At 36.1% G+C, this 144,179-nt stretch overlaps 5 protein-coding genes and 1 long non-coding RNA gene across 7 annotated transcripts; 3 read left to right on the top strand and 3 right to left on the bottom strand.

The window, feature by feature from the left end:
- The first annotated feature begins 463 nt into the window (after positions 1-463).
- LOC145087045 (Autophagy-related protein 13) lies at positions 464-3,274 on the top strand. The gene is made up of 3 exons (XM_079024944.1): positions 464-2,313; positions 2,407-2,588; positions 2,682-3,274. The coding sequence occupies exons 1-3, from the start codon at positions 928-930 to the stop codon at positions 2,977-2,979; spliced, it is 1,866 nt and encodes a 621-aa protein (XP_078881070.1). The 5' UTR covers positions 464-927; the 3' UTR covers positions 2,980-3,274.
- A 28,501-nt stretch (positions 3,275-31,775) lies between these two features.
- LOC145090508 (uncharacterized) lies at positions 31,776-32,362 on the top strand. The gene is made up of 3 exons (XR_013701618.1): positions 31,776-31,908; positions 32,062-32,117; positions 32,253-32,362. It is a non-coding gene; the product is annotated as an uncharacterized LOC145090508 (long non-coding RNA).
- An 11,496-nt stretch (positions 32,363-43,858) lies between these two features.
- On the bottom strand, positions 43,859-60,178 carry LOC145087044 (cysteine-rich receptor-like protein kinase 2). Its single transcript, XM_079024943.1, has 8 exons — positions 59,687-60,178; positions 46,565-46,968; positions 46,314-46,424; positions 45,927-46,054; positions 45,448-45,658; positions 45,122-45,353; positions 44,871-45,024; positions 43,859-44,401 (listed from the first exon to the last, which is right to left on the bottom strand). Exons 1-8 carry the CDS (start codon positions 60,070-60,072, stop codon positions 44,009-44,011), a joined length of 2,019 nt encoding a protein of 672 aa, XP_078881069.1. The 5' UTR covers positions 60,073-60,178; the 3' UTR covers positions 43,859-44,008.
- A 6,880-nt stretch (positions 60,179-67,058) lies between these two features.
- LOC145087042 (BolA-like family protein) lies at positions 67,059-68,217 on the top strand. Its single transcript, XM_079024942.1, has 3 exons — positions 67,059-67,213; positions 67,744-67,766; positions 67,854-68,217. The coding sequence occupies exons 1-3, from the start codon at positions 67,151-67,153 to the stop codon at positions 68,062-68,064; spliced, it is 297 nt and encodes a 98-aa protein (XP_078881068.1). The 5' UTR covers positions 67,059-67,150; the 3' UTR covers positions 68,065-68,217.
- A 6,420-nt stretch (positions 68,218-74,637) lies between these two features.
- On the bottom strand, positions 74,638-79,656 carry LOC145087041 (serine/threonine-protein kinase Nek2-like). Of its 2 annotated transcripts, XM_079024941.1 has the most exons (17): positions 79,477-79,656; positions 79,271-79,312; positions 78,829-78,893; positions 78,510-78,617; positions 78,266-78,332; positions 77,945-78,010; positions 77,722-77,768; positions 77,584-77,629; positions 77,413-77,493; positions 77,278-77,320; positions 77,152-77,201; positions 76,993-77,074; positions 76,865-76,914; positions 76,671-76,744; positions 76,515-76,566; positions 76,008-76,436; positions 74,638-75,470 (listed from the first exon to the last, which is right to left on the bottom strand). In XM_079024941.1, the coding sequence occupies exons 4-17, from the start codon at positions 78,593-78,595 to the stop codon at positions 74,877-74,879; spliced, it is 1,767 nt and encodes a 588-aa protein (XP_078881067.1). In that variant the 5' UTR covers positions 78,596-78,617; positions 78,829-78,893; positions 79,271-79,312; positions 79,477-79,656; the 3' UTR covers positions 74,638-74,876. The 2 variants fall into 2 exon arrangements, with proteins under 2 accessions (XP_078881067.1, XP_078881066.1); XM_079024940.1 differs by lacking the exon at positions 78,829-78,893.
- A 38,735-nt stretch (positions 79,657-118,391) lies between these two features.
- LOC145087040 (peroxisomal adenine nucleotide carrier 1-like) lies at positions 118,392-121,859 on the bottom strand. Its single transcript, XM_079024939.1, has 5 exons — positions 121,573-121,859; positions 120,401-120,632; positions 120,138-120,284; positions 119,639-119,796; positions 118,392-118,925 (listed from the first exon to the last, which is right to left on the bottom strand). The coding sequence occupies exons 1-5, from the start codon at positions 121,716-121,718 to the stop codon at positions 118,646-118,648; spliced, it is 963 nt and encodes a 320-aa protein (XP_078881065.1). The 5' UTR covers positions 121,719-121,859; the 3' UTR covers positions 118,392-118,645.
- Positions 121,860-144,179: the final 22,320 nt, after the last annotated feature.

Genomic DNA, 144,179 nt, shown 5'->3' with positions numbered 1-144,179 from the left:
AGAAAACGAAAAATTTTCATTTTCCGTGAAAAATTTAGAAAAATAGACGAACTAAACGCGTTTTCAAAAATCTCATTTTTCTTGAAAATTTTTTCCGGAAAACGGCTCATTTTTCCGCAACTAAACGCACCCTGAGCCACTTAAACAAGAGTGCATCACCATTATTTTACGAATAACCTCTCGGAGTTCCAGTATCCCATATGGATTTTTATTTTTATTTTTTCTAAAATCTAAAATTTGTAGTCCACAATATGAAATATATTTTTTGTCGTAAAAATATATCTTTTATTAAACATTGACTTAGTCCGAAATAAATTTAAAATTATCCAAAATATCTTATGATCATAAAAAATTAGATATAAAATATGACATATTTTGATTGTTATTTTTGTGAATATGCCTTTTTTTCTCTTGTATTTTTTTGATTATTTAGCAATCAATTGAGGAGGATAGGAGATAGACATGCTTCGCATTTGATATTTGCACAAACGTGGGCCCATTTAACTTCCAAGACCCCGCAACCCCAACCCCCTCAAATTCAATCTTCTGCTATCATGGAGACTTCTTCCTCCGATGATTCCTTGGATCCTGCAGATGCCCTAACTGATCATTTCAACTGTATATACTCAATCTTCTAACTCTCTTTACTCCACAACCTCTTCCACTTGCAATTGTCGCAGTTGCAGTCCTCTAAACCCTCAATCGCACCTGTACTGTATCATCTAGGGTTCTTATCTTGCAAAACTATGATGTACATGTCGAAGCGTTTGATGATATAATACTACCCTCGTGTAGTCGGATTCATTTCTTATCACTTTGTTTGAATGTTTTTGTGAGTGGTGTTCATGTTAAATCTGTTTGATTGAAATCACTGGGATTCATTTACTGATTTTTGAAATTATCGGACGAACCCTTTCCGCTTCGATCATGGCAGTAAATCCTCACTCGGAACCGGCAAAGATGGAACAGATAATCACAGAATTCTTCGCAAAGAGTTTGCATATTATACTTGAATCCAGATGTCCCTACGTCTCTTCACGTAATTATAGTGGGGAGCAAATTTTGTATTCTCCTTCTTCCTCTGCATCGTCTTCTTCCAGTACGAGACCTAGAGATAAGTGGTTCAATCTGGCTCTCAGGGATTGCCCTGCAGCGCTTGAGAATATCGATTTTTGGCGACAGAGCAACCTTGAGCCGATGGTGGTGGATGTGGTTCTGGTTCAAAGACCTCTCAATTGGGATTACACAAGTAGTTCCCCAAACCCAAGAGTAGCATTTGAGCGAAACTCATCATCAAAAGATCGATTTCCTTTCGTATGGAAATCAGATTCTGATGAATTTGGTAGTGATGGGAGTACTGAAAAGATAATCGAGAGGTGGGTTGTTCAGTATGAGAGCAAGAAGGGTTGTAAAGAAGCTTGTTCTGGTAGCAAGAGATCTAGCTCCACCAGTTCACATGCATTGTACAAGAAATCAATTTTGCTTCTAAGATCCTTATATGTAACTGTTAGGCTTTTACCTGCTTACAAGATTTTCCGTGAAATCAACTCTTCTGGCCAGATTCGATCATTTAACCTTATTCATAGGGTTTCTTCTTCTGTCGAGCCACTCATCCGTAGAGATGAAGCTGAAATGCAGCAGTTCATGTTCACTCCTGTGGAAACTTCTTGTGGTAAACTTCACATTTCTCTCTTATATCTCCCTTCAATTTCTGACACCACTTCCGAATCATCTACCCCAATGTCCCCACAATTCATCCCAGATTATGTTGGTAGTCCATTAGCAGACCCACTAAAGAGGCTACCTTCAGTCCCAATGCCTCAATACTCTCCATCTTCTTCTCCATTTGGAAGGCGCCATAGCTGGAGTTATGATGCAAACAGGGCATCACCACCTTCAGCATTGCCATCACCATCTCCTTCCCCTACATATTCCGAATCACGAACTTTACACTCTAAATTTGGTAATCATCCTCATCCTCATCCCCATCGCCCACCCACTAGCTCATCACGTTACCCTTCACTAGAAATAGCTCAAGTTCATAACAAAGACATGGGTTATGATGAGTATGTCCCTTCTCCTAACTTCTCACCCTCTACATCTCCATCACCACCCATGTATCTTCAAGGAAGCAACATGTTGAAGGTTCTCCTTCGTTCTGATAGTGCTCCTGTTTACATACCCACTTCTAGGCTTGGTGATGCACCTTTATCTTCCAATAAGACAGTTTTACCCTTTTCTCCTCCCCATAAAGGTACCAGACCATGTCTTTCTTTACTGGAGAGAAGCTCAAGTGCACTCCAGGGTGCCAAGGTACTTCCTTTATGCAGTTGTAATATAATAGTTCATTAGTTTTCTTGATTTGTGTGTAGAAGCTTATTAAGGTATATCCTTTTCTTGATTTAGTTGTTGAAAGAAGATCATTCAAAGCCATCTGGTGTGAAGATTTCATCAAACAGCTCCCCACATAAATCTTTTTCTAGAAGCTGTAGCAGGTTATCTTTTGAAGATAGTTATGATGACTCTGAGTTTTCTGGTCCCTTTGTGGTTGATGATGATGAGCTGATTGATCATGGTATTAGTAGCAGGTATATGAAATTATGAATAATATCTACATTTCTCTTGGATTTATTCAGCAATATTATTATTAATAGAAATATGTAAATTTGAAATTGTTGTAGACCTGGTTCATCAGATAGATCAGGAAATCTTGGAACACCACATGAACGTGCAGTTGGTGCTCTTGTTCAAATGCTGAAAAAAGCACCACCACTTCAACAAGATTTGAATCGATCACACTCACTGAAGCAGATTCAGATTCAAGATCCTCCGCCTGTTGCCGCCTCAAACATGGCTTCTTCTTCTTCTTCTTCTTCTTCTAGGGTATCTCCGGTGAAGACCACATCGGATGCATTAGAGGAGCTTAAAGTTTACATGGACATGAAACAGCTGCTGTTAAGGCAATCGGGTAAGTCCTAAAAACTAAAAAGATTGATGAGATTTGGAGGGGACTTTGTTTGGTTATCGTATAATTTGGTGAAGGGTATATTCGTCTTTTTTTAAATGTTGGGGTTGACTTTGTACATATTTGAAAATGTTGGTATATATATATATATCCTAGTGTTATGAAACTGCCAATGAGGTGGTTGATTTTCTGTTTCTGGATTTTGGTTATGAAGGGAGGGAATATAAGTTGGACATATATATGACTTTTATTTTGGTTATTTTGGAGATATTATGAAATGGGAAAAGAAAAAGAATATAGTTTGTGTTATGATTTGTTCAAGTATTTCCCTTTTTATTGCTAGTGTCAATATATTATGTTGTGTATTGTATATGGATCCATAGTTAGCTCAAGGGGTAATTGTAAAAGTGTATGATGCTTTAATCATTTTGTTAGTGGTTAATGTAAAAAAAAGACAAGATATATTGTGTTTTCTTTTCAGATAAAACATCAAGTTCGTTTTTTTCCTCAAAAAAACCTTGCATTTTTTCTATTTTTTATGATTTGGCCATTTTAGTTGTTTTTATGAAAAACTTGTCAAATGTAAACTTATTTTGTTCGGGAAAAAAATAAAAGTGGAGGTTATTTTTGGAAAAATTAAAAGGTTGAGGTTTTCTTTGAAAAAAAGTAAAGAGTTGAGGGTTTTTTTGGAAAAAATGAAAAAAATCAATTTTTTCAGGATACAAAATAAAAAACAAAATAAAATTGAAGTTTAATCTGGAAAAAGCTAATTTACAAAGGGTGGGTTTTATAATATTGACCTATACAATATCAACATTTTTTTTTTCATTTTATGTAATATTTTACATAAAATAGTTAAAATAATGATAAGTTCGTTATAGTAAATGATTAACCAAATATGTTCTTTGGATTAATAAAATGATAAAAGCATATACGTATTTTTTAGAACATGTTTGTTGGCTTATTTTTTTAAAGTATTTTTGACATAGTTTATTGATACCAGGTATTTTTTATAAGCATTTTAAATAAACCTTTTATATGCTCATGCTCATTTCCTTCTAAATGACCCGATTCTTTTTGTATTTATACCTTTGATTAATAAGAATTAAATCATTGATAAACAAACTAATCAAAAATAAACATAGCAAAATTTTATGAAAACTTACGTTTCTATTTTCACAAGTAAATCGTATTAGAATAAATTAATTATTATTGATGGTTATTTCCATATCATACAATAAATTATAGTTAATATTACAAACTTAAAAACATCAAGTTCAACCAACTACTTAGGGCATCCATAATCCATTGAACTCTATAGAGTTCAATGCATTAAGTATCTATACAACATCTCCCACAATCTATTAAACACTTATTCAATCTTAATCACTATTTTATTTTTTATATTGAACCATTCAATGATCATTCAACTTCTTCATTCAACTCTACTCCATGTTATTACCTAGGGGTGAACATTTGGACCGAACCGGACCAGACCGACTCTTGGACCGGAACGGTTATGAAGAATATTGTGGATCGTGGACCGGACCGGATGAGTCGTGTCCGGGTCCAGGTCCGGGTTTTCCGGTTCTTGGACCCGTTTGGACCGGTACAACTTTAATTGCATAGAGTACAAGTCGTTAAAATAAGTTTTTGGGTTTGATAGAACTCGTTAAAACGAATATGTTGTTGGGTTTAATACGATACAACTTGTAAAATTGATTACTTTTTTGTTTCATGCAGAACTAATCTATCTTGATGTTATAATATTAAAACTTGCAAAATTAAATTTCCAAATAAAAGCAACTAACATATAAATCAAGTTCACCAAGATCCCTTTCATATGACTTATCTGTCAAAGATATATAAAATTCAGAATTATAGTCTAAATTAGTGGTTAAAAAACTGAAATATTTCAGCTTTGATAGCTCAAATCTAAAATATTGTAACTCACTGAATATAATACCAAAATCAAGAAAATTATAGTCTAAATTCATCTACAAACTATAAACTAAATTTTGAAAAAAAACCGCATGTCAATCCGACTTAAAACGAATGATTTATGGTTGTTTAAAAAACTTCACAGATTACAAAATTTTAAAAATCTTGTTGAAAAGCTGAAATTTTTCAGCTTTGATAGCTCAACTTTAAAACATTGTAACTCATTGAATATAATTCCAAAATCAAAAAAAAAAAAAAAAAAATTATAGTCTAATTTCATCTACAAACTGTAAATTAAACGCTGGAAAAAACCGCATGTCAATCCGACTTAAAACGAATGAGTTATAGTTGTTTAAAAAATTTCACAGATTACAAAATTTTAAAAATGTTGCTGAAAAACTGAAATTTTTCAGCTTTGATAGCTCAACTTTGAAATACTGTAACTCATTGAATATAATACCAAAATCAACAAAATTATAGTCTAATTCATCTACAAACTATAAATTAAACATTGAAAAAAACCGCATGTCAATCCGACTTAAAACAAATGAGTTATGATAGTTTAAAAATTTTGACAGATTACAAAAAATAAAAAATTAATCGGGTCCAAGTTCCAACCGGTTCTAAACCCGGTAAAAACCGGACCGGACCGGGAAAAAAACCAGACCGGTTTTGATGGATTCTGAGAATCAAGAACCGGTCCGGGGGTCCAAAAAAACGGTCCGGTCCACCGGTCCAAATGCTCACCCCTAACATCACCCACATTCCATTCAAATTTTATTCTACTTGCATTGTGGATGTTCTTAGTGGCATACCGTGTAAGACACTGACCTTTAGTGTTCAAGTCATATTGGTTTCAACTAGGAGTGGGCCAAAAGCTAATATGCGACTTATTTTGATGTCTTAGTATATCATCCAAAGAGCGAGTCATCTCCCCTATCTTTGCAAAAACAGGGAGTAGCAGTCCGACCAAGAGCCATTTTATAAAAGCATCAAGTTAATTTAATAATTTTATATTAGTTAAAAACAATATATTATATAGAATCTATTACATGTCAGATACGCTGACAACTTGAGAATGACACGGTAGATCTCAATGATCATGACATATTAGTTTAGTAAATTTGTGACAATATCACTAAATATGATATGAAATGCAAGGAATATGTTTTAAACAGTTAAACTTAAAAATGATTGGAAAAATCTTTGTTATCAAATACAATGAAATTCGTGATTTATTTTAATAATATTTCATACAATATAATTATAAACTAATGAACAACAGAGATGAAAAATTGTTAGGGTTTTATTATTGAGTAAAAATGTATATACAAAGAAGAGAAAATACAACTATAAATAGGAAAACTATCTAGAGTTAACCTACGCTCATAACAAAATAAGCCCAATAAGATTATTTAAGCTAATATCCCCCCTTAAACTCAATATACGACAACAATAAGCATTGAGAGTTTGTCAGATAAAATATGAAAACGAGAGTAGCTAAAGCCTTTGTAAACATATCAACAATCTATAAGGCTAACGGGACATGTGGTAGGGAGATGGTTCCGTGCTGAAAATAATAACAAGTGAAATAACAATCAATCTCAATATGTTTTGTTTGTTCATGAAAAACTGAATTCTTGGCAATTAGTATCGTGGTGTTGTTGTCACAATGCAAGGGATAGACTGAGAAATGTGAGCACCTATGTCTGCAAGAAGTCGGTATAACCAAATAATTACACAAGTGGTAACAACCATGGCTCGATATTCAACATCTATTGAAGATCGAGAGACAACATCATGTTTCTTACTTTTCCATGAAATCAACGAATCTCTAATAAAGATACAAAAGTGGGTGGTGGATTAAGATCATGAGTATCATTGTCCTAATCAACCTCGCTATAAGCACGCAACTTTAGAGAGGACATGGAAGGAAACACAAGATTATGGAATTGAGTGCCCCGAAGATATCTCAAGATACAAGGAACAACTCCCCAGTAAACAATAAAAGGAGTAGTAACAAACTACAGGAGCGTAGATATGTAGAGGCAATAGTGGTACTTGGCCCACCCTATACATACTTGAGATTATATATATATGGGACAGTTCACTTGAGATTAAAAAAAAAAAACTAGAGATCTTGAGATTCAACCTGAGTCATACATTTCTTATTTGTCGCTCTAACACTCTATTGTACCGACAGCAGCAGTGTATGTGTAATCATAAATGATTATACATATATGTCTATTCACAGACTGAGTTGGTGGCAGAAAAGGTGGTGGTAACAGAGGTGACGGTAGTATAAGTGATGGAGATGATAGTGGTGGGATCGGCTGGTGTCAGAGGTGGTGGTAGTGGTGGTGGCGATGGCGGTTATGGTGGTGGGGATGGTGGCGGAAGAGAAATGAACGGGCAACGCTATATAATCATTTATGATTATAACATGCCTACCGCGCCGGTACGTTGGAGGGTTAGAGCGGCAGACTTGAAATATATGGTTGATGTTGAATCTCAAGATCTCTATTTTATTTTTAATCTAAAATGAACCTATCTCTCTCTCTCTCTCTCTCTCTCTCTCTCTCTCTCCCTCTTTATATATATATATATATATATATATATATATATATATATATATATATAGGGAATGGTTCAAATGAGAACCAAAAAAGGTTAAGAACCCTAAGAACCTTCATTTTCTTAGTAAACATGTATTGTGAGTAATATTAAATATGTTAAAATCCTGATTTTTTTTCTTATTGGTAAAAAAAGGGCAAAATCGTAATTTTTATAGTCTAATATATTTATTCATACATTCATTTATATTTTAACACAAAAGTTATACGAAATACCACTTTATATAGTCCGTTTACAGTTTAATACAGACAATTCACAGCTTAATACAATCCATTTTACACTAATTTACAATTTTAGAGAAGCCAAACCCAAACTCTACCACTACCACCACCATCACAGACTGCCACCAACCATCCGTGTCGGCGTCTCAACCATATTTCTATCCAAAAACAGATCTGTACATAAAGTCAAACATTTACAACTTAAATACTGCATTCACAATTTAATAAACTTATTAATTCACTCGTTTTGAATTTAATACAAAACAATTATAAAAACTAATACATATTTACATATGTATAAAGATAATATATATATATATATATATATATATATATATATATATATATATATATATATATATATATCTTTACTATCTTATAAAAGAAATCTCACTATTTCTAAAAATAGATTGAATATAATAATATTATTTTTTTAAGACGTTCAAATCATTAAGCTAATAGTACAAGTAGTCATCAATAAAATAATATTAAATTTTAACTTGTGTTTTGAATCCTTATATTTCTCAACAAATTCTGTTAGGGCTGGCAAATATGTACCATGGAGAACCAACCAATATGTTACCAACCGAACCAATAAAATCGGTAACCAACATATTTGGTAGCCAATATGTTTGGCCGATAATACCATGCCAATTAAGTAGTCTTGGTACGGTAACGGTACAAAATTTTGAATACCACGGTTGTACCATACCAACCAATATATATATATATATATATATATATATATATATATATATATATATATATATATATATATATGTTCTTACATTTTCAAGTTTTAAATAGGAGTAACAACTAACAAGTAATAGTGTGAGATAGTAATATAATTCTATTGATATTGATTCTTTTTTGAACGAAACATTATAGTAAAAGAAATTACTAACACAAGGTTAAGGAAGCTACATGACACTAAAAGGATTTACTAAAACAAGCGACGGCCACAACTTCAACTCACGTTCATATTTGGAAAACTTTCTAACCATTAAGTGATGATTATAATGTGAAGTCTTATATAGATTATAGTCTCAAACGCTTCAAGTATAGATATTATCTAAATATTTTGGTTATACCAATACCAATATGTACCAACCAAATTTGTTGGTAACCAACTAAATTGGTACCAAGTATCATTGGTACGGTATTGGTAGGTAACTTTTTGTCAATTATAATTGGTACGGTACACGGTTTGAAGGAAAAAAACTTGGTACCGTACCAATTCCACCCCTAAATTCTATCTCCTTCCCTAAATTTCGGATAATTCAAAATTTGAAACCATCAGAAAATACATGTTTATTCAAATATCCCTCCTACAGATGGCTCTTTCTTAGCAAGTTTTTATTTTAATCCTTACTTGTAATTGATTTCATCATTTTTAACTTTTTGTATTTTTATCTTATAAATATATTGGGTGAAGGCTTTAGGTTTGTTCCTAAAAAGGTTTTTACTATGTTTCTCTAATGTGTTGGCTTTGCAGGTTCAAAGAACTCAACCAAGAGGGCCAGTTAGAGCATTGTATTATCATTAGTTTGTATATTTTGGCATCTTACTTTTGCAATAAAGAACGGTTAAACACAAGATTTGACATGATTAAGGTAGTTTGTATATTTTTCATCTTGTTTAGTCTAAAAATGAAACCTTTTTCAGCATTGGTCCTTATAATATCAAGTTTCATCACATGCACTTCCTAATTACGGTGATTAATGTCCTTATTATAAGGTTCTATATAGATTTTGTTCAATATTTTAAGGTTTCGAGAACCTAAATCAATATGAATCCTTGAATTACATACCATCGTTGAAAATGTTTTAATTTGTGACCAAACTTGGTTTAAAATTACAATGAACAAGTTGACACCTGAGTATTTTGGCCTTCTCAAAGGCCTATTTATCGATTTTTGAATCACAACACCTGATATTCTAAAGGTTTATTTTTATAAACTATTATTTATATATTTTAGCATTTTACTTAGTAGGACATTAAATTAATAAAGGAATTAAGGAAAACGAAAAAAAAGAGGACGATAAACAGTACAAGTGGTTTGGGTATGTATAAATGAATGTAATAACCATTTATGGGGTGTTTGGAAAAAAAGCTTATTGCTTATTAGTTTATTAGCTTATAAGTTAATGAGTAAGTGTAGGGTAACTTATGAAAAAATGGCGTATTAGAGGTTCCCTACCGGAATAAGTTATTTTAATCCAAACACGTTTTTAACTTATAGTGATGTGGAACCTAATAAGTTGTTTTAAAAAGGCTTAGTCAAACACCCCCTTAATATGGTATGGTAATGTTCTTGAAAAATAGGTGTCATTTAATATTCATTTCTCGAAGTGAACGCAAAATGGTTTTAACTCTAGAGAGATCAAATTATTCGCCGTCCGCCGCTTTGCGCGGGTAGACGGCTAGTATATATATATATATATATATATATATATATATATATATATATATATATATATATATATATATATATATGGTTAGGTTATTTTGTTTTTACTAACTATTGTGTGCCAGAATGCACTGATCTGGACCACCGGATGGAATAGAATCAAAGGTAATGATCTGAAAGTCTATGATATTACAATAGGCTAACATGCATGATAAATCACATAATTTTCAGCATAAGGGTATTTTGGACAATTTACCTATATTAAAAAAAGGAAATTTCCGGATTTTAAGGGATAATTTATTCCTTTATTTTAAAAAATCTGAATATTTTGAATTAATTCAAATTTAAAAATCCGATTTTATTCTGTCAGAATGACAGAATGCAAACCATAAACTAGTAAAATATATTTTCGATTTTATTCTTGCAGAATACAGTTTCAATGCATTAATATTTGATAATTGACCTGATTTAAGAATAAGATATTATTTATATACATCCAACTTGGGTCTATGATTTTATTCTTAATATACATCCGAAATTAAATACAAAATCATACATATTTTTACAGACTAATATCCTTATTCATTTTAATATAGTTATACATATTCTAACATAATATCATAAAAAATGAGTACAATTCTTAGAAAATAACATTCCTGAATATACAATTATTGAACAAATACACTTTATCCTCTTCAATGTCCATATAATCAACTTGATCTTCACATATATACTTGTTGAACTCGATTCCAAATATTTCTCATGTATAATCAATATTGAGTTCATTCTCCATGCAATTCTGAAAGAATAAGATACATTACTCGTTAGTAGCTCTTACCAGTTAAACAAATATATTTGTTGTTAACAAACATTCTCAAAGACATTCTAACATAATGCATTTATATAAATACACTCTAATAGAATACATTACAGAATGCACTAAAATCACAGTCTTTTCTTCTATATGCATAAACATTCTAAAGCATGTATAAATGTATCCTGTCAGAATTGCTACCAACGCATGTTTTATGTAATATTTATATTCTAATAGAATGAAACTCATATGTAAAAATTGAAGAAAATGAACAAACTACTGAGTAAGTGCAGAAAAAATAACAAGTTTTAGACATGATAGCTCATACAAAATTCAATGCTTATGTTGAATTAGAACATAAGCATTGGAATCCAAGGTTTCATTCTAACAGAATTGGAATTCGAGATTCCATTCTGGCAGAATTACCCTCATCATATGTGACATCCCTAATTTCATGACCAGAAAAGACCGATTTGTTTATGTTTTGTTTTTATAAAATCAGAGTAATCTTTTGATTAAAAGAGTTACGGAATTTGTTCCCAAAATAAAATATGATAAAATTTATCATAACGTTTCTCAAAGAGAATGTATTTTCATTAAATAATAAAATCTCGGGATGTCATGTTCGATACAGACCAAAAGCATAAACAATATAAAATAAACCTTACAACAGTTATTTATAACTACTGATTTATAATCCAAAATCTCTCGTCAAGTCCACCAACTTATACTCTTGTGCCATCACCTGTAATGTAAAGAAAACTGAGTGGGTCAGGCTTGGGAGCCTGGTGAGCATATAGGGTTTTCAACCCACAATAATACATTTATTATATTCAATTATCAAAAAATCAACCCAAATACTTATCCCCATATCTCCTTTATTTTCTGAAGGGTTTACCCTAAGATTCCACTATCCTTCATTCATTCATTCCTAAAGATTTACCTAAGGAATTGGCACAAGGTCTATTTGCTACCACGGTGTATACAACAGGCACTATGTCACATAGTCACCAGGACTCATACAATAGGCACTACGTCTCATAGTCACCAAGGTTTACACAACAGGCACGAAGTCACATCGTCACCAAGGTTTATCAAATAGGAACGAAGTCGCATCGTCACCAAAGCTTACTCAATAGGCACGAAGTCGCGTCGTCACCAAAGCTTTAATTAATATGCACGAAGTCGCATCGTCACCAAAGCTTTACTTAATAGGCACGAAGTCGCATCATCACCATCTATTCCATCTACCCATGTTCTACCCAACATTTGTGTAGATATAAATACAAGCACAATTTAAATCATTTAACACCTGTATAAAAACATCAATTCCAAGCCCATCTCAAATAGACAAATAATATATAACACATAGCACGTATTTCATAGCTAATACTTTATATTTATGTGTTAGAAGAAAGTAACTATACACTCACTTGATCAGAAGATGATCGGACAGCACTGCGGCTTGTAGAAGTAGTATTCTTCGATAGATCTGGAAGATCTTCACAAAAACCGGACTCCTCGCGGGCAGAGCTTCGGCTCGGGAATTTCACTTCTCGGGATCTTCGGGGCCTCGGGACTTGCTTCGGGGCTCGGGAATGATACCGGGGCTTCGGGATAATTCTTGCACGAAAAACGATGCAAAAACGCGAGATAAAGGGAAGAAATGAGCAAAGAAGTCGGTTGCCCTCGACACCCTTTTATAGGGGGCTGAAAACCCATTTACGCTGGGCATAACTTTACATTACGCTGGGCGTAATGTGGATCAGATCGCTGACTCCCCCCATGGATAATATCGGTTAATTTATAATTAAATTAAATATCGAAAATATTTAATAAACTTCAAAAATTCATATCTTCCTCATACGAACTCCGTTTTCGACGTTCTTTATATCCCCGCGTAGGTGAGACTACGCTCTACAACTTTCGTTTAGACTCCGTCGGCTAATTTTGAATTTATTTTTATTATTTATTTTCAGTAGGCCGGGACAAGAAAATTCCGTTATAAATTCATAACTTCTTCATCCGACGTCCTTTTTCGCCTATCTTTTAATCGTTTCACTACAATTAACGATATCTTCGATTCTCATTTAGATTGTTTCGGCTAAAAACCGTTCAGTCTCAAATCGAGTATTCGGGCTGCATACTGCTAGGTCGAAACTTAGAAAAATCATAACTTCCTCATACGAAGTCAGATTTGGACGTTCTTTTTATGCACGCTCACGGTTTAACTTATTCTACGAATTTCATTTAGATTTCTAAGGCTAAATATCGATCTAACGTAAATTCACTTTTTACATCGCGCTGTGTCGTGCCGGTTTTGTCGCGAAACTTCGACAAGTCATAACTTCTTCGTTATAACTCGGATTTCGGCGTTCTTTATATGTACGGAATCCTTGTAACATATACTACAACTTAGTTAAGATTATTCATTCCAAATAATATTTTATCAAAAAGTCATTTTTGACGCTAATCATCTCTAAATTGACTAGCCCTGATCTACGGGCGTTAGAATTATCTCCCCCTTAAGATGATTGCGTCCTGGAATCATCAACGAAACAGTCCTTACGTTAAATTTCCATCCTTATTAATAATCGTGATGCTCCATCTTTCATCTGCTTTTCATACTATGTTGGACTTTCAATCGTAACCTTCAAGTTACAAAATAAATCCTTATTGTGGACTCCTTCTTCTTCTTAGGATAAATACATTCATTTATCTATTTTAACTAACCGGTGGGTCGTGTCCCGATGACCTCTCATCATAGTCGGACTCAATTGATATGACCACTAGGGTCGAAATAACAACCATCTTACTAGTCATTACCGAAACAATGGTAATGACATACTTGAATTAAACGGAATCAATTACTAGCTTCTTGGTAACCTTGCGACTTCCCATGATCCAAGCGTGAGTCCTGTCCTTCCGGTAGTATAGATCTCTACTACCATTCACACCTACTCATACTCGTCCCAAGTATTGTCTCGCAGTTAACCAAGTCACCATACATAAATCATATAATCATTCAACACATCAGATAACAAAACCAGGGTTTATATTAATTCTTGAAATTATTACACAAAAGTTCAAGTTCACCCTATACTATGCCTCTAACAGGCTATGCTTCCTGATACAGACTTTATATATTAATATGAAGTCTTCATCTTTTAATCCTCCCATCCTTTTCTGCTTCGTCGAGGAACATATGGAATGCCCTTGGCTGTGGCGGTGCGTTTTTCTTTGGGCGGTCTCTAGAAACATGCCCTTCTTCGTTACATCCATAGCACACCTTTTTGTTAGCTGCGCATTTGTTGGCGAAATGCCCTGTCTTCCCATATTTGTAGCAGGTCGTCTCCTCGTTACAATTCCCAAAGTGTTTCTTTTTACACTTCTCACACCACTTAGCTTCATCTCTTCCTCCAGATTTTGAGAATTTTGTTTCTTTGTTGATCATTGAAGATCCTTCATGTTTCCTTTTCTCTCCAACTTCAGCTCTCTCCAGACCCTTTTCTTTTATTTGGGTCTCAACATTTTTGGCTGCCCAGATGGCGGCTTTCAGAGTGGTTGCTTATTTGACTATCGGACCAAAGTCCGCTGGTAATCCATTGGCAAACTTGTTGACCTTGGAAAGTTCCATTGGAATTAGGTATGGAATAAGCTTCATCTTCTCCGTAAAGCTTGTAGCGTATTCAGTGACGCTCAATTTTCCCTTTTTCAGATTCTAGAACTCATTGTTGATTTCCAGAAGATCCTGCTCAGAGCAGTATTGCATTTCCAGTTGCACCACGAACTCTTCCCAAGACATCTTGCTAGCTTCCCCCTTGGGCATCGAACCAGCTAGTAACTTCCACCAGCTCAGTACTCTAGATTTTAACAGAGGAATTGCAAGAGCGGTCTTCTGTCTGTTGCTACACTCGCAACTTTCGAACATTGTCTCCATCTCGGAGATCCAGTCCATGACTTGCACCGGTGTCGGGCTCCCAGAAAGACACGGTGGTTTGGATGCCGTGAAATCCTTGTACTTGCATCCACGTCCATCATTTCCTTTATCCTGGTTGTTTTGGCGAACTATTGGTGGGTTGGCTTGACCAACGGTCCCACTATAGTTTCCTCCTTCAGACTGCCCTCCATTTACTTCGGGCTCTTCAACTTGAATTGACAATTCTTCGCGATTCTGCCTAATCAGACGTCTGGTTTCTTCCATCTGATGATCCAACATTGCTTGGATCATCACTTGAACTCCGGCCATTGTCATTGGTTCAGGCGCTGCTGCTACAACAGGTATTTGTTCAATCACTGGTATTTGATTCCTGTTTTCATCAGCATTTCCAACTCCACTCCTCGTTATCACCATTTTTGATCTATACACCGAATAAGGTGAAATTAGATCCTTATTCACGATAGATATTCAAATCATCCTTATCACTCCGAAACATTTACATGCTAGTTCTAATATTGTAGACGCACGCTTAGAATCCTAAACACATAAGGTTTCCAGATCCGGTCGGCAACAGACCATAGATCCGAACAAATAATATCATATATGGCAAACATATAACATTTATCACATAAAAGAATTTTAGGCAATTTTCCTAAAATATACTAGTTCTCGTGTCTAAAATATGGTAGACACTCATCTCACAATCATCGCTTAGCATTCTAAGTTTAAGTCTAGAAATCCTACAAATTCCTAGTTCGCTTAAACTAATGCTCTGATACCAACTGTGACATCCCCAATTTCACGGCCAGAAATGATCGATTTGTTTATGCTTTGTTTTTATAAAATAGAGTAATCTTTTGATTAAAAGAGTTGCGGAATTTGTTCCCAAAATAAAATATGATAAAATTTATCAAAACGTTTCTCAAAGAGAATATATTTTCATTAAATAATAAAATCTCGGGATGTCATGTTCGATACAGACCAAAAGCATAAACAATATAAAATAAACCTTACAACAGTTATTTATAACTATTGATCTATAATCCAAAATCTCTCGTCAAGTCCACCAACTTATACTCTTGTGTCATCTCCTGTAATGTAAAGAAAACTGAGTGGGTCAGGCTTGGGAGCCTGGTGAGCATATAGGGTTTTCAACCCACAATAATACATTTATTATATTCAATTATCAAACAATCAACCCAAATACCCATCCCTATATCTCCTTTATTTTCTGAAGGGTTTACCCTAAGAATCCACTATCCTTCATTCATTCATTCCTAAGGATTTACCTAAGGAATTGGCACAAGGTCTATTTGCTACCACGGTGTATACAACAGGCACTATGTCACATAGTCACCAGGACTCATACAATAGGCACTACGTCTCATAGTCACCAAGGTTTACACAACAGGCACGAAGTCACATCGTCACCAAGGTTTATCAAATAGGAACGAAGTCGCATCGTCACCAAAGCTTACTCAATAGGCACGAAGTCGCGTCGTCACCAAAGCTTTAATTAATAGGCACGAAGTCGCATCGTCACCAAAGCTTTACTTAATAGGCACGAAGTCGCATCATCACCATCTATTCCATCTACCCATGTTCTACCCAACATTTGTGTAGATATAAATACAAGCACAATTTAAATCATTTAACACCTGTATAAAAACATCAATTCCAAGCCCATCTCAAATAGACAAATAATATATAACACATAGCACGTATTTCATAGCTAATACTTTATATTTATGTGTTAGAAGAAAGTAACTATACACTCACTTGATCAGAAGATGATCGGACAGCACTGCGGCTTGTAGAAGTAGTATTCTTCGATAGATCTGGAAGATCTTCACAAAAACCGGACTCCTCGCGGGCAGAGCTTCGGCTCGGGAATTTCACTTCTCGGGATCTTCGGGGCCTCGGGACTTGCTTCGGGGCTCGGGAATGATACCGGGGCTTCGGGATAATTCTTGCACGAAAAACGATGCAAAAACGCGAGATAAAGGGAAGAAATGAGCAAAGAAGTCGGTTGCCCTCGACACCCTTTTATAGGGGGCTGAAAACCCATTTACGCTGGGCATAACTTTACATTACGCTGGGCGTAATGTGGATCAGATCGCTGACTCCCCCCATGGATAATATCGGTTAATTTATAATTAAATTAAATATCGAAAATATTTAATAAACTTCAAAAATTCATATCTTCCTCATACGAACTCCGTTTTCGACGTTCTTTATATCCCCGCGTAGGTGAGACTACGCTCTACAACTTTCGTTTAGACTCCGTCGGCTAATTTTGAATTTATTTTTATTATTTATTTTCAGTAGGCCGGGACAAGAAAATTCCGTTATAAATTCATAACTTCTTCATCCGACGTCCTTTTTCGCCTATCTTTTAATCGTTTCACTACAATTAACGATATCTTCGATTCTCATTTAGATTGTTTCGGCTAAAAACCGTTCAGTCTCAAATCGAGTATTCGGGCTGCATACTGCTAGGTCGAAACTTAGAAAAATCATAACTTCCTCATACGAAGTCAGATTTGGACGTTCTTTTTATGCACGCTCACGGTTTAACTTATTCTACGAATTTCATTTAGATTTCTAAGGCTAAATATCGATCTAACGTAAATTCACTTTTTACATCGCGCTGTGTCGTGCCGGTTTTGTCGCGAAACTTCGACAAGTCATAACTTCTTCGTTATAACTCGGATTTCGGCGTTCTTTATATGTACGGAATCCTTGTAACATATACTACAACTTAGTTAAGATTATTCATTCCAAATAATATTTTATCAAAAAGTCATTTTTGACGCTAATCATCTCTAAATTGACTAGCCCTGATCTACGGGCGTTAGAATTATCTCCCCCTTAAGATGATTGCGTCCTGGAATCATCAACGAAACAGTCCTTACGTTAAATTTCCATCCTTATTAATAATCGTGATGCTCCATCTTTCATCTGCTTTTCATACTATGTTGGACTTTCAATCGTAACCTTCAAGTTACAAAATAAATCCTTATTGTGGACTCCTTCTTCTTCTTAGGATAAATACATTCATTTATCTATTTTAACTAACCGGTGGGTCGTGTCCCGATGACCTCTCATCATAGTCGGACTCAATTGATATGACCACTAGGGTCGAAATAACAACCATCTTACTAGTCATTACCGAAACAATGGTAATGACATACTTGAATTAAACGGAATCAATTACTAGCTTCTTGGTAACCTTGCGACTTCCCATGATCCAAGCGTGAGTCCTGTCCTTCCGGTAGTATAGATCTCTACTACCATTCACACCTACTCATACTCGTCCCAAGTATTGTCTCGCAGTTAACCAAGTCACCATACATAAATCATATAATCATTCAACACATCAGATAACAAAACCAGGGTTTATATTAATTCTTGAAATTATTACACAAAAGTTCAAGTTCACCCTATACTATGCCTCTAACAGGCTATGCTTCCTGATACAGACTTTATATATTAATATGAAGTCTTCATCTTTTAATCCTCCCATCCTTTTCTGCTTCGTCGAGGAACATATGGAATGCCCTTGGCTGTGGCGGTGCGTTTTTCTTTGGGCGGTCTCTAGAAACATGCCCTTCTTCGTTACATCCATAGCACACCTTTTTGTTAGCTGCGCATTTGTTGGCGAAATGCCCTGTCTTCCCATATTTGTAGCAGGTCGTCTCCTCGTTACAATTCCCAAAGTGTTTCTTTTTACACTTCTCACACCACTTAGCTTCATCTCTTCCTCCAGATTTTGAGAATTTTGTTTCTTTGTTGATCATTGAAGATCCTTCATGTTTCCTTTTCTCTCCAACTTCAGCTCTCTCCAGACCCTTTTCTTTTATTTGGGTCTCAACATTTTTGGCTGCCCAGATGGCGGCTTTCAGAGTGGTTGCTTATTTGACTATCGGACCAAAGTCCGCTGGTAATCCATTGGCAAACTTGTTGACCTTGGAAAGTTCCATTGGAATTAGGTATGGAATAAGCTTCATCTTCTCCGTAAAGCTTGTAGCGTATTCAGTGACGCTCAATTTTCCCTTTTTCAGATTCTAGAACTCATTGTTGATTTCCAGAAGATCCTGCTCAGAGCAGTATTGCATTTCCAGTTGCACCACGAACTCTTCCCAAGACATCTTGCTAGCTTCCCCCTTGGGCATCGAACCAGCTAGTAACTTCCACCAGCTCAGTACTCTAGATTTTAACAGAGGAATTGCAAGAGCGGTCTTCTGTCTGTTGCTACACTCGCAACTTTCGAACATTGTCTCCATCTCGGAGATCCAGTCCATGACTTGCACCGGTGTCGGGCTCCCAGAAAGACACGGTGGTTTGGATGCCGTGAAATCCTTGTACTTGCATCCACGTCCATCATTTCCTTTATCCTGGTTGTTTTGGCGAACTATTGGTGGGTTGGCTTGACCAACGGTCCCACTATAGTTTCCTCCTTCAGACTGCCCTCCATTTACTTCGGGCTCTTCAACTTGAATTGACAATTCTTCGCGATTCTGCCTAATCAGACGTCTGGTTTCTTCCATCTGATGATCCAACATTGCTTGGATCATCACTTGAACTCCGGCCATTGTCATTGGTTCAGGCGCTGCTGCTACAACAGGTATTTGTTCAATCACTGGTATTTGATTCCTGTTTTCATCAGCATTTCCAACTCCACTCCTCGTTATCACCATTTTTGATCTATACACCGAATAAGGTGAAATTAGATCCTTATTCACGATAGATATTCAAATCATCCTTATCACTCCGAAACATTTACATGCTAGTTCTAATATTGTAGACGCACGCTTAGAATCCTAAACACATAAGGTTTCCAGATCCGGTCGGCAACAGACCATAGATCCGAACAAATAATATCATATATGGCAAACATATAACATTTATCACATAAAAGAATTTTAGGCAATTTTCCTAAAATATACTAGTTCTCGTGTCTAAAATATGGTAGACACTCATCTCACAATCATCGCTTAGCATTCTAAGTTTAAGTCTAGAAATCCTACAAATTCCTAGTTCGCTTAAACTAATGCTCTGATACCAACTGTGACATCCCCAATTTCACGGCCAGAAATGATCGATTTGTTTATGCTTTGTTTTTATAAAATAGAGTAATCTTTTGATTAAAAGAGTTGCGGAATTTGTTCCCAAAATAAAATATGATAAAATTTATCAAAACGTTTCTCAAAGAGAATATATTTTCATTAAATAATAAAATCTCGGGATGTCATGTTCGATACAGACCAAAAGCATAAACAATATAAAATAAACCTTACAACAGTTATTTATAACTATTGATCTATAATCCAAAATCTCTCGTCAAGTCCACCAACTTATACTCTTGTGTCATCTCCTGTAATGTAAAGAAAACTGAGTGGGTCAGGCTTGGGAGCCTGGTGAGCATATAGGGTTTTCAACCCACAATAATACATTTATTATATTCAATTATCAAACAATCAACCCAAATACCCATCCCTATATCTCCTTTATTTTCTGAAGGGTTTACCCTAAGAATCCACTATCCTTCATTCATTCATTCCTAAGGATTTACCTAAGGAATTGGCACAAGGTCTATTTGCTACCACGGTTTACACAACAGGCACTACGTCACATAGTCATCAGGGTTCATACAATAGGCACTACGTCTCATAGTCACCAAGGTTTACACAACAGGCACGAAGTCACATGGTCACCAAGGTTTATCAAACAGGAACGAAGTCGCATCGTCACCAAAGCTTACTCAATAGGCACGAAGTCGCATTGTCACCAAATCTTTTTTTAATAGGCACGAAGTCGCATCATCACCAAAGCTTTACTTAATAGGCACGAAGTCGCATCGTCACCATCTATTCCATCTACCCATGTTCTACCCAACATTTGTGTAGATATAAATACAAGCACAATTTAAATCATTTAACACCCGTATAAAAACATCAATTCCAAGCCCATCTCAAATAGACAAATAATATATAACACATAGCACGTATTTCATAGCTAATACTTTATATTTATGTGTTAGAAGAAAGTAACTATACACTCACTTGATCAGAAGATGATCGGACAGCACTACGGCTTGTAGAAGTAGTATTCTTCGATAGATCTGGAAGATCTTCACAAAAACCGGACTCCTCGCGGGCAGAGCTTCGGCTTGGGAATTTCACTTCTCGGGATCTTCGGGGCCTCGGGACTTGCTTTGGGGCTCGGGAATGATACCGGGGCTTCGGGATAATTCTTGCACGAAAAACGATGCAAAAACGCGAGATAAAGGGAAGAAATGAGCAAAGAAGTCGGTTGCCCTCGACACCCTTTTATAGGGGGCTGGAAACCCATTTACGTTGGGCATAACTTTACATTACGCTGGGCGTAATGTGGATCAGATCGCTGACTCCCCCCATGGATAATATCGGTTAATTTATAATTAAATTAAATATCGAAAATATTTAATAAACTTCAAAAATTCATATCTTCCTCATACGAACTCTGTTTTCAACGTTCTTTATATCCCCGCGTAGGTGAGACTACGCTCTACAACTTTCGTTTAGACTCCGTCGGCTAATTTTGAATTTATTTTTATTATTTATTTTCAGTAGGCCGGGACAGGAAAATTCCGTTATAAATTCATAACTTCTTCATCCGACGTCCGTTTTCGAGTATCTTTTAATCGTTTCACTACAATTAACGATATCTTCGATTCTCGTTTAGATTTTTTCGGCTAAAAACCGCTCGGTCTCAAATCGAGTATTCGGGCTGCATACTGCTAGGTCGAAACTTAGAAAAATCATAACTTCCTCATACGAAGTCAGATTTGGACGTTCTTTTTATGCACGCTCACGGTTTAACGTATTCTACGAATTTCATTTAGATTTCTAAGGCTAAATATCGATCTAACGTAAATTCACTTTTTACATCGCGCTGTGTCGTGCCGGTTTTGTCGCGAAACTTCGACAAGTCATAACTTCTTCGTTATAACTCGGATTTCGGCGTTCTTTATATGTACGGAATCCTTGTAACATATACTAAAACTTAGTTAAGATTATTCATTCCAAATAATATTCTATCAAAAAGTCATATTTGACGCTAATCGTCTCTAAATTGACTAGCCTTGATCTACGGGCGTTACATCATATTAGATACCAAGGCGATTTTGCTACTGCTACTAATTAAAGATTATTCCTTTGGTGCTTGATATTCATGAGGATACACCCATAATAAAAAATTTGGGGTAATTATCCGATCAAAAGAATCAAAATTGCAAAAGGAGAGAGAGGTATAAAGGACTTACAGAATGCATACCACAAGGTTAAATTCTTTAGATTCTCTTTCAGGCATTTCAACAAACACATGTTAGGCATTATCATCAAACAAGCCAAAATCCTGTGAAAGGCTTAGTGTGATCGGAAGCAAAATAAAAAATAAATACGACAAAACATAGATGGAATGAATATGATAAATGAGGTGATGGAAAAGTTTAAGTAACAAAATACTTAATTAATTACCTGTAACTACAAGCAATTAAGTTTGTATGTTCCTTGAGAATTTCATAAGAGTTCATGCCAAAAACCCATAAAAGTCTTGCAAACTCAGCTTCTAGTGAATACACTGATGTCACTGTGTTATCAGATTCAACCTGTTACATTGTAATCAATATTTATCACCATTTGAAACAATCAGGAAATCATTATTTATCATTATCACCATGTCTGAATTGAGAGAGAAATTAAATGAGTAACAGTACCTTTAACATAAATTTTCACCAAGTTCTATTGATACAATGTTTGTGATTGCATCTAAGCTACTTCCACGTCGATCTAACAAGAACCCATATGAAAAAATCAGTGATAAGATAAACTATTAAAGAAAAGTATGTAAAGAGCCAACAATGTACCGAGACTTGGAAAAAAATACTTACATGAAGGAAATATCTCCAAAAAGTCGATACTTTGAAATCGAGAATGGTAGGCAAGAACGGAAAGCAAATCATCATCTTCAACCCACTAATAACAATATTTTGATAATCAAGGACAAGAGAAAATGTAGAGGCGGTAATGGTATTGATTGATGGTGATGCAACCTATGATGGGAATAGAATCGACTGCCGACAAATAATTCGAACTCCGACGTCCTCTCTTTTTCAATCGCGGGAGGGTTATGAATGAGGTCTGACCCTCCTCTCTTTTTCGATCGTCGGAGGGTTAATAAGGGGGAAGAACATTTCTGAAGGATGAACGAATGGAAGAAATCTGAAGGTTTGATTATTAGGTCAACATATTTATTTTGGTGATTTTAACTCACATCCCCCATTTATCTCAATTACCATAATTTTAGAGTTAATATTTACTAATTTACCCTTATTACTTTATTTAATTAATAAATAATTTGTTAAATTGTGATTGGTGCATTCATGCATACAATACTTGCTGGAAACATTTGAACCTAGCTATATATATATATATATATATATATATATATATATATATATATATATACAAATAATACAAAAATTCATACATCAATAATTCATATTTTAACACAAAATTTATAGAAAATTCACACCAAATGCAATCAGTTCACAATTTAATACAGTTAATTACCATTTAATACATAAAATACAGCTTAATATAATAAATTAATAATTTAATACACATAATTCTATATTCTTAACCTAAAACTTACATTTAAACTTTTAGATTTAGAGACTAGTGCTTATTTCAAAGTTTAATTTACATAATATTCATACTTTAAATTATATATAATTTATTTAAATTAAAGAAAATCATATATGTTTATAATGTCTCTAAGTTTGATATTACTTTCTAACAGGTCGGAGGACAAGGACTTTCATTGCATCATTTTGTATGCAACAAAATTTATTTGTGTGAATCTTCTAATTAATTATGAAAAAAAAGATTATCACTATAGAAAGATGCATTTGATTACATACACTGCATGTCATTAAAGAACATACATGACACATAAATGTTTTTCATTGGAATCCCATTCATAAAGATGACATACATTTTTTGTCACAAATTTACGACATAGATACAAAAAAAGATTTTGTGTCGTAATTTTTGATGATTTTTTAAAACAAATTTATGACATCTAATGCAAACAACTTATACATCATGATTTTAAGTTTTTATAAAAATATAACTTTTTTCTTGATTTATTAGTATCAAATGAAATCACATTTAATGTCTCATAATATAAAATAGAATTTCATTATAAATCAAATACAATGCATTACACATCAAATACAAAGTGCATTACACATCAAATACAAAGTAATAAACATTTCATCTTTGTCAAAATGTTGTTGAATGCAAAATAGATCATCGGAAAATAAAGTTTATGACAAAAAAGACCCAATCTTCGCGAACGTTGTCTATATCAGCGTTCATATGTGTGGGCTTGCTACCCCAAAAATCATCAACTAGGTATCAAATTCAAAGCTTACCACATTCATGTCGACGCATATGAAAATCCAACACCAACCCATTTGCATAACTATGTTGTGCATGTATCTATCTTTTATTATATGTTATGTTTACTTTATTTATATTCCCAGTAATTTCATTTGACTTTGTCGTTTAGGTAATGGGTAGTCCTCCTTAACATTAGGCACATCATGTTAGTGGAGCAGTTTCCTTATTTATGTTATTTCTTTTTCATCATGTAAGCCTAATAAGGCATCTAGTTCTTATTTTTCATTAATCAAGTAATACATAAGCTTTTTGTAAGGTTCCTTGCGTTAATTTCTCCCTGAAACTACTTCACTTTTGTTAACAAAAATTGGTATTAGATACCAGTTCATGGCGGACCTTCAAGTTGTTGGTGGTGTCAAGAAATTCAACAACCAGAATTACAACACATGGTCCATCTGTATACCTTCGTACATGCATGGGCATGATTTGTAGGAGGTTGTAAACAGTACTGAGACAGGGCAACCCGCTAAAGATAATAACGGGGTTCTGCAAAAATGGAAGATCAAGGTAGGAAAGGCAATGTTCATTTTGAAGACAACAATTGAAGAAGATTGTAACACCTCAAATTTTAGACCAAAATTTTCATTTTTAATTTACCAAAATTAAAGTTTCACAAACCAAGTTATAAAACACATAATTATCCAAAACAACCATTAACTCAAAATATCAGAGTTCTCAAACTGTCCCAGTAACAAATCTCTTAGCAAGTGTGTACAATCAGAACTTCACCTTCCCATGGTCCTCCGAAGTACATGAAACACATAAATCAACAACTGTAAGCACAAAGCTTAGTGAGTTCCCCAATATACCACATACAACACAACATAAATAAGTAGTTATGGGTTATCAACAACCTTGGTGACTATTAGCAGTCCCAGTGGGCAACAACCTGTCCTATGGGTTATCAGCAACCCTGAAGACTATCCGCACTCTTAGTCACACATAAGAAACATAATACAAATAATAGTTAGCCCCAACTGTTCAATACAAATACATCTATTCTACCACACATGTAAGAATAAGTGAGGAGACTCTCCTAACACTGACAACAAGTAAATCTCACACCCGAACTGCCAGTACTAGACTCTGCCTAGTCAAATAAATAACTAACCCTAATTAATAATTAACGTCTAAAACGCAACTAGCGATTCCAAATCCCACAACTAAGTCCTCTAAGGGAAAAAAGACCATCTTGCCTTACTCATGGTCCAAAACCCTAAATGTTGACCAAAAGTCAAAAGTCAATGAAATTCAACTGCCCAACGCGTACGTTGGGCATACACTTACTTACACGAGGCATACAACACCATTAGTGACCCATCAGGGATAGAACCGGCTACATGGGGCATAGCCAGGAGTACGTCTGGCATACTCTGTCTGCTTCCATTTTCACCAACCTTGTGACTTAATCTTTTAAAACAACTAAGCCAACCTTAGATCTGACCATTCTAAGATGTATTAATCCATAAATTCGTCGAATTTAAGCCTTTGCATGGATAGGAAGGCTCCAATGCAACAAACTTTAACTTCGAACACACCATAAGCTACTTTGCTCATGCATGAGCCATAGGGGATGATTAAGCAATCATTTTTATGAATCTATAAGTCCTAAAATGCATGAAAGGACAGCTAAAGTTCCCTAGAGTGCTCCAAACTCACAAAGGTCCAATCTTGGGGACAAAAACTCATAAAAATTCAACCATGTATATCAAATAGAAAACTCATCAAGGTAAAAACTTTATACCTGAAAAAGATGCTCAGAGAGGAAATGTTTCTGGATCTACAAGCTTGCAAGCAACCACTTCTTCTTCTCTAGACTCCTTCTTCAACAAAATGCACCAAAAACACTCAATAAGCTCCTAAAACTCACACAAGAAACTTTGATTCGAAATTAGGGTTTAGGGAAGGAATGGTGCCTGAGAAGGATGATCAAAAGGGGATATAATGTTGTTTAAATATGGAGCAACCCTTAAGATTAGGGTTTGGAGTCTGGGCTAGTACGCCCGACGTACCACATGTATACCCAACGTACTAGCGGATCATCCACGATTCTGTGTTGCACGAGTACGCTACGCGTACCCTCAAGTATGCCCTACGTATGACCAAAATGCAAGCCTTTTTCCTCAAGGGACCAATTGTGCAACTTTTGATAAAGATCAAAGTTATAATAAAAATACCTGAAATTAGGATGTTACAATTCTCCCCCACTAGAACCAGACTTTTCCCCCGAAGTCAACCTCAGGAGACAGCTCAAGATATTGCTCACGCATCTCGGACTCGGCTTCCCACGTCCACTTCAAGCCTCTCCCGTGTTGCCACTAAATTTTGACCAAGTTTGCTACCTTGTTCCTCAAGGTATTCACTTTTCGATCCATAATTGCCACATGCTTCTCAATGTATTTCATGCAAACATCGATCTGAATGTCCTCCATAGCGACCACAGTTGTCTCATCATCTATGCACTTCCTCAACTAGGAAACATGGAAGGTATCATGAATCTGTCTCAATTCCTTCGTTCACTACTAGAAAAAAGGCCTTTAATGACGCGCAAACAATGACACACACTGATAGATGACACACATTCGCACGTGCCCTAAAAATTAATGTTAGTTTTCCAAAATTTTAAGGATAGAGGACACGCATTTATGCGTGCCCTAAAAATAGTGTCAGAAAAGAAAAAAAAAGAAATGCGGAGGGTGCTTTCATAAAATGTGTGTCGAGTAACAGTGTCGCTTTATAATTATTTAATGAAACACGCCTTTTAGGCGGGACTTATCAAACACGGAGGAAAAGAAAATCCCCAAAATTTTGGAAGACCCGCGCATTCTTTCCTCTCCACTGCCGATGACCTTCATTTTCTCCCCTCCTTCTCTCTGTAAAACCTAGCAGCCGCCACCATCAGAAACATTGGCTTCGTTCTGTGTTGTAAGAACGCGAGTATGATCCTTCATTAATATCTAAAGGGGGAAAATCCCCAAAATTTTGAAGAACCCCGCTCACTCTCTCCTTAGATCTCCACCCGACGGATCGACCTTCATTCTTCCCCCTCTCTGTAACACCCTCGCTTCCTTCTAGAAATCGAGGACCATTCTCTCTCGATCGTATCTTTATGGCGACGATTAGACACAATAATCTCAACATAAAATTGGTAATTGAACCCCTCTTCACCTCTACCCTACTCCATCTACAACGAATCCTCACATTTACAAACCCTAGTCCAGTTGCGCTTCTAGCCTTGGTGTTATTTCTTCATCTGTTCAGCAAATAAGGGGAACACAAATTCTCATTAATCCCTCAACTTCATCTTCTCAATCAAGCAAAAAGGATTCTAATTTTTTCGTGCATCTGCATCATCTCTGCTGCAATTTCACATGGTATTATCGATTTCTCCTTTATGCCTCCCATTTTTCCTGCATCTACTTCTCAAACTTTTGATATTTTCCTGCATTCGCAAGTCAAACTTCTTATTTTTTGCTTGCATCTTCTTCTCAATTAAGCACAAAAGTATCACATTGTTTTGCAGTTGATGTGAGTTTATAGTTGCTTCATTTTTTCTTTTTGTGCAGCGAGCTTTACTTGCTGAGCCAGCTGCTCGATTAGAAATGACACCAATGGTCTGCTCATAATTTATATCTCTCTCAACTCTCAACTCTCAAGCGTCTTTGATTTATTTTGCGATAATATTTACCATTTTGTCCTTGGCTCAGGCTGCTAATGCTGCTTGGAACATGGGGGAGTGGGATCAGATGTCTGAGTATGTATCTAAACTGGATTATGGTGATGAAAGTAAACTCAGGGTGTTTGGGAACAGTTCTGAATGCAATAAAAATTGCATCCAGATCATCTGCAACCCCAAAAAAGGCCTGAAGACAGTTCTCAACATCAACAATTAGCTCTAATACTTGAAAACCCTGATTCAAGATAACAACAAAATCAACATAATTTGAAGAATACTTTTTTTTTCAGTTTTCATATGTTATAATTATAAATTGTGCCAAGTATCGTGGTAAGGCCATCACATCTTGAACAAGTCCAAGTAAAAAGTTTTGTTAAATCTAACATGTAAACCTGCATTTTGGTTTATTATTAATTCTTCTACTGAACTTAATTACTCCATAATGTCTCACAGTGTCATGTTCATCTTACTGCAGAAGCATATTCCACCATAATTGTGGCGAGTGTGTGATTGTAAAGTGGTGAGGGAACCTTATTCTTGATTTCAATTCATGTGTCCATAAAACAATTAACCTTAACAAATAAGTAAATGTGTGGTACTTTCTCAGCAAAAAGAAACCCCAACACAGATATGTAGACATCTACAGAAAAAAAAAGATTCTAAATACATAATCAATGGCGTTGCTCTTATGTTATCGGCTCTCAGTCCCCAATATCCATTTGAATAAAGTTTTAACCCTACTGTACTAAAAAAGGATAGAAGCATGGAAAATAATAATCAATGGTGGTTACAGAAAGTCTTCGTACAATACACAGGTGTCAAAGGGCAATAATGTTATTCTTGTTATTCTTGTTTTTGACAGGTCATCGATTACTATACTCTTCTAGTTGGAAACTCTATTTCCTTAAACGCCAGGTCATCATTAACTATTCTTAGTTGCTATTCCAGCACATTCGCAAGTATCTACGCGAGCTACTTTCTTTAATATCAGAATTATGGTCATCATTCAGTCTCCCAGCAGCTAATCGTCCTGTTCATGGACCCCCGGTAAGTGTGCTTCTACTATCTGTCTTTTGTACAATACACAGGTGTCAAAGGGCAATAATGTAATTTGACTTTCTGATCAGATTCTGCACCTAGTTGAACAACTTTGTCTGGCCCTGAATGATGAGTTCAAGAGATATCTTCCTATAATTCTTCTATCTGGAGATGGAAAGACTCCACATTATATGAAAGTTGATTGGGACAAATGGGCTGATGAAGATGATGATGCAGGTATGGTGATTGTTACTAATTTTGTCACCCACCATTTCTATATTTAATCATGTTATATGTATATTGTATTCAGAAGTTTAGTTAAATATGTTTTTTAGGTCCTTCCTTGACATGGGAGGAATGGATTTCTCAGTAAGAAAATAGTTTCTTAAAATATTATTACTGAAGTTTCTTTCTTTTTATATCACTAATGACTTATCCTCATACAGAAATTCGGTGACGTGGGAGGCATGGGCATGCCTGACATGGGTGATTTCTCTATGGGTGATGACCTTGAAGACATATCTCATGTTTATTGTGTAGAGTGGCCCTGACATTGACATGACAACAGAGGATACATGGGGCGTCAACTACTGATCCCTATAAGATCTGTTTGAATTAACAGAGGCAAGGATGGATGTAATAAAGTATGAGGTTGGAGTTCAAATGCTTGAAATATACAATGAACAAGTCAAAGATTTGTTGGTAATTGATGGCTCCAATAGAAGATATCCTTTCAATTCTCTACCCTTCCTTCTCATGTTTATTATTTTTTTTAATTTTTTTTAAATCTTGACAACCTACACATTGGATATATGAAACAAGTCCCAACTTAATGATCTTAATGTTCCAGATGCGTCTTTGGTTTCTGTTAAATGTACACAAGATGTTCTTTATCTCATGAGAATTGGTCTTAATGTTTCGGATGCGTCTTTGGTTTCTGTTTATTGATTCTAATTTAAACAATTTTGTACTTCAATTTTGCTCCAACAACATCAGCCATTTCGTTTCTCTTTTCTCCCATTCCCATACCACCTCTAAAAAAATTATGTGCTTCATTTTGCTCCAACAACATCAGCCATTTCGTTTCATTTTTTTGGTAATCAGGTGAAGTAGAACCTGGGATTGTTGAAATTCTCTGTGATGAAAAGTTAATTTGTTTCTAAACTCCTGAATTGAATCATAATTTTGCCCCTCTTCCTTTATCATGTCGTATATCCTTCTCTTTGCATTCTTAGATAGTTACACATATCTGTTATAAGGGCACATAATTCTAATTTTCTATCCATAGGAAGGTTATTACATTTACATGTCATCTGTTAAAACGTGTTTGGGTGAGTGGTCCTGTGTTGTTCTATTTCTATTTGTACATTTCTTATCTTGTATAACAGGCTCTTGAGTTATTATTTACAGCTTGTCTCTAAGACTAAGATATTGTTCATCCTTTTGTGTTTTTTTTCATTTATTAATAAATTTCTCAGTTTATTCATTCCAGATAAAAGTCAGATTCGATTTCCAATTTGGTGTATCTCCTAAGATTTTGGACCCTGTATACCCAGTACACGAGTTTCCTCTTCCTCTACATTTAGCAGAATCAGGTCTCGGATAAGATGGCATTCATTAGGGAGCACTTACCTATGGAGTTAAGCTTATAGCATTTCCATTATTCTTTCTAATTAAAGCAAGACTGAACATTTGAGGTCATTTGTCTGCTATCCTTCTCTTCTAAGTAGTCATCCTTTTCGTTGCTATGTGTTTGTGCATGATGTGTGTTGGCCTTCTGCTGGGGCTGGGAAGGTAAACAAGGGATCAAATTTATATATTCATGATGCTAATATTGCTGACAAGATAGAGAACCAGGATCAGTCAAATAAGAGGTGTATTCACCTGATTACATTAAGTAATCCTTTAATAGTGAAAAACTATTTACCAGTTGAAGTATCTGTCATGATTGAGAGTGGTGGAGTTTCACGTAGCATGTATTGTATACGATTGTGATGTTTTTATTTATTTATTTATTTATTTTTAACTTTTTTCAGCTAAGTGTTACACCTAGAAAAGAAGGTCGGTTAAGTGTTACACCTAATTAGCAACTGCACATGAAGAAGCTGGGAATTCTAGAGTGGGAATTGGGACAAGTACTGATTTATCCCATTCTACAAATGAGTTTACTTTCTTACGCTTTTACCTTTTTACCAATGAATTTACATTATTATTCTTTTTTTTACAACTGATTTTACCTTCTTACCCTTTACGGTTATCCAGGAGCTGGATGCATTTTAGATCCCATCATCTTAATCTTAACTTGGTTGAATTTGTTTATCAGTTTGTAACTTGTGGTTTGATTTGGTTTCATAATATTTATAGTTAGTTAGACTTTGTTATGGAGCTACTTTCCTATCTAGAAAGTAAACAGGTGAGTTACTTGTGTTTGTAATTGTATGATATATATATATATATATATATATATATATATATATATATATATATATATATATATATACACATTTATAGGAAATAAGATGGAATAAGTGATTGTGGTTGTGTACAAATACTGGGCATATAAAATTTTATAAAATTGTAAATGTGGTGCAAGGGTAGTTCTAAATATTTGCATCTCGTTTCAGGGGTTACTCAAGGAAAATGCAAATGCTAGCAAATACTGGGCATATGGAGGTGACTTTGGAGATACACCAAATGACTTAAATTTCTACTTAAATGGTCTCATATGGCCTGATCGGACTCCTCATCCTGCTGTAAATGGTGATTACTATAAATTTTTTGCTTATTATTTAGGTTTTTGTTTAGTTATTTCCAACAAAAATGTTTCCATGATGAATCTTTTGGTAGAGACAATGTATAAGAATTACTTCATTGAGCTAATTATGATGCGATCCTTTGTTTATTTGTTTTCAGAGGTCAAGTATTGCTATCAACCAATTAAAATTTCGTTCACCAATGGTGTAATTAAGGTATCAATATCATCACTCTTACTGTCTATATCATTTTCATGAAAATGTTTATGTTGCGTATTATATATTCATATGTGCAGTTGTACTTTCTGTATAGCAAATGTTATCCTTGGTCTTTGCGTTTTTTGTTCATAGATTACAAACACCAATTTCTTTCAAACAACAGAAGATCTAGAGTTTAATTGGGTGATTGAAGGTGATAGATGTAAACTTGATTCTGGAACTCTCAGTCTACCAACATTAGAGTTTAATTGGGTGATTGAAGGTGATGTTGGTTCTTGAAACGAGACTCAAGATATCATATTTTGTCATGGCTAGAAGCTTTGGAGGAAACGAGACTGAAGCAAAAATAAACACACAGAGAGTTGTTGGCACATAGTAAGCTAGATGATGCAATTGTATATAAATGAGTTCATTTTTTATAACATTTACTCACAATTGGAATAATTCTTTTTATTTGACATATTAGTGAAATGAATTATCTTTGTTATTTATGGTATTTTATTTTGTATTATGAGATTTTTAATGTATTATTTAATTTGAAACTTAGTAAATCTATAAATAATATTTTTTTTAAACATTTAAAATTATGATATGCAAAAATGTGTGTCATCTTCATTTATGACATGTCCTTTCTTGACAGGGGCTTTCTTGATACGCATTGCGTGTCATTAACACGCACGTCGTAGCGTTACGACACGCGAATGTGTGTCGTCTTCCTTTATGACAGGGCCTTCCTTGATACGCATTGTGTGTCGTAAACGCGCGTCGTAATTGCGCGTCGTAAATGAGCGTCGTAAATGCGCGTCGTCTATAGACGACGCGCAAAAGCGCGTCATCTCTCTTTATGACAGGGCCTTCCTTGACGCGCATTTGCGCGTCATCTGAGCCTTTTACGACGCGCAATGAGCGTCGTAAAAGGCTGTTTTTCTAGTAGTGGTTAGCTCTAACCGGTAAGCCACCTTGACCACACGAGCCAAAACTCGAAAAGGGCCAATAAACTTGCGGCCCAGCTTGCCTACTTCCTGAAGCAGATAACACCCTTCCAGGGTGAGACCTTCAAAAGCACCAAGTCCCCCAACCGAAACTCTAGTTTAAAGCGTCGCCGATCCGCATAACTCTTCTGGTAGCTCTAAGGTGTCAATAATCTCTTTCTAACAAGTTGTATAAGCTTAGTCGTCTTGAGCACTACCTTCGTGCTCCCTATGATCCTCTGTCCAACCTTGCTCCAACAAATAGGAGTGTGACATCTCCTTCCATATAGTAGCTCGAATGGTGGGGGGCATGCCGATACTGTCCTGATGGCTATTGTTATAATAATAATAAAAAAAAAAAAAAAAAAAAAAAAAAAAAAAAAACTCGGCCAACGGAAGATAGGAGTCCCAACCCCCACCAAAATCGATGATACATGCACACAACATATCCTCGAGCCTCTGAATAGTCAGCTCGCTATGCCCATCATTATGCGGATGATATGCAGTACCGAAGTGTAGTTGGGTACCCAACTCCTCGTGAAACCACTTCCAGAACCTGGAAGTAAAACGCACATCCTAGTCCGACACAATAGAAGTCGGCACCCCATGCTGAGCCACTACCTCTATAACACAAATCTTATCCAACTTCTCTACATAACAGCTCTTACTAATGGCTAAGAGGATGCAACTTTCCATGAGGGAACTGGTGCTCAACCTTGACCTTCCGACAGGTCAAACATCGCTCTACAAACAAGGCCACATCTCTCGTCATACATGGCCACCACTTACTATGCTTCAGGTCCATATACATCTTGGTAGCCTTTAGATGAATGGAAAATATCGACTTGTGGGCCTCCTCCAATAAAATCTGTTGGGCCCCACCTGCATATGATACCCATACCCACCCATGAAGAGTTAAAATCCCTCGGTTGTCAATATTAAAGGCTGAAAATTGGCTGATCACCCGCTCATTTTTCCGATTTTCTTCGTTTATGGCCTCCAATTGTGCTTCTTTGATAATCTACAAGACTAGGTTCATCATATTCATCCTCATGCACACATCCCGAATCGAGGCACTCACCGCCCTCTGGCTCAAGGCATCGGCCACCACATTGGCCTTTCCCGGGTGATACAAAATCTCACAGTCGTACTTCCTTTGCCTCATATTTAGGTTAGGCTGATCCATAAGATATCCCAGGCTCTTATGGCCCATATATATGGTACATTGAACACCATAGAGATAGTGACACAAAATCTTGAGGGCGAAATCCACTGCCCCCAACTCCAAATCATTTGTTGGATACTTCACTTCGTGAGGATTCAGCTGCCTCGAAGCGTATGCAATCACATGCCCCCTCTTCATCAACACAACACCCAACCCTGCAATGGATGCATTATAGTACACTACGAAGTCCTCCACACCCTTAGGGAGGGGAAGCATAGGCGCCTCACATAATTTCTGGTGAAGAGTCTCAAATGATGCCTGCTGCTCAGGCCCCCAACTAAAAACAACACCCTTCCTTGTCAATCTGGTGAAAGGAACAACAATCTTGGAGAAGTCTCTAATGAAGCTCTGAATCTCAGATGGAGATCTTCACACTTCCCACTGCATCACTGCCTCTATCTTGGCTGGGTCAACCAAGATACCTTCTGAGTGACGAGGTATCCCAAAAACTGAACCTCGCGCAACTAGAAGTTACACTTGGAGAACTTGGTGTAGAGCCTCTCCATCCTCAAAACCCTAAGAACCTTACGTAAATGTTCCTTTTTCTACTCTCTGGTCTTCAAATAGACCAGAATGTCATCGATGAAAACGATCACTGATTGATCCAACATAGGTCTGCACACCCGTTCCATGAGATCCATGAACACCACCGGTGTGTTGGTGAGTCCAAAAGGTATCACCACGAACTCGTAATGCCCATGGCGAGTTCAAAAGGTTGTCTTATGAATATGCTTCTCTCTCACCCTCATATGATGATAGTCGGACCTCAAATCGATCTTAGAAAACCAAGATGTCCCATGAAGCTGGTCGTAAAGATCATCAATCCCCGACAATGGGTAACGGTTTTTCACCATCAGCTTGTTTAACTCCCGGTAATCAATGAACATCCGATGTGAACCATCCTTCTTTCTAAAAAAAGGATCAGTGCTCCCCAAGGAGAACTGCTCGGCCGAATAAACCCTTTTTTCTAACAGCTCCTACAGCTGAGAGGATAACTCCTGCATCTTTGGAGGTGCAAGACGGTACGGTGCCTTGGCGGTCGGCTCCTCACCCGGAATCAAATCGATCCGAAAATCCACTTGCCTCGCATGAGACACACCCAGTAACTCCCTGGGTAAAACATCAAGAAATTCATGTACCACTGGATCATCAAAAATGGAACTTGATCCCTTCTCCTCAACCCGTGTATCCACTACATATGCCAGAGAACCCATATACCCATGCTGCAAACTCCGTCTTGCCTTGGTAGCATAATAGAAGGCTGACCCCGACCTAGTACCCTCATCATAGAAAGTCATCACTCCCCCAATAGGGTCTCGAACTGTCACCATCTGACGCTCACAGTCAATCAGATCCCCAAAATGGCTCAACTAATCCATACCTATAATCACACAGACATCTACCATCACAATAAGGATAAGATCTATCGAATAGACAACACCGAAGATCTCCAACACACAACCCCGGTAGATTTCAGTAGTAGAGAATGGACGATCATCAGGTATAGAGACTCTCAAGGTCCTGCTCAAGGTATCTCGTGTAATACTAAAACCACTACAAAAAGATGATGAAACAAAATATCGACTCGCACCCGAGTCAAACAGCACAAGCACAGGCATATAATTCACAAGAAAATTACTAGCCATGATGTCTGGAGCGGCACGGGCCTCCTATGATGTCAACTGAAATTCTCTCCCTCAATCCTTCGATGTCTCGTCCTTCCCCTGTCGGCCATCAGTGATACATAGGGTCGCGGGGGCCGGAATCTGAACTGCCCTAGATGCAAGCTGAGGACACTCCGCTCTCATGTGAATGTCTGTTTTCAATTGAAGAAAACCTGAAATCCCTTGGGGAAGTCCCTATCCAAATGCCCCTCCTTACCATACAGGTAGCAAGCCAATCCTGACCGACAGGGTCCCTTATGTCCCTTGTCGCACTTTATGCAAGTGCGGACCTTCTGGCCTCCAGCTCTATGATTAGCAGGATTGGGCCGCTTAGTCACCTGATGTGACAGTACTGGCCTCTTATCTCTCACATGGGTCTCCTTCTCCTCCCTAGTCTGGGTCTCCAGATCAATCTCTCTTCTCCTGGCATTGGTCTGTTACTCAGTCAATGTCCAATATGTGGTGTTCACTACAAACTCATGGATATCTCTCCTCATAATGATAAAATATCGACTCACATGTGCCTGCTCCATGGACACTTGCTTAGGGAAAAACAAGGCTATCTCATGAAACATCTTGGTGATCTTAGTCATCGTCTCTGTCTTATGCTTGAGAGACAGGAACTCTTGGGCCAATCTTTCCCGCTCAACCACGGGTACAAACTCATCCCTAAACATCTCATTAAACCTCTCCCAAGTCACCAAAGTATGCTCTGTAAAAGTATAATCAATTGTCACAAGCTTCCACCAGTCCTTCGCTCCCAAGCGAAGCAGGTTCAGCGTGTAATGAACCCTCAGATTCTTCGGACATGAGAAAGTATAAAAACATTCATCAACATCATAGATCCATCTCATAGCAGCTATCGGATCTTGGGTCCCATCAAACTCATGTGGCTTTGTGTTGTTGAACTCTCGGTACCACAACGAATCACCCCCTACGGTCTCACAACAATAACAGTTGCAGTGGTTGCAGCAATAGCAGCCTTTGTGACAGCATCATAGCGCTCATCAAAAGTCTCAATCATCGTGATCTTGATAGACCTAAACATCTCTGGAATAGCCCCTATGATTGTTGCGGACACCTCAGCGGTAACAATCCAGTGGATCTCATCATCACTGGCACTCGGCCTCTCGGGGTCGCTGGATCCAAAACCTCAGGTAACCACCGTACTGAAACACACTAGAAAATCATCAAAAATCAGGCTAAAGCACATACACCGACACCCACACACTCCTACAAGCTCCTTAATTCCTTAAGTTTCCTCCTTGAGCCGCGTACGGATCTAGTGCTTCCAGTAGTACGGGCCCAATACTACCTTCCACACTAACCCATATTTGTCTCAAGTCGTCCTCTCAAGACCCAAAGTCACAAGGACTATACTTCCTCAAATCAACTATAGACTTGCCCTATTGGTTCCTTAGAACTATGACTAAGCATCTAGACACTAACTCTAGACTGCTCCCCAGCACTGTTCTGCTTCACAAGATCTCTGCTATCCTCGCCATTTTCTTCGTGCATGCCAATTATTCATAATACGAGACTCAATAAACATTTGAATATCCTACCTCAAATCCACAACCAGACAAGGAATAGGAAGAAAGGCTAAATCAAGCATTCTAAGGCTATAAAATCCTAACTATGTACAATTATATAGCATACACTAAGCAAATAGTAACGACAAATTCAATCTCATAAGAATGAACTCCTAGGCTAAGGCATCATGTACAATCAAGCAACATTATCACACCGTTCCTACAAGATTCCTTAGCCTACCACTAACTAGCATGCAACTCTATCAGCTTATAAAATATCAGCTATGCACTACTCATTTTATAAATTGGGGTATTTTGGGAAACTAGAGCTCGAGCGCTAGTTGATTGTAGACACTTCTTCACTCAGTTTTTCTCCTGATCTTCACTTCTCTATTAAGTTATTAAAAAATTTCAAATCCTTAGTTTGAGTTTGGAATCACCCTGAGGTTCATCCAAATCCCTCAAACTAGGGCTCTAATACCAAATTATAACACCTCAAATTTTAGACCAAATTTTTCATTTTTAATTTACCAAAATTAAAGTTTCACAAACCAAGTTATCAAACACATAATTATACAAAACAACCATTATCACAAAATATAAGAGTTCTCAAACTGTCCCAATAACAAATCTCCCAGTAAGTGTGTATAATCAGACATTCACCTTCCTGCGGTCCTCAGAAGTACCTGAAACGCATAAATCAACAATTGTAAGCAAAGAAGCTTAGTGAGTTCCCCAAGATACCACATACATCAAAACATAAATAAAGTAGCTATGGGTTATTAGTAACCCTGGGGACTATCAACAGTCCTAGTAGGCAATAGCACCCCCTATGGGTTATCAGCAACCCTGGAGACTATCCGCACTCTTAGTCACACATAAACAACATAATACAAATAATAGTGAGACCCAGCTGGTCAACACAAATACAACTATTCTACCATACAAGTAAGAATAAGTGAGAAGACTCACCTAACACTAACGACAAGTAAATCTCACACCCAAACTGTTGGTACTAGACTCCGCCTAGTCAAATAAATAATTAACCCTAATTAATAGTTAAGGTCTAAAACTCAACTCGCGAGTCCAAATCTTACAACTAATTCCTCTAAGGGAAAAAAGACCATTTTGCCTTTCTCATGGTCCAAAACCCTAAATCATGACCAAAAGACAAAAGTCAATGAAAGTCAACTACCTAACGTGTATGTTGGGCGTACACTTCCTTACATCGGGCGTACAACACAATCAATGACCCATTGAGGGTGGAACCGGCTACGTTGGGTGTAGCCAGGAGTACACCCAACGTACTCCGTCTGCTTCCATTTCACCAACCTTGTGTCTTAATCCTTTGAGACAACTAACCCAACCTCAGTTCTGACCATTCTAAGATGTCTTAATCCATAAATTTTTCGACTTTAAGCCTTTGCATGGTTGGGAAGGTCAAAATGCAACAAACTTTAACTTCTAACAAACCCTAAGCTACTTTGCTCATGCATGAGCCATAGGGGATGATCAAGAAATCATTTTTATGAATCTATAAGTCCTAAAATGCATGAAAGGCTAGCTAAAGTTCCCTGGAGTGCTCCAAACTCATAAAGGTCCAATCTTGGGGACAAAAACTCATAAAAATTCAACCATGTATATCAAATAGAAAACTCATCAAGGTATAAACTTTATACCTGAAAAAGATGCTCAGAGAGGAAAGGTTTCTGGATCTACAAGCTTGCAAGCAACCACTTTTTCTTCTCTAGACTCCTTTAACAAAATGCACCAAAAACACTCCATAAGCTCTCAAAACTCACACAAGAAACTTAGATTCGGATTTAGAGTTTTGGGAGGGAATGATGCCTTATAAGGATGATCAAAAGGGGATATAATGTTGTTTAAATAGGCAGAAACCCTTAATATTAGGGTTTGGAGTCTGGGCTAGTACGCCCGACGTACCACATGTACGCCAAGGGTACTAGCGGATGATCCGCGATTCCATGTTGCACGAGTACGCTACGCGTACCCTCAAGTACGCCATGCATACGACCAAAATGCAAGCCTTTTTCCTCAAGGGACCAATTGTGCAACTTTTGATAAAGATAAAAGAAATAATAAAAATACCTTAAATTGGGATGTTACAAAGATGTTATCGAACACATACGGGATGTTGTGACTTCATCCGAAGCCTAGAAAGCTCTATTATCTCTATTCTTGAAAAAGAATGACACAAAGTTGCAATTTCCCGAAAATGAGTTGCTTTTCGCATCTTAACGTGATATGTCTATCCCATAATATTTCCATAAAGTGAAGTGAACTTGCAGGGAGAGTTCAGAGAATGATCTATAATCTCAAATTGGTAAGAATCTTATGAAACATTCCATTATTCATGGCCTAAAGCCCGAGTTCGAAAGCTTTGTGGCTCCAATACAAGGTCGGTGTATCCAGCCTTCTTTAGTAGATTTTGAGAACCTCTTGGCAGGACAGGAGGCTCTTATAAAATAGATGGGAAGCATCTCTGTCAAGGCTGGAGATGAATCCCTTTATGTGGAGAGATGTAAAGGGAAGTAGAAGCCTAACTCAAACTAGGGACAGATGAAAAACTTTGATAAGCACAAACAGAACGAGAGGAAAAATCATGACAATGAGAATGGGTAACAATTAGCGGAAAAGCAAAAAAGTTATCGCTTTAACAAAAATTTCCCTTCAAATGTTCAAAGAGGATACATGTCAAGAAATTGTTCACAACAACACATTGAATAAGGAAATGTAACGACCACTCAAGAAAAAGAAGCATGGGATGCTGAAGCACACTTTGTCTAAGATGAACATGTCATGGTGCTTGCAGCTACAACTAAACAAGCAAAGAATAAGTTAGATGAATGGGTATTTGATTCTTCCTGCTCTAATCATATAATAGGCGATAAAAATATCATACAAAATCCGTTTGAATATGGTGGAAGTAGAGTTGTTGTGATATCGGATAACTCAAAACTTGAAATTGCCAATGTTGGTGATTTACAGTTTTACTCAAAAGAAAACAAGAAAGAGACGATGTTACAAGTTGTGTATCATGTCCCCGAATGAAAAAGAACTTGCTCTTTTTGTCCTAATTAACCTCAGCATGCCAGTATGTGCTTTTTGGTCTCAATGATGTAAAAATGTATAAGGAGTTTGAAACACCATCTCACCCAATTGCCAAAGGAAGAAGATCGGAGTCTATATATGTGATCTCTGATGAAACAATGTATGTAGATAAAACAAATAGGAATAAAAACATGGATCTTTAGCATATGTGTTTGAGTCATGTAGCTTATTAAAAACTCAATATTATGATGAAAATAATGCTTGTCAACGGTCTTATAGAACTAGAAGTGAGTAAAATTATTTTTTTTGCATGTTGTCAATATATGAAATCTCACCAATTTCCCTTCGAAAAGTCCACTTAGCAAGCGAAGGCACCTCCGGAGTTAATACATTCAGATGTGTGCGGACCTGTGAAACAATCATCATTGAGAGGAATGAAGTATATGGTGACCTTTATTGATGACATCTCAAGGTTTATATGGGCATACTTCATGAAGGAAAAATCAGGGATCTTTAGTAAGTTTAAAGAGTTTAAAGTTGAAGTAGAAAGAGATGGAAATCATCCTGTATTGCTACTTAGACCAAGCAATGGTGGAGAGTACTTGGGAAAGGAATTTGTTGATTACTTAAGGGAGCACAAAACTAGAAGACAATTAACTTGTCCAAACATGCCACAATAGAATAGAGTTTTACAGCGTAAGAACAAGCACCTAACTAAAATATGTGGTAGCATGATCCATGACAAAAAATGTCCCATGACGTTTCTGGGAATAATGTATGAACACTACAACATATGTTATCAATAGAATCCTACAACAATGTTTGGGGTTTGTGTCGCCATTTGTAAAGCTTTTATATACCAAACCTAATGTTATCCATCTCTGAGTGTTCGACTATGTGTGTTATGTGTTCATACCAAGTCACTTACAAAAAAAGATGGAGAAGAAAGTTATCCAGTGTATATTCTTCGGATATGATGCATAGAGGAAGGGTAGGCAGTGTTGTGATCCCAACATTGGCAAGTGTTATGTTTCAAGGAACATAGTTTTTAACGAGAAATCATCATGGTGGTCAACAAATCAGGAAACACTTCCTGATTCCAATGTGCTCAAGGAAGGATTAGAGTCATCTACCGTCAATTTAAATATTAATGATGTAGGCACTGTCGTAGAAGAAGATGTTTCTTAAAGATGAGAACAACATCCATTGAAGACATGAGTGTTCAATTATTCTAATGTTGAAGATGAGATAGATGAATCGTCAAGTTTTAGGTGGTTATCGAGATTGAGGATGAATCCTTTAAACAGACATGTATAAAAAGAGAATGGATGGCTGCTATGGAGGAGAAGGAAGCCCTAGTCCGAAACCAAATGTGGAAGCTAGTCCCTAAGCCAAAAGAAGTGAAGCCCATAGCATGCAAAAGGGTATAAAAGATAAAACGAAAAGAATATGGCTCTATGGAGAGGTATCCTGGTTGGTTACTTGCGGATTCTCATAGAAATATGGACTTGATTATGAGGATACTTTCAGCCCAGCAGCAAAGCTTACCACTATACGTGTCATTCTAGCCCGAGTTGCCAGTAAAGGATTGAAACTTAGATAGATGGATGTAGGCAATGCTTTTCTATACAAAGATCCAGATCAAGTCATTCACATGGAGCAGCCAATTGGATTCGATAGCAAAGACCATCCAAACTACGTATGTAAACTCAAGAAATAATTCTATGGATTAAAACAATCCCCAAGAGCGTGGTTCAGTAAAATTGTTGAGTTTTCAGAGAACAATGGTTTTATGATGCCAGTTTCTGATGCGAGTTTGTTCGTAAGAGCCGAAGAAGGTAAGGTTGCAGTCCTGTTGGTTTATGTAGATAATTTGATAATCACAGGTGATTTTTATGAAGTGGTTGATCAAGTGAGAAAGAATCTATGTACTTGGTTCCACATGAAAGACCTTGGTGATCTGAAGCATTTTCTGGGACTAGAAGTGAAGTATGAAGAGAATGGAGACATTGTTATACACCAACATAAATATTTTGTGGATCTCTTGATTAGATTTGTAATTATTAACAGTATGCCAACAATGACACCAATTGACACAAATTCAAAACTTTGTGTTGATGCTAGCAGAGAGTTAGAAGACATGACTATATACATGAAGATTGTGGGAAGCCTTATTTATCTCACCTTGACATGACCTAACATAGCCTTTATTGTAGGGATTTTGATTTAGTTCATGCAATACCCTAGGAGATCGCATCTTTCTGCCATACATCAAGTCCTAAGTTATGTGAAAGCAACACCTGACCAAGGAATTATGTTTAGAGTAAATTACTGAAATCGTCCCTGTGGTTTGGTCACGTTGCAGATTCATTCACTAAGGGCCTACCAAGCATGAAAATGATCAACTTCTACGAGACAGTGGGAATGGTGAATGTTGGTGTTGAGAAGGAGTATTAAAATACAACACCAGCCCATGTGCATGACTATGTTGTTCATGTACCTATCTTGTTTTATATGTTATGTTTACTTTATTTATGTTCATTTGACTTTGTCTTTTAGGTAGTGGGTAGTCCTCCTGAACATTAGGCACATCATGTTAATGGAGAGTTTCCTTATTATGTTATTTCCTTTTCATCGTGTAAGCCTATTAAGACATCTTGTTCTTATTTTTCATTAATCACGTAATACGCAGGCTTTATGTAAGGTGCCTTGTGTTAATTTCTCCCTGAAACTACTTCACTTTTGTTAACCACGTGTAGATTGTCCAACCAAGTCGTGTTATATTTCTCATTGAGCACATTGGCTGCATGAACATAGGCCAATCTAATCAAAGGTGGCGGTCACCATAAAGTAGTAAGAAAAGGTGTTTTGAACCAGGAAAATGGGAGGAGATCGATAGAAGCTGGGGAAATTAAAGACGTCTGAGTTTTTTTTTTTTCTAGATGATCACACACAAATAGGTGAAAGGTAGTTCGTGTATTTCTTTTAATTTTGATTTATGACTTATATGTTTGTGCATCATAATTTTTCGAAAGATGACATATTATGATAGAATTCTGTCGTAAATCCTTAAGATTTCATGAAACATGACATAATGTTTACGTCGGATTTTTTTTTGTCCGCCAAAATTAGTGTATATCACAATTCGTTGTCATTAAAACCCCTTTTTCTACTAGTGATATATATTCACTTAATTTAATGTCAAAAACATTGAATTCAATTAAATTAAAAAATAATTATAGCTTAAAGATGCTCATTGACGACAGTTTGTAGAGAAAGCAAGGAAAATGGGCGATCTGAAAATGGAGGTTTCAGTTTCATTGTTTCATTCAGACAAAACGTAATAATAGGCTGACCGGTCTATGTTCAGTTTTTTTTTAAAACCACATAATAACTTCAACGCCATCGACCTTGAATCCCTAAGTTATAAGATCTTTGCAACATTCATCTCTTCCTCCAGTACATCTACTTTGGCGTCTGCTCTTTCACTACGTAGCTTCTCATTTGCCTCTAATATTTGCTTTGGGTTTTTGCAAATAGTATTAGCAGCAACGAAATTCTTTGAAGATCCAATATGGATCCTCCTTTCATGATTGTGCACATAAGTAGGTCTGGTTAGCTCTTTTTTCCCCAATGATTGGCCATCTTGAAGCATCAAAACAACCTCAGACATGGTTGGTCTCTTCGTAACTGGTGATTGGGTGCACAACAAAGCAATCTCAATGATCTTCATCACATGTTCTTGTTGGTGTTGGTTCAAGTCCAGTGTCATATCAATGAATTCCATATGTACTTTCTTCTCATATGACTTCCATGCCTGTTCACCCAATCATATAAAAAAAATTAAGAATTCAGTAACTATTTTACAAAGAATGTAAAATCTACTTAAATACGAGTAACCTTTATATGTGAAATATATAAGATCTGTTGTTTTTAAAGATATAATTATTTTAGAAGATATATATATATATATATATATATATATATATATATATATATATATATATATATATATATATATATATATATATATATATATATATATATATATATATATATATATACTATGTTAGAATATCTGTTTTGCTTTCTTATTCTTTCTTCATGCTATGTTTCACGGTTGGACACATGTTTGTTTGTATCTTATTTTATCTTTCTTTCTTCTCATATGTACTGCACCTCCTATGCAATAACTTTTTTGTTTCTTATTAATCTAAATAAACGATCTTGTCGTTCTCTAAAAAGAACAACTAAATATGAGAAAAGGTATTAATATGGTATCTCACATGTTCCAGTAGGTAGTCGGAGGTTGATTTGTCAGATGTCACTTCGGTACTCCTTCGGCCACTAATGATTTCAAGAATCACAACTCCAAAGCTGTACGTGTCAACTTTATCTGATAAAACACCTTGAAGTGCATATTCTGGCGCTGTGTAACCCCTGACATTGTATTTCATAGTAAAATTAAAATAACTTAATTATACACAAACAGAGGATCGATTTAATACAACACGGTTGTATCAAAAATCAATCTTACAATGTCCCAGCAAACTTGGTGATAACATGAGTTTCATCCTCAGGTAGAAACCTTGCTAGCCCAAAATCTGCTATCTTTGGTTTAAAATCATCAGTAAGAAGAATGTTGTTTGATTTTATATCTCTATGAATGATTTTGACATGAAATTCGTTGTGTAGATGAGCAAGACCCTTGGCTATCCCAAATATTATTTCATATCGTTGGTTCCAGTCTAGAGTACCCCTTTTTGAACCTTCGTTATGAAGAGATATTAATAACATACCAAGTGTTTCTAAATATTGAATTTCATATGAATAATTATTAATACTTTTGCAACATCAACTTACCCCATAAGAATTGATCAAGGCTTCCATTTGGCATATATTCCAGGACTAGAAAGAGATCAGATCCTTCACTTGACCATCCAAGGAGACGTAGAAGATTTCGATGATGAATGTCACTTATAAGCTTAACTTCATTCTCAAATTCTTCTTTTACTCTACCATGTTGTACGTGAAGTTTCTTTACTGCCACAATATTCTTATCATCAAGGGTTGCCTATAATTCAACCATTCAAGAGTTTGTTTGAATTAGTGAATAATAATGAAATTATATCTCCAATTTGTTTGTAGAAGATGAAAAATGTTGACTTGCGATATCTAAAGTTAAGTTGATAGGTTAACCCATAGGTATTGACTTATAGTACAAATTTTAGTAATATCACAATAACAAGCTATGTAGGAATATCCGAGGATAATAGAAAGAAAATGTAGAAGGAAATTGAAATCAATAATATCATTCCGATACAAAAATTCTATTTTATTACCTTGAATACTTCACCAAAACCTCCTTTCCCTAGAATATTCTCTTCTCCAAAATTATCAGTAGCCAACTGCAGATCGTTATAATTGTAGTGTACTGCACCTTTCAAATCTGCTGCTTCCATGGCATAACCTGGTCGACATGTGTATATATAGATAGAGTTTATCGTTATAATTATTATAAAATAAAATATTATCATTAGAACTATATATAACGTGGGAAAACAACAGATGAATAATTCCACAACACACCAACTACCCTAACAACCAAGTGTCATAACCTCATGGTTGGAAGAAGACAAAGACCTTGCTGAGTCTTTTGATCATCAGTTTAAAATCTATTAGTGACCAACTTCAATATAATTATTTATAATTAAATCGACAATTCTTACTTCCTGGTGATGTTCTTTTCCTGGATCGACGATACCACAAAAGTATAAGTATTAGCAAGATGATCACACCAACTACACCTCCTATAATGGCTCCCTTGTTGCTTGAACCTCCTGTACATGGAAATATTATAAGAGAGCATGTTGATACACTTGTATTGAATTCCTTATTTCAAAATGGGTCGAATAATATTTTAAGTGTAGCAATTAATAAATATAACAAGAAATTCGCATAGGGATTTCAGAAGTTTTACCATCTCGTAAAAACGGCGTGATATCAATAATTGCATTGTTGGGGAAAAACGGAGAGGCTGAGTACCTCATAAAACACCCAGAATCAACACCCCTCCCATCAGTAACATCAGCTGCGCAAACTCTTATGTTAGCATATGCCACTTGTAAGCAATTTCTGCAATCATCGAGTGTTATTGAAATGGCACACTGTGCGATAGCGTATGCAGTACTTGTATTGGTGCCAATAACGGGTGTTGTGGCCGCAGCAAAGAAACCATTTATTTTTGGTGTGGCGATAGAAAGATCGGACATCAATCCATCCACAGTGGTTTCAAAAACACTTTGTCTTGATGATGTGTGATTGCCACATAAGCCATCATTTCCTGGTGCTGTCGATTGATTGTAGAAAGAATTACCCTCGTACCTTAAAAATAGAATAACTGTTACTCTAGAGTTAAAGTGGATATTACAAAAAAAGAGTGATTGAGATGTGAAATATTGAAAATACAAAAACTGTAAAATGGTATAATTATATATAGTTTCTTATGTTAGGATTCAACAAAACAAAACAAGTTAAGGACTTCTGACAAAATGATAAACGATTTCGATAACACACGTGGAATAAAACTACTGAAAAGATTGCAAACAAAATATAAAATCGGAACATAATTTGACCAACATCCACTGGAGAGAGAGAGAGAGAGAGAGAGAGAGAGAGAGAGAGAGAGAGAGAGAGAGAGAGAGAGAGAGAGAGAGAGAGAGAGAGAGAGAGAGAGAGAGAGAGAGAGAGAGAGAGAGAGATTAACTATTACCAAAAAAATTACAATCATACAAGGTCAAACTACACTTATAATCTGATCACTCATTATAAGTTATCACTCCTATTTTTGGTTGCCAAAAATAAGACTCTACACAAAAGAAAACAACCTCACTCTTGATTTTCTATATGTGTATCTTGTTCTTTGTGTTGTTATATTAGGAAGCAAGGGGGAATGCTTATTTTTAGGGTTCATGTTTAAGCCACAAACACTACATGCATAAGAAAAATTGAAGTTTGCATCGTTCACACACGTAAAAGTCTTCAAGGCTACATATACGTAGCACTCCCTATTTTCATGTCTTCACACACACATATAGATTAAATGTCTTCAAACACTTATTTTCATGTGTTCACATACATATAGAATAAATGTCTTCAACCATTTACCTAACAATTAATTTTACTGCCACTTTTGACATCCATACCTTCACACATGCACCCCTAACAATTTCCCACTTGAAGGCTTTAATAACTTAGCCTTTCTCTGTCATACAAAACCTTGCAACATTCCTTAATCTCTCTCTCTCTCTCTCTATATATATATATATATATATATATATATATATATATATATATATATATCTTTCTCGCTTTCTGCCATGCCTTTTTCTCAAACTTTTGAAAGGCCAGTTGAAGCCATACAAAGCTTCAACGTCTCAGTGGTAACCACATTGGTGAACATATTTGTTGGATTCTTCGTTCCAAGGATTTTCTTCAGATTTAGAGTTCCATCATTAATTAACTCTCGAATGAAATAGTACCCCATATGAATGTGTTTCATTCTACTATGAAACATCGAGTTCTTTGCCAAATAAACTACACTCTAGTTGTCAAAATGCAGTACACAATTCTCCTGCTACATTCTAAGTTCTGATAAGAAGTTCTTCAACCGTATAAGCTCCTTGGCTTCTTCTGCAATAGGCATATACTCTGCTTATGTGGTTGGGATAGCAATACTCTTCTATAACCTAGACATCCAACTAATTGACGTACCTCTGATTATGAACACATAACATGATGTGCATTTACATGAATCCATATATCCACCCAAAAATGCATTGACGAACCCTTCTAAGACCATCCTTTTTCTTCTGAAACATAGGGAAACCTCAGTCATTCCTTTCAAGTAGCATACATCCACTTTACTCCCTCATAATGCTCTCTTCTTCGATTTTACATGAACCTCGTCACAACTCCTATGACATGAGAAATATTTGGTCGGGTTCATACCATAGCATACATTAAGCTACTAACTGTAGCTGCATAGAGAATTTTAGCCATTTGTTCCATGTCTTCTTTGGTCTTTAGGGTTGTTTATTTGTGAGTCTCAAATAACTATCCAAAGGTGTACTTCTGACCTTAACATCTGCTATGTTGAACTTTTCTAAAACCTTCTCGACATACTTAGCTTGTCAAATTTTTAGTGTACTGGTAACTTTGTTCCTGGCTATGCATATGCATAATACCTGCTTAGCAGCCCTTATGTCCTTTATCTTGAACTCGTTGGGCAACTGCTTCTTAAGCTTGTGGATCTCGTGCATGTCAGATCCATGGATCAACATGTCATCAACATACAATAACATGATGATGTATGAGGAGTAGAATTTATTCAAGTAAAAACAATGATTCATCTCACATCTGTGATACCCACTCCTTTGCATTAAGCTATCAAACTTTAAGTACCATTTCTTTGGAGCTTGCTTCAATTCATATAGACTTCTCTTCAGGTTGCACACCACATTTTCCTTACCATTTGTGGGAAAACTCTTTGGGTGTGCCATGTATATGTCTTCTTTTAGGTCACCATGGAGAAAATCTATCTTCAAATCTAGTTACTCTAGATGGAGATCTTCAAAGGCTACGATACCCAAGATCATTTTGATTATATTCATCTTCACAACTAGAGAGAAGATCTCATTGTCATAAACCCATCTCTTCTATTAAAACCCATTGACCACTAACCTTACATTGTACTGTTTGGTGTCATCAATCTAATATTTGAATCGAAACACCCATTTCTTTAACAGTTATTTCCTTCCTGTGGAAGCTTGACCAAGGACCAAGAACCAAGTATGGTTATTGTCAAGCGAGCTCCACTCGTCTTCCATAGCCTTATCCCACTATATGGAATCTTTCATCCTCAAGGCCTTTGAATAAGATTCAGGTTCACCATTCTCAGTCAACAACAAGTAATTAGTTGATGAAGAATACCTGAATGTAGGTCTTTTTACTCTAGTAGATCTACGGATAATAGGAGTAACTGTCTCTGCATCATCTGCAACCTCCTCCTTTGAACTAATATCATACGATTGTTTTTCACTATTGGAGCTTTTTTCAAGTTCATCCTTTTATAGAGCACTCTCGTTGAACACCACATCCTAAATCCTGATAACCTTCTTATTCTTGTTATCCTAGAAGCGATACCTCATGTCATCTAACATGTAATCTACAAAGGTGTACTTTCCTGTTTTTTCCTTTAGCTTACTTCTCTTTGAGTCTTTAACTTTGACATACGAACCATAATTGAATACCCTCAGGTGTTTGAGCAAAATATCTTGACCTTTCCATTTCGCTTATGTAATCTTGAACCCTATGGGGACTAAAGGTCTTCTGTTGATTGAATATACAGTTGTGTTGACTGAGTATGCCTATAACTTCATGGGTAAACCTACATGTAGTTTCATGTTTTTATCCCTCTCATTTAATGTTCATTTAATCCTTTCATCTACCCCCTTTTACTGAGGTGTCCTTGGAACCATCCTCTGCATTCTGATTCATTGGTTAGCACAGTAATCAAAAACTTCTTTGCTATTGTATTCGACCCCATTATCTAATCTGAAACACTTAATTTTTCAAGTTTGTTTCATTTTGCACAATAGCTTTCCATTTCTTAAATGTCTGAACACTTCAGACTTATATGTTTCAAGAAATAAACCAAAAATTTCCTCATGCAATCTTCAATAAACATGACATACTACTAGGATCCTCCCACTAAAGGAACTGAATTGGGACCATAAACATCTGAATGAACTAACTCCAATTTCCTAGACTTGGGCAGATGACCTATCTTCATGAAAATAACTTTCTTTGTTTACCAAGTACATATGACTCACGGAAATTGACTGTCTTAGTCTTTAGATATAGTATACGTCTATTGGAGACTAGCATCTTCATTCCCTATCACTCATATGTTGGATTAGTGTCTAAGCCTGTAACTATGTTTGGTATGTACTTGACCCAGTTGTGCATGGTCCTTTTGGGTTGCTTTCACCATAGCAACTTGACAGGGTGATTTATGGAGAGAAAGAGGTTATTATGATTTATTAATATATTATATGAATAATATATTAAAATAGAAATCATATAGTTTAATTAATATTACACAAGAATTAATTATGTGGCTAAAAGACATTAATTAAATAAATGGGACTTAAACTGTCAATTGTGTGATAGTTGAATATTGGGCTAAGAATCCTTATAGATTGGGCATGGACGAAATTAAGGATGTGTCCATCTTAATTTCATCCAAGGAGGCCTTATTCTAGAAGGTTCCTTGGACTGCATAAGGACTAAGCTGTCCAATAGGGTTTTGACTGAAACCCTATCAGTATAAGTATAAATAGTCAAATAGACCCCTAGGGCATCAGTTTTCGGCCACTGGAAACCCTAGAAGAGTTCATAGCCGAAATTGTGCTTCCTCCCCTCTCTCCAATATCATCCTCTTTCTTGTGGTGTTTGTAAGCCATTAGAGGAGTGACATTTGTGACTCTAAGCTCCAAGACAAGAAGATTCAAGCCATTGTTAAAGAGGTAATCATCTAGATCTGATTTTATATGATAATTTTGAAATATGTATGCTAGATCTAGGGTTCCTAAGTCAATAGAGAAACCTAGATCCAAGCTTTAGGGTTTGCATGAGCACATAGGATGTTCTTTTGTATAAAACCCATCATCATATGCCTAAGTCTTTGGTTCCACAATGTAGATGCCCCAACTTCTTCAATGTCATACGCTTTAGCATCAGAAGCTGCCACCATATAAAGTGTACCCCGCTTCTGACCTCCAGCAGCAACTAAGTTTCCCTTTGTCACCTTCCACTAATGATCATCAAATGTAACATGGTGACCATCATCAAGTTGCCTTACTGATATTAACATCCTCTTCAGGTCTGTAATGAACTTGACATTCTTCAAAGTCTAATTCGTAATCAAATTCATCTTGATGACCACCTCCCCGACACTAGTAATATTCAGGCTCTTGTTATCTACTAATGTGACTCTCCCATTGTACTACCAAAAATTCTGCATTAATTCTATGGATTGACTATAATGGAATGGCATTCACTTCTTTCTTTCCTTTATATGTCGAAGGCTTTGGGCACTAATTTCTAAAATGACATTTCTCTTTGTAGTTCCAATGTGTAATATCTTTCATATTTTTCGAACGACCTCTCTTTCTCGACTTTGATCTTCCTCTACTACCACCTCCTCTGTTGGAACCTCTTCATCTATCTTTGGTACATAGAAGAATATTATAAGCTTCTTCAACACTCCGTCTATGCACATCCTCACCGAGGTTAAATCATAAATACCTTCGAACGTCAACTTAGCACATGCGGTGAACTACTAATTGTCGTCATTTTACTAGACCAACTATCTCCCAAGGATAATAATAGTAGCAACTGCATGACTTTATCCTCAAATCCAATATCAATTGAAATCAACCTTGAGATGATTGAATTGAATTTGTTAACATGATCAGTCACCAAGCTACCCTCCTTCATCTTCAGATTCACCAATTGTGTGATCAACAAAGTCGTATTCTTTGTATAGTGTTTTTCATGGATGTTAGACAATGCCTTGAGTAGCCCAAACGTCGTTCTTTCATTGACAATATTGTAAGCAATGTTCTTTGACAATAACATCCTGACTACACCAAGAGCCTGCCGATCTAACATATCCCATTTCTCCTGTTCTAACACCAGGGTCGGCCCTGAGGGTGTGCAAAGTATGCCACCGCACAGGGCCCCGAAAAAAATAGGGTCCGCTTTTAGCAAATTATATACTAAATAAGTTAATATATAGTCATTTATGCATAAATTTTTCAAAACAACATTTGGTTCAACTGGTGAGGAGCGTTGTGTATCCTCCTTTCCTTTTGAACGATCTACGTTCGATTCCTCCTATAAGCACCATTCTTCCTTTTTGTATTAATTGAAGTTCCCCATTTGCACACTTTTCTTCATTTTTTATTAATTCACATTTTAGTAATTAATAGCCACAGTTTAATTCTATTATCCTAATCCTACCGCAAACTTGTTTATATTGACCAGTTCTTTTTATTTTACCCCATCTTCAAAATTTTTACTATTAATCGGCATTTTATTCTTCATTCCCACTTTTCTTTATTAATGATTTTTTATTCCTCATTTCTATATAGTTATTTTAATTAACCAGTTTTTTCTTTCTTTTTAAATCGTCCGCACCCACCTTAATTGATGAATTTTTTTTATCTATCAATTATATTATTTTTTTCCTAGTTCAATCTCATCTAGTTTAATTGATTGGTATTATTAAAATTTGTATATATACATAAAAAATATATTGAAGACCATTTTATTTTTTATTTTTTTCTAGTTCACTCATACATATTAATCGATTAGAACATCTTAGTAGTATTAACAACTTTTTATATATACATAAACAAATTATGTTAAAGGTTTATTTTTATTTTTCGTACAGGGCCTTTAAAATCAAAGGACTGGCCCTGTCTAACACCTCTGACATTATCTTCGATTTTCATTTTCCATAAACCAAAATCTTGACCATGGAATTTGTCGATTTTAAGTTTCCCACCTTCAACCATGGCTCTAATATCAGTTTGTTGGGATTCAACAAAACAAGTTAAGCACTCATGACAAAATGATAAATGATTTTAACATAAAGTGGAGTAAAAATATTGAAAGTACCACAAATGAAAACTAATATTAGAAAAAAAAAATATTTAATTTGGTTAGGTCAAATCTAACCTACATCCATGGATGCATGAGAAAGAATGAGAGGATTTTATTATCACCAAGAAATATTACAATCATACAAGGATAAATTGTACTTGTAATATGATCCCTCATTGTAAGGTATCACTTGTATTTTTATCTACTAAAAATAAGGCTTTGTACAAAAGAAAATGTAACGTCCCAAAATATACAACCTCTTTTTTAAATCAGAGTATAAATCTTTGTGAAATGTAAAACCTTATTTGTTATATTAAATGTAATTCTTGAAATCAAAGATATCTCATCACATCATCATATTAAACATTATATCATCATGTTATGGAAGCATAAAACATTGTTTTGAAAGTTATCTCATAAAGTTTGTTAATGTTAGATATATGTCATGCCCTCGAGAATGCCCAGACGTCACAATCATATCGGCTCCTTACCCTTCGCCACACTAGAAAGAGATGCTATAAAACATTAAGGTAGTGTTTTTTTGTCTACAGATCTGCGTGACCTCTTCTGTCTGCGCCGCGCAGACATTAGCCTTCGCAGACTGTTTGTTTTTTTGAAGACTGCAGACCTAAAAATGTCTACGCGCCCTCTTCTTGGCACAGATGTTGACCAGAGTCTTCTAACATCTTCTAGCCTAAACACATACACACACACACACACACACATATATATATATATATATATATATATATCTTTATTTTTTTAAGTTTTTTTTAATTTATATTTTTTCAACTTTATTAACGATAAACAATTTGAAAAAAAAAATTACAAAACTTTAATTAAAAAAAAATGTTCGACGATACAAACATGATATTTTTGACAAATTTATAAATAAATATTTATTACAATAATATTCGTTGAGTTGTTTATATAAATATGAAAAAAAATCATAATATATTCTTATATTTTTTTGCCAAATTTTGTAAAACATTATTTAATATAGTATCGTCAATTTCTCGAGAAAATATTTATGGTACGTTTTTAATGGAATTAATTGAAAAAATCGAAGTTTATTTCCATCCATTTATGTATCAAATTCTTTGATCACTAATTATAATGTTTAGTTATAACTCTGCAAGCAGAGTTGTTGGTTTTTATCAAATATGTATACATTAATTCATATCATTTTTATTTTTATTTTTTATACAATAATATATAAAAGTTGATCTAGATTCGTTAACTATTTATAACAAAGTCATAAAAATATTAAAAAATCACTTTGAAGTTTAAAAAAATCAGTTTATTTATATTTCAGTTTATTTTAGTAGCCCGCGGATGTTAAAAAAAACAGTCTTTTATTTTCAGACTACAGACGTTTGGTCCACCTCTTTTACTACAGAGGTCTACATATGTGGTCCACAGACTGCAGACATTTTGCCTCAGAAAAAACAAACAACACCTAAGTAGCAACTATAAGCCTAATGCTTATTGAGAAATCACAATACTCACCTATTATATAGATCATATGCAATACACATAATAACGCATGAACTTCATGCATTAAATCACATATTACTTATAATCTACCACATAATATATGCTAGCATAACTCTAATCATTGTATAAGTAGAACTTCCCTCCATGAGGCTATTCTCTAGTTGTACAGATCATCATGATCACACTTCCTTCAAAGAGGTTATCCGTGGTCATAGATCTTGCTAAGGTACACTAGAACTTTAATCCAAGAGGCTATTTTATAGTAGTACCAAACATCACGACCACACTTCCACCCAAGAGGCTATTATTGGTCGTACATAACATCATAATATAATACACATAATAAGAAAATGTGTGGGAACTCACCTAAATAGAAGACAAGATTAAGTCCACAACTCAAGCTAGTAGTATCAAGTCTTCCCCAAAACTACACAATATATAATCCTAATTCAGTAATTAAGGTAAAATACTCAGTTATGCTTCCTTATCAAGTTTGGATCCAAAAAAACACAATCTATGGGAAAAAGACTATTTTTCCCATCTAAGACCCAAACCCAAAATAGTTGACCAAAAGTCAAATTTGCTAAAAAAGTCAATTGTCCACGTCATCTTGATGCGACCAACACAAGGTCGCGACGCTATTGCTAAGCGGAAAAATAAACGTGGTCTATTCAAATATCATGACATGACCAAATCCTCATATCGTGACTCGATCTTAGAAACACACCCTACTTCCAACTAAGGTCTTAATACTTTAACAACTAAGATCTAAACCTCCATAACACATCAAAATATGGTCTTAATGGATAAAGTTTCAAACTTTAGCATTTGCATGTCCTTAACACCATCATACCAAGTCTATGTCAAAATTAGGACCAACAAGCTCTTATACTCATGCATGGACCAAATGACAATATGAACTCATCATCTTCTTACCACAATGGGTTCATAAGCCATAAAAATACAACCTTGAAGACCGGAGTTCCCTAACTCCAATGAAACATCAACCATGTGACCAAAACATGCATAAAATCATAGATCTAGACATACTAACTCATAAAGCTTCAAGACTGAAGACTTACAATAGTCCAAAAGTGCTTAAAAGGTGGGATCCAACTTTCTATCTTCTTCATTGCTTCAAAAATGCACTACATTCTCCTTTAAGGTGCATAAACAAACTTTAGAGGCTCAAAATCAAATGAGAGAGGCTATGGTTTGCTATGATTGCTCTGAGGGTGATAGGTGATGAGGAAATAATGAAACCTAAGGGGTTTATGCCTTTAAATAGCCCTAAATCTCGAGGCTTCTCGGGTTTGGCCCAACAGTCCTGTAGTGTCGCGAGTTTCATCAAAGTTCATACCGCGAACTCTTCGCGCCATGACGACTAAGTAAGTAGCATCGCTATCCAGAGAAATTCCCTAATACATATTAATGCCAACTTAATGCAAAAAAGCTTATCTGAAAACCTAATGTTACAAAAATCTACGTCACTCTATATTTTCTATCTGGTGTATCTGGTGTTGTAATATTGTGAAGCAAGAGGTTGTGCCTATTTATAGACTTCAAGCTTAAGCCACAAACATTACATGCATAAGAAAAATGAAGTTTGCATCGTTCACAGATGTAAAATTCTTAAAGCTACACGTATGTAGCACCCCCTATTTTCATGTGCTCACATATATAGAGTAAATATCTTCAACCAGTTATTTTCATGTGTTCACATACATATAGAGTAAATGTCTTCAACCACTTACCTAACGATTATTCTTATTGCCACTTTTAACTTTCGCGCCCTCACACATGAACACCTAACATCTCCATACCAACCCCACCAATCGTGTATAAGTGGTTGCTATTTATAGCCCTTCACTGAAATCTTATTTAAGCTAGATCAACGGAAACACACTCCTAAAAATTCATGTATATAAGTATACTAGGTGGGAGACCCATGCATTAGATGAGTTTCTTTAAAAGAAAAAATAAATATAAAACTAAACATTTGAGAAATTTTAATTTACAAGAAAAGTGAGAAAGTATTGAATTATTAAAATTGAAGTGTTTTTTATCTTTTAGATTTAAACAAATAATATAGATAAATAAAGAAATAAAACTGATGAGGCTTTAATTTAGGAATTTTGAAATTAGAATGAAAGTTCATCTATGAAAGTTATATGCATTTATTAGTACATTTAAATATTATGTGAAATTTAATAAAATGGAAAAAACCATAAAATGACATGTGGAAAATAATAATTTAAAATAATCACAAAATGACATGTATCAAAATGAATGAGAGTGTGACATGTGGCAAAAAGATCTTTATTTATTAGAGTAGATAACTTGAAAGCTTCTTATTAGTTTATGTTCTACTTTCTTTTTAGTTGATTAATAGAAGCTTGTGATATTTATCATATAATATTGCAAAAACATTTTTATAAAATAACCAAGGATGTAAACGTTGTTAGGCAGACTTGCAATGGAACGAATTTGGAGTGAATTGACTTTGATCCAAACTCTTTTGCCAAATTTCAAAATCTTATCCAAATTCGCTCCATAATCCATAAGGTTTTGAATAATCAAACTCATACTCTTATCCACCAAATCAACAGATATCTAAACATGCCCCGTAACCCATAAATTTTGTGAATAACCAAACACATTTTACTTAATTATTAAAATAACATTTCTTAAATAAAAAATGTCTACTATAACTTAATACCTAAAATAATATTTAGTTGATAAAATAAATATCGATTTAGAAAATGTATTACGTACTCGAGAACTTTCGATTGAAAATAAAATTCATTATTGCATAAACTTCTGATTGAATTTTGATTGTCGAGTACAGTGATAGAGAATAGTGGTTACAAAGTTTATTACAATTGATAGATGATTTTATTGATTTATAAATGGTATTAGATATTCTTTAATGAAATATAAATGAAATGAAATCATAATTCTTGGCAGAAAACTAGAAGCTTGGATGTCAACTCCTCGAGCCCCGGGTAAACACAGTTTGACATTTTCCCTTTGGAATTTCGATTGGAATTAAAAATAAACGATCACAACATAAAATAAAAATATATAATTCGAAATTTATATGAGACGAGTTATAAACAGAATGGATCAGTGATGATCCATACCTGAACTTTTTAATAAAAAGGTTAGTGGGTACGGGACCGTAACCTATATATCCGTTAAAGTTTTTGAATTAATCTCAATCTCCAGATTTCTCAACAAACTATCACCACAAACATCTTCTTAAAACGAAGTGTTGCCCTCGGTGGAAAGAAGCGATGGTCAGGGAGAACATGAAGCCATCACATTTCACCTTATCAAATAGAAGAATGGATGTAAAACATAAAGAATCAAATGTTCTTTGAATCCGAGTTCTAAGATTACAATCAAAATCGAACTCATCTATTTGCAACAGCTAATGGCACACCAACATATGAGAGAAAGAGAGAGAGAGCTTGATTGTATACAAGTCTTGCCCTCCATCCAAATGTGATCATTAACTTATCCATCTTATACAAGTTGTTTGAAGCTCTTGAAGTCTTGTGTTGAAGCTCCTTGAATAAACGTTTGTTTTGTTGGGCGCCAGGTGTAGGTACTCAATTAAAGAAGAATACGAAATGGCAGATTGTTTCATGGTTTTCTTCCAATCTGGATACGATTCGTGATAGCTCAACAACACCAGGTTAGATTTGATTTCAATGTTCTGATACTAAAATACCAAATCGGGAATTGAAGACTCCTAAATAATTTAAGTTCCATCAAAGATTTAATTTGAATCGGTATCCATTGAAGATTGCACTTTACATGCATCTAGGGGTGTTCGTTTGGATGGATCGGTTTGATCCGATCCAATCAAGTAAATCCATATTGATTTCGGTTTTCAAAACATAGATCTGAATTGTCCAAACTAAATTCAAATCCGATCTGATCCGATCCAATTACAATTCTTTTGGATCGGTTTTATAATTCGGTTTTCAAAAACCGAAATATTTTAAAACGACATATAATTATAATATTATCCAACTTTACATAAGAAGCAAAAACAAATAATTTATTTTGTGGTTTGAAATTTATAAACAACTAATAAGAAGATATATTATAGTTAAATATTTTATAGATACAAAACTTTTGAGAGAAATGCATATTAATGTTATTTTTATCGAGTGAAACGTTTTGAACATATTTAAAAAAATAAATTACAAAATTAATAAATAATTATAGATATATATTTTAAATAGATAAATAATAAATGTTTATTCGGTTTTTTTGGACTATTCGGTTCTTATTTTATAAACCAAAATCAATCCGAAATCCAAAATAATAATTCGGTTTTGTTGAAAATCAATCCAAAAATACGAATATGCAAACCAAATATATGCATCAGTGGAAGAAGCGGAGACGGAGGCTTTGGTGGGATGATGTGACTGAAGATATGGGTTCTACTTCACTTACCCTTTGAATCGGAAGCATCAGCAACTCAAGAAACTGCAGCGCCCAAGGAGAAAGAAGGAGGAAGGTTAATAGGCGTCGTTTGGAAGCAAATCAATTTGGATCTCTCTCTTCAATATCATAAATTAAAAATAAATAGGTTGAAGCGGATATAATTGTCCCTATATTGATTTTTCAAACAGTACGAAAAATCAACTCCCATAAAAATTGGTGGTTTATTCCAGACGAGAAATAAAATGTGGACTTTACTTCTATATGATAGAAACAAACCAAGGGAATCGAAGTCTTTCAACGCAATACAAACCGGACGTTGCATGCCATGATCATAGATATTTCGAGATTGGCTGCTCTTGCTTCGTAATCTGTGTATTCACAATATGAAAAAAGTAAATATATAAATGTTCACCTGAGAAAGCAGCCGTCAAGTACAACTCGGCCACCGTTAGCACCAGCGCAGAAACGTATTACCCTATCGGCAAAATCAAAACAAGCCACGCAGTCCATCGTCGACATGTAGTTCCTGCACTGACCCATTACGTAAACTGCCTCTGAGTTCCTTGTCTGCTCTGCGGTGGCAAAGTATGTATTATTGTTCGATAATTGTGTTCGGACATCTTGGAAAGTAGAGTTAAGATTGGCGTAGAAATTCTGGAGGTTGGTGTGGTTAGCTTGGCTGCAAGCTGTGATTAGTATGTTTGTTTGTGGCTGTGATGTCACCGGAGTTGTGAGGAAGACCATGAACATAAAGGCAACCACCACCATCTGCCATCTATAGTAGCACCACCTAGTCATGGCTTCTCCTTTGTTCTTGCTACAAAAGTGGATTTTAGACTTAAAAATGCCTGTTGGTGACTTTTGGGGTACAAGATATATAAAGGAGCAGAACTCGACCAAACCGTTAACGGTATACTTTTCTTTAATAATAATAATAATAATAATAATAATATTATTATTATTATTATTGTGTGCCTATTGTGTATCGGATAATAAATGGTTAGAAAGGTGATAGGTGTACAATAATAAATGACTCGCAATGTATGGAATATTCATCTATTTGTGTGTATGATATTTGTTCTACGGATTTGTCGTCTCGTTCCTCGGTCAAGGGGTGTGGTTTGACGTTCTCTCGAAGATGGAATTATGATAAATATTTTGGAGCTTATAAGATCAATATGCATGTTGTATCTTAATGATCAAAACAATAGAGAATGATTGGCTATAATCAGAATCGGGGGACATGTGTGGTGTGCGACCGTACATAACTTATAACTTATAAACCAGATTTATATATTTTTACATATAAGTAACATTGGAATCAACAATGGAAGTTCCGTTGGAAATTCGCCGCTAAAGGCCTACATCAACAAGATCATCGATGAAATTAGCAACGAACTTGGCGGCGAAATGAATGACATATTATCTTGTCGCAAAACACTTTGAAATCTAATGAATACTGTTGTAGTTTCGTCGTTGACAAAAATAAAAATTGTTTTTAATCATAGTTATTAATATAATTTGGGACGGTGTATTAGGTGTTGAATTTTATCCTAGTATTAATGTCTTGTTTATATATCAAAATAATATATTAGGGACTCGGTTTTACTCTTAGCACATGACCTAAAAAATCAAGGGAAAATAGCATAAAATCACAAAGTTTACATCAAAATTTTAAATTGACATTGTGTTTTTTTTTATCTCAAATTTGACAGTGTTTTCCAATTTGTTACAATCATAATCACTTGATCGGTCAACCTGGTTGTTTGATGACGTCGCATATAGACAATACCTGTTGACGTGTAAAAATTAATTTTTTTTACAAAAAAAAAAAACACTAAATTTTCATTATTTTCAATTTTGACATTAGATTTTTAATTTTTTTGTCAATTTTGACATTATATCTTTTGGTCCAAATCAAACATCATTTTTTTTTCAATTGTGTTCACTGTTGAACATTTTTCATTTGATATAAACTTTTTTTTTATTACACTGAAACCATATAAATATATTTTTTCATTTAAAAACCACATTTTTGTATAAATATGAGATTTTTTACAATTAAATAATTCTATTAGATATATATTGATGTCGCATCTAACATTCGTTTAAAGCATCGAAGATGTAAAAAATATAAACAAAATATCAAAGTTTAATGAGAATACTAAAATAAATGTAATAATGGCGATATTTGTCCTTCATAAATATTTTTGAAAAATTATGTTAAAAAATATGATTTTCAATATTGTTAATGGACATACTAATTACATACCTCCAAAATAATTAAAATGTCATTCAACAATTAAATGGACATTCAAGATTAAGTCATGATAGCATTCAGGAGTCACACAATGAGATTCAATATGTTCCTAATAATATTATAAATAGGATATGAGATGTAAAATTTTCACGGGTTACACTGGCATTTGGGTCTTAAATGATTGCACGCCTTCAAACATCCGAACTCATTTTACAGTAGCGTATTTAATGTAAAATACGATTTTTTATATAACTAATACATATTTATACATAATATTTTATCGTTTGATTGTAAAAAAAGTAATTATATTTATACAGACATGTGGTTTTCAAATAAAAAAATATATATGTTTTAAAATGTAATAAATTTATATTTATACAGTTTCAAATGGAAAATATTCAATATGAAACAAAATTGGAAAAAATAATGTTCGCTTTTGAACAAAAAAAATAATGCCAAATCTGAAAAAAAAAAATAATAGTAATAATAATAATAATAATTAAAACTTAGGCCCTATTTGATATGCATCTCACCGTCAAGTTAGACACTCAGCTATGAATAAAGACTTTCCAATTCTACCCTTAAAAATTTAGTGCATAGCAAATAAAAAGAAGGCAATAAGAATCGAAAACCTTACATTCACAAAGCCACACCATTTCCACTACACTAGAAGGTTTTTTTTGTTATATTTGCTCAAATATTTTATATAATGTGTAACGCTGGTTATTATTATTATTATTATTATTATTATTATTATTATTATTATCTTTATTATCTTTGTTATTATTATTATTATTATCTTTATTATTATTATTATCTTTATTATCTTTGTTGTTGTTGTTATTATTATTATTATTATTATTATTATTATTATTATTATTATTATTATTATTATATTGCATAAAAATGAATAGCGCATCAGGGTAAAATAGTCATTTTGCATTAGTCAGTACGTTCAGTCAAATGTACAATTAAACATCATGATTTCTTACTCAGTCATAATTTCTTACTCAGACAGACATTTCTCAGTCAGCAACTATCAAACGGGGCCTTAGTGTCAACATTGAAAAAAAATGATAAATTAGTGTCTTTTGTGGAACGAAATTCAATTTAGACTAGAGGTGTGCAAAAATTAACTGATCCAATTACAAACCGGTCGATTGGATTGGATATCGGACGCGAAATTTCAAAATCTAATTGGATTGGATCGGTTATTGGATTATCCTGAAAATCCAATTGATAACCGAACCAATATAATCCAATTTAATCCAATTAATATTCAACATTATTATCCAAATCCAATTACTATTATTAAATATTCAATAAAAAATTATGTTGAAAGCTTAAAGTTAATGCAACTTTGATAGTCTTATTTAGCGTAATTATTTGCGATTTTATTTTTACTTATCATAGTTATATTTGGTTATTCAATAGAAAGGGATTAAAATTGATTAGATAATGTATAGTCAATGGATTAAAACAACAAAAAAAATATCAAATGGATAAAACCGATCCAATCCAAACATTAATTGGATAAGATCGGATCAGTTTTTATATTAAATTGGAGTGGGTCGGTTGATAAAATGCAAAATCCAATGGATGACTGCATTGGATCGATTGGATTTGAACCGATGAATACCCTTAATTTAGACACCTCAGCATGTCATGTAATCATGTCACATCACCAAGCAATTATGTTGACCAGTCAAATTGTCGGAATTGTAAAATTTTGAAAAACACAGTGTTAAATTAGAATTTTGATATAAACTTAATGACTTTTGTGCTATTTTCCCTAGTCGTAATTAAAGAGTATTTATTTGTATATGGTTAAAGATAGGGGTGAACAAAACTCAAACTATAAATTGAAAAAAAAAACAAAACAAAAACTAAAAAAAAAATTAAAAAAAAAAAAGACAAAACAAAAAAACAGACACTCAAAAACCAATACCGATATGGTGATTTTGTATTTTATAAAAATCGAATATTTACGGTGCGGTGTAGTTTTTTTATATAAAACATCGAAAAACTGTACCGTACCATTCCTAAAAACCACATACCAAAAAATGTATCGTATGAGTTTTTAAATAGTTAAATAATATATACTACATATTTAATATTTATAAAATATATTATTCTTTTTATGTTTTTTTTTTTCAAATATAATTGACTAAAAAAATGAAGAAGTGGAATTTCACTATCAGTTTAAGTCCCTACATAAACATAAATTTATTTTTTAAGACTTATAGTCACGAAAATATTATTTTAAGTCTTCTCAAATATATTTTTAATTAAAATTATACTACTTTCATCATATATTTATTGTCTATTTTTGATTTTTGAAGTCTTTATTCATCATCTTTGACAATATATTTTTTTGTTTTTGATATATAATATTTGATGCAAAATATATAAATGTATTGTGTTTTAAATATATTTTAATTGTTATAATTTTCATAAGTAATTTATATCACAAATAAAAAAAATTAAGATCAAAACTGAAAAATAAAAACTTTAAAAATAAAAATAAAAGAACTAGTAACATTATTTTATTCTTTTAGCATTCTAGCCACTAGCTACGTTAAAGTTGTTTTACATTTGACTTATTATAAGCCCAAAGATATATTACTATTGATCCATTGGTTTTGGGTTTTTTAAACTGCCAATGTAAAACCCTCATTATAGCTATTGCATTTTAAGAATCAAAACGATAAAATAAAACCGAATTGCAGTTAGAATGACAAAGTGTACCAAACATAAAACCGAACGATACAGTTTTAACTATCTAAAATATATTTGGTTTTTGGTAAGGTTTCAGCCAAAATTTTCACCATACTCGGTTACTCACTTTTGGTTAAAATACTTTTAAAAAATTGACAATGAAAACTAATCCATCCCCGACCCGATTCCCAACGGGTACCCGTTTACAAAACACTATTGGGTCTGCGTGTATTCCAACGGGGAAACGAAGATCCCCGTTTAACATTCAAAATAAGAATAATTTTAATGCAAAGAGAATACAAAACCATTATAGACTTAGTGATGTAAGCATAAATTCAGATCCATAATAATTTTGATAACGTATAAGACCATTAAGAGAGACATACTTGTAAGTGGTTACTAGCGGCGAAAAAAAACAATAATAATATCATTAATACTTTTTTTTAGAACAACAGCATAACATATAACTCAAAAACGAAGCTAGCTAGAGGCTAGCAAAGAATACAAAATTAAGGCAACAATTGATTATGCAACCATGTATTCCAATTATTTGAAGCCTTCTTGTCCCTATAGGTGAACCAACGAAAAGATAAATCTAAAATACTATCAAACAAAAACTGTTTTTTGCACTTAGAAGGGCAAAAAATAACCGTGTTCCTATAGGATCATATAACCCAAAGCACCGTCAAGCACACCGTCTCCAGGACCAGTCGATCCCTACTTGTCACCTACGAAATATCAATCCAGTTAATAAATTGAAACCGATCCACAAAAACTGGAATCGACAAATCCAACCACAAACCGACTCTACTCCAATTTTGACAACCCAAGTCGCAATAAAAGAATAAATGAGCCACATCCTCTTGAGCATTTTGACAAACAGGGCAGAGAATAGAATCCAACTTTACACCTCTTTCCACCAGAAGCATTCTAAGAGGTAATCTCTATAGTAGAAGGCGCCAAAAAATATATTAACTTTTAAAGGCACATAAGAATTCCATTTAGTACCAATTCCCTCCGCTGGAAGGGTAGCTTCGTCAATCTATCTCCTGACCGACTTAACCGAGAAACACCCATTGGGATCAAGATCCCAAGATCACTTATGTAGGGTAGCAGACAACACCACCGAGGACAAAATAGACAAAAGATTATCTAATTGCAGAGATTCATCCCCACCACTAACTGGCCTACGCCAGGAAAAACTCCAACCCATAAAATCCCAAAAATCACAAACTTTACCATCTTTGAGAAGAGAGGGCATACAATCTGTGAAACTCAGATTTGAACATGACTCCACTACACCAAGCATCCTCCCAGAATCTCGCAATAGACCCATCACCTAAGACAATAGACATAGCATTTTTATCAACCACATCCCGATCATGGAGTTGATTAATAGAGGCCGCAATTTTCTCCCAACCCCACCTCCATAGGGCCCAGACCCACCTAACAAGGCCCTCGAATCTCCATACAACCCCTTAATAACTTTCACTCGTAAAGAACTTGTTTCATTAAAAAACCGTCATTTCCACTTGTACAAAAGAGCAAGATTGAAAGCATCCAGGCTACCAATATCAAAGTCATTTTGATCTCTACTTAAACAACTTCCTGACCATCGCCTGTTTCCATCGAGGCTGCCGATTACTCCTCCGAGTACTCGCTACTCGCCCCCTTACCAAGGCGGGTTACAAAATCCTGAGTACTCCCCAATCGACCCCTTTACTGAACTGAGTAATGTTGTAAAACATGGTCAACTCGGTGATTAATATGTATAATATACTTAATGATTTATTATTGAACACACACATGTGATTATTACTACATATATATCTTAAATTTTCAGTAATTATTCACGAAGTGAGACCATTATGTGTTTTTTTAGCTTTTGTATATTCACATGTATCTAATTTTGTTATATATTTCAATCAACTTATGATTTTAACATATATAATTTCCCTAAAAATATTTCTACATGAATTATCGAATCCGAGTACTCCCCGAGTACTCCCGGGTACTCGCTACTCGGTAGTCGGCTGAACAGGTACCGAGTAACGAGTTCTGCAACCTTGGATTTAAGATCACGTCCCATTTCACCCAATGAATACGCGTATGACCTTCTTCCATCCCCCCAAAAAAAGTTAGCTCTACAAGATTCCAACAAATATCACTAGTACTCTAAGTTCTATGAATAAAGAAATGACAAAAACACTAGCACTACAAATAAAATAGAAAGTTATCTCAAGAAATTATCTTCAAATAGTTCACATGAACGATTTTAGGTTACGGATTTCAGTTTCGGTATCGGTTTCGGGTAATCGGGGCAGGTATTATGTTTACCATCCTCGTAACTAAACCCACAAATTTTTTCTAAAAGTATATCAAACCCGATCTCAGCTCCAATTAACCAATCCTAAATAGGAGTCTGCTCTTCGAAAATATCATCACTTTCCTAAATTATTTCTTTATTAGAACAAATTAATCTATACATGTAAAACTCGATATACTCCTTTATCCTTCTTAATAAATAAATGTTTTTTTACCACATGTCAATCTCGCATGAATTTTAACACTTGTCATTTTATAAAATTTTTGAAATAAATATTATTTACTTGTTAATTTTTAGTTTGTTTTAATTTTTAAAATAAAATTCATATAATTATATATATAAAGTATTAAATATCATATTAAATTGCAATAAATACATTTTTATTTCTTATTTTAAAGTTGTATGTTAAAAATTTTACGTTTATATTTTCATTTAATATTTAATCTTTTTTAAATACAACAAAATTAAGTAAAGAACGCGTAATTGAGACGCCGCCTGTATTCTCTTCTCACGCCCATTTGTTGATATCATCTCGTCGTCAAGAAAGCTTGAAGGTCGTGAGAGAAAGAGTCATGGGGGTGTCAAAGGAGCAGGTGGAGTCGGCACTTAGGTCAAAACTGTCTCCTTCTCATATCGTAAGCACTCCCCTTAATTTACATGTATCCACTTCGGATTACACCAATCAATTTGTAGCATATTTATTGTATTTCATTTCTGATTTCAACTGCTAACTGCGTATGTGAAGAAATTACTTCGATTCCCAATTGTTTTAGTTTTATCTTGAAAACTGCAGTAGAGCATGTCGTATCTCTTCAATCCATCATGGTTTGCTTCCAAAACAACTTCTAATAATGATCCTAAAATGAGAACAAAGCGATACTGCACTCCTGAAAACTGAAAACCCTAAGCGTAAATCACGAAAATGAAGAGATTATGGTTGAACCAAGGAAGTAACTAAAGAACAACAATTAAGCATCAAAATTTCTACCCACTAAGGATCTGTTTGGTTGGATGGAAAGGAATGACAGAAATAGAATGGAATAAGTCATTACATTCCAGAGTCCTCTATCTTTCTTTTCTTTTTCTGGCTAGAAAGTAGAAACACACATATTGGTTTAAGTTTCTTTATTCTGATGATTGATATTTGAATATTTTTTATTTTCAGGAAGTGATTGATACATCCGGAGGGTAAGTTTGGTATAAAAAAACAAATGCAGTCCATTATTTCTGCACATACCAGTTGTTGAATTTGGTGATGGTGGTGGTTGTTTTCAGGTGTGGTGCAAGTTTCCAAGTTGAGATTGTGAGTGAAGAATTTGAAGGGAAGAGATTGTTGGAAAGGCATAGGATGGTGAATGGGGCACTGGTGGAGGAGATGAAAGACATTCATGCCCTTTCCATCACCAAAGCTCTCACTCCTGATCAATGGAAGATTAAGCAACAAGAATCTGCAGCTTCTCAACCTCCTCCTACTACTACTGCTTAATATTAATAATCAATAGTACTATTTTGGTTGCAATAATATTATCCTTCACATGTAATCTCTTGCTTATGTATGTGTCTTGTTTGACAAATTGTAATAACAAGTAGCCTGTAACATGGTGTGTGACATCTTGGGTTTTGCTAGGTATTTTCATCATATTTTACGAGTTATTTCAGATTCAAATAAGCATATTAGATAAATGACGAAATAAAATTCTCTTCCTTCCTTTTTATCACAATGAATTTTCAGATAATACTGATTCAAATCTCCGTAGCAAATGGACTCATGAAAATAATCGAGCTCTTTACTCATCTTCTTTTGAATCATCAATTAACTACAACATTTTATCAGTAGCTTTCTCGAGTTGCTTATACAAGATTACTTTGTTGCTAATGCAAAGTTTGGTTGTGATCTATTTAGAAGAAGGTTTCTACCATAAAAATCAGATCTTGATGGTTTAGCCCCAACCATGCAAGTGATAAATGGCCACAAAGTGAGCTTATGGACTTGATAGGTGTCTTAATCCCCATCCATGCATGCAAAAACATAAAGTTCATAACTTTATGGTTATGGACGTTGTTAGGAGCCTAGATCTATGTTTTGGACGTTTGGACTTAATGAATAAGTCAAAAGAAGGATTTTAGGGTGACTGGCAGGAACGTTGGGCCTACCCCCTAGTACGATGTGCGTTCCGGGTCAGTTTCCCGCTTCTGGTCAAGGCGAAGGCCAGCGTACGTCGGACGTACGTGTCAGGTACGCCGCGCGTATGCATGCAGAGTAGTTAACATGGTTTTTGGGCCTTAGGTGATTAGGCCTAGATTTGTTGGGCCTCATGGCCCACTATGGAGTAAGGCCTCTGGGCCTAAGACTGGGATTTATGGTGTTGGGCCTTTTTGGGCCTTATTGGGCTTTAAAGCTTAAAGTAATGGACTTGGGCCTTAAATTGATTATGAATTGGACCTTGGGGAAAAATACCCATTAGGGCAAGGACTAGGGGACCTTGCCTTGGGACATGAATTAGAAGTTGGGCCATAAGGGAGTCATACTTGGGCCCAATAACTAACTAGGGGACTTGTTATGCTTTAGGGATAGGAGTCCCGAGCCATCCAAGGAGTACCATTTCGGCACACACGGTTGAGGTGAGTTACCTTCCCTGTATGAGTGGGTCGAAGGCACCAATGTCGGCCCATTAGTAGTTTTTTTATAGTAGAGATGATTGTTTTTGTGATAATTGTTTGATATGTCACTATCTGTTGAGTTTTATGTGCTTGTATGCTATGTTATTACGTAGTAGTGGTAGGGGTGAAGTACATCCCATAACCGGTCGAAAGAGACCGAAGGGGTAGGCCAGCCCCAAGATATGCTAGGCAGTATGTGATTTATGTGTTTATATGCTAGGATATTATGTGGTAGTGATATGGGTGATATAGACCTTGTAACCGATTGAAAGAAACCGAAGGGGTAGGCTGGCACCCACATATGCTAGACAGTTACCAGTTAAAAGAAAACGAAGAGGTAGGCCAGCACCCTGATATGCTCGGCGGTTACCGGTTGAAAGAGACCGAAAGGGGTAGGCCAGCACCCGGATATGCTAGGCAGTATGTTTAATGTATGGTATGTGGTATGATAGGGGAACTCACCAAGCTTCGTGCTTACGCTTTTTAGTTTTGATTTTAGGTACTTCTTCGAAAGGAAAGGAGCCGGCATCATCGCATCACATCACACTATGATTTTCCCCACATGAGATCTTTGGGAGTTGTACTCTGATGATTGTTTTCTTATGACATGTTTTGGTTATTGAGATATTGGTTTTTGATTATGATATGGGATGACACTATTGATGTTTTCAGACTATCGTTTTTATGAATCACTTAATTAAAAACAAAATTTTTGGTCTTAAATTTTGGAATGTTACAATAATGATTTAAATGTCCTATACCAATCACCACTATTCAATGAGAAACTACTTGGAAAAACATTAAAATGTTCATTTGCATTTGGCTACTGACAAGAAAAAATTGTTTGTTGCACCACAAGAAACAGCAAGAAAGGACGTGGAATGGAATTTTGGCGTACTAAATAGTCGTTGGAGCCATAATAAGATTCTACACAGTATATAATAAGACTAACTGCACTGTAGCACCTGGTTCCTGGTACGTAAAATTTATCTAAGTATTTTGCATTTTGACCTTGGACTCAGCGAGTTGTAGGCCCGACTCGCCGAGCAGAGACGGGTTTGGGAGCACGTTTAAGTTGGCGACTCGGCGAGTCCCCGCTGTCTGATGAAACCCTAAATTTCAAGGGTTTGCACCTCATTTAAACCAACCTTATGCGCCCCAACCTAGCCCCCTTCACCCTAAGAGCTCCACACACCGTCCAAACCCTTATTCCTTGAGAGATTGAAGTGCTTTGGTGTGTTTCTTGAAGATTTTGAGAGAAAAGAATAGTAGATCTAGAAGAGAAGAAGGAGGCCAGACATCCTTGTGTTATCTCAATGATTTCCTTGAGGTATAACTCAGTTTCCCTTTGTTTTCATGCTTATATTCCTTTGTAGCTCCATTAAAGTTCTTCTTAAGCCATTTCCAAGCTTGATTTCGAGTTAGGGTTTGTAATAAGTTGATTAACCCTTAGATCTAGGCATGAGTGAGCTTCAGGAGCTCAGATCTACTGCCTTTTTGGAGCCATATTGCATGAAAGCCCTAGATCTACTCTTTTAATGCATTTTGAGCCCTAAAACCTTCATTGGTGTTTATTTACACGTAAAGTTGGAAACTTTACGTGTCAATCAGGCCCTAGAAACCCAGATCTGTGTATGGCATGAGCTGGATTCGAGCAAAATCGAGTATATAGTTTTTGCATGTAAACGACTCGGCGAGTTGTTCATCTGACTCAGTGAGTCGAGTCGCGAGTCCCCGAGTTTTCCCCCTTTTTCGTGTTTGCGGAGTGGGGTAGTGAGTTATGGGGTGTGACTCAGTGAGTCGGAAGCCGGACTCGCCCATGAAGGAACTCGGCGAGTCAATGCCCTGACTCGGCGAGTCCAAGGCAATCTTCTTGCCTCAAGAACAGACTCGGCGAGTTGTTCATACCACTTGGCGAGTCTCAACATAGCATGATCTTCGGATGAAGACGAACTCGACGAGTTGTTCATACAACTCGGCGAGTAGGATGAAGGACTTGGACTTTAGGTCAGAAGGAAAACTCGTCGAGTTAATGCCTAACTCGACGAGTAGAGACGGGAGTATGGTCAATCAAATGGGCAGGGACTCGACGAGTTGGTGAGCCAACTCGGCGAGTCGGGTCGGTCATTTTAATCGTCAATGCCTAACTCGACGAGTAGAGACGGGAGTATGGTCAATCAAATGGGTAGGGACTCGACGAGTTGGTGAGCCAACTCGTCGAGTCGGGTCAACTAGAAGATGACTTTGACTTTGACTCTTGGTTTGGTTAAGGGTAAATGGTCATTTTACCCTGAGGACGGTTAGCAGTATTTGACTAAGTGTTTTGTGGGAGTTACAGCCGGAGGATTTCCGAGGCAGCAGTGGCAGAAGCCAATCAGTTCCCACGTAGACCACTAGCTACTTTTCGAGGTGAGTTTCCTTCCAGTAGGAACGGGTCTAAGGCACCAAGGCCGGACCATATAAACGATATGATAGTATCGGAGTGTGGGCAGAGCCCGTATCTCTTAGTTGTGTCTGATGATGCTATATGCTAGTGTGGTAGAATTGTTATACTCGTTGTCTGTGTGATACTTGTATGTTATGGTTTAGTAGTGGAGGGCGGGCGAGGCCCGTATCTCCTAGATAGCGGAGTGTGGGCGAGGCTTGTATCTTCTAGATAGCGGAGTGTGGGCGAGGCCCGTATCTCCTCGAGTGTGGGCGAGGCCCGTATCTCCTAGTTGTTCACTATATGATTGTATGGTATGGGATATTATGGGGGAACTCACTAAGCTTCGTGCTTACAGTTTTCTGTTTTGGTTTCAGGTACCTCTTCTTCGAAGGGGAAGGAGCTGGCGCGGTAGCGGCCCATCACACACATGCCTTGTATTCCGCACTATGAGATCCTCCTGGGAATTTGTACTCTGACGATATTATGTTTTTTTCTATAAATGTTCCTCAAGACATGCGATAACTTTTATAAAATGCTATGATCAATGAACATTTTATTTCTAATGTTTACTAAGTATATATTTTAAAAATGAAATTTTTGGCTCGTATTTTTGGGACATTACATGCACGGTTTGTAGATGTTTTAAGGTGTAACGATATAATATGACTCTGGAAGTGCGCGACTCCGGAACCCACCACTGACTTCAATTGGATCTTCTAGATCATTTTATCATGCCTACGTGCCTATTTTAGATGACTAGTTGGTTTTTATTATCTTTTTAATTATCGGATTTATGATTTTAATTTTCATATTTAGGATTTTATTTATAATATTAGGGTTCGGAGGCTTAAGAAAGATATATATTGTGTAATGGGTTGGGAATAATAAAAGAGAGATAATGCCTATCTGGTAAAAAGATTATGATAGAATGACACCCTCCACTTTAAGATGGTTTGCTTATTATATTTTCCTAAAAATAACTAATACTATTTTGCAGCTAAAGTTGAAGTGTTAAACTAATCATTTACTTTTTGACCAAAAACAAAAGGTATTACTTTAGACCCCGAATGTAACCAAAGTAGGCTTCAACTCTTTTCATAAGAAGCCCCTGAGTTTCGGTTCCAATTCCTACTGTTGTAGGGTTTCTATGTTTGCACTTTGCACTTTGTAGTATCATGAATCTTAATGGGAACCCACTTTCAAATTTCTTGTTTATTTCTTTTGTTATTTATTTATTTAGTATTATTTATTTATTTTTCTATAATGCTATAACGTATGTGTGTCCTATTATTACACAATATGATAGTGAAAGACGAAGGTGTTGCTATATGTCCGGTGCATGATACCGATCTCCCAACTGAGGTAGAAATAAATCCATAGATGATTCTAAAATTGTGTGATTCCGGAATCCACCATCCTTTAATCGGATCTTCTAGATCACATTGAGTACCTAAGTGTCTATTATAGATGACTAGTTTATTTTTATTTTTTAATTTTCATATTTAGGATTTTAATTTCATTTGTATTTGTGTGTTTTTTAATAAAATGTTTTTAAATGTTTTTTAAATCAAAGTTGTGAAGGTTTGGAGGGTTCAAAAAATGTGTTACTTGTGGAGTGGGTTGAAATTGATAAAAGATAAAAGAAGAGAGATAAAGTTGATGTAACGTCTATGTGGCAATCCGATATGATTACTAGTGAAATGGTAGTCACTTGATCATCAAACCATTTCATAAAGCTATAAAAATGATGTTCACTAGGGAAATACCAAGAAGAAAAAAGAAAAAAAGTGGGGAAAGAAGAGAGAGAACGAGATAGTTTCTTCTCTCTACCTTGTGAAGTTCCGTGACCACACCTACTTGCACTAGGGGCAATGTTTACTGATGGAAATGTCCTTTCACATCAGCTTCTAGGCGTGAAACACTTCTCATACCCTTTAGGGAGGAGGGAGTCGTTCCCACTGAGCCCACTGCCACATCAGCTTTTCTCTTTGATTTTTCTTGATATTTCCGAACCCACAACACACGGACATCCTATCTTTTTCAACTCACTCAATTAAAAAAAAAATACCAAACAACTAAGGTACAAGTCTTAAAACATATGATACAAGAGAAAATGAGAGAGAGATGATGAAATGAGTTCGTGAAACCAATTAAACAACACGCCAAAGAGGGAGTGGTACCGGCGGTAACTCTATTGCTAATTAAGATTTTACCTTGATTATTTTGTATATTTTTTTAATTGAATGGGTTGAGAAAGATAGGATTTCTATGTGTTGTGGGTTCGGAAAGATGAAGAAAAATCAAAGAGAAAAGCTGATGTGGGTTTAGGTTCAATAGGTTCAATGGGAACCACTCCCTTCTCCCTTAGCCTAAAATGTAGTTTGTTTATTATATTTTCCAAAAAAAAAAAAAAAAAAAAAAAAAACAACAACAATTAATAATATTTTGCAACTAAAGTTAAACTAATCATTTGCTTTGTGACCAAAAACAAAAAGGTATTACTTTAGACCCCAAAGGTAACCAAAGTAAGTAGGCTTCAACTCTTTTCATAAGGAGCCCTGAGTTTGGGGTCCAATTCCTAGTGCTGTAGGGTTTCTCTGTTTGCACTTTGCAGTATCATGTTTCTCAATGGGAACCCGCTTTTAAACTTCTTGATTATTTCTTGTTTTTCGTTTATTTATTTTTCTAAAATGGAGTTCTTTCTACAATCCTAACAAAGTAACAGTTACTTTGTTTTATTTTGGTCCTCTGTTTTTCACTTATTCTAAAAAAAGTTCCCCCCCTATATTCCTTACAGTTGCACTTTTACCCCAAATGACAAGTCGCAGTCCAGAATTTAACAAAACTGATCAAAACACATAACTCTTTAATACCATGTAACATGCACCAAGCTTCACTTATTTTCATGTAACAATTGTTTCCTACTAAAACCGAACAACATCAACATAAGTACATAACAAGAAGGCAACATTAAAGACATGCAAATTACAAAGATTAAAATTAAAACTAAAAGTCATTACACTACATGCTGACATCAGCATCCAATACAAAAGATTCGAGAAATAATCCTACCCCCTCATCTATCGTATCCGTATCCAATTATCCAATTATCCAATTATCCATCACCATTACCTTCTTCTACGACTACAATGTCCATGCATACAGAATCATTACAAAAAAGAAAAAACATTTTAATATTTCATGACTTACTAAAATTGCTCCTCTTGCTTCGAAGTATTTTCCTTCAAGCTTTTAGTCAACCAAATAGCCGTTTCCCTAGGCGACACTTTCCCGGGTCCAAACGGTTTCAACAACACCCCAAGCTCTTCAAATCTCTCCTCTTGCAACAACCGCGCGCTAAATTCAAGAAGCCCTTCCAACGCCTCCGCCCGTTGCTTCTGCGATGACGTGTCGAACCGCCGCCGCCGGAGGTCCGATGACGTCCGGCTGGATGCTCCGGCGGTCGCGTTTTGGTCGGAGCAGTCGCTTCCGGTGGCGGAGTTGTTGCGGCCGGAGGTGGTGACCATGCATTTGTCTTTCATGATTGAGCGGTCACATGGCGGTGGCGATGAAGAGCCTTGCCCGGAGGTTAGGGAGGTTCTACGGGTCGGTGTAAAATGTGGGAATTCTACCATTTTGTCGATTCGAGGGGCGTTTACGGAAACGTCCATGGAATTTGTGTGGTGGAGGAAATTTGCACTTTTGAATGGCGATTCTTCGATTGTGGCTCGTTTTGGGAGGGGTAGAGACGCACGTCTACTTGTGGGACCCGGTTGTTTTACCGAAGTTCTTGAATCACATTCCTACACAGACCGGTTTCAGTTCAGTTCAGTCCAGTTTTGGATAAAGTTTTAGTAATTAATATGATGAAAAAAGAAAACAAATATTACAATAAAATATAGTTCAACTTTTTTTTAATAATTTATAATTACAAAATACAAAAATAAAATGAAAAATGGAATAGATATGATAATTTTTCTTTTTGATTGTTCATACTTCAAAAGTCAAAAAGCCAACACACATGTTGTTGTCGTGTGGGGTTAAGTACGCATTCAAGGCAAGGACACGTGTCAATATACGATTGGATTATTGGAGTAGAAAAAAGTACAAACCTAGAAGGGTTTACTATAGGCATGTGGGGGACCGGAGGACTACCAATGTGTTGCATTGGGCCAACAAAAATAATTAAAAAACACCTAAAAGTATACAATAACTTAAAAAACCAGTTTTAGAATAGTTTTAGTTTTTAACTTGTTAATTAAGGACTGATGGTTAGTCATCAGTCCTAAACTGGAATCTGTCGTTAGGACAGGTTCCAGATGGTAATACAAGAATATTACCGTTTCACGACCCTTGGAGAGGTCGGTTCGTTTTTTAGTAGCAGAGGAAGTGAATTTGAGATTCTTGGTGGAATTAGAAGCTTTGGAAGAAATATTTCTGGTAATGGGAGACTCTTCACATGTGCTTCCAATAGATAGTCTTCCCATTCTTCTTTGTAAATAATGAGGAGAATCTTGAACACGTTTAGTTGAAAAAGGCGAACCTTGATCACCTAAAGATATGCTTGGATTCAATGTTCTATCATTGCCACATGATAGCCGTCTTTCCCGTGACCTTGGACGAAGATAAACGGGCTCCACAAACCTTGTTTTTTTCATGTAATCAGATTCGGGCCAATGGGAGGTTATGCTGCGTTTTGGACTGTTTAGTTTAAGGTTGACTTTTAGAACATAAGGCTGGAGGTGTTGATGCCTCAGTAGCTCTGCTGCCTGTAATATTTTAAAAGATTTTATTTATTGTATCAAATTCCTTTTTATAAAATAAATATGATTTTTTTTTATGCGTACACTTGGCCTTAGTTCCGGATTTTTCCGCAGCATGCTTTTCACGAGTCCCCGACTGAAACAAAATGATTATATTTTGTTTATTTGTGTATTATAATATAATATAACGATGCATGTTACGTAATGCAAAATGGAGATAAAAAAGATTAGTTGACTCACAAGGCACCAGTGTATTTGACTGGAAGTGGTGCTACAATTGACTTATTGATCTTGTTTATCAATGCTTGCATGTCCTGTTCAACAAGTTGAAAAAAAAGAAAAAAAAAAGATTATATGATTACATGTACTTGGATCATTGAAAATATTATCTCATTAGTTATTAAAATAGATATAACTTATAAGAGAACACTTACAAAGGCTTTAAATGCAGCCTTATGGGAAGTCATTTCATATATACAGCATCCTAGAAAAGAAATAATTAATAACATTTAGTATCATTAGTTAATTTATTTTAAGGTGAAATATCTTAATTTAGTCTTACCAAGAGACCAAATATCTGATTTTGAACCATATGGTATATCTGCAAGAAGCTCAGGGCACATATAACTAGGAGTTCCTACAACCTGAATAATAATATATAAAGAATAAAACAGAATGAAACTCAAAAGCTAAGGATTTTTGTAAGAAACATATCACTTACAGATGAGGCAAGGTCATCTGAAGTCAACATCTTGGCTAGTCCAAAATCACCTGAAAGATGCATTTATTGATTATTCATCATCACTTACTTATAAATCAAGAAAAAGCTTAAGAAAACGATACTTACCAAGACGTATATCTTGATCTTTTGTCAAGAATATATTTGAACACTGTGAAAGGATAATCATCAGCAAACAAACATGAAAGATGCATTACATTACTACTGATAGTATTATTTTTTTTTTAGTTTTTTTGAGCTAACCTTAACATCACGATGAAGAACATGATTCAAGTGTAAATAGTCCAGTGCCATTAGGAGTTGTACAAGCCACTTACAAAGTTTCTGCACAATACTTTGTTGTTTAGAATGTAATCTGAAAGAGGGGGGGGGGGGGGGGGGGGGGGGGGTATATGCACTCATGCAAGATTGTACCTCTTCAGAAAACAACATGCCATTGGCTTTTTTAATGGCTCCTGCCCTGAAAATAGAGGAAATTGAAACAATCATGTCAATGATCATTATAATTCTCTATTTGACAGGAAATTATAATTTGAAAGGGAAAGTACTAACATGTCTCCACCTTCACAGTATCCTATAATAATGCACACATAGCATCCCTGCCAAAAGGAAGTAGATATAGGAACAAATAAAACTAAAAAATTAAGTCTCGTTTCAATTTAGTTATAATATATATGTATATTAGGCTTCAGGATGAGTTCAAACTTCAAACTGAATTAAAATGAAAACTATGACAATGGAACATGAAAAGAATGATAATATTTTCATTTTTTACCTTTTCAACCCAGGAATCTTTATACTCCACAATAAAGGGATTTCGCATTTTCGATATAAGCTCCATCTACAAATAGAGACTGTAGATTAGTTTGGACATTTTGAAAGTATTGAGGTTTAGATAGTCATCTTAAAATCATAAGCACATGAGAGATAAGATACCAACACATGGGTACATGTAAAGACATAGGAAGTTAAACAAGAATAAGAAATAAACAAAATACATAAACTCAGGTGCATTTTGCTATTTTAGGATAGTTGATACCCTCAAGAACAGAAATATGAAAAGATTGTAGGATGAATAGAAGTAAAGGATACCAACCTCCTGATGTGCAGACCTACGTGTTCTATCAGTTTGGCGAGCAAGTCGTATCTTTTTCAACACATACCTTAATATACAGAGAGTTACATGGAATTCAAGAAAACAATCAATATGTGTAGATGAAAATGCAACTAAGCATTCATGGAATAGACATACATACAAACATATTAAGATAATGGAGCAAATGTGCAGACAAACAAAACAACCAAATTACAAAACTTAGTAAATTCAATTACATTCTTACTTTTTTCTTTCATGTTTATGGCGTACAAGAAGGGCAGCACCAAATGCCCCCTTTCCAATTTGCTCAAGCACTTCGTATTGATCCATGTAGCTAGCAATGCATTTCACTCTGTCATATATACATAGTTATAAAACCATGTAAGTATACAATGTCTTGAAAACTACTTGTGAGGTTCAATATAAAGATCAAAATGTGAAAAGCCAACCAGAATGTGTCAGTGTCTTAAAAACTTGATGTGAAGTTAATTAGTATAGACAATCATTTATTAAAAACATGCTGTGAAGTTCATTCTACAACAACACTTTTTCCTTTCACCCACCATTTATAAAAGTCATAAGTACTCATTGGGAAAAACACAGTGTGACCATGTCCTTTATACTTGCTCTGAAATTATCCAAATTAATGAAACATCAAGAAATAATTCTCTGAAACCGTAATGATTCTCTCAACCACCATAAGTAAATATCAAAATGTGAAAGCAAAGGATAAAGTAACGAGAATGTGTATCTACTTCTCCTTGATTTACGCCACAATGCATTCAATTTACGAACTGTAATTGCGGAATGACGAATGAATCACACTATGAGATACTAAATTTGAATCTAACAAAAAGAGATCCAACCGAAACAAGCAACCAGCAAAGCAAATACCACGAATAATTGCATACAACCGGATTTCGAAACGGATCCAAACCGAATTAAGCACCATTGAACTTGAAATAAGAAATGTGATATAATAATAATTATAATACCACACAATACCTGGAAAATTAATCAGAGAAGATGCAGCTCCAGGAACAGCAACTGAAAGCAAAAGACGAATAAGAATTCAACTTCAAATGCATCGTAAATCGCGCCGGAAAACAAAATTGAAGAAAAATTGAAGTAGCAAAAGCTTGCTATTACTTATTATGCTGTATCAGTGACTGAATCGAAGTCAAAGTGAAAAGCAAGATTAAAGTATATACCTGATAAGGCGAATTTGAATGAAGTAACTGAAGCAAAGCAGAGAAGAACAGTGAAGATGAAGATTAGTTGCATCGGAGATGGAGAAAGTGAAATCTGAAGCCTGACATTTTGCACGGAAAGACTATTGAAAAATCAAGTGTTGATGAGAGGTTTCAATGGAGAGAGAAGGGTGTGGGGGGTGGGGGAGGGGGTAGGGTGGGGGAACAAAGCAGGCTATGTGTCTGCTGCTACTCTCGTCGTATATGAAAGGTACAGATTTTATTACACAACGTACACGTAACATAGCGTCATTTCTCTAGATCTTTTAATCACTCCACTATATCCATAACTCTTAAAAAAACTTGTGACATTTTTTATTGTGAAAAGAATCTTCCTTAAATTTACTTTTTTATTTGTAAATAAGTTATATAATTATAAAGTATGTTTAACCAAATGTAACATAATCAAATAATGATTCGATATTTAAAATAAAAGTTAAGTTTTGATAATCTGTTCTTTTACTAATAATATAAATATGTGCTTATTAATTAAAATTAGATCATTTATTAAGTTAATATTATATTTTTTGGATTATTCAGGCATAAGACCTAAAAAGATGTTGACAAAGAAAGCGAGATTAGTGACTTAAATTACTTTTTGTCTCTTGTGCTAATCATTATAAAGTTAAGTTGATAATTATTGATTTCTGAGTTAATGTTGTACTTATTAAGATGTATTTTTTGGCCATTAAAGTTTTAATATCTTCTATTATTAATTCCGTTCAAAGTCCGGTGATAAACCTAGAACGATAAAACCATATGGTTAACTATTTTAATGAAACCAGTGTAAATATATAAAAGAAAAAGATACAAAAGATACTAGATGTTGATTTGTGTTGGATCGGATCGTATAAGCAATAAAATAGTTATAATTCTTACGATTGTTCCCGGCAAAATCGTATATCTTGATATATTTTCATAATTGTATCTTTACTAATACTTTATAAAATATATTTTTCAATATACGACATCAAACTATTACTCAAAAATTGATCATCCATTTTGTTGTGTATGTAACATCCAAATCTTCAGGTATGAATTTAAAGCTTATATATGTATTTTCAGGGCAACTCGACGAGTTGGGAGGTGTCGACTCGTCGTGTAGAGTCATGATGGCCGCGCATTTTCAAGGTCTACTCGACGAGTTGACAGCTGCTTATGAAACCCTAATTTTTAGGGTTTTACACCCTATTTAAAGAACTTATGACTCATTGTTGGCCTCCATTATCGTCCCCTCAGTCCAGAGAAACCCTAACTTGTGCCTCATCTCTCATTTTAAGTGTGTGTGAGCTTGGAGTGTGATTTTTGGTGCTCTTTTGGAAAGAACTTGAAGCTTAAAGTGGATTGATTCGGAGGAAGGCTTTAGATCCGGGATTTTCATTGTTGTTGCAGTCATTCTGAAGTATAAAGTCGATACCTTGACCATCCATTTGCTAGATCTCTTCATTTGAAAGTCTATGGCCATTATTAACCTATTTTGGGACCATTCTGGGATTTGAGCATGTTATGAAGCTATGACTTTAGATCTGGACATCTCATGGCCTCCATGGACTTAAAGTCACCAACTTTATCAGGTCTTGGCCCTCCTTCATGCTCTAAGTCCCTTAATAAGCTTGATTTTAGTGGTTTAGCCTCTTGATGCCATGCATGGACGTAAAGTTAGCAACTTTACGTGGTAATTCAGTTCTAAGGGACCAGATCTATGGTTTGTGGCACTAGATCCGCTTGGGAATTGGCTGAATGCTTTAAGACTAGGAGAAACTCGACGAGTTTCCTAGTCAACTCGACGAGTTGAATCGGGTCTTCCCTTTTTCTGAATACTGTAGAAACTCGACTAGTTGTTCTAACAACTCAGCGAGTTGGTTCGGATTTTTCTCGTTTTCTGAAGTACTGAAGGAACTCGACGAGTCGATAGATGCACTCGGCGAGTTGGGTCAACATGAACTGTTGACATTGGTTATTGACCTTGACTATTGACTTCGACTTTGGCCATGGTTGACCAAGTTTGACTTTGAGGGCATTTTGGGTATTTGGAGGTTTTGATAGAATGGTTATATGGTGGTTGTAGGCTGTTGAGTCCGGAGCTGAGTCTTGGAGTTGGATTTTATCAGTTCAGCATTACTTAAGAGGTGAGTTTTCCACACTGTACTTGTGGGTTGAAGGCACCAATGACGGCCCATCAGATTGATATTTTGTTATGCATGTTGCTATGATATTATGATCTGTTATATCGATATCCTAGTAGATAGGATGATACTATGCTTAGTGGTCTGATAGATCTGTTTGGTTTCTTGTAGATTGTTATATGATTATATGTTATATGTGCACATATTTGATTGGTGGTTGAGGCTTATCTGCTTTGTGCGTAAGCCAAAAGGTCGGGGCATTCCAACCCGATGGTTGTGGGCCAAGGGTATTCCATCCTGAGGATGATTAGATCCATAGTATGTTAGCATTCCAACCCGATGGTTGAGGGTCGGGGGTATTCCAACCCGAAGGTTGACTAGACCCATAATATGTTGGCATTCCAACCCGATGGTTGATTGGGCCATAGTATGTTGTTATTATATGTGAGTTGTTATTGGATTGGTATTCTGGGGGAACTCACTAAACTTTGAGCTTAAAGTTTTGGATTTTGTTTCAGGTACTTCAGATGATCGCGAGAAGGATAAGGCTTGATCATGCACCTCATCGTATTTTATGTTATGATTTATGGGATTAATTTGATGACAACCTATTTTGAAAACAATTTGTAATAAATGGTGGTTTTGGATGTTTGAAAATGTTTAAAAATTTTATGAATTTTCTAGATGTTACAAGTTGGTATCAGAGCCTTGGTTTGAGCGAATTGGAGGAACACTCATATGAATCCAATCTCAAACTAAGGAAAAGATTTTCAAATGGTTTTCAAACTACTAAAGGAGGATGCGATGTGTACGATCAGCCGGAGCCAGAAAGTAGACCCCAAAATACCATGTTATTTCTTGATGCTATGATATGTTAGAACAACATGCTAGTATAGGCTAGCGATCTTCAGAAATTACATGATAGAATTGCCTGATTATATGATACCTGATAGCCTAGGACCTTTTCTTTATGAAATTGACATCATTGCTGTAGTATCTTAGTGTATATATCACGGTTATATATAACTAAGATCTTATAGCCTGAGAATGTTTGGTTTGGCCTTATTTCCTGTTCTTATTTGATGAAGGGCTTAGGGTAGGATCAGATATTCAAAAGTCTATAGGTCCAGTGTTATGTATGATTAGTATACGCGAGTGTTGTAAGGTTGGTGAAAGTTTCATGGTTGAGTGGTTTGAGGTCAGTTGGCCAGTCGTGAGATGTTTAGTTTCCTCTAAGAGTGAGGACTACATGTTCGGTTATGCTTATGAGTATTGTTAGGGTGTTATGATGATTACTGAAAGCACATGACTTGTATGTGTAACAAGGAAATCACAACCCTAGGGCTTCGTTGGGAGTTGGTTCCCCGTTATGTATGTGAATTATCTGATATATTCCCGGTGTATTTTCAGTATGGTGGTTATGAGACAATTCGAGACCGGACCTGGGTCAGGACCGGGGACTGGCAGTCAGGATGTGCCAACATTAACAGAGGACCGTGTCAGGGAGATCGTCCGTGAGGAGGTGGTTACTATTTTATAGGGTCAGATTTCGGAGATGTTTGAGTCTATCAAGACTGCGATGATGGAGTTCTTTGAAGATCACTACGCAGCCATTGCTGAGACTGTTGCTGTTGCAGCCGTGACAGCTGCAGGTATTGGGTCAGGGAGGGCTTTTCAGTAACCGGGCTTCGATAATACGAAGCCCCCAACTTTCGATGGATTTCAGGATCCAATTATGGCCATGAGGTGGCTATCTGATGTGGAGGGGTGCTTCTTCACGTGTTCATGTCCTGCTGACCAGAAGGTCAGGTGTACTCTGAACCTTCTGAGGGTCGGAGCCAAGGATTGGTGGAGGCTCGCTACTAGTTCTTACTCTACTAAGCAAAGAGTTGCCGTTTTTTGGGAGCAATTCTTTGAGATGTTCCATTCCCATTATGTGTTGCTGGTAGAGAGGGAGAGATTGGCCCAAAAGTACCTGGATTTGAGTCAGGGTACTGAGTCGGTGACGGAGATCACCAAGATTTTCACGTAGAGAACTATGTTCTGCCCTGATTTTGTTACATCCGAGCAGGCTTAGATGGCCCATTACTTGAGCATGCTCAAGACGGAGATCAGGCAGTTTGTTTCCACTCAACGTTATGGGTCATTGTTAGAGATGCAGGAGGCCGCCAAGAGGCGTGAGATTGAGATCGAGTTACAGATTCGGGAGGTGAGAGCAGCCCCGGCGCAGTCGCAGCCTATACCGAAGCGGTTTAGGACCACTGACTCTAGGGCGGGAAGTCAGAAGGGTCGCACTTTTGGGAAGTGCGGCAAGGTGCATGATGGGGTTTGTCGATCTTCTTCGGGTTGCCACAAGTGTGGCAAGCAGGGCCACATTACGAGGGATTATAGACAGCAGACTCCAGCTTCTAGCGTTAGACTTTGTTATCATTGTAAGCAGGTGGGCCATATGAAGGCCCATTGTCCTGTAACGACGTGAAAATTCAAAACATTTTTTTTAAATGCATACTCTACATAACATCTTGTATAAAAATCTCTTTTATTCAATTACAAAGCACAACTCCATTAATAATCCAGGATCCTCATAACTCTTTCTCTGGTGTGTACAATCAAGCCGGTGTCGTCCCGCGATTCTGAGAGGAAAACCTGAAACACATTACACATAACACGGTAAGCACGAAGCTTAGTGAGTTCCCCAAAATACCACACATAACACATACTAGCCACTCGAGGCTATAACTCTGTGGTGTGACATCCCCAATTTCACGGCCAGAAAAGACCGATTTTGTTTATGCTTTATAAAATCAGAGTACCTCTTTTAATAAAAATGTTGCGGAATTTATTCCCAGTAAAACATGATAAATACGCTATCAAAGCAGTTCCGAAGAAAAATATTTTTATTCATTTTAAAATATTTGGGATGTCATCATCAATACAAAAACATAAGCATAAACAGAACTTAAATTCATTATCACTAGTGAACTATATCTCTTTTAAGTCTCTCAATGTAATGTGACTTCATCTCAACACCTGTGATATAAATAAACTGAGTGGGTCAGGTTGGGAAACCTGGTGAGTACATAGGTTTTTCAACCCACAATAATATAATTATTATGTTTAAACAATTAAACAATCAACCCAATTACCCATCCCCATTATCTTCTTTATTCTTAAGGATTTACCCTAAGAATCGGCTATTCCTCGTTCATTTATTCCTAAGGATCATCCTAAGGAATTGGCACGAAGTTCATCGTTGCCACGATTTACACAACAGGCACTAAGTCTACATAGTCGCCAAGGCTTAGGCACTAAGTCTGCATAGTCGCCAGGGTTTAGGCACTAAGTCTGCATAGTCGCCAGAGTTTAGGCATCAAGTCTGCATGATCACCAAGGTTTAGGTATCAAGTCTGCATGATCACCAAGGTTTAGGCATCAAGTCTGCATGATCACCAAGGTTTAGGCACCAAGTTTGCATGGACGCCATGGTTTAGAGTACACCGGGTGAACACATCATTCACAACACCTACAGGTTGCGAGCCTGCTAGTGTTCCACTGGACTGTCTAAAATAGTCCATGGTTGTCATCCATACTCTGCTGAATGACGGGGCCATCATTTGGGAAAGGCTTCTCACATCATCCACCTCCCACCCTCACCTTGTGGTCTATAACACCTCTCAACTCATCATCCAACTCATATTCCATCTATTACATCTACCCATGTTTTACCCCAACATTATCGTAGATATAAAATACATATACAGTTTAAATCATTTAAAACATGTATACAATCGTTCATCTAGCATAGACAGCAAGTACTCAGATAATATGCACACATAGCACGTAATTTATATAAAATACTTCATATCTAAGTGTAAGATGAAAGTAACTATGCACTCACTTGATTAGGTGGTGATTCCGAACTCATACAACACTTCGTTATCTCAAAACAATTTTCCTCGACAAAACCTAGTATCAATACCAAGGGTTTAGTTTTTAACGTTAACCGCAACTAATTAATAGTCTAGCTATTATTACTATTATATAAGCGTTAAATAACACTCAATATAACTCATAATAATAACCCAAATAATTATTTTGATGTCCTAATAATGTTACTATAATTAAATAAAAGCTATATTAAATATAGTATAGGCGTAGCTCACTTACAGCGGGTTTTTATTAAAAACTGGGCTTCGTTGGAGCAGCGTTTCCGAGCCGAAAGCTTTTCTTCTCGGAGCCGTCGGGCGCTCTGGGGCTTTCTTCTCGTGCTAGGGAGGTTACCTAGACTTGGTAGGGGTTTAGGGAGGCTAGAGAGAAGTTAGAGAGAGAAAGAAATGCTTATGGTATGAAGAAATAATGAAGGGTTCACCCTTTATTTATAGGGATTTTATAGTAAAGTAGCCGCTAAGTTTCGTCTGTATCTTCCGCGTACGAGCTACATTTTCTACGTTCTTTATATCCAGGCGTTGGTATTTACGAGGACTACAACTTTCATTTAGACCTCGTCGGCTAATTCTCCTTTTATCTCAGATTTACAAAAAACTGTATCGTATTTATCGCGCTTGAATAGTAGCGACTAAGCTTCGTCCATATCTTTCGCATACGAGCTCCGTTTCTGACTTTATTTATATCCACGCGTTGGTATTTATGAGTACTACAACTTTCATTTAGACCACGTTGGCTAATTCTCATTCTATCTCGGATTTATAAAATTGTATCGAATTTATCGCGCTCGAAGAGTAGCGACTAAGCTTCGTCCATAACTTTCGCATACGAGCTCTGTTTTTTACTGTCTTTTTATCGTTTAACTCCTATTAACGATATCTTCATTTCTCGTTTAGATTATTTTGGCTGAAAATCGACCGATCTAAAATTCGAATTTTCGGGCTGTGCTATGCTATGCTAAATCTTAGAAAAATCATAACTTCCTCATACGAAGTCAGATTTGGGCGTTCGTTTTATGGACACTCTTGGTTTAACATTTTCTATGAATTTTGTTTAGATCATTAAGGCTAAAAGTCACTCCATCGTAAATTCACTCTTTACACTTCCCGGTGCCGTGTCGGTTCCGTCGCGAAACTTCGACGGGTCATAACTTCTTCGTTATAACTCGGATTTTGGCGCTCTTTATATGTACGAAAACCTTGTAACATATACTAAAACTTGGTTAAGATTATTTATTCTAAATAATCTTTTGCCGAAAAGTCGTTTCGACCCCTATTATCTCTAAATTGACTAGCCCGGATCTACGGGCGTTACAATTATCTCCCCCTTAGGATGATTACGTCCCGGAATCATCAAAGAAACAGGGCTCACATGGTAGGCTACCCAGCCTACCCTCACAATCACTCGGAATGGACCAATATACTAGGTCCCAGCTTGCCCCTCTTTCTAAACTGAATCACTCCTTCCAAGGAGATACCCTCAGGAGTACGAAGCCCCCGACCTGGAACTCGAGCTCTGACCGTCGTCTATCCGCATAACTCTTCTGACAGCTCTGGGCCTTCAGTAACCTCTGCCTGAACTGCTGAATCCGCTCAGTCGTCTGAAGCACAATCTCTGTACTACCCATCACACGTTGCCCTACCTCTCCCCAACAAATGGGAGTCCGACACTTCCTCCCATACAACAGCTCATAGGGTGGCATACCAATGCTCAAATGATGGTTGTTGTTATAGGAAAACTCAGCCAAGGTAAATTATTGCCCTCAAACACAAGGGAAAAACCATACTCGTTCAGAAGTGTCCTCAGACATCACATTCGAAAGCCCAAACTTTGTTTCTCGTATCCCTTTTCAATACTGGGCACTAAGTCAACTCTTGACTCCACAGTTTCACCTCCAAAGGTCACCCATAACATGCCCTGAAATGTCTCACCGACTTCCTTCTTACACAACAATCTTGGCCTGGTGACACACAAGTCACGAAGCTCTATTTACCCCAAAAAATAACACACACCCACTAAATCATTTCACTCTCGACCTCTATCGAACACCACTCCCTAGATACATGCGCCTCGCGGTACTTCCTGTACCCAAGTGTTGACCTACACAGGTCTAAGGCATTAGCTGGATAACAATACCTCTCAACTTGGGACCCATCTCAGAATCTAGAATCTCATCTCGCCTACTCAAGGCACCACTAGAGCCAAACTCAAACTCGAGAGTCTGGTCCGAACCAGAATTGGGACCACCCGCCCTTATGATCCACTCAACCCATGACTCATGACTCGCAGCCCATGCGTACGTCACTACCCCGATTCCTTCTGATTATGATTACCACACCTTAACTCTGTATATAACGATCCCTGATCATTAAGGAGACCATAATCTCGCTCCTGATCCGAACACCAGGTCCCCAAAAACTCAATAATAAGGCTACCCAAGCCTAACACTCCTTTGTGGCATGCTCTAACTTGCGAATAATACTGCTTCCTGCAGTACCACGATACCCTCTTGCTGACTAGTGAATACTACGGCTCCCCACAGTATCACAACACCCTCTCACTAACTAGTGAGTACTATGGCTCTCCGTAGTATCACAACACCCTCTCACTGACTAGTGAATACTACGACTCCCCGCAGTATCACAACACCCTCTCACTGACTAGTGAATACTATGGCTCCCCGCAGTATCACAACACCCTCTCACTGACTAGTGAGTACTACGGCTACCCGTAGTATCACAACACCCTCTCGCTGACTAGCAGCGCTCCCTCATATCATCCCACAGTCTCATACTCACGTTAACACCACACTGCGTCCTCTAACTCATGCTCCGCGGACTATCATATATAGGTACCTGATGGTGTGCCTAGGGCAGCACAACAGAGTCACGTTCAGGCCTTAAAGCTGGGCACACCAGCCAGGTCCAACCCAGCAGGCTCAGCGCCCGCTGGCGCCCCCGGGAGCAGAACGCCCGGGCGGAAGGCTTGCGCCCGCCAAGTGACGCTCTGTGCTCCAAGACAAAAAGTACGGTCAGCGGACAAACAGTGGGATCAGAGCATTACCATCAGAGCCAATGAGGGCGCTCTAGCGGTTGAGGGCGCATGACCCTCCAATCAGCGCCTATGATCCTGTCTCCCCAAAAAATCGATCCTGTCTGGTACGGACCAGGCAGGGGCGCTAGGTATAAAAGGATGCATTCTCAGACTAGCAAGGTAAGTTCTCTGGCCCTTCTAGAGAACACATACACAAACCCTAAATCATCCTCTAACTTGACCGTCGGAGCATTCTTCCGGGAGCTCCTCCCAGAAAACGGCTGACGGCCTCTATTCTCTATGATTTTGCAGTAGTAACTAGGTAACCAGGAGGAACCCAACCGAAGTACAAGCAAAGTCCTACAGGGAACGAGGTTCCATCAGTACCCACACTCATCCAACTTACGCATCATAATATCTGACGACAACCGACATAACAAAACACCTTTCCCTGATGCAATCCACCTTCTTAAATGACCCCTCTTGATGTCAATACCCGAAGGGCTCCCACTGGAACCGTAGATACTTATATCACCACTTGCCGCCTCAAACTCACGACTCTAAAATAATTCAGAATTCAGGGCATCACACTCGGATACCCCGGAAACACCATCGCAGAACATCACGATGTCCTGCCTCAACCACCTGTCCCATAATTACGACACCATACATGAATACCTCAAAGCATTCTTTTAGGATATCATAACTATCCTTCATTTCACATAACGTGAAACTTCGGAGTATCCCAACTCTCAAACGAAGCACTGACGAATCGATAATGAATTGGACATGAGGACAACCATCTGAAACTCCCTCCTCTATTGCTCAAAACTCATGCAAGAATACACTGACCGACCCTGGGGTTGGTTGTCTCATTTCATATCTGCTCTTCCCAAACTACATATAACAGCCCATACATCGGACTGGAATTTCCCAACCGCCGAACTAACCTTACTAGCCAACCACCTCGAATTCACCATTTTAACCTTGAAGGATTCCTAACCACCACAAGGTCTCCGACCAATGGCCACTTGCCGTGGGGACACTCATCCTTTCTCAAACACGTACCACATGCACTATCTCGCTCTGCCCTCTCCTTGACCACCAATAACCCTGGTCTCAGGAATTCGCACCGCAGGCCTCTCTATCCAGTTCTCTAACTGCTCTTGAACAATTCTCTGATCTTAAAGTACCCGGTTCTCCCCCACTCAGGGTTCGATCCATCACCGATTTGGTTTGCCAACAATCTAACTGATATTGCCATATTATACTTATTTTTAGGCAATATTTAAGTACATTTTTATTAATAAATTGATAATATGTTTAGAATAATGATACTTATGACTTTAAATTGTTATTTTCAGTCAATATAAAGGATTTTCAAAGAGAGGGACCAAAAGTGGCAATATGTGGAACATGGGAGGCTTGAAGGACAAGAAAGGAATAAATCCACGATAAATACTAAATCCACGACATGGCAAAGTCGGCCACGATGTGGAATGGGGTTTCCAGAAGATAGACATCGCGACGCGGAGGATTTCTTTGGAGGATACGGATAGCTTGAAGCCCACGACGTGGCACAGCTGGCCACGACGTGGCGCGGGTTTTTGGAGATTATTTAAGTTCTCCTGATTATTACGAAAGGAAGAAGCTTTTGGCTGAAGAAAAGAGTTCCAAGAGACGATTCAGAGCAGAAGAAGGGTTCTGGAAGAAGGTTTTCAACACCAAAAAGAATTGAGGTTTATATTTTAGTTAAATAAGAACATGTCTTTCATTACTTTTAGCTGTGTTGGTTTAGTTGCTATGATGAGTAGCTAAATCTAGCTACTCTTGTTTAGCTAGATGAAGTTTTAAACTTATGAATAGTTCAATGTTTATGGATTAAGTTTAGTTGGTAAAAAATTGCTTGTGTTTGATTTGTATAACCCAGCATGCTATTATTTGTTTTTCTAATTGCTTGATTGCATGTTCTGTGTAGCTTAGTGACCATTAAACTGCATGAACTTGTTTACCTAATGATTTAGTGAACATTAAATTGTTAGATCTAGGATTGACCAATCTTAGTTAGTAATTAGAATAAATAAAGCTTAGCTGTGCTAGAGAACGTGTATTGTGATCACAATTGCGTTTATACAACAAATCTTACATAGCATATTTACATTCATAATTAGTTCTGTGTTTAATTATGTGTGAACATACATGGTTTGACATGAATTAGTTAGTTATTGGTAAGTTAGAACTAAATTACTAATACAACTAAAAACCAACTTAATAATCCATAATCATTAGCTAGCCATAAGGGAGAAGTGGATTCAAACTAAACAAGAGTGTGTTTTTATTTATTGAATTTGAATTAAGTTCATCTAATCTTGTAAAACCAGATAAAACCCCTTTTAAACCTGTTAATAAATTAGGTTAATTTAATAGTAAGTAAATTAATTAGAACATCGTTCCCTGTGATCGACACCCGACTTACCCAAGCTATATTGTAATCTGACTAGGTACACTGCCTATAAGTGCATAGTTAGTTAAGTTTGTTAGGTTATAAATATTAAAATTAATGAGTACTTCTGTGCACATCACTAACCCACATACTGTTTTTATCAATAACATCACACCTACTTTTGGAAGGTGATACGCAATGCTTGATGATCTCCCTGATGGAGGTCAAGCAATTCCAAATACTCCGAATCTACGATGAAATCCTCAGAAACTTCTCATCATGACTTCCTCTAGTCATTCAGAATCTCGTACCATCCCATTACCGGACATCTCAACTATCCATTCGTAGCCCTGACTCTCAGTCTGAAAATAACGAACTAACATATTCCTTATCCTCGACTCTTCAACCATCATTCCATCACGTGGGTTGTAATAAGAGTGGATTCATCGTTACCACACTCGATACTCATCATAGAAAATAAGAGCCACCGCCCTAATATCCTCTTCTTGATCGTCTGCTGCTGCAGCTAATACATGCCCTACTATGCTCAGATAGGGTGTATCTTTGTCCTTAACCATCTCAGACCCCGCTGATAACCTGCTCATGCTCTAACGTTACCTCTCGGCAAACATACTGCCCAAATACTCTGATGAAAGATCGTAACCAAAGCTATCCCACAGGGCTCACCCCCAACCTTGGAAACCAAAAGTCTCAATACCTCTCATGTTTCCCACAGAAACAGAATTAACACTGCTCAGATCACATAAAATGACATCTCCACCATCGGCTATTTGCTCAACTCATGCTACAATCCTCCATAACCACCATCTCTACTCATTCCTGAGTCTTGTGACTCCAATTGGCATCTCACCAACAATCCCTTGGAGCTAACCCAAATCTCTTCTCAAGGTATGCACCGTTGAAACTCGTTCAACATGGCCCTCTGGTCCCATATTCTATCGCATCCGATCATAGAATAACCCAAACACGATAGGATAACTGGAAAAAGCACAAACACCTTCCGCTACAAAGCATGGTACTCAAACCATGACATCACCTCCCGATCTGCTACGATGTATGGTACTCGAACCATAACATCACTCCTCAATCCGCTACGATGTATGGTACTCGAACCATAACATCACTCCTCAATCTGCTACGATGTATGGTACTCGAACCATAACATCACTCCTCAATCTGCTATGATGTATGGTACTCGAACCATAACATCACTCCTCAATCTGTTACGATGTATGGTACTCGAATCATAACATCACTCCTCCATCTGCTACTTAGAACCTTCAGAATACTCCCTGTATCGAGTATGGGTCCTCTGCTTTCGGTAGTACGGGACCATACTACCTGCCACATCTACCCATACTTTTCACACAGATCATCCCAGAGTTCCTAAGTACCAGCTCAACCTTCTCGTTCACCAATCCCGTCACGCATGCTCGCTCCTCAGCAAAATGCTCTACTCTGCCAGCGTACTCATCTAACTAGGGCTACTCCATAGGCTCTTCCTAGGTTCTCACACTTCTCCGCCATCAGCTGCTGAAGAACTCCTAATGATGCCAGCCATCTACCTCCTGAATATCGTCATACTCACTTAGTAGCTGACTCCCATCATCGAGAGTTCCACAAATCACAAAGCAAGTAGCATTCGGGCGTCGAAGCATCTCCTTCAGCATATAAAACCTCCCTAGGTTATTATCCACTCGCCATCCTCATACTCGAAGGATATCACCGAACTCTAACATCTTCGCCCCACATGGCCTCTGGCTACCCTCTCGGCAGACTCCTCATATGCTCATGTAGATACCTCTTCTAGATTACTCCTCTACTCGAATCCCCTAAAGGATTCCTGCTAAATACTCTCACTCATCTCATACTCAAAAGCACATCACATACAACATCAACTCCTAGGCTAAGGCATCACAAATCAGGCCACTCTAGTCCTAAGATATGAAATACCTAGCCTGTCTCTAGCATGCACAATATCTAATAAAATGTATCATAAATATCTCATAACAAAAGTAAGGGTATTTGTGAAATCACCGTTCGGGCTCTGGCTGATTGTACACACTGCTCTATCTCGCTTTCTCTTTGAACTCTTATTCGCTTTAGAAAAATCATTTCTTTGAAAATTTTCTCAATTCCTTAGTTTCAGTCCAGATTTACCTGAAGGTGCGTCTGAATCCCTCAAACCAAGGCTCTGATACCAACTTGTAACGACGTGAAAATTCAAAACAATTTTTTTAAATGCATACTCTTCATAACATCTCGTATAAAAATCTCTTTTATTCAATTACAAAGCACAACTCCATTAATAATCCAGGATCCTCATAATTCTTTCTCTGGTGTGTACAATCAAGCCGGTGCCGTCCCGCGATTCCGAGAGGAAAACCTGAAACACATAACACATAACACGGTAAGCACGAAGCTTAGTGAGTTCCCAAAAATACCACACATAACACATACTAGCCAATCGAGGCTATAACTCTGTGGGCCCTCTGGCCCTAACTCTGTGGACCCTCTGGTCCTAACTCTGTGGACCTTCCAGTCCTAACTCTGTAAACTCGGGAACATGCACAACATAAATTACATAGAAATAATGTAGTACAACACATAACATACATAGCATACAAGATACTCTGTCTCATAACTCTGGTTACCTACTCAAGGTAAAGTATAGTGAGAAGACTCACCTCGGATGTCTCGGTAAATCTCTGACTCGGTAGAAATATGGTCTAGCCTCCGCCTAATCACATAAAGTAAATACTCTCATAAATATAACTCTCGAAACTAGACTCAACCCTCTCTTGGCACCCTCAGAAGGGTAAAAGACCATTTTACCCCTCTCTTAACATAAAGACCCCAATGTTGACCAAACCCTCAAAGTCAACAAAAGTTAACGGTCAAACTTTGACCCGACTCGCCGAGTACATTTGGGCGACTCGGCGAGTCTACACGTGTCCACTATCCCTCTAGTCTCGCATGACACGTCGAGTCTTTCCCCTGCTCGACAGGTTACACCTGGCATGAATCGCGGGGCCACCTCGACTCAAATCACCGAGTCCCATTATGAACTCGGCGAGTTCCGCCTTGAATTCCAGTCCTCTATTTCCCTCTGACTCACTGAGTCATTCCCCCAACTCAGCAAGTTACACACTGAGTGAACTATGGGCAACCCTAGCCCCACTCGTCGAGTCTGTTCTTGGGACTTGGCGAGTTCATGCCATGCTCAAGCTCAAACGACCTTCTGAGGTCAGATCCATTCCTCTAACCCATAGATTTGGCCTCCTTAAGCAATATAAACACGTAAAGTCTGGATCTTGATGCCCAAGCAAAGACCCAATGGCTCTATTTGAAGACATGGCCTCGACGTGTCACCCCAAGCTCATATTACCCAATTCCACCTCATAAAGATCAAGGAGTTAAGGTCTCTGGACCTCTTTGGATCCAGATCCGAAGCCTCAACACAAGAAGGGACCAATTGTACCATCATTCATACTCTAAATGGGCTAGAAACCCTAACTCTCAAGGATTAACACCCAAAACTGAAGAAGGATCGAATATATACCTCAATGTGAAGTCCTTAGGCTTTGAAATCCACAAAATAGCACCCTCTTCAGCTCCCTCTTGCCTTGGTCACCTTCTTCTCGCAAAAACACCCACACAAGGATCCAAAATGGCCTCTTCTTCCTCACAAACGCTCTAGATTGCTTAGGGTTTCACTCAGGGGTCTGTTAGCCGCAATTGGTGGCTATAAGCCCCTTTAAATAGGTCTCAATCCCTGGGAATTAGGGCTTCATTAAACAGCGCGGACTCGCCGAGTCCACTACTCGACTCGTCGAGTCCGGTCATTAACGCAGATGGAATCCGCGACTCTACTCGGTGAGTCTAAGCATAAACTCGCCAAGTCCCTCCAAAATCTCCAAAATAAAGAATAAATAATGTACCGGGGAATCCGGATGTTACATGTCCCCTACTAGCTGCCAGACCAGCGTAGGCTCCATTGCCGACTACTTTAAGGATCACTGATGGGAGTAGGACCGGGCGGAGCCCCCGAGGGCTCGAGGTCGTGCTTTCCAGCTTACTACCGAGGAGGCCAGGACAATACCAAATGTTGTGACCAGTATGTTTCTATCCCTTATTTCATTGATTATGTTTACTTTATGCTCATATGTTTGTACCTATGTTAGGTACATTTCTAGTGAACTCCTTACCTGCTTTAGTGTTGTTTGACTCGGGTGCGAGTCGGTCTTTTGTTTCTCGGTCCTTCAGTAGGGAGTTTTCGTTGCCCATGGGGGAGCTGGAGTATCCATTGCGAGTTTCTATTGCCAACGAACACAAGGTTTCTACTTCTTCGGTTTATTAGGGATGTGTTCTAGAGATCTTCGGGGTGTCCTTTCTGATCGATTTGATTATGATTCCTATGGGGGATGTCTGTGTGATCGTAGGTATGGACTGGTTGAGTCGATTCGGTGTCATGATAGATTGCGAGGGTCAGCGTGTGGTAGTTCGAACCCCCAAATGGTGCGGTTTTGTTTTTTCTGTGTTGCGGTTACTAACCGTATGGATTTTGTGCAGTTATTTTTTGTGGTTTTTAACGTTAGAGCTCAAACGGTTTTAAGAGTTTAAATATATTTACTTGTAGTAATAATAATAAAAACCATAAGGTATAAGACAATTAACTTAAATCACAAACAACTAATATCTTAAAAACGTCAATAAATATCTTTAAATTGTCTAATTTCACTATTTTTCAAAGTTAAACATAACAAAAAACCAATACTTTTGTCTTCTAGTATTTTATTCATCTTTCATCCTTGAAAGTTGTCTTATTTTTAATATTTAATATATTAATAATTAATAAAAAAAATAGTATATAATGTATCCGGTGCGATGCGGCTTTTTTGCGGTTTTTGAAAACTAATAACCGCACCGCACCGCAAATTTGCGGTTTTTGAAAAACAGAAAACCTCACCATCGGTTTTTATTGTGGTTGCGATTTATCGGTTGCGGTTTATGCGGTTAATTTTAGTTGCGGTGCGGTTTTTGCTCACCCCTATATATAACCATATTTTTTTATTCAGTAAATTAATAAAAACACACAATTTGCACTTTATGTATTCTAATTTTTTAAATCAATTTTGTTACCTGTGCAGTGGTTTCAGTTTTAATCCCAGTAGCATAAACGTATTCCCAGTTGAGATGCCTATTGAGGTTTGTTTTTATTTTTATTGATCTATTGAAAACGCGGTTGGTTTAATTTGTTGGTTAAATAATAAAAATAAATAAATGAAATGACATACAGGTCAGTTATGGAGTTGTGGATGGGAATACAAAAGAACGGATGTTGTCAAATGTGAAGGAGGCTGTGGAGTCATGTGTTTAACATAGGCAAAAAAGGAGGCCGTGTATGAAAAGCCTGCAGAAATTTTGCCTCCAAAGGACACTGATACGAAGCTGTCAAAGAAAGAGCTCAAGAAAAAGGAACTTGCTGAATTTGAAGTAGTTCCTGTTGAATTGGGATTGAATGACAACAACATCTGTATCAACAGGGTGAAACAGTGAACTATTGATGTTTCACTTCCATAATCTTTTCATAACCACCAACTCAAATACTTCCCCACCTTTCGATAATCTCCATTAATGCCCGTTATTTCACCTCCACTTGCCGTTGTTTTTCCTGTCTTGTCCATTTTTTTGGCATATTCAACCCCGCAAAGCGAAGATTCTTCCCTAGTTTAATTGTTAATTTGTAGTTTCTTTTGAAACTATTGTCATACTTATTTTTATAACTTAACCTATAATTAAACAACATCTTAAATGGTTGAAATATTTTAATAGTTTTCCTATAATTTAATATAATTTATCTTATCTATCTAAAATGTTCTATAAAATCTCCTCTATTTAATTAATCTTTTTTTTAAACACACATCATATTTTAATGAAAAATATTCTAATAAACATTATCATTAGAAGTTAATATTTAAAAAATTAGAAATATGACTATATATATATATATATATATATATATATATATATATATATATATATATATATATATATATATACACAGAGAGAGAGAGAGTATAACACCAAAAAATTTCAAATAATTTTTCACGTTATAAAAACACACTTCCATTCATAATTGTTATAAAAATATCATTGTATCACATAATAATCCATATCACATCCCAAGATCAAATGCATAAAACTCCTCGTGTGTGTACTAATCAAGCCGGCGCCTTCCCGCGATCCTCACTGGTACCTGAAACACATAACACAACACTGTAAGCATAAATGCTTAGTGAGTTCCCCAAAATACCACACACAACACATATTAGCCACTCGAGGCTATAACTATGTTTGACCCTCTAGTCAATGTGTCTCAGTGGGACCCTTTAGTCCCATAACTCTGTGGGCCCTCTGGCCCTAACTCTGTGGACCTTCCGGTCCTAACTCTGAAAACTCTGTAACATACATAGCATACAAGATAGAAATCACATCATGCAAAAGCATACAAAATACTATGTCACATAACTCTAATTACCACTCTAGGTAAAGTATAGTGAGAAGACTCACCTCGGGTAACTCGAAACTCTCGAACTCTGTAATAATCTGGTCTAGCCTCCGCCTAATCATACGAAATAAATACTCTTAATCAATAAATCTCTCAAGTCTAGACTATTCTCTATCTCTTAGCACTCTCAGAGGGTAAAAGTCCATTTTACCCCTCCCATGGCTCAAAGACTCTAAAGTTGACCAAACCCTAAAAGTCAACAAAAGTCAACTCTCCGGGCTACGCTGCGCGTACCAAACATGTAAGCTGGGCATACCCGGCGTCCTCACAGAAACAGGGTGCGCAACCCCATACGCCGCGCGTATTGGGATTACGCCCCGCGTAACTCCCAGTTTCAGACTCTAAGCTCTTGAGGTCTTAAACAGTTAAGACCCACGTCCAACTTCTAGATCTGACCATTTCTAAGCCTCTTAATCCATAAAGTTGGTGACTTTAAGCCTTTGCATGGATGAACAAGTCACTAACACCCATAACATTCCATTTCCCAACTTTAGAAAGCTCATAACTCATGCATGACCTTATAACAACGACCAAGATGGAAACTTTATGGATTTATAGCACAAATATCACTGAAATGGGACAGATCTAGGTCCATGGAGTACATTCCACTCATAAAGTCTCCACCTTTGGGACTTTTAACCCTAGAAATGGTCCATGCACTCATCAAACCAAATAAAGAGGAAAGTTTTGAACTTTATACCTCTAGATGAAGCTCCTTTCTTTGTAGATCTCAGATCCAAACTTGCACTTCAAGCCCAAGCCTCCACAAGCTCTTCTCCTTCTTCTTCACTAACACACCAAGACACTTTTAGCTCCAAAACACACACACTCAAGCTAAGAACGATGGAAGGCTCTCTCTTAGGGTTTCACTCACTGATATGGAGGCTGAGAAATGAGTCGTAGCATCCTTTAAATAGTGCACAAGCCAAACATTTAGGGTTTGCATCTGGACCCGTTATGCCCAGCGTAACCTTGGGTACGCTCAGCGTACCCAGGCGAGTCTGCGTCCAACTTAAGCGCATGAGTACGCGCAGCTTACCTGGTATGCCAGCGTACTCATGTGCTACAAGAACTCACTCAAGGACTAATCTTCACCATATAAGAAAAGGAAGGGCTAAATAGCTTACCTGAATTTCGGGATGTTACAATTCTCGCCCACTAGAACCAGACTTCGCCCTCAAAGTCTCATGCTGTAAACAACTCCGGATGCTGCTCCCGCATCTCTGACTCTGATTCCCAAGTCAACTCAGACTCCTTCCGATGATGCCACTGGACTTGAACTAGTGGCACCTCTTTGTTCCTCAGAACCTTGACCTTCCGGTCCAAGATCGCGATCAGTCTCTCAACATAATTCAGACCCGCGACCACCTGGATATCCTCCAATGGCACCACTATTGACTCGTCGGCTATACACTTCCTTAGCTGAGACACGTGGAAGGTATCATGAATCTGGCTCAACTCTACAGGTAGCTCCAATCGATAAGCTACCCTGCCCACCCTCGCAATCACTCTGAACGGTCCAATGTACCGGGCCCCAACTTGCCCCTTTTCCTGAATCGGATCACTCCTTTCCAAGGAGACACTTTCAGGAGTACAAAATCTCCAACCTGAAACTCGAGCTCGGATCGACGCCTATCCGCGTAACTCTTCTGGCGACTCTGAGCCGTCAGCAATCTTTGTCTAACCTGATGTATATGCTCTGTCGTCTGAAGCACTATCTCAGTGCTACCCATCACTCGCTGCCCTACCTCTCCCCAACAAATGGGAGTCCGACACCTCCTCCTATATAACAACTCAAAGGGAGGCATAACAATGCTCAAATGGTGGCTGTTGTTATAGGAAAACTCAGCCAAAGGCAGGTACGTGTCCCAACTCCCTCCGAAGTCCATCACACATGCCTGAAGCATGTCCTCGAGCGTCTGAATCGTTTGCTCACTCTGTCCATCCGTCTGTGGGTGGTAAGCGGTACTGAAATGCAGCCTAGTACCCAACTCCTCATGGAACTTCTTCCAGAACCTGGAAGTGAAACACACATCTCGATCTGACATAATCGAGATCGGTACACCATGCCGCGATACCACCTCCCTCACATACACCTCTGCCAACCTCTCTACGGAAGAACTCTCACTGATAACAAGAAAATGAGCGCTCTTTGTCATCCGGTCAATGATCACCCAAATTGCATCAACTCCTCTCGCAGTCCTCGGCAATTTGGTGATAAAATCCATGGAAATCTGTTCCCACTTCCACTCGGGAACCTCAAGCGGCTGCAACTTGCCATGCGGACACTGGTGTTCGGCCTTCACCCTGCGACAGGTCAAGCACCTCTCTACAAACCACGCAACATCCCTCTTCATACAGGGCCACCAATAGTCTCCTTTCAGGTCCAAATACATCTTAGTGGTCCAAGGATGGATTGAAAACCTCGACCTGTGTGCTTCCTCCATCAAAATGGCACGTGCCCCACCCTTAAATGGCACCCAAATCCGGCTCTGGAAGGTCATAAGCCCCCGGTTGTCGCCAACAAACTCAGATATCTGACCAATCACCCGCTCTCGCTTGCGGTTCTCCGGTCTCATGGCGTCCATCTGGGTCTCCCGAATGGTGTCCAACACCAGAGTCATCACTGTCAACCTCATACAAACATCTCGCAAAGGGGCACTCTCTGCCCTGCGACTCAAGTCATCGGGTACCACGTTAGCCTTGCCCGGGTGGTATAGGATCTCACACTCATAATCCTTTACCACGTCCAACCATCTCCTCTGGCGCATGTTCAGGTTGGGCTGATCCATCAGATACTTCAAGCTCTTGTGGTCCATGTATATGGTACACCGAACCCCATACAAATAGCGGGGCCAGATCTTGAGGGTGAACACCACAGCCCCCAACTCCAAATCGTGAGTAGGATACCTCGTCTCATGAGGCTTCAACTGCATCGATGCGTTTGCTATCACATGACCCCTCTGCATCAGCACTGCACCCAATCCCGATATCGACACGTCACAATATACCATAAAATCCTCCATTCCTTCCAGAAGGGCTAACACTGGTGCTTCGCACAATCTCTGGCGAAGTGTCTCGAATGAGGCCTGCTGCTCCGGGCCCCAACTGAAAGCCACGCCCTTCCGGGTCAGCCTGGTGAGGGGAACAACAATCCTGGATGAATCTCCAATAATAACCAGCCAACTCCAGGAAACTCCTGATCTCCGAAGGGGATCTCGGCACCTCCCAACTCATCACCGCCTCAATCTTGTCCGGATCGACCAATATCCCATTCTGATTGGTGAGGTGTCCCAGAAACTGGACCTCTCGTAACCAGAAATCGCACTTGGAGAATTTGGCGTAAAGCCTCTCCGATCTTAGAACTCCGAGGATCTCCCTCAAATGCTCCTCATGCTGCTCTCTGGACCTCGAATACACCTATATATCATCAATGAACATGATCATCGAACGATCCAACATCGGCCTGCACACCCTGTTCATGAGATCCATGAACATCGCTGGTGCATTGGTGAGCCCGAAAGGCATCACCACGAACTCGTAATGCCCGTAACGAGTCCTGAACGCTGTCTTTTGGATATCCTAATCACGCACTGTCATCTGATGATATCCAAACCTCAAATCAATATTGGAGAACCAAGATGCTCCCTGCAACTGATTGAACAAATCGTCGATTCTTGGTAAGGGGTAACGGTTCTTGACCGTTAGCTTGTTCAACTCCCGGTAATCAATGCACATTCGGTGTGAACCATCCTTTTTCTTGACAAAAAGGATCGGCGCTCCTCACGGCGAGCTACTCGGTCGTATAAACCCCTTTCCTAGCAGCTCCTGAAGTTGCGAGGATAACTCCTACATCTCTGGAGGTGCCAGGCGATAGGGCACTTCCCCCGGAACCAAATCGATACGGAACTCCACCTACCTCTCGGGAGGCACACCCGACAACTCCTCAGGGAAAACATCCGGGAACTCACGCACTATCGGGACCTCATCGACCGACCTCATTCTCTCTGCATCTACCCTCGTATCCACCACATAAGCCACAAACCCACTACAACCCTACTGTAGACTCTGCCTCGCTCTCGCAGCTGAACAAAATGCCGACCCAGATCGGGTACCCTCGCCATAAACCGTAATAACTCCCCCACTAGGGTCTCGTATGGTCACCAACTATCGCTCATAGTCGATAACCGGTCCAAATCTACTCAACCAGTCCATGCCCACGATGACACAGACATCTCCCATAGCAATCGGGACCAAATCAATCGAAAACTCAACGCCGAAGATCTCGAGTACACATCCTCGAATCACATCAGTGGCATACATTGCTCTCTCGTCAGCTATGGAAACTCTCAAAGGTCGACTCAACGCCTCACGACGAATACTGATGTGTTGACTAAAGGCTAACGACACAAAATATCAACTCGCACCCGAGTCAAATAACACCAAAGCAGGTACAGAGCACAAAAGAAATGTACCTACGCATATCACAACATAAGCATAACACCACAAACTCAAAATAAACAGAAGAAAGAATACATACTAGCCACAACATCGGGTGCTGCGCGGACCTCCTCCGTTGTCAACTGGAAGGCTCTCCCGCGAGCCTTCGGAGCCTCGAACTTCACCGGCCGACTCTCTGTAGCTCGAACAGCAGCAGGGACAGATCCCTGAGAAGCTTCCTGAGCTGACCCTCGTAACTACGAACACTCGGCATTCTGGTGTCCGGTCTGGTTGCAGTGAAAACAAACTGCAAATCCCTTGGGGCAATCCTTGGCCATGTGCCCCTCCTTGCCCCACTTGTAGCAAGACCCTGCTCTACACACCCCCTCATGAGTCTTGCTGCAATTTCCATAAGTGCGCCACTTCTTGTTCCCTGATCTTGAATCGGTGGGCTTAGCCCGCTTGGCAGCCGGCTGGGACTGTGCCGGTCGCCGATCCCTCCCCTGAGACTCCGCCTCCTCCTTGGCCTGAGTCTCTAGCTCAATCTCCCTCTTCCGGGCATTTTCCTGAAGCTCGGCAAATTTCCGGTACGTCGATTTCACCACGAACTCGCGGATGTCTCTCCTCAAAATACTCAAATACCGACTCATGCATGCCTGCTCGGAAGACACGTGCTCAGGGCAGAACATCGCCCTCTCATGAAACAACCTGGTGATCACAGTAACATACTCAATACCCGACTTGAGGGTCAAGAACTCCTGGGCCAAACGCTTCCTTTCCACCGGGGGAATGTACTCATCACGAAACATAGCGGTGAACCTCTCCCAGGTTACCGCAACAAGCTCTGCTGAAGAATAGTGCGCTGTCACAAACTTCCACCAGTCCTTCGCCCTCAAGCGAAGCTGGTTCAACGCAAACCGAACTCTCAGATGCTCTGAACATGAACATGTGTAGAAGCACCCCTCAATGTCAGAGATCCATCTCATCGCGGCTATCGGATCCTGAGTCCCATCAAACTCTGGTGGCTTCATGTTATTGAACTCCCGGTACAGCAACGCGTCACCCCCCTACGGCCTGGCAGTAGCAACGGCCGCAACAACAACATCATCAGTAAGAGCAGCATACCGCTCATCAAAAGTCTCAATCAGTGTGGTCTTGATAGACCCAAACATCTCTAGAATCTCAGCGCGGATGGCAGCAGCCACCTCCTCGTGAATCAGTCTGCGAATCTCCTCATCGCTAACACCACTGCTCTCAGGCGTGTGGCGTGTCCCAACCATGATGTCTCTCTGACATATAACACAAGATATCAGAGACCCGCTCGAGTGTACACACACTCGATATCCCAATCCTACTTGATCCCTGGTACCCTAAGGATTCTTACTTGGGCTGCGCACTGATCCGGTGCCTTCGGTAGTACGGGCCCAATACTACCATCCACACCGCATCAATATTCACCCTAAGTCCTCCTCCTAGGATCCCAAATCCCAAGTACTCTATTCTCTCTTTATACATAGTCTACTCTCTAACAGATCTCTCATAAGCTCCTCGCTGCTATCTATTCACTCTCAAGCATCTCCTGGCAGCAAAATCCCTAGGCTAAGGCATCACAAATAAGGCCACTCTAGTCCTAATAAGAATACCTAGCCTGCTCTAGCATGCATATCATATCATAACATATCTCATAACTCATAATGTAAGTGTATTTTGGGAAATCACCATTCGGGCGATGGCTGACCGTACACACTGCTCTGCTCTGCTCTTTCAAAAACTTTTTACTCTTGAGAAAATTTTTGTGAATTTCATTTTGAAAACCTCTCAAATCCTTAGTTTGAGTTCAGATACGCCCGCAGGTGCACCCAAATCCATCAAACCAAGGCTCTGATACCAACTTGTAACACCCAAAGTTTTCAAATAATTTTTCACGTTTTAAAAACACACTTCCATTCATAATTGTTATAAAAATATCATGGTATCACATAATAATCCATAAACATCACATCTCAAGATCAAATGCATAAAACTCCTCCTGTGTGTACTGATCAAGCCGGCGCCTTCCCGCGATCCTCACTGGTACCTGAAACATATAACACAACACTGTAAGCATAAATGCTTAGTGAGTTCCCCAAAATACCACACACAACACATATTAGCCACTCGAGGCTATAACTATGTTTGACCCTCTAGTCAATGTGTCTCAGTGGGACCCTTTAGTCCCATAACTCTGTGGGCCCTCTGACCCTAACTCTGTGGACCTTCCGGTCCTAACTCTGAAAACTCTATAACATACATAACATACAAGATAGAAATCACATCATGCAAAAGCATACAAAATACTATGTCACATAACTCTAATTACCACTCTAGGTAAAGTATGGTGAGAAGACTTACCTCGGGTAACTCGGAACTCTTGAACTCTGTAATAATCTGGTCTAGCCTCCGCCTAATCATACGAAATAAATACTCTTAATCAATACATCTCTCAAGGCTAGACTATTCTCTCTCTCTTAGCACTCTCAGAGTGTAAAAGACCATTTTACCCCTCCCATGGCTCAAAGACTCTAAAGTTGACCAAACCCTAAAAGTCAACAAAAGTCAACTCTCCGGGCTACACTGCGCGTACCAAACATGTAAGTTGGGCGTACCCGGCGTCCTCACAGAAACGGGGTGCCCGACCCCATACGCCGCGCGTACTGGGATTACGCCCCGCATAATTCCCACTTTCAGACTCTAAGCTCTTGAGGTCTTAAACAGTTAAGACCCACGTCCAACTTCTAGATCTGACCATTTCTAAGCCTCTTAATCCATAAAGTTGGTGACTTTAAGCCTTTGCATGGCTGAACAAGTCACTAGCACCCATAACATTCCATTTCCCAACTCTAGAAAGCTCATAACTCATGCATGACCTCATAACAACGACCAAGATGGAAACTTTATGGATTTATAGCACAAATATCACTGAAATGGGACAGATCTAGGTCCATGGAGTACATTACACTCATAAAGTCTCCACCTTTGGGACTTTTAACCCTAGAAATGGTCCATGCACTCATCAAACCAAATAAAGAGGAAAGTTTTGAACTTTATACCTCTAGATGAAGCTCCTTTCTCTGTAGATCTCAGATCCAAACTTGCACTTCAAGCCCAAGCCTCCACAAGCTCTTCTCCTTCTTCTTCACTAACACACCAAGACACTTTTAGCTCCAAAACACACACACTCAAGCTAAGAACGATGGAAGGCTCTCTCTTAGGGTTTCACTCACTGATATGGAGGCTGAGAAATGAGCCTTAGCATCCTTTAAATAGTGCCCAAGCCAAACATTTAGGGTTTGTATCTGGACCCGTTACGCTCAGCGTAACCCTGGGTACGCTCAGTGTACCCAGGCAAGTCCGCGTCCAACTTAAGCGCATGAGTACGCGCAGCGTACCCCGGTACGCCCAGCGTACTCATGTGCTACAAGAACTCACTCAAGGACTAATCTTCACCATATAAGAAAAGGAAGGGCTAAATAGCTTACCTGAATTTTGAGATGTTACAGAGAGAGAGAGAGAGAGAGAGAGAGAGAGAGAAAATATTCTAACTAATTATTGTGTGAATGTAGGGATTAATGTGGACCGATCATTTCAAAACCTAGACAGGGATAAAATAGTAATCTTAACTATTAATTAATTTTGGTAATTCAATAATTTAATGATTAACCCTTTAAATTAGGATGAAATCCCTTTTAAATACGCTTGTCGTTTGGAAAAAATATGTTACAACACATAATTTGTAAATGAATATGTTACAATACATGAGTGATTTCTTTTAAAAAAACATAATATTTTTTTATAAATGTTGAATGTCACAAACAAACTATAATAGAAATAACAATATATTTGATCTTTGTTTTCTAAACATAAAATACGAAAAAATTAATATGTAATAGTTATAAAAAATATTGAAAATATTATATAATCATTATAAAATTATATTTCATCAATAAAATGTCATTAAATATTTGATTGAATAACTAGTTGGTAAATAAATTAAAAATAATGAAAACTAAAATATAATTAAATTGTAAATGAAATATGATTAAAAAATAAGGAGGTTAAGTATACTAAACATAATTTTTTTTGCATAATATATATAAATAGAAAAAAAAAACAATAAACTTATAATTCTAAAAATAATAAGTAATAAATAGTTTAAAACAAATAATAATAAATAATAATAAGTCATAAAACCATTAAAATGCTCTTATCTTACTTTCAATTCAATATAATCTCTAAATCGAATTGAATGGAAAGTATATATTCATATGAAGCTTTATATTTTAGAAATTGGCTTGTGAAGACAATTACACCATTCTCAACTCCTACCCAACATTTTGTGCAACAACATATTTAATAGACGTGACAAAAAAGTAATAATGATGTATTGAAAAATCATAGATATCATGTGTAACTTACTGTATTTAAAAACCTATGGATCTTTCATCTTTGTACTCGCATATCTATGGTTATAAACTAAATCACAAAATAGATTCTCGACTTTCACCCAAGTATTAGTATCTATTAGTAGCTAAATTAAGTAGTCGTTAGAAGATTTATAGTTTAACGTTATAAGGAGTTAAAAGATATGTAATTCTACCGACTGGTTTGGTGTTCATCTTTTATTTGAGACATTGATTTAATTTAGAATTATATTATGAGCTGTTAAAAAAATTGATTAATTTTTTTCCATGAGAAAGAAGATGAATATCCATAAGTACGGTTGACAATTCCAGATTCAACACGTAACCCGACACCAATCAAACCCAACCCAAAAATAGATAAGTTTGAATTGAGATTTTTGACCTGCCAACCCGTTTATTTCATAGGTCGGATTGGGCTACATTTTTAGGTTCGCAGGTCAAGCCAACTATATATATATATATATATATATATATATATATATATATATATATATATCGTCACTCTTAGATACTCACGAGTTACGAACGAAGAACATATTTTTTTAATAAATGTTTTCATTTTTCAATTTTATTTGGATGTTAATGACTTTATGAATTTATGTTGAAAACCTTTTTTTATGTTAATTACTTTAATCACTTTATGAGTTTATGTTTAAAAACCCTCATTTTTTAAATGTGTTGTTTATTTATTAAACAAATTATAGGTTGAGTTTGACCCATTAACTTGTGAACCTATGAACCCATATACTTAAACGGGTATATGAGTTGAGTTGGGTTGAGTTTTCCAACCCATATATTATATGAGTTGGGTTGAGTATATGTTTTCTGACATGTTAACTCGTCAATCTGAACCCAACCCGACAATGAAGTTTTATTTTGTTAGAGTTTGTTAAAAAATTAGTTTTTTAATCAAAATCCGATTATATGAGTTTTACAACTTTGGCATCATGTCTCTAACTACCAACCAATCTTCATCTTTTTTTCACTCAAGCTGCTTCATTAAAGAGATTTAAGCATTAAATTTTCAGTTTTGTTTCATTACCATGAAATGTTTTATTTTCAAACCAAAAATCCGTTATACGTGCTTAATATATAGTATTGTTGTTAAACTCAGTATATACAACCGATTAATCAGCGTCTAGATGTTTTGAAGGTTTCTATCTGCCTGCAAATAATGGCAATCAGCCGTGTTAGGTGGGCGGGTCAAAGCTAGCCAATAATCGGATGTGACACTCATTAATCGGTCAAACTAATGAAAATAGTAAAAAAAAACTATATATTTTTTTAAAAATTCTTTTTAAATTCTGATTAATCTCTGCCTAAACCAATTAATAAATTAACCAATTAGCTACTATCTAAAGATTTTTACAAAATTATTATTTAATAAAACCATCTCCAATATCTTTCATGTTGGATTTATTGTAGTTTAGTAGAAAGTTGAGACTTAGTGTAACCAATCCAGGTTAAAAATCAAAAATTTCATATGGAACAAAATTAAATGTGAGCTTTTGAATTTTTAAAAGGTTTGAGTGGCTTGTGAAAGTTGTGATTTTATTGTTGTTATTGTGTGTGAAATATTAATATATTAAACCATCATAACCGGCTTCTTATTGTGACATCCCCAATTTAACGGCTAGAAAAGACCGATTTGTTTCTGCTTTGTTTTTAAAATCAGAGTAATCGTTTAAAGAAAACTGTTGCGTAATTTGTCCCCAAAACAAAATATGATAAGAATTTATCAAAGCATTTCTTAAAGAAAAGTATTTTCATTATATAACAAAATCTTGGGATGTCATGTTCCGATACATACACATAAGCATAAACAGAACTTACATTCATTTACACTAGTGATTTACATCTCTTTTAATCTCTCAGTGAAATGGGTCTTCGCATCGATACCTGTGATACAAAGAAAACTGAGTGGGTCAGGATTGGGAGCCTGGTGAGCATATAGGGTTTTCAACCCACAATAATACATTTATTATATTCAATCATCAAACAATCAACCCAAACACCCATCCCCATATCTACTTTATTTCTTAAGGGTTTACCCTAAAAATCAACTATCCTTCATCCATTCATTCCTAAGGATTTATCTAAGGGATTGACACGAAGTTTATTGCTGCCAAAGTTTATCTATCAGGTACTAAATCCATAGTTATCAGGTGCTCACTCCACAGTCACCAAGGTTTACTCAACAGGCACGAAGTCACATCGTCACCAAGGTTTATCAAATAGACGCTAACTCCATAGTCACCAAGGTTTATACAATAGGCGCTAACTCCATAGTCACCAAGGTTTATACAATAGGCACTAACTCCATAGTCACCAAGGTTTATACAATAGGCGCCACGTCTCATAGTCGCCACTATTTCATCTACCGATGTTCTACCCAACATATTTGTAGATATAAAATATATATATAGTTTAAATCATTTAACACCCGTATAAAAACATCAATTCCAAGCCCATCTGAAATTGACAAATAATATATAACACATAGCACGTATTTCATAGCTAATACTTTATATTTATGTGTTAGAAGAAAGTAACTATACACTCACACATATAAACAACAATATACTTAATACATTCAAACAATACTTGTATTATTATCGTGTTTATGAAAGGGACTATACACTCACATGATTAGAAGTTGATCGAACAACACTATGACTTGTAGAAGTAGTATTCTTCGGTGAAACTAGGAGATCTTCACAAAAATCGGGCTTCTCGCGGGCAGAGCTTCGGCTTGAAAATTTCACTTCTCGGGATCTTTCGGGCTTCGGGACATGCTTCGAGGCTCGGGAATGATACCGGGGCTTCGGGATATTTCTTGCACGAAAATTGAGGCAAAACGGCAGAGAGAGAAGAGAAAATGAGCAAAGGAATCGGCTGCCCTCGTATTCTATTTATAGGGTGCTGAATCTGGGATTACGCTGGGCGTAAATCTAGGTACGCTGGGCATACGCGACGTCATTGCATGCGTATGTACTCGAGTGACGTCATTGCATGCGTAGCTGAGGCGGTTCTGAGTACACTGGGCGTACTCCAAAATTACGTTGGGCGTAACTTGCGTAACTTTCACATACGAGCTCCGTTTTTGACGTTCTTTATATCCACGCGTAGGTGAGACTAAGCTCTATAACTTTCATTTAGACTCCGCCGGCTAATTTTGACTTTATTTTTATTATATATTTTTAGTAGGCCAGGACAGGAAAACTCCGTTATAAATTCATAACTTCTTCATCCGACATCCGTTTTCGTCTGTCTTTTTACCATTGGACTACTATCGACGAGATCTTTGATTCTCGTTTAGATTGTTTCGACCAACAATCACTCGATCTCGAATTCGAGTTTCGGGCTGCATACTGCTAAGCTGAAACTTAGAAAAATCATAACTTCCTCATACGAAGTCAGATTTGGGCATTCTTTTTATGCACACTCTTGGTTTAACGAACTCTACGACTTTCGTTGAGATCACTAGGTGTAAATATCGCTCTAACGTAATTTTACTATTTACGTCGCGCTGTGTCGTGTCGGTTCTGTCGCGAAACTTCAACATCTCATAACTTCTTCGTTATAACTCGGATTTCGACATTCTTTATATGCACGGAAACCTTGTGACATATACTACAGGTTAGTTAAGATTATTCATTATAAATAATCTTCTATCAAAAAGTCGTTTTTGACGCTTATTGAAACGACCCAAAAATACGACCCAAAAATTTCATTTTTAATATAACAAAACCATGAAACTGAGTATCACATAATAAAACCATACGTTGTGTGTTTCAAAACCATAATAAAATACTGTGAGAAAAATTGTATCACAACTGTATCAAAACATATCAAAGAAACTGAATCAACTCCCAAGACAAAACTGAAGCTGTGGTGTGTGCGATGTCATCATCCCGAGCTCTTCCCTTTGCTTGCGGAAGTACCTGAAACCAAGAACTGAAACTGTAAGCACAAAGCTTAGTGAGCTCCCCCAAACTACCACATACCACTCAATAACAAATAAAGCACATACTGGGCCTTGCCCACTGCATCGGACCGAAGTCCGGAACTAGCTGCATCGGACAGAAGTCCGGAACTGAATGCATCGGACCAAAGTCCGGGACTAACTGCATCGGACCGAAGTCCGGAACTGACTGCATCGGACCGAAGTCCGGAACTAACTGCATCGGACCGTAGTCTGGAACTGACTGGGACCTTGTCCCCTGCATCGGACCGAGGTCCGGAACTGACTGATCATAGCATAGCATAACACATATCAACTAATATAGACACATATACTGTATACTGCATCGGACTGAAGTCCGGAACATATAACACATAAACATGCTTGAATCACATAGACATCAAGCATACTGAACTACTGCATCGGACTGAAGTCCGGAACTACTGCTAACTAAACAGGTCGGCATTGTGGACGTAGACCCGTTCCTACTGGAAGGAAAACTCACCTCGTGAACTGGCTGCTGTGTGTATGGCTCTGGAAGCTATCTGCTGCTGCTTCGGTATCTCCCCGGCTACAAATCCATAAAAACACTCAATCAGATGCTAATCACTGCATTGGGTAAAATGACTCTTTTACCCCTGGTCAAAGTTAACTCTCCCGGTCAAAGTCAACCTACAGCTGACCTGACTCGCCGAGTTGGGCCGCTAATTCGCCGAGTCTCTAGTCTCACTTCTCAACCCTACTCGTGGCTACTCGTCGAGTATGGCATCGACTCGACGAGTCCCCTCTTCGATTCAAAAACTCAGGCAAACTGCATCCGACTCGCCGAGTCGTATGAACAACTCGACGAGTTGTTCTTGAGCTAAGAAGATTGTCTTGGACTCGCCGAGTTGTATGAACAACTCATCGAGTCCCTCTATTACTGAGTCTAACCTCCGACTCACTGAGTCCATCCTACTGCTCACTGGTCCCCACTCGGAATCACTCAAAAGGGAAAGATCGGGGACTCGCGACCTGACTCGCCGAGTCCAAAGAACAACTCGCCGAGTCACATGCATGCAGTTACTAAAAACTCAATTCTACTCAAAACCACCGCATACAATTTATAGATCTGAGTTTCTAAGGCTGGTTTACCACGTAAAGTTTCCAACTTTACGTGCACATACGCATGAAAAAGGATATAAAGGCTAAAAAGGCACTTAGAAGAGTAGACTTAGGGCTATCATGCAAAATGGCTCTATAAAGGTGATAGATCTACGATTTTGGAACTGAAACATGGCTAGATCCGAAAGCTAATCAATCTAATGTGATCTCTCTACTATGAACAAGCTAAGGAATGGGTAAAAGAGGCTAAATATGCTTATGAAAGAGAAATCAGTCATAGAAACAGAAGGAATTCGATTAATACCTCAATAAACTCTGAAATGGGTGCAAGACCTTGGATCTTCTTCTTCTCCTTTGGATCTAGCCTCCTTCTTCTCTTCAAAACTTCAAGATTCACACAAGAAATGCTCAAATACTCAAGGAAATGGTTAGGGTTTGCTAAATGATGCTCTGAGGGTGAAGGGGACGAGTTTGGGGCTCATAAGGTGGTTTAAATAGGGTGCAAACTCGGGGATTTAGGGTTTCTACCTGGCAGGCGGACTCGCCGAGTCCCGAATATGGACTCGCCGAGTCGCCGACTAACACGTGCTCGAAATCTCGTCCCTACTCGACGAGTCGGGCCATAGACTCGCCGAGTCCCTCTTGAAAACTTCTAAATAAATGCCACGGAAGCAACATACCAGAGATGGGGCGTTACACTTATCGTCTCTAAATTGACTAACCCTAATATACGGGCGTTACAATTATCACCCCCTTAGGATGATTACGTCCCGAAATCATCAACGAAATAGGACTTGTAAAATGATTCCAATCTTCTGACTTATGTCAGATGTTACATCGAACTTGGTTCTCACGTAACAAACTCATCGTAGTCGGACTCAATTTGATATGACCACTAGGGTCGGAATAACAACCATCTTACTAGTCATTACCGAAACAATGGTCATGACATACTTGAATAAAACGAGACCAATCACTAGCTTCTTGGTAACCTTGTGACTTTCCCTGATCCAAGCGTGAGTCCTGTGCTTCCAGTAGTATAGATCTCTACTACTATTCACATCTAGGTAATTATTATTATTTTTTTGTACACATCTAAGTAACAAACTTGTTCGAAGTGTTCACATATGACCATTATGACTTGCTATAGCAGGTTAAATTCTAGATGTGAACACTTTCAACAAGTTCGTTACCTAGATGTGTACAAGAAAAATAGTTACCCAAATATGAACAAAACGAAAAGTAAAAATAAATTACACAAATGGTCCTTATGGTTTGTGAGAATTTGTGTTTTTGATCCCTAACTTATTTTCTTTTAATCGGATGGTCCATATTGTTTATTTTTGTTACGTGTTTGGTCCTTGTGTTACCTAAAAAGACTATTTTTCCCTTATTAATTTATTTTTTTAATTAATTTTCTTATTTATGTATTTATTTTTTATATATTTAAAAATTTTAATTTACCCCACATATCTGTATCTTCTCACCATAAACCTCAAACCACATTTGAGAAATTTAATTCAAATGGTCCCTACTGTTTATTTTTGTTGCACGTCTGGTCTATGTCTTACCTAAAAGGACTATTATGCCCTTATTAATTTATTTTTTAATTAATTTTCTTATTTATGTATTTCTTTTTTTATATATTTAAAAAAACTAATAGACCCCACATATCTGTATCTCCTCACCGTAAACCTGAAACCACATTTGCGGAATTTAATTTGGGTCTTACCGGTCACCATCCCATCTCTCATCCTCCCCAACTTTTAATTCTTTTCCATATTTAGTAACATCGACGTTTTCACCATTCTTCTTTTTTTGGTACTTCAACTCTGACGAACCAACACCATAACCTACTTTCTCTTCATCTTTAGTGGGTTGTGGTGTTGATTCGACGGAGTTGAAGGATCGAAAAAATAAGAGATGATGAAGACGTCGATATCACTAAAGATGAAAAACAAATAAAAGTTGAGGAGGATGAGAGATGAGATGGTGAGAAGATACATATATGTGGCGTCTACTAATTTTTCTTAAATATATAAAGAATAAATACATAAACAAGAAAACAAATTAATTAAAAAATAAACAGTAGGGATCATCCGAGGAGATACAAATATGTGAGGTCTATTAATTTTTTTAAATATGTAAAAATTAAATACATAAATAAAAAAACAAATTAATAAGGGCACAATAGTCTTTTTAGGTAAGACAGAGACCAAACGCGCAACAAAAATAAATAATAGGGACCATCCAAGTTAAAAAATAAATTAGAGACCAAAAACACAAATTCCCCTAAACCATAGGGACCATTCGTATAATTTATTTTTACTTTTCGTTTTGTTCATGTTTGGATAACTATTTTTTTTGTATACATATAGGTAACGAACTTGTTAAAAACGTTCACATTTAGGATTTAACCTGCTATAGCAGGTCATAATGATCATATGTGAACACTTCCAACAAATTTGTTACCTAGATGTGTACAAAAAAAAATAGTAACCCAGATGTAAACATAACGAAAAGTTAATTAATAATTACCTTAATAAGTCATTTTCCCTATAGTTTATGATTTTTTAAGCAATACATCAATTTTATTTCTAAAACTTAGAGATAATGTTTTATAGCACAAGTCAAGACTAACATGTTTGTACGGTTATTTCAATAAGTACAAATAATGCTGATGGTCAATAATTCGATAATATGGAGTGTTATTCCAAGCATATTGTGCTAAGTATGTTACATCACATAATATTCTTGCATCTTACATCACATAATAGTACAAACAATAATAGTACAAGCAATGGCGATAGTCAATAATCTGATAATGAAGTGTAATTTCAAGCATATTATGCTAAGTATGTTACATCACATAAGATTCTTGCGTCTTACTACATACAACAATCAAAAGATATTATTGAGTCTATAACACCTTAACACAACCACCAATACATTTTATATAAAGCTTTATATGTATAAAAATATTAATCATATACACTATTTGATGTTTTTTTAATAATTTTGATCACTCATGGTTTGCCATGTGTGTGACTCATGGTTGTGAAAGCAAATTGCCAGGCGACCTTGTTTTTTCTCTGGCTAGAATAATTGCTTAGGCCGGAAGGAGTGATGCTACGGTTCATGTAGGTGTGTTATCACACTTGTCATACTATTTTTTTTTAAAAATAATGAATATTAAAAATAAACATTTCAAACAAATTATTTTTATCATGCTATATTTTTTTAAAGTAAAATTAATTTATATAAAAGATAATCACATTAAATAAATTAATTTTGTTGAGTATCACCGATATTTTCAGGTAAAAGAATAAAATAGATTGATTATATTTTATAAACTTTATAAAATAAAATTATATTTTTCGAGGTATAATAATTATTAATTTATATAAAAGGGTGTTAAGTTTTTATTCAAAAATTAGTTTAAAAAACATAAAATTTAGCAACGGATGAGTTGTTAATTTGAATAACATAAAACAAGTTTGTAACCCACCAATGATCATCTTGCAAATCGTAGAAAAATTTAAACAAGCAACAAAGAAGAGATGAAGAAAATACAACTTTTATAGTTTTTTGGATCCTCTTGGGAAACTTGAAAGTTGATGTAAAATGCTAGTTCTTTTGTATATCGAAAAAAAAAAACTCTTAAGACTCTTAAGCTTTATGTTCTTATCAAAATAAGAGCATAAAGGCAAGTAATATCTTCAAGACTTAAGAAGAAATGAGAGAGAGTGCATGCCATATGCACTTATGGTTTTCATCAAGTGAAGAGACAAGAATGAAAATCTCATATCTCTTAATGCATAAAGTGAATTCTTTATCCAATAGTTACTTCTACTTTAGACAACCATGTCCCTATGTCTTAATGCATGTATGTTTAGGCTTAAAGCGTTTGAAGAAACAATTCAATAAGTCATTCCTTTTGATTAAACAACTAGAAAAGCCCATACTCTCTTTTGTCTTGCCAAACTTCGAAAATATAAAGACAAAAAAAGACAAAAACGTTTATATTTTATAAACCAAGTTTATAAAATATAAACTTTAACTTTTTTGTATAAGACAAAAGAATTTATCTAGTTTAAAATGTTGTACATGACTTATTAATTCATACCATATGAATTATATAATGTTACCTGCTAATGAAAATTATTATTTCCTAGAAATAAATAATTTCCAAATTAATTATAAAAGTTATTGAATATTTATTAAAATTAATTTGTAATAAATAATCAACTGTATCAAGTTGTTGTTAATGTGACCCATAAGTATCATATTTTAAACAACAATATCACTTTAATATCATTCTTTGGCATACAAGATCCTTCAAAAGGTTTATTTGAATTAATAAAGAGTATTACTTATGAAAGGGAATAAAACAAAAGTGTTAGCTTTTATAAAGTAGAAGGGTAAATATAGTATTTCCAATTTAAGTTTGAGGTAGAAAGTGAAGCAAAAAAGAATTCTTAAGGACCATTATTGTAACTTTCCAATTCAAACCTCTTTTCTCTCTCCTCCGGCAGATATATACCGAGTTAGATTAGATTGTCGAATAACCCCGTCCAAAGTCACGGTACGTGTGCGCCGAAGCCACATCAGTCTTTCCGAACCACCCCGTGAAGCTTTACATGTATATATTTTTTAATTCTCTCTTCTGTTACCTTGGCAACCAAGTTCTCAATCTTTTTACCAATAAATATAGTGTAATAACATAATAAAATTTTATAAAAGATTTTATCTCTATCATGTTTAATAAGCAAAAGGTATCCTAAAAGTTTTTGTATGTTGTCATTTATATGGCCACCTATGTCCTTTTTTTAATGCCCTACTCTTAAGCTACCACTTTTTCCACAAAGGAGCTTGAACACTCAACCCTTTGGAGGATGAACACTCAACCCTTTGAAGGATGAACACATTTTCAAACATCTTGATACCGTTAAGCCAAAAGCTTTTTAGTTGCTGCTATGTCCGTAATAGAGTTTTGGTTCATTGCATCCCACAAAAATCTCTTATGAGGTTTACTAGTCCTAAAAAACTCTAAACTAAGCATCTTAGAGTCTTGGAGGGCAAGAGTTATATCAACAAATACAATCTTAAAACATTGAACTAAAAGCTAAGGGGTATATAATGTTCTAAACAAAGCCACTTGGGGATGAGTATTCACATACAAAGTGTTAGATTTTAAGGGATTTGAATAACAATAATTTGGATAATCTATTGGATAAATGTTTAGAAAAATGAAAAATATGTCAAAATCTGTAATTCGACCCTTATTCCCGAGGTTACACAAATGTAGATTTATGGGATAATCCGAGAGATCAAACCAAATTACAAGACTAATCCGATTCACAAACACATAATATCTTGATTGTGCTTTGTGTTCTTTAAGACAGTTTGATGCAAAGAGAAGAAATCAAATTTTGGTTATTATGTCTCATAACATCTGCATGTAACTTCCATCTTCCTTTTATACATGGAATATGGTGATTAATGACAGTTATATTGGAAAAACTGCCGCTATAGGCTTTGCCTCTTGGACCCTATCAGAGGCGCTGTCCCTCGAAACTCGGTCCCTAGGGGCTGCGCCGAAATCTTGAGTCCACATTTATCAATTCGAGTGTGCATCCTTTACCTCAATCTCAAAAAGTAAATTTGAGCCAACCTATCTCGATAGTAATACTAACTACACTAAAATATATTGATAACACTAAAATCACCATCACCGAGTGCGCCACAAGTTGAAAAAAATGGTAAACAGCAAAAAAACTAGTTGAATAACCCATCGTTGGGACTTTTTTGATTAAGGTGGTCATGGTATGGATTTTTTTTTTTAATTTTTAAAATAAGGTTAATTGTAAAGTTTCGCGTCAATCAATGCTTTAAAGACCGGTTCGAATAGGTCGGATCGGGAACCGGAGATGAGAGTGGTTCAACAACGGTCGATTTTATGCCAATTTCAAGACCGGATTGAAGCGAACAGTTTCTTCAAAAACTGGGTTGAACCGGTAAAAAATCATTTGAATTGGTTATTGGACTTGGAAGTTGGACTCACTAAGCCAAAAATTGAACAATTCGATTGATCAAATTATCCAGAGTGTAAACTACTCGTAGGCCACACAAATTCAACACACACCAGACACCCGTCAAACGTCGATATTCTCAACTTGGAAACATTACTTCTCAACTGTATTTCTATAGCTTTATAATATAGTTCATTATGATAAAAGTTCATATGTTCATGTTTGTGGATGTTAAATTCTTAGTTGTATATATATATATATATATATATATATATATATATATATATATATATATATATATATATATATATATATATATATATATATGTAGAGGAAAATAAAGAATACATAAAAAATATAAAAACCAGATTGAACCAACAGCCAAACCTATTGAACCAAGAATCAATCAGCAGACCGAGTCAGCTAAAAAACCAATTTTTAAAACACCAGATTCAATAGATGGGGTGTTTGGTAGTGTAGAAAAACAATTGAATAAGGCCTCGAGTGCAAGACCGAATATACAATTGTTGATAACTTGATATGGACCATTAGACCATTCGTTTTACATTTAAGTTTTAGGCTAAGCCTTTTTTTTTATTTTAGAGGCCCTCATCACAGTTTTGGCCCAATGCAAATGAAAAAGAAGAAGTGATTGGGTTATTATGATATATTTTTGTGAATTTTGTGATTACAGTGACACTATGAAAAACCATTCTGGAAATGACAATATTAACATGTAATTCAACGTCTAATAATCTCTACTCTACTTAAAATGTAAATCTTAGCAAATTCAAATCTCAATGTCTAATAATCTCTTCACCCTTAACATTAAACAACTAATCAAAGTCAATAAAGAATTCCTCAAGTCCCTCTATGACAAGAAAATAAAAATTAAACACCGACTTCTTATTCTTGTTTTATAAGGGGCAATGATATGAATTTTAACTTCTTTATGGATGCCTTTTTCAATTAAAGAACCTTTTTTTTTTCCTTATTTGCCCTTTACCCTTCCTTGTGTCACAACCATATACCTTGTAATTGCAAGAATCAAGACCCAAGTAGTGGCTGTAATTTTTTCTTTTATCATTAAAAGTAATGCAGAACTTAATACTGTTTTCAGTATTTGAGCTTGTAATCCCTTGAAAAAACCAGGTACCCCTTCTCTTTTCCAAATAGCATCAAGAACACTCAATATTGTTTTTTTTGGTTTCTTTTCCTTTTCTTTGGTTTCTTCATCACTCGAATCTGCAGCCTGAATCATAACCTTACACCTACATAATCAACATGAATTCTTTAAAGGGTTATGTAATTTCATTGATTTGTTTTATACAACAAAGTAATTTTTGTTGTTATAATTGGGTAGATTTTTGAAAGTCATAACAAGGGAAATCTACAGAAAAGTCCCAAACTTTTGGGAAAAGTTTCAGGAAAGTCCTAGAAGTTTTTTTTTTAACAGAAAAGTCTCATTATTTTGAGAAAATCATATAGGGTTATCTATACAAAAGCCCCAAACTTTTTTTCAAAAGTTTCAATAAAGTCCTAAAAGTTTTTTGTTTAACAAAAAAGTCCCAATATTTTGAAAAAAATCATATAATCTATCGTTTATTGTTCAAATATAAAAAATGACTTTTTCGTTAGTTTAGACAAAACATCAAAATATTGGGAATTTTCTGTTCAAAAAAAAAACTTAGGCTTTATTGAAACTTTTGAAAAAAGTTTGAGACTTTTCTGTAGATAACCCAATCATATAATCTGTCATTTGTTGTTCAAATTTAAAAAAAAGGCTTTTTCGTTAATTTGGGCAAATTGTTAAATAATTGGGACTTTTCTATTCAAAAAAAACTTTTAGGACTTTATTGAAACTTTTTCCAAAAGTTTGGGAGTTTTTTGCAGATTTCCCGTCATAACAAATGGAAACATGTTGCTATTTCTTTAATTTGTATAGAAATAAGAAAAAAGGTGGCAAATGTTGTATTTTACAAACCTAATAGCCGGATACGTAAGAACCGTTGCAATACTTTTAGAAATTGCTCCAAGCAAAAAGGCGGAAAAAGCAGAAAGAGATTCGGGAGAAGATCCGTTCCCTGATTTTTTCAACTTCCCATCTAAAAGTCTTTGCTTTAACTGATCGAACACTGTATACTGCAAAACATATTTTCAATAAAATATCAGCTAAACAAACCTAACATGTCATATCATGTCATGTCATGTCAGCTAAACAGACCTGAAATACACTTTTAATGTCATGTCATGTCATATCATATCAGGTCAGGTCTCTTTAGCTGATATGACATAACATGACATTAAACATGTCAATATGACAAAATGCACTTTTTGTCTTACAAAAAAAGGTGGGGTCATGTTTAGTCTTGTGTAACAAATGGGGCCCACATGTACTAGTTATTAGTTAAACATTATATTTCAATAACAAAGTAAAACAATAATATATATTTTGTGATTTAAAATATTTAGGCAAAAATTACTTGGATTGCAGGGTTTGAAGTTAGAAGTAAAGAGATGCCAAGTCCATCAAATGCTTCAATCCAACTTCCTTCTGTAAGCATTGCCCAAAGCCCTTTTGATCTCCCAAATGCACTTGTTTGCATTCGTGATGATGCTGTATCAAGAGGCTACATGATAATTTTTAGATGTAGAGAGAGTTGAGATGAATACAAAATCAGAAAAAAAAAATGGAAATATAAAAGAAAAAGCTAAAAAAAAAAAGGATGATTGATTAGTTTCTAACCTGAGTAATGATAGCAGTACATGCACCTGCAGCAGCTGCAAGAATCAAATTTGCTTTTGTTCCAATTGACTTTGTGTTGTATTTTATCTGATACAATCTTTTAAAGTAGCTGTATCCATAAAAGTATACAAATTGTGCTATAAAAGATTGTAAATTCTTTGTTCCAAGGCCTTGATATAATGATAAAACTCGACCACTGGATACTGCTTCCAACAACACATCTGATAGTTTCCTGTAGGACCCACGTGGGAAATTTTATTATAAATTGATCGTATCATGAAAAAATCAACAATGTCTTAAAAGTGATCAATATATCAAACCAATGGTTGATTAGATTATGACATTATTAGAGCCTTTGTGGTCGTAATATAAAGGGGCAGGACTTTATCTATTCAGAACTCACTTTTTATGTGATTGCCCTTTGACCTAAATCCTGACTTCTTTTGTATTCAACATCACTCTTAGACATAAGGGTAAAATTGTCATTTGGTCTCATTCAGGAAAAAATCTTGTTTAAGGATGTGTTTCAACCTGAGTCAAAACTCATTATGATATTAGTTTTCTGATTATTTAGGGTCAAAATAATTAGATTTGGAGGAGCAATTTAGGAGTTCTTGTAAGAAAACTGAGTATTGATATAAATGTAAAATCCCCTAAGTATCCTTAGCAATAAGCACATGTTATCAAATTATTTGATTCTGATTCAGATTTACAACTTACAAGTCAATAAACACCATATATTCAGAAGAACAAATACAAGATTCTTAAGATAGATACCCAAGAACAATTTCAGAAATAAACATGATATAAACATCTTCAGTTGTTAACTCCTAAATTATAGTAATCTTTGCCATCTTCTGTAGCGAACCCAATCTATCATCGATTTCATCTTTCAAAAGTTTTTTTCTTTTACAAATCAGATGCAAAAATAAACTAATAAGTTCAACATAAAAGGTGCTAAATTTAGAAAAATACTAAGATCAATTTTGATCTTGCACGGCTGTGCAAAATCAAATCTTGCGAAATTCAATTATTCAAACAGATCACGAACACCCACATGATGTAATCAACAAGATAACCAAATAGAAATCAATCAATTAACTTCAACAACATAAAAAGAATCAGATCACTGAAAACAGATGAATTTAGGGAAGTTCAAGAGCGAAAATTACTTGTATTTCTGTCGGCCATGAGAGCGAACCTCAGCCTGATACTTAGCTTTACAGGTGTCAAGAGGGTACAAGATGGTTGTGCTCAAAACAGCTCCAATTGCTCCTGATGTAGCCTCCGAGATAGATTCCAGATCAATCGAAGACATCTTTAATCACGGCTTCTCCTCAACTCCAATTACATGCAAAAAAATTTATAATAAAGGGAACAAACAAGAAGATGATGAATTGATTGTGGGATCAATCAATCATAGAAGTGAAGAAGTAAAATTGAGTTTGGCAGAGGTGATCGTGTTTTGCATTGTCAATACAAGCATACAGTGGGTACGCCAACGTTGACAACAACAAGAACAGATTAAGGAGTAGGGGGAAATATTGATAGGGACGGGATCAGGGATAAAGATAGTATTTTTCTTGGGAATCCCGAAAGGGTCAAACCGTGTTGTAGTCTAATTCTATTGCCGAAAACTTATTTCAAATTTTGCACATATTTTTCACGTTAATGTTAGTAATTAAATTTTGTTGCAAGACAAATATATGTGATATATAATTATATATTATATTTTTTTTTGTTATTACTTAGGTTACTTTAATTATAGTTATTTATTTTATTTTATATTCATATTTGAAATAACTTTTTATATATATATATATATATATATATATATATATTTCTTAAACAACAAAATATCATATTTATCCAACTTAATTTTTTTAATATTATATTAATTTTTTTTATAAACATTCAAAATATCATATTTGTCAAATCTTTTTTTTTTACAATGTTTTTAATAGTTATAATTTTTTTTTATATCGTAGAATTATTATAATAATTAAAAGTTGCGATAATGACTTCTAAATGTAACATAGTTTATGTTTTGTTCACGTTTAGTCATTTAAGTTATTTTTTATCCATATATTACCATTGAATTTGTTTGGAGAGTTCAAATTACATTCTTATGACCAGTTAGTGTAGGATTTAGTCGGTCATAAGCATGTAATGCGAACAGTCCAAACAAGTTCAATGGTAATGGTAATATACAGACAAAAAACATAAGAAACCAAATGTGAACGAAACTTAAATTATTCGTATAAGTCATTAACCCTTTCTACAATAGTTTATTGAATTATTCGTATAAGTCATTAACCCTTTCTACAATAGTTTATTCACATCACTAGAAAAATGGTTTGATATTTTTAATATCTTTCTCGTTGTCTGATGAGCCTACATGATATTAGGTAGTTGGATAGAAAGTTTGACTAAGCGAATGATGCTTAACTAGAACTATGATGAGAAACCAGTTCGAATCGAACCGAACCCAATATATAAAGAAATAAGGTGTTTATATAGTCTAAAATGAAGTATAAAAAACAAACTTAATGATGAAATAACATAAATTTAACTTTGATACCCTATGTTTCGGGACCCGTATCTCAATCAACATGTAACCAAATAAGGTGTTTATATAGTCTAAAGTGAAGTACACACAACAAACTATGTGTTGAAAACAATCATGTCATTCTGACTTCAAACGAAGGAGTTATGACAATTTAAAGAAGATGAAAGATTGAGTAGGTTCGAGCTCAAACTGAAACACCTTTCATACAGGCTAGTAGAAATATGGTTTAATGGCAACATGGAAGACGACCGAAGCTGCCAGGTCATAAGGATGTAATGTCAACGGTCTAAACAAGTTTATAAGGATATAATGTGAACAATCCAAACAAGTTCAATGGTAATATGTGGACAAAAAAACTTAAGGGGCTAAATATGAACAAAACTTAAAGTATGTTACCTACACCAACCGGTCATAAAGATGTAATGTGAATAATCCAAATAAGTTCAATGGTAATATGTAGACAAAAAATAACTAAAGGACTAAACATGAACAAAACATAAACTATATTATCCTTATAAGTCATTATCCCTTAAAAGTTTTAACAATATTATCCCTACTTCTATAATAATAGAACAACTATTTCTAAATTGTTGGAATGTTCGTTCTCTTGATAAACAAAATTTTTCATCTTCATCCCTCTCCATGGAATGTATGTATTGATTTCTTAGTTTCTATTGTTGTTGAATATTGTCATGTTGTAGATGGAGGATATTTTAGATATATCATTGATATTTTGATTTTACAGAAAAACATATATATGATATTTTGATATTTAAGAAGGGCATATATGATATTTTTATGTTTAAGAATGGCATATACGATATTTTAAAATTTTATGACGGATAAATATGATATTTAAGAATTAAGTTCGACAAATATGATATTTTTATATAATTGCCACTTGAGACATGTGATTCGAATCCATAACTAGTCTCTTATAAAGTATTTAATCCTAAGTTATCATTACTAAACCAAATTATGATCATTTATAATTTACTTTTAGATAGTTTAAAATACGGATGGTTTATAAAACTTATTAGAAACAATTGTAATACATTTAGGATTAAATTACAAAAATGGTTTTTGTGACTTGTGACATGGTTTACTTTTGAAATATTGTTCAATTTATATCCTTATTGTAAGGTTCTATTTTATTTTTGGTTCATAAACTTCATGTCGTTTGTTTCTTGCTATTAAAATTCAATGTGTGTATCGAGTGAGGACATCTTAGTAATTTTCTATTTTAATATTATCTTATCAAAATTTTTAAATTTATTATTATATTAAAATCATTCCCACCCATGTCTATTAATTCTTTTGTTATTTGTTATTTGTTATAAGCTCTCGTCATCGTAAAAAGGAGACTCTTCCATCTCCCCTTTCTATCACTGTCCTTGTGTCCCATCCTCCTGCGATCTCCATTGCCAATGAGAACGTATGTTCTTGGCGACATTTGAATATGAGTTCCTTATGATTTTGTAATTAAGAACCAACGCCACAACCATAGATGTATGAGTTGTTTAGGAAACGAAAAGAAACAAAACAAAGGTATTAGTTTATATTTATTTTAAATATTTATATAGTGTAGGGTCTTTATTATAAATATTGTATCTCCTTTGCCTTGATCATACGCTACATCTGGCGATTAGTATTGTATAGTGGCTACAATACTTCTACTTGTGGTAAGCAACCTAACTTTTGTTACATCTGTTTTATTTCACATTATTTTTTGTTTTTTCGGGATCATGACAACCTCTAAATCATCATCAAACACTATGCATGTTTCTCACCAACTAGTTTATTGCGTCATAAATGTCTATGCATAATTCAGTTTCAAACTCATTGTTGATGGTTCAAAATGCAAACTATGACATCGTATTTTTCTTGACATTTGCAAAGGTGCCAAAGTTTTGGGCACATTAATGAAAGTCTAAACCTACCAATGATGATGATGAAGATTGAGAGTCAATTAACTCTCGTGTCAAGTCATGTTTCTACTCGACTTGTGACCCGAATCTGCTCCAAATTATATATAGGGATAACTGTACAGTCAAAGACCTATAGTATAAGCTTGATGAATTTTTTCTAAACAGTAAAATGTCTCAGATACTTCAGTTCAAAGACCAATTTCACAACACAAGAAAAGATGCTTCATCTCTTACCAATTTTTGCCACACACTAAAGAACCTTTCTAACACACTGTCGGATGTTGAATCTCCAATCATTGAAGTTGAACTAGTAATGAAAATCTTGCGCCAACTTCCTCTATCCTATCATAGCATTTTTGACATTATCAAAAACACCAAGCCTTTCCCAAAAAAGTTGGAAGTGAAGAACATGCTCCTTTTATATGAAGCACATGAAGAAAACTCTGAGTAGGCGCTACAAATTCCTCTAACACAACTCTTTATTTCGTCTCCACCAATACTGGAAAAATCGATAAATAAATGGAATAAAAACCATAATAATGGGAAGGGTACTTCTAGGGGGATTCTACCTTAAATATTAATACTAACAACAATTTTGCAGGAAATTTCCTTATCAGAACTAACACTTTTGCAGGAAATAATTTGGGGTCTCAATCGCAATTTGCTGGAATTTTAAGGACAAATCTTGTTGTCTACAACAAATTTTATGCATTGCAAATTCACTCCCATGCATTCGGACCTCACAATGTATCACAGGTTCATTTCCTATACCAATATTACAGCCTACATCAACAGTTTGAACTGCAACTCCCTACAAACGTGTCACCATTGGCCTAACAACCGACATCCTCTTTTCCTAATGGCCCATCTGCGTCAGCAGCCTACCAGTTGGTTTCAGCTTCTCCTTCGGCCCATCAGGCGCTTCTTGGGAAGTTCACAACACACCTTAGTAGGCCTTATGACTTTAGTTCTTGTCAACAACAACCCATTTTTTTGACGGGTAAAACTCACTTACAACTTACACAACTCACGATCTCAGCTCGGTTTTTCAAGCAATGTCTATTCAACCACCTCAAGACAACCAATTCTACATGGATACTGGAGTGAGTTCGCACATGTCATTCAACCAAGGTTATATAATTTGTCTTAGGGGTAAACATTTGGACCGGACCGGACCGAACCGACTCCTGAACCAGACCGATTATGGAGAATATTATGGACCGTGGACCGAACCAGATGAGTCGTGTCCATGTCCGTGTCCAGGTCCAAGTCTGAGTTTTCCGGTTCTTGGACCCGTTTGGACTGGTAAAAATTTAACACAACCATACATATATTGTCATCTAAATATAACATGTTTACCAACTAACATATATATCAAGTTTACCAACAAATGCATGCAGAGGTCAATGATGGTTCCATGTACCCGATCATTGTTTTAAATACATGTAACCAAAAAGGTGATTTGGTGGTACGATCAAGTAAAACCACAAAGTACATAAAATCGTTCATATTGGTGTAGGCACCACAATACTTGTCGTATTTTGTGTTCATGTCCTTTACCATTTCGAGAAACATTGGTTTGATTGACCACTTTCTTAGATGTATATCCACATATAAGACTTCCCGGATAAAAAGATTTACCAAAGGTTTTTATGTAGTCGAAACAAGCTGTGTTTTTGTCTTGAATTTTTCAAAGAAGTTCACCATATCCATCACAATTTCGAAGTCAGAATTTTTCGGTACTCTATCAAGATCCCTTTCATATGATTTATCTGTCAAAAGATACATAAAATTCAGAATTACAGTCTAAAATAATTGTTGAAAAGCTGAAATATTTCAGTTTTGATATCCTAACTTTGATTGATTGTAACTCATTGAATATAACACAAAAAACTACAAAAATATTATCTAAAATCATCTACAAACTCTAAATTACATGTTGGGAGAAACCACATGTCAGTTCGACTTAAAACGAATGAAATATGCTTGTTTAACGAATTTAACAGAATACAAAAGTTTAAATTTCTTGTTGAAAAGTTGAAATATTTCAGCTTTGATATCTCATTTTTGAAGGACTTAACTCATCTAATATAACACCACAAACAATAAAAGTATAGTCTAAAATCATCTACAAACTCTAAATTACATGTTAGAAAAAAAACATATTGATCCGACTTAAAACGAATGAGATATACTTATTTAAAGAATTTCACAAAATAAAAAGGTTTAAATTTTATTGCTATAAAACTTAAATATTTCAGCTTTGATATCTCATCTTTGAAGGACTGTAGCTCATCGAATATAACACCAAAAACAACAAAATTATAGTCTAAAATAATCTATGAACTCTAAATTACACGTTGGAAAAAACCACATATAAATCCGATTTAAAATGTATGAGATATGTTTGCTTAAAGAATTTCACAGAATACAAAAGTTTAAATTTCTTGTTGAAAAGCCAAAATATTTCAGCTTTGATATCTCATTTTTGAAGGATTATAACTCTTCGAATATAACACCAAAAACAACAAAATTATAGTAAAAAATCATCTACAAACTCTAAATTATACGTTGATAAAAACCATATGTCAACAAAATTTTAGTAAAAAATTCATCTACAAACTTTTAAATTATATGTCGAAAAATAAATCATCTACAAACAACAAAATATAATACTTCTATTTTTAACACAAAACAACGAACTATAGGAACACTCATCTTTTTATGTTCCCACCTATCTAATTTTTTCCGTTCATCTCAAATGTCTCCAATTTGTAGAAGTTGAAACACTCTCATTTTCAAATAAAATTTCAAATTATCTTTAATATTTCACATTTACAACTTTCTATATAATATTTTTTTTAATCAACATGTGTAATACACAAGTATCACTAAAGATGATGATACAAAGTTATTTCATTCATGTCCTATTAAAAATTCTTTACCACAATAACTCCCACAATTCTCAACTTTCAACAAAATTTTCAAATCAAGAATTGTTCTAAATTTTTAAGGATTATGGAGCTAAATGGGGTGGCATTGACGATTATACAAAGATATAGCAGTTGTTTTTAGTTCAATACATGTTTGTTAATATGCCATTAGGGTATTCCAAATGCTGCCTCTCTGAAAATAAGTTTCATAACCTTAAATTGATGGTGTCTACAATTGTCGACATAATGAGTATGAGAATAGATCAATAATTGTAGCAATCAACTTAGTTCGAAAGTCAACAATGAAAACATAGTTTGAAATTATTTTAATTTGTGAATCATATAGTACAAGAGTTATAAACCTAGTAAAGATATATCCGACTATTCTAATCAACCTACTCACAAAAGTATATATATATATATATATATATATATATATATATATATATATATATATATATATATATATATATATATATATATATATATATATATTATTTAAGAGTGTGTCTCTAAACGCATCTTGGCCTTTCCTGCATTTGAATTTCATCATCTACCACAAGCTTTTTGGGATTGATTCCAACAATCATTATAGCCATTTCTATTCCTTTAATCAAAACGTCTTGAGAATGATAAGAACTATCTATCTGCTTCAGCTCTACAACTTCCTTATCTTCTTCATGATGTTGTTGTTCAAAATCACAATCTTCATCATCATATAAATATGGTGGAGGTGGGCCAATGTCCATGCGTTCCCATTCTGCAAAACTCATACTCCATTCGATGTGGTCTGTGCCCGCCATTGCTAGAGCTTCTATTGAGATCGACATGATAGCCAATGTGTGGAGTGTGAAAATTGAAATACAATTTAGATAAGTTTGTGTTGATGAAATATCTAAGTTTCTTGGGGTATTTATACCAGAAAAGTTGAAACTGTGAATTTGCTTTAAACGGGTGAAAAGTTAAATTTGCTTGTGATTCTATACGTCCTTAACAAACAAATTAACGTGGATTAAGTATTGTGGAACTCGTGATCAAATGCCACTGTTTGTTATTTATTTAATTTCTATTTTTTCGTTGCATCAATAGGATACAAATATTTAGTTGCTTTATAACTGTTTCACGATAATGCAATCTATGAATTTGTACATGTGGCGATAGAGATGAGTTGAATACTTTTGGGTAAGAGACTAAAAAAATATGGGTTAAAATACCCTTATTGGTAAAAATTAAAATACGTTTGGGTTAATCCGTCAATATATTTTTTTTCCTTTTCAAGAATTTCGGAAATGTTTAAGTTATAAAATCATTGACCACAATCTTATTTCAACCTTTGTGTTTTTAGCTAGTTGGCTGCCAAATAAACTCAGAAGTGGGCTGATATTTTAACACTAGGTTATGATTTGGGCTCATAAAATAGACAATATGGGCTCGAGTAAATCATTTGGGTTTTGGGCTGCTATAAAGAGAACCCAAGTACCAAGTTGCCAGCTTTTGTTCACAAAAATGGCTGTCGAATTTCAGAATTGTGCTGTTGTATATCAAGAAATGGCTGTATAACTGTGTTTTGCATTTTTCAATGGCATCTATAATCCTATTTTCATTGGTGGAATACAATTCAATACGATATTTTATTAGAAAAAAATATTATTTCTCTTATTTGTATATATAATCCAACTAATTTATCTTTTAGTTTAATAACAATCCAAATCAACCAAAGCTTTTTTATAATAATATTTTATTATTGATAACCAATTTTTATTACTTTTAGGATTAAAAAACTGTAACTAATCTATTTTATAGTAAGAAAGCCTAAAATTTTATTATTTTTGTTTGTTTAAGATTTTAAGATATATATATATATATATATATATATATATATATATATATATATATATATATATATATATATATATATATATATATATATATATATATATATACTAGACGTCTACCCGCGCCAAGCGACAGGTGTGAATAGTTTTTTCAGAAATTAGTTTCTAGATGCAATTAGTTCTTTAGCGCAAATAATTAGGTGTTTTACCTCGCATAAATCCTTGTTTCCTAGGATTCCATCGATGTGAGCTCGGATTCCTTGTAATTTGTTTTTATGAAAATATTTATCTTCAATTCATGATCCAATATCTAGAGAAGCTTAATAGCTTTGTTTAAGTAAAGGTATGAACAAAAAATTACTCATATAAATACAAAGTTCATCTTATACTTCATATATTCTTCAAACATACGAAGTGATGAATCATCTTTTTGCAAGGTCTATAGCCTTTTTCCAATGTCAAATGACACCCACATGCAACCAAAAGTTAATTAAGAAACTCAAAACCCCAATTTATCTAGTAATATAACACATTTTTATATATGTAATTTTAAATGTTCTTGAATAATTTTAATGATATAAAAATAGTTTTCTATGGTAAACATGTCATTTCCAAAATAACCCACATTCAATGTTTTAAAAACCGATTTTTTAGTTGAACCGATATGGCGATCGGTTCTCGGTTCGACCGTCGGGTCAACTGGTTTTTATATTTTTCATACATTTTTTTTTCTATTTTCCTACACATGCATACATTTATAAATCATGAATTTGATGTTTAGAAGTTCAAAAATTAAAAATATACATAAAAATAAGTTGTAGATAAATCAAAATACATTAAAATAACTCATAATCAAAAGTTTTAGTGTTTTACATAAATCCATATACGTCAAAAAGAAAATAAAGTATAATACCGAAACAAAATATAGTTTTAGATAAATACAAACACATTAAAAACTTTGTAACATTTACTATATGTTTTTTATTTAAAGAAAACTAAATAGATTTGACAAAAAAATCACAAAAGTTTATTATGTAAATAGTTTTTTTCAGGTGTTTTTAATCGGTTTAACCGGTTCAACCGGTTTATTTTGATTGCTTCAACCGGGTTTTTTTAAAAACTGACCGGTTCAATCCGGTTCAGAAATCGACGTAACATTGGCGATAGTTGAACCGCTCTCTCCTCCGGTTTCCGGTCCAAACCGGTTTGATCAGCCGGTTCAGACCGGTTTTTAAAACATTGCCCAAAATGTATTGATAAATATCATTTGCTATAAATATCATTTACTATGATTTGGTTCTGTTTGAAGTAGGTGTCATCTCTAGTGACCAGAATATGAGATTGAGTTGGAAAAATGATTGGATCTCAAGTTGTAAGGTTTTTAGGTTTAGGATTTAAATGGTGTATTCAATCGTGTGTTGGACAAATAGTGTTTTTTCAACCAATATTTAAATACCAATATTACTACATAGTTTTGTGTTTCAAACAAACTTAATTATATAAATAAACAGTTAGTCTAAAAATTGGTGTTTGTTTATATAATATATCTATGTTATTCTTTTTAATATTGTACATCGTTACAAGTAACTCCTCCACCAGTGCTTTCAAAATGATACTTAATAGTTTTTTTTATCTAATTATTTTTAGATCCATAGGATGTACATTTTTTCCTTCGTCAAAAAATAATAACTTATTTTGTATTTGAATCATATTATCTTACCGTTTTCTTAACCAATTTATATTAGAAAAAATATAACAAAAAAAATTGTGTACCATATAAAAAAATCAAACCCTTCATCTTATTTTCAAGGTAAATTACAAATCCAAAATGAATAAAACGATAAACATTAAACAATAACCATAAACAGATGCAAAATACAAACCTTCTCATTGCTTAAATTGCATCTTCACTTTTCTTTCATTTTTAATGTCAAATCTCATCTTCGTGTTTTTCTAATTGCATTCCAAGTCCATAATCACTACGCACATAAAATTTACAAACAAATATATCTATAAAATACATTGATCTAAAACATAAAAGGATCTATAACATATACAAACCATCTTCGTATTAAATTGCAATATTGTTATGCCCTTTGCTAATTGTTGTTTGGAGTTATCTATTATTTCTCTATTTCACTTGCTTGTAATAACATAGATAAGCCAACCGTCAAGTATTTTTATTCAAATGTTTACACAGGTAACAAACCACAATCTTGATATCATCTAGCGTTGAATGAACCATATGATATTAAAGCCTCAATATTGGTGTTTTTTGTGAGTTTTCTAACTGCAGGAGGTTTTTTTCTTGGTTTTATATATTTTTTCCAAGCCACCATTTCGTAAAGAACATGATCATAGGACATGAGTTCCTCTTACAGATTTCAATATATATGTTCATAGCATTTTATCATCCTAGCTAGCATATATATCAACAAAATTCAAGTTTGCGGAACATAAGTACATATTAAGAAGGTAATATGAGAAAGTAGGATCAAAATAATATCTGGAATGCTTTATGATTTGCTATTAACATACCTCTGATAGAGTGGAAACAAAAATGCATTAGATCAGTGCAATTAGGTTAAGAAGATATCTGCAAATTGCAATCATGAATATGTCAAAGTTATTTTCAATGCAGTAAGCAACCAATTTAACAAAAAATGGATGAAAAGTGATTTGGCAATACATTGAACAAAAGCATAATGTTATAGAAGCTACTTGATTTTTTTTAGTTCATGCCACACAAGAAATCTTGATAGGAATCTATAAAACATCACATGAAGAGAAAAAAAATGCAACAAATGAGTCATTTTAAATGTGATGCAACATAGCCTCCAACTTTATAAAAGACATAGAAAGTTTTAGTTGAGTGTTTTTACAGAGTAAAAGTACTCAAATCCCAATCTAGACTGCAACTCAAGATGTCATCCTTTTTTTGCAGGGCATGGTAAAAAACTAAATAAACAGGTGTTTGGACACACATTCTAATATGACTACTAACATTAATTAAATAAAAACAACAATTTATTCTCTAATTTAAAAGGTGGTACACAAATCTCTACTATGTGTTGCACTTGAAAATGCTAAAAAAAGTACCTATACTATTAGCATCAGCTCCATAATCTACCAGGATGGCGTACACAAGAACTTTCAGTTAACCCATTAGCCTTTGTAAATGAACAATCAAAGTACCTGTTAAAATGACCCACAAATTATAATTTAAAACAATCACACAAAAAATTACAACTATTGATAGCTTTAAAATTATTATTGACAACAATCACACAAAAAAATTACAACTATAGATATTAATGATGTTAACAGACAAATCTAGAGAAAAGCTAATTACTAGTCTCACAAATATGTTGAGATCTTTGCAAATTCTTGCAAATTCAGATAAGACATTCGAACAATGACATGGTACTCTACTTCAAGTATGCCAAGATGCTCACTATCAATGTCCATAATTTTCATCTCAAACTCAACAATCTTATTGTGGAGTCCCTGGGTTCATTTTCCAAGATCTGGATATGAAAATGCTACATAATATTAAATAATCAACTTTCTCTCGAAATTCAAATTTAACCAAACATTTGTTCCGAATAGTTTTAAAGCATGAATTGTGATCTTAACCTTGGAAACATAAAAATTTCAACTTGGGAATCAACATAACAAAAATAAATGGTATTTCAAAAGAAAATAAAGTAAATGATTAAAGAATAAAGTGAAAGAATTATTCCAATATGAGCATTCTTCAGGGCAACTATTTTGGAAGAACAATATGAAAAAGCATACCAGATGTGTAACGACCCAATTTTCAAGTCCAAAAATTTCGTTTTTAAACATTACTTTAGAAAAACATTAATAATTAAAAACATTGTTTGATCAAACCACACCACAACGTAAACCATGTCTAAAAGCCAAATCATACAACCAATCAAAATATCAGAGCATAAATCCCAGAAGAATCTCGTAAATGCGGAAACCAGTGTGTGTGTATGATGTGCCGCTACCGCGCCAACTCCTTCCCCTTTGATGAAGAGGTACCTGAAACAAAAACTGTAAACTGTAAGCACCAAGCTTAGTGAGTTCCCTCATCGTACCACATACCATGCAACACATAACACACATACTGCCAGGCTATTCTGGGGTGCCTGACTACCCGGTATGGCCATTCTGGGGCGTCGACTACCCGTGCGGCCATTCTGGGGTGCCGTCCTACCCGTGTCAAGCCATTATGGGGTGCTGACTACCCGTGTCAAGCTATTCTGGGGTGTTGACTACCCGTCGGTCCTGACAACCGAACTCGGGGACTTGTCCCCTCCTACTACCTCTATCACATATAACATAACAAACCAGCATGCAAACATATCATCACATACTGTCAGACATTTTTGGGGTGTCCGAACTACCCTTCGGTCCTAACAACCGATCTCTACTTCTATCACATAAAACAGATCATGCTAGCATATAACATATCAGGTAGTAACAAACCTAGATGATATCACAAAGACAATCATCTAACATACAACTCTTACTGGTGGGCCGACATTGTGGCCGTAGACCCATCGCTACTGGAAGGTAACTCACCTCGAAGTAGCTGCTGATCTGATCAGAAACTGACTGCCTACCGTTGCTGCTGCTGCTCCGGAAACCCTCCGGCTGTAATTCCCACAACATACTCAATCAATCACTGCTAACTGTCCTTTGGGTAAAATGACCATTTTACTCCTGATCATGTCATAAGTCAAAGTCAGAGTCAACTTTCAGTTGACCCGACTCGCCGAGTCCCTATCTAATCGACTGTCCTGGATCACGTCTCTACTCGTCGAGTTAGGCGTTGACTCGACGAGTTCTCCTTCCAAACTGATGTTCGAGTCCTTCATCCTACTCGCCGAGTTGTATGAACAACTCGCCGAGTTTGACTTCATCCGATGAACACTTATGCTGAGACTCGCCGAGTTGTATGAACAACTCGCCGAGTCTGTTCTTGATCTAAGAAGATTGCCTTGAACTCGCCGAGTCTGGGCATCGACTCGCCGAGTTCCCCCATGGGTGAGTTTTGGCTTCCAACTCACCGAGTCCACTCTGGACTCACTACTCTACTCGACACAACGAAAAGGGGACAAACTCGGAGACTCGCGACTCGACTCGCCGAGTTGTATGAACGACTCGGCGAGTCGGCTTCATGCAAAAACCAGATACGCGATATTGCTTGAATCCAATCCATGCCATTCATAGATCGGGGTTCCTAGAGCATGAATAACACGTAAAGTTTCCAACTTTACATGTAAATATTCCTTAATGAGAGTTTTAGGGTTGAAAATGCACCACAAGGGTAGATCTATGACTCTCTTGCAATATGGGTCCATAAAGGCAGTAGATCCGAGCTCCTGGAGCTCGATTCCACCTAGATCTAGAGGCTAATCAGTCTAAAACGAACCCTCCACATACACAAGCTTGGAAATGGGTCAAGAAGGACTTCCAAAGGGCTAAAGAGGACTAAAAAGCATGAACACAGAGGGGAAATCGAGTTTTACCTCAAGGAAACATTGAGATTGCACAAAGGTGGCTGACCTCCTCTTCTTCTTCTTGATCTCCTCTTTTCTCACTCCAAAGCTTCAAAAGAACACACCAATGGCTTCAAATCCACAAGAAACAAGGCTTGAACGAGATATAGGGCTCTGAGGGTGAATGTGGGCTGGCTTGGGGAGGAAATGAGGGATTAAATAGGGTGCAAACCCTTGAAACTTAGGGTTTCATCAAACAACGGTCCGAGTCCAGGATATGGACTCGCCGAGTTGCCAACTTAAACATGTCCCGGGTCCCGTCTCTACTCGGCGAGTCGGACCTATGACTCGCCGAGTCCAAGGCTAAAAATGGAAAATACTCAAATAAGATTTACGTACCAGGAACCAGGTGCTACAAGATGATTCCATTTTGGCAATACAGTCCTTCAAGTTTCCTGTTGCAACATGACATCATTATTTGTTTATTTAATTGCAAAAATTAATGAAAGACATTACCTTTGCAATGAGACTAAGATCATCAACATCGTTATTTTTTTATTTAATTGTGGTGGTGGCTCTTAGGGCTTTTTTTTACAAAGAGAGATGGAGGAACGCTGCTGGCACAAAACATTTCATGGTCAAGGAACATAGGAGCTTTGGGAGCTCTAAGCTAGGGTTTTTAATCGAGATTACAGCGAGGGAGATAAAGCTGTGTCTTCAGCCAATACAGAAAACTGAAAAGTGCAGGAACCCAAAATCGAAACGAAACTTAAAAAAATATATCAACTTAAGGCTAGAAAACAAAAATCGCGTTAGGGCTCTTACCTGGTACTACCTGACAGGGGAGTGATGTCATTGTTTCAATCACCACCACTTCCATAAACCTTCTGTTAATATGAACCAGCAAACCTACATGGAATCAAAGATGCACACATCAAAAGCTTACACACACACACACACACACAGAGAGAGAGAGAGAGAGAGAGAGAGAGAGAGAGAGAGAGCACGACGAAATTGGAGAATGTGAACACCAAAATATGGAGTAATTTTTAATGGGTGATGGCTTTGACTAAGCCTGGGATGAGTCTCTTCAAATTATCGTTTATTCCTGAAGAAGAGGGATTTTCAGAAAAATAGGAGCAAAGAAGTTGCTCTTTTATTGAAGTTGATTAGACGCGATAAGGAAGGAGACCGGGTCAAAAGCTATCCACATTTAAGGTTTAAAAAGTATGTTAGACCGGATAAGATTATTTTTGCTAGAATGCATAAAGTAGTTGTATATGATGGTTTAAGGGTTGTACCTCTTAAAATTCAGCATTTTAGGCTAAATGCTTATTAATATACTAGCCTTTTACCCGCGCCAAGCGACGGGTGATAAAAGTTTTTTCAAAAATTAGTTTTTAGAGGCGATTAGTTCTTTTGTGCAAATAGTTTGATGTTTTATGTTGTTGACAAAATATGTAGGGCCATTAATATGTGATAAAAGTAGGCGAAGTTCGTATCACTATCTGTGACATCCCCATTTTCACGGCCAGAAAAGACCAATTTTTGTGCTTTATAAAAATCAGAGCACCTCTTTAAATAAAAATGTTGCGGAATTTATTCCCAGTAAAACATGATAAATACGTTATCAATGCATTTCCGAAGAAAAAAATATTATTATTCATTTTAAAACATTTGGGATGTCATCATCAATACAGAAACATAAGCATAAACAGAACTTACTTTCATTTACACTAGTGATCTATTTCTCTTTAATCTCTCAGTGTACAGTAGCTTCGTATCGATACCTATGATACAAATAAACTGAGTGGGTCAGGTTGGGAAACCTGGTGAGTACATAGGGTTTTCAACCCACAATAATATAATTATTATGTTTAATCATCAAACAATTAACCCAATTACCCATCCCCATTATCTTCTTTACTCTTGAGTATTTACCCTAAGAATTAGTTATTTCTCGTTCATTCTTTCCTAAGGATTATCCTAAGGAATAGGCATGAAATCCATCGTTGCCAGGGTTTACTCAACAGATACTAAATCCATAGCTGCCAGGGTTATCTCGTTTATCGACAATATCGTTTCCGAGAATCCACTCGCAATACATGTTAATGGGCTTTTATCTCGTTTATCGATAGTATCATTTCCGAGAATCCACTCGCAATACATGTCAATGGGTTTTTAGAGTACACCTGGTGAATACACAGTTCAAATAACACCTACAGGTTGCGACCTTGCTAGTGTTCCACTGGACTGTCTAGAATAGTCCGTGGTTGTCATCCATACTCTGCTAGATGACGGGGCCAACACTTGGGTAAAAGGCTTCTCTCATGGTTCACCTCTCACCCTTATCTCATGGTCTATATCACCTCTCATCATTCTTGTTTTTGTCACACAACAACTATTTCATCTACCCATTTTTTACCCAACACATTTTGTAGATATAAAATACATATACAGTTTAAATCATTTAAAACATGTATAAAAATCTTTCACCCAGCATAGACAGCACGTATTCAGACATTATGCACACATAACACGTAATTTATATTAAGATACTTCATATCTATGTGTAAGACGAAAGTAACTATGCAATCACCTGAGAAGGTGGTGACTCGGCACTCGGACAACACTTCGTTATTGTTAAAACAATTTCCCTCGGACAAAACCTAGTATCAATACCACTAGGGTTTAATCTAACGTTAACCGCGACTAATTAATAGTTTAGCTATTATTACTATTATATAAGAGTTAAACAATACTTATATAACCCATAATAATAGCCCAAGTACTTATAATAAGTTCCTAATAACATTACTATATTGAAACATAAGCTATACAAAAGATAGGATAGGCATAGCTCACTTACAACGGGTTTTCTCGAAAACTGAGCTCTGCCGGAGCAGAGTTTCTGAGCCGAAGGCTCTTCTCTTCAGATCTGTCAGGCGCTCCGGGAGCCTCGGGGCTTCCTTCGAGTGCTAGGGGGTTTACCTAGGCTTAGGGGGGCTTAGGGAGCTTAGAGAGAGAGAGAGAGAGAGTGTGTAGAGAGAGAGAAAGAAGGCTTAAGAGGTGTGAAGAAATGGCAAGATCCGACACCTTTATTTATAGTGAAAATATCTGATGGAATCGTCGAGTCTTGACTCGGACTCGCCGAGTTGGTGCATGTGGCAGCCTTCTGGTGGTGCCACGTGTCCAATTCTAGTGGTGCCACGTCACCCAATATCGTGTATCAGCCTCCCGAATTAGAAAAATCATAACTCTCGCATACGAGCTCGGTTTTCGAAGTTCTTTTTTCAACGCGTAGGTAAAATCAAGATCTACAACTTTCATTTAGATTCCGTCGCCTAATTCTCGACCGATATTAAATTTAACAGTAGGAGAAGTTTAAACTGTTAAATAACCGCGAAGAATTCGTAACTCCTTCATACGGACTCCGTTTTCGTCTGTCTTTTTACCGTTTTCGGGTCGTCCATTGCTAAACCGAATCTTAGAAAAATCATAACTTCCTCATACAAAGTCAGATTTGGGCGTTCTTTTTATGGATGTTCTCGATTTAACGTATACTACAACTTTAGTTTAGATCACTAAGGCTAAAAAGTCTTCTATCGTAAATTCACTATTTACGCTTCCCGGTGCCGTGTCGGTTTTGCCGCGAAACTTCGACAGGCCATAACTTCTTCGTTATAACTCGGATTTCGGCGTTCTTAATATGTACGGAACCCTTGAGACATATTCTACAACTTGGTTAAGATTATTCATTCTAAATAATCTTCCATCAAAAACTCATTTTTGCTGTCTACTGTCTTTAAATTGACTAGCCCGGATCTACGGGCGTTACACTATCCTTCAACGAGATTATAATAAACCAAACGACCTTGCATTAATCCTTGTTTTCAAGGATTCCAATGACTTGAGCTCGGATTCTAAGTAGTTTTGTTTTTGGAAAATATGTGTATCTATATTGTCTCGCACACTTCTTTATTTTTCAGGGAAAAAAAAAGCAATCAAATTATTAATTTTTATAAAAAATTTATGCAACATATGCATACTATTTATATTGTTTGTTTTTCATTAACAAAATGCTTAAAAAAGAAAACCAATCGATGTACATTTATAGTTATTGTGTTAGCACCTAAATATGCTAAATACAAAATAATAATAATAATGTACGCTTTGATAATTTAATCCCATACCTCAAATATTATCCTTAGTAGTTTATACTTTATGCATTTGAGAAAACCATGATGTCCGAATTTTTTTTATTTTTATTTATTTATTTATTCATTTTTACATATGTAGGTAGTGATAAATAGTGATTTACATCTCTATTTTTTTTTGAACTTAGAAAAACCTTTTTTTTTTTTTAATTTCAACAAAAGTGATTATAAAAAATTAAATATCTATTTTTCACATCGGGCCTAAGTAATTATAAAAAGTTGTGAATCGGTTTTCTATTGCTCCTACTAAACATTAAAAAAAAACTTTTATATCAATTTAACTTTTTATTAAATAATTCTTATCTTTTTTCTTATTTCGAGACACAAAAAATTTGTTTTAAAACAAATAAAAAAACTTCTTTGACTTTGCTTATTAGATCATCGTGTGTGTCTGATTACACTTATATAATTTACTACTATTACATTTTTGTTCCTATTTGTCGATATATATTCACTCTTAATATATATAACTGTAATAACAAAAAAAATTCGAAATTTGAGATTAGATTTGATATATGTAAGTTAAAAAGATTTCAAATAAGATAGATATATTGTCATATGACAGTGTATAGTTTTTGTAGTATTAGAATCAATTATTATTCCTTTTATATATCATCCATGAGTCGTAGCTCATTCAGGATTCCAATGAATATTGTCCTAAAGAATAATCACTTATTCCTCCATAGTTGGACTCAATTCCTTCCACATATTATGATGATCACTCAAAGAAGGAATTGTCCTAAAGAGGTAACCACTTATTCATCCATGGGTGTTATGGATGGAATTACTTGCATTGCACTAAATTAGAGGCTGGTGTTGTGCTGGAATTTTGAAATATTCCTACCTTCTTCATTTTGCACTTGAAAGTTTGATAAAATCTCCAACATCAACAAACCTTTATATCCACATATATATGATTAGCCAATGTAATATATTATAACTAGACTCAACAATGTAGAAAAGTAAATAGATAAATTTGGAAAATTGTCTTGCTTTGTTTTGACAGAAAGGACCCAAGAGATAAATCAGTCACCGTTAAGTTTTTTTAGGTCTAGGTTTTCCCAAAACAAAACTTATTAGATCCCTCAAACTTCGCAAGATTGTGTTTTTGTCTCATGATTTTACTAGGATAGAGAAGCCACAAATACACTAGAACATATATTGGCTCAAATAAACATCAAAACTTGCATTAGATCGCCCCACACAACAATAACAACCTAGGTCCCAACACAACAATATAACAATTTTTTAACTAGATTTAAAAATTAGACCATTATTTGAAGTCTTTAATTTTTTTTAATCCTAGTCATTTTTTTTCATCATGCTTGTATTTTTATATATTCAGCCCCTACCCCACACTTAATTCATTTAATATCCCCATTTCATGCTTAACAAAATTAAAGAACATAGAAGTAAAGAGGGAGAAAATGGAACATGCTTCCTTGGGATAGTGGTGGCGAGTTCGATATTGAATGTTTTGTGGTTGACATCTCGTGAAATAGCTGGAAAACAGGGCTTTGGACCGCTACATGAATGATCTTTAACAAGCCAAGAAAACAGACTCCCAATTTGGTGATAAATTAACAACTCAAAAAGTCAAACTGAACGTCCTCCACTCCGTGGCCAGTAATGCCACACCGTGGCTTTTATGGTATTGGAATCTGATTGCGAATTCTGCCTTCACCATGTCATGGCATAGAGTGGCCATGACGTGGCTGTTGTATCTTTAGAATAATAATGCTTTTTGTCCATTCACGAAATTGATGAGAAAAGGTGATACCAAAATGGTATACCCCTCTATTATGATGTAAAATCATCTTCTACAAGTTATTATGACTTAATAAGCACATCTTTCGCTCAAATTCTCTCTTTAAGTCGCAAACCTCACCCCACAATTATTCTTCTAGTCATGTTTATCGGGAACAAAAAACATATTCTCTCATCAACCAAACTTCTGCACTATCTAAAAACACAAACAAACGAATAATAAAAGGAAAAAGAATTACAAAAATTAAAAATTACGCGAATCCTAAACTACTTAATCCTTACAATTAACACACAAATAAATTGTATAAAATACACCAAACAAAATAAAAAGAAAATAAGGATAATCACTTTTCATCCTCATCATCTCCATCTCCAGCTCCACTATTGCTTGCACCACCTCTATACTCAGCCCATCGTTCCTCCCAAGTAGGAATGTAACTATAATGAGCCGGTGCTCAAGCCGAAGGTGTAATCACAAGATGATCCATAATTAACTCCAAATTATACCCCACATAACTCAATTCCCTACCCACATCATCATCATATTGTGTAGCCGTAACATGATATGGATCCATAGGTAGCTCAAATCTCATGGGTTTATCTTTAGGCTCCTAACCCTCCATCCTTGGCCTCACATTTCGACGCTCTTTTGGTGCTTCAACTAGATAATCATTAGGCACTGTGTAGTCACCACCCCTAGATCCATCATAATGCGTGCGGTCTTGAATAAATGTGGCTGTAACGGGTGGCTGTGCACCAAGGTGAGATAGTTTGCTTCGGGTGCATTGAAAATTCCATAAGGACGGACAACTTGGTCACCAACGTTCCCCCTATAAATAGGAGTTCCCTCTTGGTTCTTCCTTACTCAGTCAGTAATAAAATCTGCCATGTAGTAAGGTAAGTGGTAAAACATATTTGGTGTGATGATACACCATAAAAAGAATACATGGAGTCTAGAAATACGGTGTGCCTCCTTCTTTTGATTGATGGAGAATGTGATCAATCGGTGGATGAATATGTGAATTGGTGAACGGATGCACCCTTCGGAGGTAGAACCTATAGTATAATTTCCATTCATTATGGTGGTCCACCGCTTGGAATCTACAATGGCATGAGGAAAATTTTTGTGGCAATGATAAATAGAAATAGGAAATCCCTCACTCAATGCCTCAAATTGGTTGCAAAGGTCCAACCGCCAGGTAAGCTCCACCAAACTATACTCCTGCCTCCTCCCTCCAAGACAAAATGTGAAATTCCTAGTGTCATTATCTTCATTTCTCTTTATGAACTTGGCTATAGCAAAGAAGTCAACACATAATTCCTTATAAACCGACTCTTGAAGACGAACTAATCTCCTCCAACCCATGCATGCTAGTCTAACTCCACCTTGTTCAAACACTTTGGTAAGATAGGGTGCTACTCCTTCAAGCCTTACTTCTTTAATCCAATCCAATCAATCACTGGAGGCACATGAATCTCCTTCACCCTTAACCAAGTTAGTTTATTTCTCCATTCCACTAGCACCCCGGGCTTTACCTCCTTGGGAAAACGATAATTTAAATGAATTAAACACCTTTTGTCCTATAATGAGCACAATTGTAGCTAGAAATATTAAGATAATGCACAAAATATATGATTAAATATGCACATATCATATATTAATGCATAAGAAAAACTAGTAAAGACAATCTGCCATATAGTCTTACAAATGAGAGCAGAAACTGCAAGGAAAATAACTAACCCCTAATTTAGGAAAAATAGGAAACAACTGTTAACTAGGCAAAGACGTATTCAAGCAAAATGAAAGTAAACCTAAACTACTAAAGTCATGCTTTGCACATGCATGTATGACACGAAGATGGTAGAGAAGAGTAATTGTGTCAAGTCAATACTATAAGCCTCTAAATTCATTGTATAACAAAAGTTGTGTTTGTTTGAAGTTAAGTTTCTTTTGGCCCCGTTCGTAATGATCCCATTTGTCCATAAAGACTTCTGTGAGAAGTTAGGTCCCATTTATATATGAGGGAACAAAAAAATTAGGATTTTATGGTATGCAAAGATTTGTTGTTAGGTGCTCCATTTTATTTTCTCATTGAAAGTGAACCTAGACATGTGCTTGAGAGATAGTTGTGCAACTACTGATAAGGGATGTATGGAGTCTCAAGAAGAAATGATCCATGGTGGTTCCCTCTGGACCGCCTGGATCCCACTAATGAACCGGGAGTTAGATCAACACGGGGTCTCACCAGAATTTCCCTATCTATTAACATGAGGAAAAGTTTGGTTTTAAACACTGATTTAAGAAGCGAGGAGCCATAGAAAGTGTATGTCATGCTAATATGACTTGGACGATGCACATATTAAGGGTCCGGTCGTCGATAAACACAACTATCCATGAGTGCTTGGTTTTAAAAAAAGTGAAATAGAATCTCTTTTTTATTGATAAATTGGTATAATCAATAACCCAAAAAATGAATAGTTCGTGGATTAAACTTGATAACTCATACTTAAAGTCCCTAACTATACAACTACATGTTGTGGTAGGTGGCGCCCAGGCCAATTAGTCATACTTATAGGAAAAAAACTAATAATAAGTTTAAAAAAATGAACTTAAACTTATTTTAAATTTAGTTATAGATAGTTACTTTTAGTGACACAATGTTGTCGATGTACCTATTTTAAAATTGCCGATCAACATGGGACGTAAAAATTTGCAACTACCAGTCACCAACAACACGTCATCTCTGAAAGCATTTTTTTTTTCTTTTTAAACAATTTAAGGGAGGCTTCAGAGTTGTAGTAGGGTTTTCAATAGCAACAAATGGCTATCGTCCTAAAAATCCTCGTCGGTGAAATCCAACTTTCGGTGTGGATCCTTTGGCCTTGTCCTTTAACACCATGTTTTAGAGTTTTAGCAAAGAAAAAAAAATAGCAAAAAATAAGGAGAGAAAAGCAGAGAAATAAATCAGAAAACAAATTATATTTTCATTTTCTCAAGTTGAAAAAATATATAATGA

Source organism: Lactuca serriola, chromosome 2, assembly GCF_051521515.1.
Source record: "Lactuca serriola cultivar US96UC23 chromosome 2, Lser_US96UC23_V15, whole genome shotgun sequence".
NCBI classification, from domain to species: Eukaryota; Viridiplantae; Streptophyta; class Magnoliopsida; order Asterales; family Asteraceae; genus Lactuca; species Lactuca serriola.
The sequence above is the reverse complement of the archived record's forward strand: the minus strand, read 5'-3'. Positions and strand labels throughout refer to the sequence as shown.

Coding starts and splice junctions, on each gene's coding strand:
- LOC145087045 (XM_079024944.1), top strand. CDS start 928: ATGGCAGTAAATCCTCACTCGGAACCGGCAAAGATGGAACAGATAATC. Junction 2,314..2,406: donor GTGCACTCCAGGGTGCCAAG/GTACTTCCTTTA, acceptor TTCTTGATTTAG/TTGTTGAAAGAAGATCATTC. Junction 2,589..2,681: donor GATCATGGTATTAGTAGCAG/GTATATGAAATT, acceptor AAATTGTTGTAG/ACCTGGTTCATCAGATAGAT.
- LOC145087044 (XM_079024943.1), bottom strand. CDS start 60,072: ATGACTAGGTGGTGCTACTATAGATGGCAGATGGTGGTGGTTGCCTTT. Junction 45,025..45,121: donor ACCAAGTTTGCTGGGACATT/GTAAGATTGATT, acceptor ATACAATGTCAG/GGGTTACACAGCGCCAGAAT. Junction 44,402..44,870: donor CCGACTACCTACTGGAACAT/GTGAGATACCAT, acceptor TTGGGTGAACAG/GCATGGAAGTCATATGAGAA.
- LOC145087042 (XM_079024942.1), top strand. CDS start 67,151: ATGGGGGTGTCAAAGGAGCAGGTGGAGTCGGCACTTAGGTCAAAACTG. Junction 67,214..67,743: donor AACTGTCTCCTTCTCATATC/GTAAGCACTCCC, acceptor TTTTATTTTCAG/GAAGTGATTGATACATCCGG. Junction 67,767..67,853: donor GTGATTGATACATCCGGAGG/GTAAGTTTGGTA, acceptor GGTTGTTTTCAG/GTGTGGTGCAAGTTTCCAAG.
- LOC145087041 (XM_079024941.1), bottom strand. CDS start 78,595: ATGGATCAATACGAAGTGCTTGAGCAAATTGGAAAGGGGGCATTTGGT. Junction 77,321..77,412: donor TTCTTCATCGTGATGTTAAG/GTTAGCTCAAAA, acceptor ATCCTTTCACAG/TGTTCAAATATATTCTTGAC. Junction 75,471..76,007: donor TCTCCAAGGGTCGTGAAACG/GTAATATTCTTG, acceptor CGGTCTGTGTAG/GAATGTGATTCAAGAACTTC.
- LOC145087040 (XM_079024939.1), bottom strand. CDS start 121,718: ATGTCTTCGATTGATCTGGAATCTATCTCGGAGGCTACATCAGGAGCA. Junction 120,285..120,400: donor GTACTGCTATCATTACTCAG/GTTAGAAACTAA, acceptor ATTATCATGTAG/CCTCTTGATACAGCATCATC. Junction 119,797..120,137: donor CTTCAAACCCTGCAATCCAA/GTAATTTTTGCC, acceptor TATGTTTTGCAG/TATACAGTGTTCGATCAGTT.